This window comes from Podarcis filfolensis (assembly GCF_964270895.1).
Source record: "Podarcis filfolensis genome assembly, chromosome: 16".
NCBI lineage: Eukaryota > Metazoa > Chordata > Lepidosauria > Squamata > Lacertidae > Podarcis > Podarcis filfolensis.
In genome coordinates, this window is record NC_139620.1 from 10,918,642 (window position 1) to 11,038,684 (window position 120,043).

The following is a 120,043-nucleotide window of genomic DNA, read 5'->3' on the forward strand; positions in this document are numbered from 1 at the left end:
TCGGAAACTACAACTAATCCAGAATGCGGCAGCTAGACTGGTGACTGGGGGCGGCCGCCGAGACCATATAACACCGGTCTTGAAAGACCTACATTGGCTCCCAGTACGTTTCCGAGCACAATTCAAAGTGTTGGTGCTGACCTTTAAAGCCCTAAACGGCCTCGGTCCAGTATACCTGAAGGAGCGTCTCCACCCCCATCATTCTGCCCGGACGCTGAGGTCCAGCGCCGAGGGCCTTCTGGCGGTTCCCTCATTGCGAGAAGCAAAGCTACAGGGAACCAGGCAGAGGGCCTTCTCGGTAGTGGCGCCCGCCCTGTGGAACGCCCTTCCAGCAGATGTCAAAGCGATAAACAACTACGTGACATTCAGAAGACATCTTAAGGCAGCCCTGTTCAGGGAAGTTTTTAACGTGTGATATTTTATTGTATTTTTGGTTTTTATGGAAGCCGCCCATAGTGGCTGGGGAGGCCCAGCCAGATGGGCGGGGTATAAATAATAAATTATTATTATTATTATTATTATTAAGTAGATAAATAGGTACCACTCTGGCAGGAAGGTAAACAGCATTTCCGTGTGCTGCTCTGGTTCACCAGAAGCGGCTTAGTCATGCTGACCACATGACCCGGAAGCTGTACGCCGGCTCCTTCGGCCAATAAAGCGAGATGAGGGCCGCAACCCCAGAGTACTACTGATTGGTTGCCTGTTATGTCCCACTTTTCATATCCCAGAGGCTCAAGGTGCTGGACATGGTTCTCCCCCTCATTTAATCCCCACAACAGCCCTGCTGCAAAGTAGGTAGAGAGACAATGGTTGGCCCAAGGTCACACGGTGAGTGTCATGGCTGAGCGAGGAGATTCGAACCCAGGTCTCCCAGGTCCAACAATTAACCACTGCACTACACTGGCTTCTCAAGGAAGCTCCATCACCTGGTGGTGCCAGGGGTTGAGCATGGGAGTTTCTGCATGCAATGCTCTGAGCTGTGACCCTTCCCCAGTATTTTCAATGAGGTCTACTAACAGGTAAGCAGGTTTAGGATTGCAGTAGAGAACTGCTGGTCCATCCAAAGATCTGACTCTAGCCCAGCATCCAGATGTCAACAGGGAGCCAGCCAGATGCAACTGCCACCTGATGTGTGTCCACAGCAGCTACTTCAGATATAGTGTCTGTGGGCAAGGGAGACTCCATTTGCCATCATAGTCAATGGAGTGACAGATCCGTTTCTGATGATCCAGGCTGATTTGAGAGCAAGAGTGGTGTCGTGGTTAGACTGTCGGATCACTACCTGGGAGACCAGGGTTTAAATCCCCACTTGGCCATGGACCTCAGTGCTTCTCAACCTAAGGGAATTAAATAAGATGGGGGAGAGTCATGTATGCCGCCTTGTTCTGGAGGGGATAATATAATAATAATAATAATAATAATAATAATAATAATAACAACAACAACAACAACAAGCGATAAAACATCAAACATTAAAAACTTCTCTAAACAGGGCTGCCTTCAGATGTCTTCTAAAGGTTGTTTATTTTCTTGACATCTGTAGTGAGGGAACCACCAGAAGGCCCTTGGAGCTGGACCTCAGTGTCGGGGCTGAACGATGGAGGTGGGATATAACTGCAATAAATAAATAAATAAAATCCTATACATTAAAAAAAAAAACCCTCTAAGGCTAACTGTCACAAAACAGTGCTGGGCTGCGCTGGGGTAGTCAAGGTTCTGTTCAGGGCAGACTTGCTGAAATCCACGAACAAGACTAGGTTAAGGCCATTCATTTCAACAGGTCTACCCTGAGTAAAACTCGGCTGCATAGCACCTGATGAGGGCGGCAAGTAGCAGCGCTGCGTTTGATCTCCCTTGTCCACGATCTCCTCCTCTTCCAACTGGGTGCCACCGAAATTTGAGAGAACTCCTCAGATTGCAACAGAAACGTAGAATCCTAGAACTGGAAAGCTGGAAAGGGACCGCGGGGATCATCTAGTCCAAACCCCTGCGATGCAGGAATCTTTTGCCCAAGTGGGGCTCAAACCTACAGCCCTGCGATTAAGAGTCTCCTGCTCTACCGACTGAGTTATTTATTCCAAGACTACATAACGACGGAAGGGCCAGAATACCATCTTGACGTTGCACATCATTCATTTGCCCCCGCGACCACATCTTTCACGTCCCACGTGGGGTGCCTGGGTACCACTCGAGCAGGAAAGGAGCAAAACCCTAAGACTCCCCAGTAATAAAAAAAAAATAATACTCACATGGTAAAACATCCTGGTGCCCGCCTGCGCGCACGCGCGCGTCCGCACCTCTCTTTTCTTTCCGAGACCGGAAGGAACGCAGAGGCACCGCACGTTCTAAATGTTGCAAGGCAGCTTTGTTCTGATTGGCTGCGCGGCGATAGGATTCCATTGCCGCCTAACGAAGCAAACAGGAAGCTGCCGGGACAGGGGAAGGGAACGTTGCTCGCCTGCGCGTGCGCCTCAGCGGTCGATTCCAGTGCCTATAGTGTCATGGCGGGTGCACAGGGCTCTCCCATAGTGGGATGTGTATAGGTGTACGGGGGCGGGGGCGGCTCTTTCCATAGACGTTTGCTAGGCATTAGAACATAAGAAGGGTCTTACAAGCTGAATCAGGCCAGTGGGCCAGCTAGCCTGGTATTCAGAGACATATGCTGCCTCTGACCCTGGAGGGAGAACATAGCCAGTACTGTATGGTTAGTAGCCACTCACAGTCCCCATCATCACTTGTCTTGGGTCATGCTTACTGGGGTTGATGGGAGAGCCATAGGTTCCCTTGCTTAGGGGGTGGCGGGCTATGGCTCAGCGACAGAGCACCTGCTTTTCATGCAGAGGGTCCCAGGTTCAAATCCTGCCATCTCTAGGTGGGGCTGGGAGAGATTCCTTGTCTGAAACCTTGGAATGCTGCTGCCAGTCAGTGCTTGTAACACTGAACACCTAGGTGGACCAGTCATCTGACTCAGCAGCGTCCTATGAGAGCTACCTGTAATTTCCCTGTGCTTTGAGGGAGGCTGTCTGCCCGTTACCAGAGCTATGTATCCAAGGGTGTGTTTTTTTAATGGATTGCTTTTAACTTGCTGGAAACAATGAGCAACAAACTGGTTTTAGCAGCTGCTTTTACTCACTTTTTATTTTGTGTGTGTATTTTTATTTGTCATAGAATTGTAGAGTCGGAAAGGACCATGAGGGTCATCTAAGCCAACCCCTTGCAATGAAATAATCTTTTGCCCAACATGGGGCTCAAATCCACAACCCCGAGATTTAGAGTGTCTTGCTCTACTAAGCTATGTCATCATGCTGTTGCTTTCATATTATCGCTGTTCATTATTACATCTATATTCCACTTTTCCTCCACAAAGCTCAAGACAGCATAGATGCTTTCCTCCTCTCCCTGTTCTATCCTCACAACAATCCTGTGAGGTAGTTTAAACCCTGAGATTATTACCATTTTACCATCTGAGATTATTCCCAAAATGCCCATGAGATACCTCCTGTATTATTATTATTATTATTATTATTATTATTAGCAGCAGCAGCAGCAGCAGCAGCAGCAGCAGCAGCAGCATCAGTAATACAATTTATTACCCGCCCTTCATCGTACCATCCCAGGGCAGGTCAGAACAATTTAAAACAAAATGTTAAACACGGTTTAAAACAAATTGCTATCCTACAAGAATGGGGTGGGTCCTAGCAATATACATCTCAGCTGGCAAAGACCAAAGCACTTCCTTCAAATTCCTCCTCAAAACCTACCTTTTCTATGGAGCTTTGGCACAATCCCCTAAACTCCCTGTGCCCTGCTGTTATACTACCTTCTGTCAACAAATCAGAATGAACGTTGTCTAGCCTCCTTGCAAATGCATCAGGATGAATGTTCAGTAAACAGGTCACTGCATATTATTTATTACATTTGTATCCTGCCCTTCCTCCCAAAGGAGTCCAGGGCAGCAGGTACAGTATCAGAAACTCTGGCCCTCCAGATGTTGCTAGACTACAACTCCCATCATCTCTGGCCATTGGCCATGCTTGCTGAGACTGATGGGAGCTGTAGTTCAGCAATGCCTGGAGGGCCCAAATGTTCTCCACACCCAGCATACTGCTTCCCTATTTATTCCTGCCTCCACTTCCGTCCCTTACCTCTGCCTCACATTTTATACTGTAAGCTCCCCAGGGCAGAGACCTGTCTTCTTGTACTCCATAAAGAACCAGAAGCATGGCTTGCACTCTTTAGATTATATTGAGAATTTAAAAACTGGTTGGGTGTGCAGTCAATGAAAAGACACAAACAAAATTTGACTTCTTTATTAAAAACACTTGTAATATCAAAAATAAATTCTGCTAAGAATGCAACTCCAGCCCCAACCCAACCCAACCCCAAGCATTTCCCTATCCCCAAAGAGGGTGAACTGTCTCACTCATTGCTTAAAGCTCATATACATTTAGGCTGCAATTCCACAGCAATTTTCATGGGAGTTCTATTGAACTCAGTGGGACTTACTTCTGAGTAGACATACACAAGATTGCAGCTTAAGGCACATAACTCCCCAACTCAAACATGCTCCCTGAGTTAATTTCCCCCCAAAATAAACCTACCTGAGGACCCTTTCCCTGTCATACTGATTTCTAATTTCCAGCTGATTTCCCTGCCTCATCATTTATTTCCAGCTGATAGCTGACTTCTGGCTGATTTACCCATTTTCTGATTTTTAGTTGATTTCCCTGCATCGATTCCCTGCTGATCCTCTTCCCTTATAGGGGAATATACAACGTAAAAAAAGCAACATCATCATCCCTTTAGCAAACCTGTACATAGCTGCACTGCTAAGATATATCTTTAAAAGATGCACACACATACATATACACACAGCCATGCCCCTAGAATAAAAACACCTGCAGGAAGGCAGCTAATCATCTTACTTGAGTCCCAGCAGCCCCCTCCCTTCAGAGCTTATCTACACCCATTTCAAATGCTCCAGTACATTCCAGGGTACTCTCACACCGCTTTAACATGCATGCCTCCCACAAAGAATCTTGGGAAGTGTAGTTCATAAAGTGTTCTAAGAGCTGATAAGCGAAACCTAATAAACCACAATTTCCAGGATTCTGTGGGGGAAGCCACGACTAAGAGAATGCTTTAGACCAGGCACAGGCAAACTCGGCCCTCCAGATGTTTTGGGACTACAACTCCCATCATCCCTAGCTAACAGGACCAGTGGTCAGGGATGATGGGAACTGTAGTCTCAAAACATCTGGAGTGCCGAGTTTGCCTATGCCTGCTTTAGACGGAGGATACAGATGTGACCTTGTTTGGGTCAAGCAGCAAGGAGAGAGCGAGGCAGAAGGCAGCGCCATTCTCTGCCAACTGGGCAACTGGAAAACTTTGGCAAGCTAGCAAACAAACGAAAAGAAATATTGGAATGTAAACATCCGTCTCTGTAAAGCCAGGCTGGTGGGGCGGCATTTACACATTGCCTTCTTGGGGCCACGGGCCAGTGGTGAATGGGGGGCGGGCTGTAAAAAAAGTGGTTGGAGAGACAGATGTGGCTCTTAGCTTTGTCCAGAGCGGTGGCTGGTGTCCATTGGGACTGGGGAGGTGGAAGGCAAAGGAGCCCAACAGTGAAGCCTTAACCAATGTCATAGCTTGAACCCACCATTCCAGTTTAATCACATCCTCGTCTTCCTCCCTGCTGAGTTCTACAACACTGAGGCTACACAGGAGGAAGATGCTAGGCAGGGCCGTTCCCTGCACTGGCTGTAAGTAAGAAGGCAGGCAAGTAGGTGAGGGCAAGTTGAGGTTGCCCCATTTGCCCTAATGGGCCAGCCTCTGATATTCGTAGCTAGGCTGTGTTCCAGGCACATGCCTCTCCATATTCTACCCAGGCCAGCAAGATGCATTATCACCGTGGAGCCACAATTCCTGGGGGAAAGGCCTGAGAGTAGGGCCAGGGAGGGATGCCACCTGGGGAGCGGATGTCCAGAGGGTTGCATTTGGCCCCCAGGACCAAGGTCCCCCCCCCACTCCTCCTGTAAAGTAAGGGTGGCCAACTGGTGGCCCTCCAGATTTTGCTGGACTCCAACTCCCATCGGCATGGCCAATGGCCAGGGATGATGGGTGGTGAAGTCCATCAACATGGGAGGTGGGCAGCTGCAGGCTCCCCCACCCTTGGTGTAAACAGGAAGATGGGATGCAGCTACAACCCCCTTCCTGCCCTATTCCTCCCACCCTGAGTTCACATTTCTGCTGTTAGCTAGAGCTCGTCCCACTCTACAGTGGGGAAGTGAGGAACATGTCGGATCCTCTAGATGTTGCTGGACTCCAACTCCCATCATCCCTTGCAGTTAGTTGGCTGTGCTGAGGATGATGGGAGTTAAGCAACATATGGAAGGCTGCAGGTTCCCTAGGCATGCGCTAGAGCGCTCCAGCTCTGGTGGCTAAGCAGCTGTAGCTGTTCCTCACCTGCACCAACAGAATGAGTGGCTGCTTAGGAGTTTCAGAAGCAGCCGCTCTGGGTCGGACTGATGACCCGAAGAGTCCAACATCCTTTCCCCCCACCCCCAACATCGCCTGCTGGCCAGATTCCTCTGGGACTCAAGCGCAGGAGCAGGGGCACCAAGGCAAGAGCTTCTAAACTGCAGGATGTTGAAAGGAGTGCTTCCAGGTCAAGGGGTCAGAGCGAGGCTGAGCCCTGAACCTGTTTCCAGGCAGGGAGTGGAATGGTCCACCCTCTGCCGTCACTTCCTTGAACATTCCCAGTGTTTGCTGAGCGGCTGAACGTAGGGAGAGTCCCAGTCCCGGATAAACACTTTCTCCAGCTGCTGGCGCAGGGTTTGTCCCGGGGTTCCTGCAGAGGCCTCGCCCTGGTTGATGACCAGACCCACGCCTGCAGTGCGGGTGAAGTAATCTTCAGACCAGTTGGAGGTACCTGGCGAAGAGGGAAACACACACACAAATGCACAGCAAATTAGGGACTTCCTGGGTGCTTAGGTGGCTGAAAAATCCAAAGGGGAGGAAGTAGGCTCGGAGGTGGCTTTGGGGACATTCATGGGCTGGGTCAAGTTGTCCTTTAAAAATGTATTAGGGGGGTGGGATTATTGGGTTGTTTGTGTTTTTGTTTTTATTATGTATTTTGTGATTTTATATTGTGTTTTTATGTTGTAACCACCCTGAGACCTGCGGGTATAGGGCGGTATACAAATTTAATAAACAACAATAATAGTAATGATTGGAGACCCTTGGGAAGAAGTAACTAATAAATCTAATTCATAATAACAGTGGACATTGGGGTCCACAGGTCTTAGATTCCAAAGCCTTGAGATACAGCAACTGTTTGCCACCAAAGGCATCTTTAAACTCTCTGACAAGGAAGGGGACCTTCTAAAACTGCCCCTTTGACTTCCTCCTACTCAGGGAAGCAGAGAAGGGCAAAAGACAGGCAAGGATGGGGGTCCAAAGAGGCAGAACAGAAGAGCATGGTGAGCAACCCGGTCTATGCCACAGAAGGAGGATCAAACTTCACATTATGCCAAATGCATCTTTGCATTTCATGGTGCTAAGGTGAGATTCTCCAGCCCCTCCCTGCCCTGCCCCCAAAGCAAAATAGATACAGTGGCACCTCGGTTCTTGAACGTAATCCGTTCTGGAAGACCGTTTGAGTTCCGAAATGTTTGAAAACCAAGGTGCAAAGGGCGGCCTGCAAATTTCATTGAGAAAATTGAGGCAGCGGAAGCCATTCAACTTCCAAGGCACGTTCGAAAATGGAAGCATTCATTTCCGGGTTTTCGCTGTTCGATTTCTGAAACGTTTGTCAACAGAGACGTTTGAAAACCGAGGGACCACTGTACTAGCTTAGAATCATCACAGCTGGAAGGGACTTCAAAGGACATCTAAGCGGAAGCCCTGGCCGCCCCATCACGGAACTGTTAGGGACAGAGCCATAAAACGCAGACAAGGTCTACTTACCAATGTAGGCGATTCTGTCGGTCACCATGTACTTGTTGTGATTGACGTGCGCGTAAGGGATCGGTGGCTGCTCTCCCTCCGAGGGAACGACAAAGAGTTTCTGAAAGGAGAAAAAAGTTGCCTACTGCTACCACTAATGGGAGATGCCTCCTCTGATTCTGCACCTCACCAGGAGCCAGAGGTAAGGCCTGTTCGCTTCTTTGCAAACTGGCCTAATTGGGTAGGTACTGTTTGATGCAGGGAAGCAAGGAGCCTTTTGAGCCTCTGGATGCTGCTAAACTACAACGCCCATCAGTTCCAGCAAACAAGGCCAATTTGCCAGGAATGATGGGAGTTGTAGTTCAGCAGCATCCGGAGGGCCAAAGGTTCCTCACACCTAGTGTAGAGGTTAGAGCGTTGGGCTACGCCCAAGAGCACGTGTAGGCAGACTAAGGCCTGGGGGTCAGATCCGGCCCAATCGCCTTCTAAATCCAGCCTGCGGACGGTCCGGGAATTAGCGTGTTTTTACATGAGTGCTTTTATTTAAAATGCATCTTTGGGTTTTTTGTGGGGCATAGGAATTCATTCATTTCCCCCCAAAAAATATAGTCCGGCCCCCGACAAGGTCTGAGGGACAGTGGACCGGCCCCCTGCTGAAAAAAATTGCTGACCCCTGCCCAAGAGGCAGAACTTCCCAAGTTCTACGTTCCTATAATTCTGGCACTCCAGATTCTGAATTGGATTCCTGCAGCTTTCTGAACCTGACTAAAACCATTAACAGAGTGGAGCCCATTGCGGTGTAGTGGTTAGAACAGAATTTCCACAAACTTTGGGGCTCCAGCTGTTGCTGGACTACAATTCCCATCATCTCTAGCTAGCAGGACCAGTGGTCAGGGATGATGGGAACTGTAGTCCAAAAATAGCTGGAAACCCAGCTGTGGCAAGCTCTGGGTTTGAGCTTCGGACTAGGACCTTCCCCAGGGCTCCTCCAGGCAACCTTTTTATTGCACGCTAGTTCTCACAGCGGCTGACCAGAGGCCTGAAGCCCACAAGCAAGATCTGAGCCCAACAGCAACTCTCCCCTCCTGCAGTTCCCAGCCACTGTCATTTGCAAGTTTGCCGGCTCTGACAGTGGAGGAAGCACCTAAGGGCGCCAAACAGCTTGCATCCAAGCAGGCCTGTCTGCTTGTTCTCTCTGGTTCCCAGACTCACCACTTCAATGGGGCAACGCAGAGGTTCGTAGCTGAGGACTCTGAGCGAATCCAGGAAGACGAACATGGCGGGATGTGAGTGTTTCCAGCAGCTGATGAGGAGACGCACCTTCACCCGCCTTTCGCAGGCTGCAGTGCGCAGAGCGTCATCAATGACCGGCCAGAACCTGGGAGTGCCGAGCCAAGCGCAACAGCATTGTTATATAGGGAACGGGGAGTCCTTTAGTCCCTGGAAACCCAAAGCGGGTGGTGGCCCTACAAAGCGGCTAAGGCTGCATACGCACCATACATTGAAAGCCCATGATCCCCACCCCACAAGAATACCTTGTAAACTATAGTTTACCCCACAAAGAGCTACAATTCCCAGCACCCTTAACAATCTACAGTTCCCAGGATTCTTGGGGGGAGAGAGAATGGGCTTTAGATGTATGATGTGTGAACACAGTCCTAACGGGCCATTTTCCATTGACATCTGAATTCCAGAGCAGATATATGCCACTCTAAAGCTTAATAAATAATAATAATAATAATAATAATAATAATAATAATAATAATAATAATAATTTATTATTTATACTCTGCCCATCTGGCTGGGCTTCCCCAGCCACTCTGGGCGGCTTCCAACAAAACACTAAAATACAATAAGCTTGTGTCCAGGGCAAGTTCCACTCAGGGTAGACCCACTGAAGGGAATAGGCATGGCCAACTTTAGCTTTAGGAAAACAGGAAGATGCCTTATAAGGGTTCAGACCAAACTGGTCCATCTAGCTCAGTACTGTCTACACTGACTGGTAGCAGCTTTGCAGGTTTTCAGGCAGGGGGTGCTCCCAGCCTGCCTGGAGATATTATCAACTGGATAGCTCATTTCATTACAGAATGGCGCTGATAATGCCAATGATGCAGGTTCAATCCCCATATAGGGCAGCTGCGTATTCCTGCATTGCAGGGGGTTGGACTAGATGATCCTCAGGGCCCCTTCCAACTTGACCATTCTGTGAATCTGTGGCATTCTGCATTAAAAAGCAGATGCTCCACCGTTGAGCTATGGCCCCTTCCCCTTATGCCTTTATCACTTATTAGGTTCAGATTTTTATGTGCCTTTTCGGTCCCTTTTCTTCCTACCTCTTTGGTTTGCAGAATATGCACTGGGGCTCATAGTCCATCACAGCAATGTAGACAAAGTCTTCAGCATCCTCGATGGTGCTCAAAATGGCGGTGAGATCAGAGGTTCTGCCTGAGGAGCAGAGGGCCGGTGGAGAGCTCTGGAACCACAAAATCAGAGAGCTTCAAAGGGGGCAAAAGAGGAGGAGAGGGCGAATCAAGGCGGCTGAGCCACATACAGCATTTGAGGCTGTTTAGTTTCGGAAAAATCAAGTAAGGGAGAGCAGTACCTGGTGTTAAAATGAAACGTGGTGTGAAGAAAATGGATAGGGAGTTGTTCTCGTAATACTCTCACCTGGTGGCGTGGTTTAATGGTTAGAGTTGTCTGACTAGGACCTGGGAGACTTGGGTTCAAATCTAACCCTCAGCCATGAAGCTCACTGGATTAACTTGGGCCAGTCAGGGCCTCTTGGCCTAACTTTACCTCACAGGGAAATTGTGAGGATAAAACCATGCATGCCGCCTCGGGCTCCTTGGTGGAGTATAAATGCAATAACATAAGTAATTCTAACCTCTGACTGACTTTTAACCGTAAAAAGAGGCAGTTGGAGAGGGAAGGTATGGAAGTAATTGGCCGGCGTGGAGGACCAGGAAATTCTGCTTGAGGGAAAAAGCCACCTGGAGGTTTGTATTAGTCGCAGAGGTTCTCAAGTCTACAGAAACTGCCAACCGCCACCTCTGAGTGCCCTGTATGTGGGTCAGTTTCCTCACTGAATAAACCCAGCTCAAGTTCATCCTGTCTCCGATGGCTCCAAGGCTAACACTACTAGGAAGTTTCAAAGAATTTGGGGATAACTGGTGGCAGAAAAAGAAGAAAGAAACAGAGACACAGCTACTTTGTGGGTGTAGGCCAGTGAGGCTGAGGGTCCTGGGATCCCTGATAGGCCGGAATGTAGCCTACCGTGCAAAGGGAAGAGTCACATCTGTCATCCACCCAGTGTGGAAATCCAGCCCGTGGGCCGAAAAATATTCTCCACCCCGCCCCAACTTACAGACAGATACAGCTGACCGCCGGTGCCATTCAGCTGCAGCTTCAGGGGATGAGTCAGGCCAGACTTGGCAGCCAGGTCCGCCGGCCACGTGGGCGGGATGGAGGCCCCGTCTTTCCCCAGGATGCGATATATGGCAAAGATTCGGTGTAGGTCCCTAGCCAGGCAGCTGCAGTTGTACAGCACAGCGCCCAGCTCTTTAACCTGTAAGATAGAAGGAAAAAGGTGAGCAGGACCTTAGGAGATTTGTCTGTCTGTCTAGGCTAAGCCCCAAGGTATGGGGAGACTTGGGCATAAGGACAAAACACAGCCCCTCTGCCTGGCCCTCAGGGTACACCCCTCACCAGCCCGCCCCACATTGCACCTTGAACATTTTTTATTTTCTCAAGTTGTATCGACCTGCACCTGTTTGACAAAAATGCTCTATGAACTGTAGAGCCAGCATCAGCACTAGAAATCAGGTGGGGCTCTTCGCAGACACCTGCCCTGGGCCGCCTCCTTAAATTGCCTCCCCCATGGACCGATGCTCTGAGAAGTACCAAGCAGCTGAATCCAGCGGCCATTTTAATTACCCACTATGCCCCTGGTGCAGTATTGCTCTGGGGCATTGTAGCAATTTAAAATGTTAATCATCATTGTTATATTTCAATTATTTATGTGCTATATGGCACCACAGTCCCTCAAATTAACAAACAATACAACAAAGAACCTGTTAAACTTAACCATAAAGCAGGCACCTTCACTGTGCCCTTTTTGGCACTTGCTAAAATATATTTTCGTTTAGGCAAGCCTATCCAGACAGTTAGAATGTTAATTTTCATTTTCTAACTGTTTCTAATTGTTATTATTAGCTGTTTTGTACTGAGTTTTATTCTTTTCTTATTTTTGTTAACAGCTTTGAGGTTTTATTATAATCGAGTGGTGCAGTATATAAATTTGTGAAATCGATATAATAAAAAATAAAATCAGAATACGTATTTCTAATGCCTGCGGAGAGGTTTTTTTTTAAAAAAAGTATTCTGACCAAGCGCCTGAAGTTCAACAGGGAGAAAGGACCTGCCTGATCTCAGCCAGGAGAGAGTTGCACAGAACTGGGTCCATAGCTCCCGGGGGTCTTGAAGCACCCCCAGCGTTGCTCAGGAACTGTTGATGGCTTCTGCCACTGCTAGCAAGAAAGCCAGCCCGCCCCCCCCCCCCAAGTCCGATGGGCAAAAGTATAGGCCCAGCAGAGTGCCTGACCCTGACAATTGTTCTGTGGGTTGTGAGAGTCTCCACTCCATTGACAATCCCCAGAGCACATCCTCAGATGCTTCTAATGCGCAGCCGTCCCCCTGCCCATGCTCTTGAACCTGTTCCACCCACAACGCCCAGAGGTACCTGAGTGAGGGAGCGCCAGTCCATGTTGGCGCTGCCCACAAAGATGTGCTTCCGATCCACCACCCATATCTTGGTGTGCAAGATGCCTCCCGTCAGGTTCTTCATGTCCACGTACCACACATCTGCACCTGCGGGAGGAAGGGGCAAGAATTTAACGCCTTCCATTTCCCCATTGGAATAATCCTAATGATGTTAAGAGGCCTTTGTGTCGCCATCGCTTATATGGTGCGTCACGTGCATTCAGCTTTTTGTAATCCTTACGACAGCCCTGGGAGGTTGCATTATTGAAACATAGGAATGGTGCATTATACCATATCATGGCACTAGTCCACCTAACTCAGCAGTGTGTACACCAGGGGTCAGCAAGGTTTACCGGCCATGGGCCGGATCGCTCCCATGGAGATTGTCCGTGGGCCAGACTGGCGCAGTGCAACACCGGAAATCGCTTCTGCGCATGTCCAGACTCTGAAAATCGCACCTGCGCAGACGCGATTTCCAGCACCGCTTGGCAGGTGTTGTAAACAAAAATTGCCCTTTTCCCTTATGGGGTATCCAAGAGCCCGTATAGAGTCCTTACATAGGTTCCCTATTGGTAGGAGAGAATAACAGAGGCCAACCAGAGAATACTGAGAAGCAAAGCAGCTAGTAAGCCTGATCTTTATTGATGTGTTGCAACAGGGTGCTCTCTTCACCCGCAGGAAAGGAGGAGGAACCCAGAAAAATGGCGCGCAAGGCCTTATAAAGACTTTTGAAATTGCCACCCGGTAGATCGAGACCACCAGAAACATCATACATACATCACAGAAAAGGCGGTCTAAACAGAAATTTGAATGTTGTTTTTCTCCTGTCCTTGTTTATCTCCTGTCTGGCAGGTTACTTGATTGGATTGCCTGGGGAGCCTGGCCAGTCTTTTGTAATAATAAATACTTAGTTCCTGGGCCATGTCACAGGCTCACAGCCTATTCAAACACAGACATACCCTTAAGACAAGATTTGTGAAGGAAAAGACAATGGGGAGGCTTTTCCATTTTCCTTTGACCTTGCAGAGAAAACATTTGTTCAGTTTGGGACAGTTTTTAAATCAAAATGGTTCCAGGTCGGTCTTCCTGTGATGATCTATGTATGTGCTTGGTTGGTACAGTTATGAACATTTAACATATATCTAAGATATCAAAATTCCTATCACAGCAGGTCCCTGCACCGTGCTGCGCCAGTTTAGCGCAGCGCGTGGGGGACTTGCTGAGCGGGCAGCTTGGTTCAGGGCGGCTCGTGGGCCGGTAAAACGGTCTTCGTGGGCTGCTTCTGGCCCATGGGCCGCACGTTGCCGACCCCTGGTGTACACTGACCAGCTTACTGGGATTTCAGGCAGGGAGACTCTCCCAGTCACCTCCATACCTGGGGATGCTGAGGACCTTCTGCATGCAAAGCAGATGCTCTACCACTGAGCCTTTGGAATTATCCCCCCTGGATTTGCCTCTGCCCCCTTCATTGCAACCCCAGTATTACTCCTGTACTGGAAAGACAAGGCTGAAGATGAGGGAGAATGGCTCATTTAAGTCTATGTAGCCTCACTATGAAGTGAGATTCGAACGAAGGACTATTTTACTTGTAGCTCAGTCCCTGTGCTACTCCAGTTACCAAAAGCAAACCCACTGAGCTGATGCCATTACAGACCACATGCATCCAAAGTCTATGTATATTCTGCCACCAAGGGCAGAACTGAGTGTTCAGAATTCAGCAAGCTTCTAGCCTTCACGCTTGGGAATACAGATTCTCTCCCTTTCAGATTTAGCAAAGTGTTAAAATACAGGCCCCACCAGCTTCCTGTGTTCAGGAAATCACCTGGGAGATCAGCCATTAACCAAAGACAAAGGGAAGTCAGTGCTTTTTTTCTGGGGGTACTCAAGAATATGAAGTATTGGCACACCCCCCCCCGAAGAAAAGCATTGGGGAAGGTAATGGGCTATCAGGAAGGCCAGAGAGAAAGAGGACTCTGTCAGATGGCCCTCCGGAGGGACCCTTCTTACAGCTCTGAATATATACACTATATGCACACGTACACACCTAACTCCAACATAAAACATATTCAAAGTACAGTAAGCCCACAATTTACATGGGGGTTCTAGGGATTGCACCGAAAGCCAAAATCACATATACAGTGGTACCTCGGGTTAAGTACTTAATTCGTTCCAGAGGTCCGTTCTTAGCCTGAAACTGTTCTTAACCTGAAGCACCACTTTAGCTAATGGGGCTTCCCGCTGCCGCTGCGCCGCCAGAGCACGATTTCTGTTCTCATCCTGAAACAAAGTTCTTAACCTGAGGTACTATTTCTGGGTTAGCGGAGTCTGTAACCTGAAGTGTCTGTAACCTGAACCGTATGTAACCCAAGGTACCACTGTAGTAAAATCACACTTGGTTCAATGGTGGGTGCCAAAGTCCTTTCTCCTGGATGCCTGTCTGCCTTATTATTATTATTATTATTATTATTATTATTATTATTATTATTTTGGTCAAGAGCATAAAGCTGAATGTGCACAAGTTCAATGAGCAGAAGTTGCGGGCTTACTGTACATTCTCCCCCTCAAAGAATTCTGGGCACTCTACTTTACTCCTCACAAGAGTTACAATCCCCCTTGACCCTTGCCCAGAATTCTTTGAGGGAATGAGTGTGCTTTAATGGTATAATAATGCATACAACAGCCTTAGCTGGCTAACAGCTGAATGTTGAAAGGTTTCCAGGTAGTACAAAAAACCCTGTTCTACGTGACGCCTTACCGTGGCGGGCCAATTCATCTGTGTCGTACTGGGAAAACTGGGGGCTGTTCACAGCGATGCTGAGCTTCACCCCGCGAGAAGGCAAGGCCCGCAGAGACTCAAACACCGCCTTGCCCTGCAAGAACGACAAGCACAACCAGACGCTTACTACAGCATTGCTATGCATGGAACCTAGAGATGCTCACATCTCCATCTCGTGAAGCAAAGGGAGTTTATTTGGGGGGCAGAGATACCTGCAATTTATTTAATTAAGGAAAGTCAGTAAAAGGATGCTATTAAACACTCGTGACAAAGTTGTACGTGCATTTCGTGCTCAAATCAAAGTTGAAAGGGCAGAAGAAAGTAAATCTCCAGGTAAACTTAAAGGATCTGGCTCTGATAGGAAATAGCTTCAAAGGGTCTGCAGAACCAGATAGATTTTCTGCAGTCATTACACGCCAAGAATTCCTTTTACAGCATTTCAATGTTTTAAGAGGGAAATTTATTCTGCAGCACTGCTTTGCTCGGCTTGCACAGCTGTTTTTGCAGGATGCTCTCGAATGAACAGCAAGCTATCAAAGGGAAACCTTTGCAACCTCTGCTGGTTAACAGTTATGCAGCACCTAACAGGTAAGTGGGCGGGTTTATGCAGATTGCACACCAGTGGCCATCAAGCAACTGGGCAGACGGCTGAGAAATTGACAAGATCAAAAGAATGATCTAGTTTTGAGGTTAAATTGTCCACAAAGAGGCTGCTGAGTTGGAAAACAGGTAGAAATGTTGTCAGAGTGTATTTTGTGCAATTGGAAACGGTGCTGATTCTGATGGGGCGGTGAGAGCTTTGCGGCGCCATGTACCCACCATCACCTCAAAAGCCATTGGAAAAGGAGACCCGCTTAATTTTTGGTTCCTTAGGTATCGCTTCTCGGCCTTTTGGCTAAGATCAAGTGTAGTATCTGTTCTTATCAGTTTAATATCTGATATGTCCTCTATTTGAGGACTATATATTAAATGGATTTTTGGAATTGGGAGATGGAATAGGGGCTTGCTCCATCCACTCCATGCATCGACCTGGTATTGCAGTACCTCCAGGAATGGTGCACCTCCCTCTGGGGGGAATATTGCTGGTGCAAAAAATAGATGAAGACTTTTACTTCCCTGCAAATTTATGCCTTGAAACAATGGGATTGTATACTCCCACCACAGACCCCCTACATGATAGCCAGGGGTGTGTATGTCTCTGCCTCCCAAAAGTTTGCACAGCTGTCTTTTGCAGCAGTCCTGGCTATAAGCTCTGCAGGTGAATGGTGAGGGGAAGCTCAGAGACCAGGGGCTGCTGCCCAGAGGACTCCCCAGGAGAGGGGAGAGGAGAGGAGGCTGAGGGAACTGTTCACAGGGGTGTTAAAAAAAAAGGATGAGAGGCTGCCAGCTCTGCAGGCAAGGGGTGACATAACTGGGCTCCTGAGACTCACAGGGGTGTCAAGAAATAATGTAGTTGGTCAAGGGAACTGTGGACTCAAAAAAAGGTTGAAAACTTCTGCCCTACCTAATTTAGTAAAGATGCATAATTTTCTCTGTAAAGATTGTATGCATCCTTGTATTGTTCTACCTCTCAAGCACTAGCTGCCAAGGACTAACACATGAGGGATTAATTGGATTCACCTTGCTTTCAAAGGCATATCCAGCTAATTCACACAAACTGCATTACACAAACAGTTCTCCAAATTTTGCAATGCAGTTTTCCAATCAAGTAATACGTGCAAAAAATAATGTTCTGGGGTAAAGGGTGAATAACAATGCATCTATAAGAGAAAATAACATACAAAATGCATTCTATTGGGAGAAACTGATTCGCAAAAATGTGTGAATTAGGCAAAATTGCATACAGTAAAATGCTGGTTGATTTTCACGTGGCTTTAAAAAAAAATGCAAACAGACGTGGAAATGTACAGGACTGAAGCTTGGAAAAATGAGAAACAGAAAAACTGGAACCGAGATTGTCCCATCCTAGCGACTGACCTGCTTCGAAGAGGGATCCTCCACGTGAACATCGGAGTCCCGTAGGGTGAAGTAGAAAGCTGCTATCTCCACACTGCTGTTGGCACCATCCAGGAGGTTCATCCAAGCCTGGTAGATGCTTGGATGGTGAGGAGTCAGCGTTTCGTAATCCAAAGTGGACGGGATGCTCTCCACCAATACCAGGCTAAAGCCAGGAAGAAGAGAGGGGAGCAGGTGAAGGCTAAAGAAATGCAGTGGTGCTGTTTTCTATGATGGATAGGTTGGCAAACCCCATGGATTTTGGGTTTCTTTTCAGAATCTCTTCCATCCCACATGCCGTGCTATGGTGAGAGGGGTGCGGCCTGAGAAAAGCGTCAAGGGCCAGACCAAGAGGCTTGGAGGGTGAGGCTCTGCCCTGGTTCCCCCCAACCCTGAACTACAACACCCCCAGCTGAAAGCCCGTTTTTCCTTTTTTCAGTGTTTCCTTTTTAAATATAGTTTTATTGATTTCTAATACATAACAATTAAGGGACGCGGGTGGCGCTGTGGGTTAAACCACAGAGCCTAGGACTTGCCGATCAGAAGGTCGGTGGTTCAAATCCCCACAACAGGGTGAGCTCCCGTTGCTCGGTCCCTGCTCCTGCCAACCTAGCAGTTCGAAAGCACACCAGTGCAAGTAGATAAATAGGTACCGCTCTGGCGGGAAGGTAAATGGCGTTTCCATGCGCTGCTCTGGTTTGCCAGAAGCGGCTTAGTCATGCTGGCCCACATGACCCAGAAGCTGTACGTCGGCTCCCTCGGCCAGGAAAGCAAGATGAGCGCCACAACCCCAGAGTGGGTCACGACTGGACCTAAGGTCAGGGGTCCCTTTACCTTTACCTTTAATACATAACAATTACAAAAGAGAGAAAGAGAAGGATGCAAAAACAACCTGCCCCGCTCCTCCCTCCAGGACAGATCAATCTAGTTAAGTTTGCCAAAGTCCAGCCTCTGATTTCGGTAGTTGCTGTTCTTCAGGATTATCAGTAAAGTGTTTTATAAAAGCCTGTCATATTTCAACAAAATTGTCTACAACATTTGTGTTATGCAGTGCCTGGAGTCTCTTTGTTAATTGTTCTGCAGTGTTTTTTTAATGCTGTACACCGCACCCTGGGATCTTCTGATAAAAAGCGGTACCTAAATTGAATTAACAATAAAAAATAATAGCTGGTAGCCCTTACATGCGCATGCCCCTTACTTGCCTGCACTGACTACTGCACTCCTCCACCGCATTCCACAGTTTCGGGAAGTTGCTCCATCTCCATGCTTCGTATCCCACCAGCCCCAGGAAGGAGCCAGGGTTTCCGTGTTTCCATGTGAACCAGCAAACAAAGCCCAGGATAAGAAAGAAAAGAAGGAAACAGAGAACAGACCGATATGGGAGACGCTGAGAAGACAAAAGGGGTTGAGAGGAAGAAGGACATTATTTAGTGCCATCTCCAAACTAAGCCCAATGTACATTTTGCTCTAGGAGGCTTAGTTTGATCAGCATCGAGTATACACTTTTGGAGTTAACGCTAAATAAATTACTTTTGGTAAATGAGCCGCCATAGCTGCTGGAGGGCCGTGAAAATTTGTGTCCTGGGCTTTTTAGACCCGTCTACCTATGCACTATCTGAAACCAAAGGGCGCATGGGTTGCCAGATGTGAAATAAATATATTGGAATTTTTTCCAGCTTTCCTATCCCACTATCAGCGTTTCAGACAGTGAATGTCTCCCAGCCCTACATGGAGCTGCTAGGGACTGAACCTAATAATAATAGTAGTAGTAGTAGTAGTAGTAGTAGTAATAATAATAATAATAATAATAATAAATAATAATAATAATAATAATAATAATAATAATAATAATAATAATTAATTTACTATTTATACCCTGCCCATCCGGCTGGGTTTCCCCAGCCACTCTGGGTGGCTCCCAACAAAATATTAAAAACATGATAAAAGATCAAATATTAAAAACTTCCCTAAATAGGGCTGCCTTCAGATGTCTTCTAAAAGTCGTGTAGTTGTTTATTTCCTTGACATCTGATGGGAGGGCGTTCCACAGGGCGGGCGCCACTACCGAGAAGGCCCTCTGCCTGGTTCCCTGTAACTTCACTTCTTGCAGTGAGGGAACCGCCAGAAGGCCCTCGGAGCTAGACTTCAGTGTCCGGGCTGAACAAAGGGGGTGGAGGTGCTCCTTCAGATATACTGGGCTGAGGCTCTACCACTGAGTCATTTATGTGCCTTCATTGGATGAGCATTCATTCTGATTTGTTTGCGGAGAGGTTTGATAGCGTGTCAAAGCAAGTGTAATCCCACACATTTCCCACTGCATTTTCACTATTGCTTTCCTTGTCGCCAAAAGTCAGATCTTTTGAGGAAGTGGGTTTGTTGCACAAGCGCTCCAAAACAACTAGAATTGCACAGCCAGAATTTGCCAATAGGTGACTGAATTTCACTCAAAAATAGCGAGTCTGGGGGTGCCCTCTTGTAACCCCACTGAGAAAGCAACTATCTCATACATTTCAAACTCTGTGTGTTTTTGCCTCCATGTTGATTTTTTTATTTAACCGGATTTATATACCGCTTACTCAGCAAGAAACCCTAAGCGGTTGGCATAAAACAATATGAAATATTCAGAAGAAAATATCAACACAATCAAACTTTAAAAAGAAGTAGACTTAAAATTTACCAAAATATAGATAAAATCCATAAGTTTCAAAACAAATGTGCGTAACAGATTCTGGCAACCTTGAAATTATCAGCTGTGGGAGCCTGCGACTGTTCTGCGGATTTTTAGATTTTGCTAAAGACTACTTTGTAGATGTTTCTAAATCTCTTTCAGTTTTATTTTTAATTGCATTGCCTCACCATTGTGGCAGTTCTTGCCCTGCCTCTGTGTGGAACAGCGGACTTGTTTTTTTGGGCGGAATGTTTAGACGTGCCCAAACAACAATAAAAAGTTTTAAGCAAGCACCAAAAACAATACGACGAAGGTCCTTGAGGACTATCAATCAGCAGGGAGTTCTGGAGAGTAAGTGCTGCCACACTAAAAGGATTGTTTCCTTGCCAGGGTAGAATAAACATTACATGGCACTTGTGAAAGTACCTGTTCCGCAGATTAAAGCAGTTTAGTGTGAATATATGGGGTATGTTGGAGCATGCTTTGGGATTCTCTAACATACCTTGGCCCACTTTTGGGGGGCTCCTGCCTGTGACTTAGAAGAGTCGGCCTTCTTCATGGTTGGTGCCTTGGACCTGGCAGTGATTCCTGCCCTGCTCTGCTGCCCAAGGGCAAACGTCTCGTTTTCCAGCCTGCCTTGTGAGCTGGCCGTTGCCCTCCTCTCCATCTGGGGCCTGGCCTTGGTGCTTCGCGGCTGAGAGGTCTCCAGAACCTGCAGCCGGGCCCTCTTGTCTTTCACCACTTCCCACTCGATGTTTGGTTGAGGCAGCTGGCAAGAGAGGAAAAAGCTCATGTTGTGAAAATCGTATCTCGGCTTCACGTGCCGAGATCCGAATGAGTCTTTTGATCACACAAACGCTGTCCCTCCAAGCAAGCGAGCTACCAAACAAGGAAGTCTTCCATTTTTCAGACCAAGGGCCGATTTCATATCTAAGTAACTTTCCAGAGTCCACATGGCAGTGGTAGGTGGGGCCAGAAGAAGAAGTGGGTGGGGCTACAAATGTAAATATTAACTCCACGGCATGGAGAGAGGGTGTGTGTGGCTGGGGAGAGTTCCAAGGGCCTGACAGAGGGGCCTGGAGGGCCGCATCCAGTCCCAAGGTTCTCCACTCAACCTGTAGTTTCACATTTCATCCAAATGGGAAAACAATAAGTAACAGGTAGGAAACAAGCCAGGATATTAGGCCATGGTTGTAAGCTGGTTTAACATTATTGTCCCCCCTGGTTCGGGCAAAATTGGAAACACAGTTAAATGGAAGAGTTTCTGGTTTGCTTGCTCCTGCGGTACAAGATGCTGACAGTCCTGTGTCCAGTCCTCCAGATATGGCTGGGAGAGATTCCCTGCCTGAAATCCTGGAGAGCTGCTGCCGGTCAGTGCAGACGATACTGAGCTAAATGGATCAGAGGTCTCAGTATAAGGCAGCTTCCAATGTCCCTACTGGGATATGGAGGAAGATGGCAGCCATTTCCTCAGATGGCTCTGCTTAAAAAAAAGACCCCTGTTCTTGTTACGCATCCCTTGTTACCTCCTTTGCCCCGTTTCGGGGTGGGGAAGGCTCCTCTTCCTGTGGCACATCCAGTCTCCTCAGCCTGACAAAGGGGGACTGAAAAGGAAAATGGAGGGATGTCTTTTTATGTTCAGTGAGCCCAGCTGTGGCAGCCATCTTGGTTGTCGTCGTCCTCTTACTATTAATGGACTCTGCCTGTGAACCAAATCCTGACTGACAGAAGAAACAAGGCAGCTGACCTTCCGAACGGTACTTTCCCCCTTTATTTATTTATTTATTTATTTATTTATTTGAGCAGTGAATGCCCCCCACCCCACCCTGGACTCCAGCTCCCATCATCTCTGACTGTTGGCAATGCTGGCTGAGGCTGATGGGAGTTGGAGTCCAACAACAGCTTGAGGGCCTGACAAAGAGTTCCTGTATCCCTGCGCCTATTATTCTAGCCCTTTCAACCCTCCCTGTTTCACATTGTCACCTGACTCGGCAATCTTGCGCCTCCTTACACAGAAGTAAGTCACGCCGGATTCAAGGAAGGCCGCATCCACGCCACACATTTAATTCACATGACTTTCCCCAAAGACTCCTGGGGACTGTAGTCCATCCCTCAAAGAGCTACAATGCCCAATTGCCTTTAACAAACCACATTTGCCAAGATTATTTGGGGGAAGCGATGCGCTACAAATAAATGTGTGACCTAGGTCAGTTTTGGCATGTGGCCCTCGGAACGTTGCCTAGAAAGAAAGTGGCCCTCGGACCGGAAAATTTTCCCCACTCCTGCAATAGATAAGTAAGTATATCTCCCTGTGGTACAGTTAGTTTGGTCCTGAATTTGGAGAAGGGTATGGATTGTACACCCCCAGCCCTGAGAGTGACCCTGTCTGTGTTGCACAGCTATGGCCAAAGTCCATAGCTGTCAACTTACAGATTTGAAAATAAGGGAAGAGCAGCCTTGAAAATAAGGGATCAGTAGCCAAAATAAGGGATTTTAGTCAACCAGCAGCTAAACGAAGCCTCAAGCGGTGGTTCCCACAGCGCAGCAACCCGGCAAAGGGGATGCAGCAAGGAAAACCACCGTCACCTCTCGGCTGGGAAGCGCTGAGCAAAGGTGAGTCCCCAGGCAACGCGGCCAATTTGACCGGCACAAGGCATGCAAGCTCCACCCCCCAGTCGTTCTTAGACTCCTTATTGGGTGAGCAACGCAGCCAAGCAACACAGTTGGAGCCTCCCTCCTCCCTGGCCGGCAGGGAGGGAGGGAGAGGAGCTGCTTCCTTTGAAACCCGGGAAATTTAAGGGACATCATCAATAAGGGACAGCAGCGGGACACAGCGCTGGGATAAGGGACTTTCCCGCCAAATAAGGGATGGTTGACAGCTATGCCAAAGTCCAGCTGCCTCAACTAGCTGAAATAGACTCACCAAGGTGGTGTCTCTTTCCAACACGGTTTGCCTGCTGTCTTCATGAGCTTCTGCTTCTTCCGACGATTGCGAAGAACCTCTGGGGGGGCTGGGCGATGGGTCCTTGGCTGGCTCGGCCTGCTTCCTGTGAGCTCTGATGCTCTCCCTGGGAGAAAGGATGTCTGCGACATGACTTCCTCTGAAGCTTTGCGGTTCCCTTGAAACCTGCGTTTGAGAAACAGTGCAGAGTCGTGTTGATTGGCATCTGGTGCCTTACAGTATATTGGGGCACTTCCTCTTAGCAGGGGTTTTTTGTTTTCTTATTGTACAGAAAGAAGGTTGATGAGGACTGTGTATGCACGATACACCTAATGCACTTTTAAAGCACATCCTCTCTGCCCCCCAACAATCCTGGGAATAATCCTGGTGCCTTCCGAAATTAAAAAGATGTTTCAAGGAGCCATCAGAACTGATCACCCTTGATGTTTTAATCAGAGTAAACCATTGTCAACATTTACTAAAGGTTGGAAACCCCTTATACACTTTTTGCATGAAAAAGATAATGAACACGAAACAGTGTTCAAGTGGCTTGACTCCTGAACAAATTGGCCCCCAAACACCGCAAACCCGGAAGTAAGTGTTCCGGTTTTGTTATGTACTGAGTTGAATAGGATCCAAAATGCAGCAGTCTGATTGGTCCTAGAACAATAGGATCCAAAATGCAGCAGTCTGATGATTGGTCCTGGAACAATAGGATCCAAAATGTACCAGTCTGATTGGTCCTAGAACAATAGGATTCAGAATGCAGTAGTCTGATTGGTCCTAGAACAATGCAGCTGTATGATTGGTCCGTAGGAGCCACCTAATCCAGCTCCAGGTGGAAGTTAATCCACAACCTGATTGGCCTACAGGAGAATCCCGGAATTAGCCAATCACTTGCTGCCCATTGTGTAAATAATGTATATAAAAAAGATATTGTGGGGGAACTTCCATTCCTCCTCACCACTATGAGCTGAATAAAGAGCATGAAATCCACTCTCGACTCCGAGTATATTTCAGGTTTGCAAACGTTTTTCAGAAGCCGAACATCCGACATGGCTTCCGCTTGAGTGCAGGAAGCTCCTGCAGCCAATCAGAAGCCGCGCCTTGGCTTTCGAACGGTTTCGGGAGTCAAACGGATTAAGTTCGAGAACCAAGGTATCACTATATCTGGGTTTGAGGACTGAAGGTAATATTAGTTTATAGAAAGTGGATTTGTTGGGTGTTATCTTGGAGTGGCTGTGTTGAATAATTTTCTACATATAGTTGACAGATGAGGAGTTGGAATTTTTTCTTTCTTAGTTTTTTTTATCCTTGATGAAAAGCTCTCTGATATTAACCTTTAAATTGATTTTCAAACTTTAATAAAATCTATTTAAAAAATAAAGGAAAAGAACCGATCACCCTGTCATCATCCAAAAGCGACTTGAGGGAGTATTGGTGCTCTGACGGATTGTGCGAGAGAAAGCACACGTGTGTGCAAAGGATCCGACCAAAGGGGTGTCTTCCGCAACTGTTACTTGCAATTAGAGCAAGGCAGCTCCCCTGGGAGTTTCCTCTTGCTGCACAGATGTTTTTACAGTCACAAAGAGATAGGAGCTCTCTGCCCACCTCCTCTGCCCACCACTCACACAGAAAACTTCCTGCCCTTTGAAAGGAGCTGCCTTTGCCCAAGTCAGGCCTCTGAGTGATCTAACCCCAGCATTGCCGTCAAGGCTGCCATCTGGCTTTCTGGTTTCTCAGCTGGAGAGTCTTTCACAGCCCAGCAGCCTGTGATCTTTTTGAAGAAGAAGAAGAAGAAGAAGAGTAGTTTGGATTTGATATCCTGCTTTATCACTACCCTAAGGAGTCTCAAAGCGGCTAACAATCTCCTTTCCCTTCCTCCCCCACAACAAACACTCTCTGAGGTGAGCGGGGCTGAGAGACTTCAGAGAAGTGTGACTGGCCCAAGGTCACCCAGCAGCTGCATGTGGAGGAGCGGAGACGCGAACCTGGTTCACCAGATTACGAGTCTACCGCTCTTAACCACTACACCACACTGGCTCTCTGAAGAGAGAGGTGCCACGAATTGCAACTTTAATTTCCTGTATGCTCTGCCACTGCCTCCCTATTGGACCAGCCGCCGCTGATGGGTAAACCTGCAGCCATACAAAAGTTACTGGACTCCAGCTCCCACAGCCAGTATGGCCAGTGACCGTTCCAGTTTGTGGGGGCAGGATGGGCTTCGGGCACAATGCCCTTAGTGTGCCCAACCTCTCTGAGATCTCCCCTTCTCCTCCTCACCAAGACACCAAAGCCCACTTCTCTGCAAGGGTGAGTGCATGGTCGGTGGAGGGTGCTGCTGTAAACTTTCATTTGTGTCGCTCCTTGCAAGCTCAGAGGCTTTAGAAGACATCTGAAGGCAGCCCTCTATAGGGAAGTTTAATGTTTACTGCTATATTATGTTTTTGTATATGCTGGAAGCTGCCCAGTGTGACTGGGGCAACACAGTCAGATGGGTAGGGTACAAATAAAATCGTTGTTGTCATAATCCAAGAGTTCCTTTTAAACTGGAGGTGTCAAGATGTGAAGCAGGAACCTTCTGCAGAGCAAAGTCTGTGCTCTGCTACTGAATTGTGGCTCCCCTTCCAAAAGCGGTGTTCAAAATCCAGCTATCGATTCAAGATTCACTTCTCCATCAAATATGATGTTTAAAGGCCAGTTTAGGGAACCTGTGGCCTTCCAGATGTTGCCAGGCTCCGGGTTCCATCATTCCCAGCCAATGGTCATATGCTGGCTGATGGGAGCTGTAGTCCAACAACTGGTGGAGGGCCAGATATTTCCCATTCCTGGTTCAAGCATTTGACACATTAGTGTGGCACAGAGGCAATTTCCTTCAGCACCAGAGGGAGGGAGGCTGATCCCTCGGGAATGTTTCAGGCCCCTTTCCCGAATTATCAGCTTTTTAAGAGGATCTAAGGGGAAATTTTGTTCCTGTCCTGCAAGTATTCTGGCCAAAGAGAGCAAATACTCTGAAGCCACTTAGGAACCTGACTGTTAATTAGATATTGAGATACATATAGATATACAGTGGTACCTCGGGTTAAGTACTTAATTCATTCCGGAGGTCCGTTCTTAACCTGGAGCATGATTTCTGTTCTCATCCTGAAGCAAAGTTCTTAACCTGAAGCACTATTTCTGGGTTAGCGGAGTCTGTAACCTGAAGCGTATGTAACCTGAAGCGTATGTAACCCGAGGTACCACTGTATTTTAAAAAATTAAGATTTACTTTAATTAAAATGTATCAATTGACTATAAAGGCTGTGAAATGAGACATATTAGACATCTTACATTGACACTTTTGCTGTTTCACCTTGGCTTAGAATCATACACAGACATATACTGAAAATATCATTTTAAGTCCAGCAATTTTTTGCTGCTGGGGATGGTTGCTCACCTGTTCAATCAACTCACACCACACCAAATGATACATATTTATGCATGATTTCAGCTTTTACCATGGTGGTTATCTTTTAGTTTTGATTTAACCGTCTTGCAAAGTCACCTTGAGACTTTTGGTATAATGCAACCAAGTAATGCTACTAACAACAGCAATAGGATTCCCTATTGCTGTGGGCTGACAAAATCCATCAGCATTATTGCCAGTTTGGGGACGGAGTCGGGAGAAACATTGTCAATTGCACCCAGAAATCTGAATTTTGCTTCATTACCAATCTGCAATAAATCAGGAGAAGTACAGTGGTACCTCGGGTTACATATGCTTCAGGTTACAGACTCCGCTAACCCAGAAATAGTACCTCGGGTTAAGAACTTTGCAGGAGGCCCCATTAGCTAAACCTGGTGCTTCAGGTTAAGAACAGTTTCTGGTTAAGAACGGACCTCCGGAACGAATTAAGTACTTAACCCGAGGTACCACTGTATTGTTCTAGCCCGGGGATTCCCAAATTGTGTCTGTGAGTCATCTGTGAGTTTCGTTTAGGTGGTTTGTGGTAGGTCTGTGGATTAGTGGCTGAAGATCAGAAACAGCACATCCATCACATTAAGCATTCATATTGATTTTTAATGCTCTTTTTATTGCTTAACGTAAGGACGTAAGAAGAGCATGCTGGATCAAGGCAATGGCTCATCTAGGCCAGCATCCGGTTCTCACAGCAGCCAGCCCGATCCTTGTTGGAAACCCACAAGCATGGCATGAGTGCAAGAGCAACTCTTCCCACTTGTGATTCCCAGCAACTGGTATTCACAGAGTCATAGAGCTGGAAGGGACCCCAAGGGTCATCTAGTCCAACCCCCTGCAATGCAGGAATCTCAGCTAAAGCATCCCTGACAAATGGCCATCCAACCTCTGCATAAAAACCTCCAAGGAAGGAGAGTCCACAATCTCTCATGGAAGTCAGTTCCACGGTCGAACAGCTCGTACGGTCAGAACATTCTTCCTGATGTTTAATCGGAATCTCCTTTCTTATAAGCTGAAGCCATTGGTTTGAGTCCTACCCCCCGAAGCAGGAGAAAACAGGCTTGCTCCATCTTCCATGTGGCAGCCCTTTAGATATTTGAAGAGGGCTATTCAGAGGCATACTACCTCTGAGAAGGGAGGTACAGCATCTTTCGTTATATTGCGTTTTACTGTGATACAATTTGCATTCTGTGCTGTGAAACGGTAATACAGTTGTACCTTGGAAGTCAAACAGAATCCATTTCAGAAGTCGGTTCGACTTCCAAAACGTTCGGAAACCAAAGCGTGGCTTCTGATTGCCTGCAGGAAGCTCCTGCAGCCAATCGGAAGCTGCGGAGACCACGCCGGACATTCAGCTTCCGAAAATCGTTCAAAAACCGGAGCACTCACATCCGGGTTTTAATCGTTCAGGAGCCAATTTGTTCGGGAGCCAAGGTTTACGAGATCCAAGGTACGACTGTACAATTAAATACAATATGTAAGAAATAAAAGCAGCAACAAGAATACAGTTAGAAATTATGCAGCGTTTAGCACAGGCAAACTCGGCCCTCCAGATGTTTTGAGACTACAATTCCCATCAACCCTGACCACTGATCCTGTTAGCTAGGGATCATGGGAGTTGTAGTCCCAAACATCTGGAGGGCTGAGTTTGCCTATGCCTGGTCTAGCACAGCACCGCACAACTGCTACAGCAGGCAGAAAAAAAATAATTCAGTGGTGCGCCGAGACCCTCAGAAATTTTCAAGTGGTGCAAGAAGTGGTGGAAATTAGGGAACCACTATGTTAGATTTATTCACTGCTGGAAAGGCAGGTTGTTCCCACTGAGGAGCTGTCCAGCTGGTACAGGAAGCAGCTTGGCGCTCGGACTGATTGGTCCATCTAGCTGCCTAACTCTGGCAGCGCAAGGGTCTTCCCCAGCCCTGGAACCTAACTCCCTTTCAATGGATATGCTGGGATCTGAGCATGCACCCCACCCTGCAAACTTTACCACGCCTCACCTGCTCTCCAACTCTGTCCGGTTGCAAGCGACTCGACCTTCTCACCGGGGTGTCCCTGGACCTGCCCGATGTGGGTTCTTTCCTCCTCATGTCGTGTCAGGTCGGAGAAGGAAGGGATCTTCAGCTGGTAGGAAGGATCTCCCACCACCACTAGCCCCCTCCAGAGATTTCCACTGCCGGGCACCCTGTTCGAAAGCGCGATCTGTCAGGAAGGCTCTGACTCACAGAGACGTTAGCAATTCAAAAAGAAACCCACTGGATGGATTTGAAATGACAGGAGGCGGCAATTGGCTGGCGGGTTGTTTACATATACAGGCTTCGCTTCTGACAGCTGACTCCTAGCGGCCGCTGTGGAAAGGAGAGAAAGAGGAACATCAGCCGGTGCAACAGCAGGAAGGCGAGCAGCCAAAGACACAAAAACAAAGCAGAAGACATTGTTGTATCTGTTTTTCCAGCCTAGGCGAAGGGTGTTTGATTGGCCTTCTAAGCCTGCTGGTGCCACCAGGTGTAGGGCTTTGGCAAAGATGTTCAGGGCAGAGCTAGCTTATCATGGATTACCATTGTTTGAAGTGAATTAATACACGCAGTGAAGGATCATCCATTAGGGAAAATGAGACGCTGCCCCAACAGCCTCTGTCTGCCCTAAGCCAGCACTTACCCATGCCACCCACTCTTCTATCCCTCTAACAGTGGAGGCAGAACATATCCATCTATTTTCACATCTATGAGTCTACCTATACCTGATTTCAGAGGTTTTTGAACACTGTTAATTTTTGGCAATTCCCTTCTTTCATCATTTGTTGCTAGTTATCTACAGTAGCACTGTTGAATGGTTTAAAGTAGAAAAGCAGGATATAAATATGCCTAATATATATAAAAAGTTATATATAATTATAAATATGATATATTCTAAATATTTAAAATGCAATTGATCTGTACAGTCGTACCTTGGATCCCGAACGCCCTGGAACTCGGATGTTTTGGCTCCCGAATGCCACAAACGCGGAAATGATTGTTTGCGAACATTATTTTGGAACCTGAATGTCTGACGTGGCTTCCGCGGCTTCTGATTGGCTGCAGGAGCTTCAGAAGCCACAATTTGGTTTTCAAATGTTTTGGAAGTCGAACGGACTTCCGGAACAGATTTCATTCAACTTCCAAGGTACGACTGTACTACTGGAAATATCCTTCCCATGAATAAGGAAGTGAACTACATTATACATTCCACCTGGTCAATAATAATTAAAAAGCCATACTCAACTAAATTATACTCATAGACCCGCTGAAATTAAAGGACCTAAGACTTGCCTATTAATTTAAATGGGCCTACTCTGAGCAGGAGTAATGTTGGATAAAGCCCAATACTTTAATAATAATTTTGTGACATCCAAGTAAAACTTTAGTTAGGTAAAAGTGACAAATAAATGTGCAATGTCTTATTGATTATAAGAATGGAAGGTGCCAGGTGAGGGTAGCCAATGAGTTTCAAACTCTTGGTGAGTTAGGGATTTCCCCTGCATGCAAAGACAGGCTCTGGTGGATTGAACGGATGAGACCAATAGTGGGTTCAACACTCAAGAAGGCGGTTATTGTAAGTGCTGTAGAAGGAAATGAGGGGCAGATGGGGCTCGTCTACCTGGGAAGGTAGCCCATCCACTATACTCTTTCATGAGAATGTCTTCAGGAGTAAACCCTAAGGCAGGTATGTCCAAAGTCCGTTTTGGGGGCCTAATACGACCCGCCAGTCAGTTTAATCTGGCCCCTGTGGCAGTTTATTTCATGAGGTAAAATCCTAAGAAAAGCTCAACAACTTTGGTAGGCCCTTACGCATGTTCACTTCATCAAATCTGGCCCTCTTTGAAAAAAATTTGAACACCCCTGCTAAGGAAAAATCCATATACTCACTGCCTTGAAGGACATCTTCAGGAGAACAAAAGGCTAAGGAGTAACCCTTAATCCAGAGCAGAGTCCTTAAGGTGGTTGGATGGTGTCTTGTATGCCTCCTTCCGGCAACTCCTGCAGCCAAGCTGGTGTATTGCTCTGCTTTCCTTTGGACCACAACAGTGAGGCTGAGAGAAGGGTCTTGTCTTCCAAGCAGCTCAGGACCTCCATACACCCTGCCCAGCCTTGCGCCCCAGAGAGCTCACTTCAGTACTGCAAACACAGCAAAAACAACATAGGAGGCAGCAGTTAAAGAGTTACTGGTCTCTGCAGCCATAGCAGGTGCTGCAATTCGCCAGTGGTTTGACTTCACCCCCAGAGGCACACTCCATTGCCAGACAGACAAATGCCAACAATATACTGTACTTTTCTTTACTGCCGTTTGGGATGGTTCACAATGGACCATTACACCTATAAGAATCCATTTGAAAAAGAAAAAAAAGGGGGGAGACAATTAATGGTTTTTAATTTTTTTGCTGCAAAGCCCTTGAAATATATAAATCACTTTACTCATACTAATTAATAATAAATATAATAATATAAAATAGTTACTCTTGTTATAATTATTGTGGTTATTGTGAAAATAATAAAAGTTTGTTTTTTATTTAGTATTTGTGAGCAATGAGTAATTATGTAACCTGCATATATTAGCAAAATATATGCAAAACAATATTTGCATAGGCAGCAACAGCTGCATGGTCTCCGTCCATCGCCTCGCAACTCCCTAGTAACTATGGAAACCGAAGCTCTCCCTCCTCCGGTTCAGTTCTAGGACGATCCCACCAATCGGCATTAAGGGCCAAGGGTGGGGTGACCACTCAGGCTCCAGAAAGCGCGGCGGCTCCTCGCCTCCTCCAATCACCGGGCCGATAGCGGACCGCGGTCGTCGCGGCTGACGGAGCTGGGCTGAGCCAATCGGAAGAAAGAGCAGGCGGAGAGAGGCCCGCCCTTGGCTTCCCCCTCAGCTCCCTTCGGCGCGACGCACTCAAAGACAGTTGGCCGAGAAAGGCGACGGGCGAGGAGGAGCCCCAATGAGCGCTGCTGGGGAGGCGGGCGGAGCGGGAGCCACTCAGGAGGCGAGGAGGCAAGAGAGTGACGAGAGGGAGCCCCGCCTCCCTAGCTAGCGCAGCCAATCAGGCAGAAGGGGGCGGGTCCCTCGAGGCCTCCGCTTTGTGGTGGGTAAGTGGGGGAAAGAAGGTGCTCTTCTACCACCCAACGCACCCCCTGTTGGGGGGGAGGAAGAAGGGCGCTTTCCCTTATAGATATATGTCTGTAGTGCATTGTGGGGGGGAGGAAGCACGTTATCTCCCCCTGAGGGTGGGACCTGGGGAGGGGGGGCAACTTGGGGAGGGGGTCACGCAGTGGGGGAGGGGCAAATTGAGGAGTATTTGTGGGGTTCCCCTGCTTTTATTATGGGAGGGTCACAGAGGCCAAGGCGGGGCAGAAGGAAATAAAGGGGGTATTCATTATAAGGGGGTCTCCATCATAGTTGCTGGCTTCATTGGGGGGCAGGGAGGTGGAAATGCTGAGGTCAGTTGAGGGGGAGCCACCAATGAGCCTCCCACCTTCGACCTTATGGGAAAGGAGATTATTATATAATTATTGGGAGGTTGGCATCAAATAACGGGGAGAAGTCCCAGGATTTGGGGTACAGGGTAAGGAGGGTGCAGGAGTAGGGGACACAGACTTTGTTCTCTGTTATGTAGAGTGTGCGCTGCCATCATAGGGATACATCAATGGGCACACAGTTGACATGGGGAATTTGTGGCCCTCCCAACTTCCGTTGGCCCCCCAGTCAGCGTGGTTGGGGGTGCTGGGAGTTGTAGTTCAGTGACATTTGGAGGGCCGCACCTCTGGCTTAGGGAATTAGAAGGTGAACTGGAAGAGGGTGCAAACTGAGGTATTTGATGGTGGGGTTGTGGGTTCAGAAGGGGGAAAATTGGGAAATTCTGGATTGGCATTAGTAATCTGGGCAGGGAGCTGGTTGGCAGCCGGTGACGTATTTGCAAACAGTGGAGCACAGTAACGGGGGTGGGGGGGCTGTAGAACAGGAGTTGGTGTGGGGGTTGTAGGAGACCTTAAGTCAACATGCCGTTGCTTTGCAGCCTCCAGATGGGAAAAGCTGGACGCTTGGGAGATGGAGTTTCAGGCGGCAGAGTTGGCAGTGCCCTCTCTTTTTTTTTACCTTTTACATCTGGCAGTTCCCATGTTTAGTCTGCAGACTCTCCAGTTTAGAAGGCTGTTCGGTAGGATGGCTAACAAAAACATCCACCTGAGACCTTGAGGAGTCTTTCCCAGGCAAAACAGGCAACGCAGAGCTAGATTGAGATCAGTGTTCCAGCCAGCATAAGGCAACTTTTAATGTTTATTATTCATTACTATCTACTCAGATTAATATCCTGCATTGCCTAGGGCACATATCATTAATATTTTTAAGCATTCTGAGAGCAGGCAGAAACATTCTAAAATTACAGTCAACAACTGATTTCAAGATTGATCTTATGGTCAGCCCTTAAATGCCACATTCCTCTTGAAAGTCAATAATGAAGGAGGCAGACACACCTCATTGTATAATGTGAGATAGTTGATCTTGGGTTAGGTGCCCTTTTGGGTACTTTGCTCCCAAGTCATTTAGGGCTAGTACTAACCCCTTGAATGTATTTCTAGCAAAATGTTTTCTGCATAAAGGGGGAAGGGGTCAACCTCCTAAAAGCCATTTCTTACAAGTTACCAAGTTTTTTTTCCACTCTCTCTCGTTCCCTCTCCCCCCTCCCCTGCTGTCTCAAGGAGTCTGGACTATGCTGTTGGTCAACCCCTCATCGTGAAAGAGCTGTCCCAGCATGGAGTTCCCCAACCACAGCAAGAACTTGCTGCAGAGCCTCTGGGAGCAGCAACACGAGGGCTTCCTTTGTGACTGCACAGTCCTCGTGGGCAGCACCCAGTTCCTGGCCCACCGGGCGGTGCTGGCCTCCTGCAGTGCCTTTTTCCACATGTTCTATAAGGAGCGGCTGGACAAGAGAGACTTGGTCTCCATTAACAATGAGATCGTCACTGCGCCCGCCTTCGGGCTGCTGCTGGAATTCATGTACAAAGGCAGCCTCTCCTTTAACGACATGCCGGTGGAAGACATCCTGGCGGCTGCCAGCTACTTGCACATGAACGACATCGTCAAGGTGTGCAAGAAGAAGCTGCAGGCCCGCGCCTTGGCGGAAGCAGACAGCACCAAGAAAGAGGAGGATCCCCTGGGCAGCTCAGAGCTTCTGCCCAGCACCTCCAAGTGCCAACTTCAAACATCTGGAGCCCAGCCGCTGCCGCCCCCTCAGCCAAGCGAAGCAGGGAAGAGCAAGAAACAGGAGTGGAAAGGTGGAGAGAAGATGGTTTCCGAGGAGCCATTGGCCTCCACGTTGGACATGGCGGACACCACGCAGCCAGGGATGGAAGCTCCTCCTCCTCCTGTGAGGCCTCTTCCACCCCCCGTCATTGACATCTCTCTCTCCAGCCCTAGCAGCTCCACCGAAACCATATCACACAGCTGCTCGCCACCGAGGAACGCAGCTGAGGGTCATGCTGGCCCTCCGGAGAGGTATGTGGAACAACAGACAGGTGGTCTTGGTGTGTTTTGCCAGAAGGAGCCAAGCAGGTCCTCTGTCAAGGTCAAGGTGGAAGCCATCGTGATCTCCGACGAGGAGCCGGACATGATGGATCAACTGGAGGGGCAGAGCGCAGATTTGAGGCTGGAGACGATATTCCAGAGGTCCACTGTAGAGGCAGGACCTGCCGGAGGCTGTGGGCGCCACCCCGACAGCTTTGAAGAGCCAGGTGGGATGGAAGAGGTCTCTTCCGAGAGCGGCTTCCTGCCTCAAGAGCACGTCCCGTACCACATGATCCCTGTGCCTGCCGGACAAAGCTTCTCCAACATGGTGACTCCGCCCTTGCACGAACAGATCTACTTGCAGGACTACGAGTCCCACTCCAACTTTGGCATCTTCACGGAAGACGTCCCCACCTGCAAGACGTGCGGGAAGACCTTCTCGTGCTCCTACACCCTGCGGCGCCACGCCACCGTCCACACGCGGGAACGCCCCTACGAGTGCCGCTACTGCATGCGGAGTTACACGCAGTCCGGAGACCTTTACCGGCACATCCGCAAGGCCCACAACGAGGACCTGGCAGCCAAGCGTTGCAAACAGGATGTTGAGAACCCTTCGTAGGGGGTCTATACCCCCACCCAGTTTGGGCCGTAGGGCAGGTGGTTCACGACTGAGCAGATGGACGGTTCCCAACATGCAAGGACAAAAAACCCATCCCTTTTGTAAAACTTTGTGCAGAAGCCAGGAGGCAGAGAGAGAGAGCCCTAACTGTCCGAGCCAATGATGGGGGCTCATCCTATCAGGTTCAGCCTTCCCTCCTGGCTTCCTAATCATTTCCCCACCTTGCCCTTGAGAATTTCTTGTTTGTTTTTCCACGAGGTGAATTGTTGGGAAGTTGGGTTTGCACCCGGGTCAGCCCTGTGCATCGTTTGGAAGAAGCAAACGTAAAAAGAACTGGGGAAGGGGTTCGTCCTCCCACTCCAGTATTTATTTATGTACAAACTCGTGGCTGCAGGTTTAATATGAAGTTGGAGAGGTATTTAAGCTTGAGCTCTAGGTATTGCTGCCTAGAGGGCATTCTGTTTTGTGGGAGGAAAGGCCTGAAAGCCTTTTATTCCTGACAGTTGTTGCAAATCAGAATTTCACTTGACAGCAGGGGGGATGGGAACAGCTCTAGCCCTCCTGGATGCACAGAAAAAGATTGCATAGGGGGAGAAGCGCCTGTGAGGAAGACTGTGTTGAAAGGCATGATTCTGACTCTATCCCACCATGCAGTGCAGGTGGGACTCATTGGGAGAAGTGGGCAGAGTATTCCTTTTCAAAACAGCCCCCCTGCCCCACTCTTTGTGACACGTTGGATGTCATGATAGTCTAAAACAGTGGAGGCTGATGCGAGGGAAAGTGGGGCACTGCCCCCACCAACTTCATGCCTGACTTTAGCCAACCTCCTTGGCTCTGCCTTCTGCTTACCCTCAGACCAGGGGATGGCTCTGCCTGTCATTGGCTCTGGCGCCACCTACTGTTGGTCTCCCTGCCTTCCATCCTACAAGGCAGCCCTGTATCCGGAACTTTTCAATGTTTGACATTTTTCTGTGTGTTTATTATGCTGGAAGCTGCCCAGAGTGGCTGGGGCAACCCTGTCAGGTGGGTGGAGTATAAGGAATAAATTATTATATTATAGTCCCAATAGGCACTAGCCCCATCTAAAGCAGGCAATGCACAGACCCCCCACCAGCTGCATCCCTGTTTTGAAATGCTCCCATTTTACAGACAAAGATCAAAGTCCGACAGATGGGACTTGCCAAGGTCATGCACAGCGCAGGTGAGATTTTAACTTTTCCCACTTCCAAGTTACTTCCGACGCTCTTTCCCGTTTTCAAGCCTGCTCACTTCAGAGCAGCCACTGCCAGCCTCAACCTTCCTCCCAGGACTTGCCAACCCTCCCACTGTGAAATGTGTTTCTCCAACCTGTTTGTTCTTCTAAGCAGCTACAAAGCAGCCTCACTGCCAAGGATACCCATTTAACAGTAAAAAAAACCAGGCATCAAGTGCTCCAGTACTCTCTTTTCTGTGATTTTGGGGTGTGGGGGTTTGTGGGTGGGGGTTTTTCCTCTCCTCTAAGGCTAGGGATTCCCAAATTGTGGTCCGTGGCATAGCTACATTAAATACCAACATTCATTTTAAGTAGTATTTTTATTACTTCTTTAACTTCTTACATTGCATTTAACTGAAGTGCAGTTTGACGTCTACAGGATGCAAGCTAATACAATGTAAGAAATAAAAGACGCCATAACCGTACAATTAAAAAATCACACGGTATCTAGCTTGACACATTACCAGTGCTACGATAGGCAGAAAAATCATGCAAGGAGTCCATCAAGACTAACCAGCGATTTCCAGCTGGATGGCAGGGAAGGGGGCAAGGGTCAGGACACAGCTGGGGTTCTGCAGAGCTGATCTTAAGCAAAGAGTCATTTGCTTTCATCCATCTTCTTGAGATCTCCAAGAATCTGAATCAGGCTTGAAGCAGAATACCTTGATGCCAATTATGTCATTTAGGAAACCGAGGTGCATGGGGAAGAGGAAAGTGCCATCCCCCACAAAAGCAGATTTTGGCACACAAAACATGTTTTTAAACTGTATTTTCTACTCAAGAGTGGTAGTTTAACATGCAAGGTACAAAGTAATTGAAGTGTTGAACAAAGTGATATTTCCCCCCGTTACAGTAAACCATAATTTTACATTTTAAACCCAGCTGTTCCAATGTTCCCTTTTTCAGAAGTCTTAATACTTGCAATTAAATAGAAAAACCAGATCCCCTTCACCTCTGCATATGAAACCTTGTGGTTGGGCCATGAAAAAGAAGGCTGCACTGGCCCATCTGCCACAGGAGATCCAAGAGATGATCTCATTCCAGCGGGCAAAACCCTCACCACACAGGCTACCCCTGGAGCCATCATCCCTGGATGTCAAAAGAAAGAGTATCGGGGGCAATCTCCGTTTATGGACTTGGTAATGGGGAGTATGGGAGGGGGAGCAATAATATAACCAGCTACCACCCCTGAATTGAAGGATAGGGAACCAACGACCTTCCTGGTGTTGCTGAACTGCATCTCCCACCATCCCTGACCGTTGGGCCAGGCTGGTGAGAGTTGGGAGGCCAACATTGGGAAGGTCACTGGTTCATGCCCACCCCTGACCATAAAAGTCTCCTACTGTATCAACCTGGGAGCAGAAGGGAAGGCGAGGAAGGTCTTTGACGTAGTGCGTGCTTAGGAAGGCCATGCCTTGGCGGTACTAAGAAAGGTGCAGTTTGGGGTACCTCTTTCTCAAGGAGGTAGAGATACCGGGGCAGCTGCAAGGAGGTGGGGGTGAGTTTCACCTCGGTAGATCAAAACCTACATTCCAAGAAAACCATAATCTGGTGGGGTGGGGGTGGGAAGAGGTAGTTGGTGTCCAAAATGCAGGTGATCACATCTCCCAGACAAAATAAACGAGGAACTCGGGATCCAAAGGCGACCCATTTGCCATCAGCCGAACATCTCCTGAGAGGCATAGGTCATATAGAGGAAGCCATCTTCATCCTTGTACGTCATGTACACTTCAGACATGGTGGAAGACATGCTGACGAGGCTGCGGTTGCCGTCGACCAGGAAGTAGAATGCCTGAGTGGACCCGATGCACATTCGGTTGCTGAGGGAGGAAACGGGCACGAGTCAAAACATGGCTTCCGGGTGGCCTAAGCAAATTCTGCATCCTCACCTGCCCCAAAACAGTGGAGTCTGGTCCATTAGGGTGCATGGCGCGCTGCCCTGAGTTTGCCCACACCTGCCCAACTTCTGACTTCCAACCAATCGGGAGCTGGCTCTGCCTGCGATTGGCTCCAGCCCTGGCTGTCATTGGCTATAGCCTACATGCCTTCCGCCCCACCAGCCCCAGCTACTACTGCCCCTCCAAGCCTATTTCCCTGTGTGCCAATATAATAATATTTCTCCCCCACTCACACACACCAAGCCAGAGCATTAAAAATCCAATTAACATAGTCGCTGCTTAAATCCAGCCCAACATATGGTGGTAGAAGGATGAGCGACCCAGCCAGATGCTTAGTAAGCCTCCCATTTTTACAGGCTGCCCAGATTCCTCGGAGGCTCATTCACCGGATGATTGTGATGAACTGGCCCATGGTGAGGTCTTCGGGAACCAGAAATTTGGTCTTGTCCAAGGCTGGCAACATTTTCTCCTTGGGGTAGCGCTCCAGGATTATCTGCAAAGGAAGAAGAGCCACGTCTGAGATGGGTCTTCAATAGCAGACGGCCAGATTCCCCTGGGAAGCTTAAGCAAAATGGTTACAGTGAAGACAGCCGTTTCCAATTTGTCCAAGTACTCAGATAGACTGTCTTTGTACAGGAAGGCTCTACTTGTCACCATTAAGACTAATAGCCCCTGGTTTATCAGCCGGCTGCTGATTTGCCTGACTCATCTGTTCACTGCTGGACCAGTGTCTTGCCTCGGGAATGGACTGGATGAGAGCCAACAAACTGAGACTCAGTCCAGATAAGGCAGAGGCACGGCTTGTGGGTGGTTCCCTAGACCAGATGTGGGGGGAGATCAATGGGGTTACACTCCCTCTGAAGGAGCAGGTTCATAGCCTGGGGTACTCCTGGATCTTTTGTTGTCACTCGAGGCTCAGGTGGCCTCAGTGGCCCGGAGTGCCTTCCATCAGCTTCGGCTGGTGGCCCAGCTATGCCCCTATGTGGACAGGGATAGCCTAACGCATGGGTAGGCAAACTAAGGCCCGGGGGCCGGATCCGGCCCAATCGCCTTCTAAATCGGGCCTGTGTACGGTCCGGGAATCAGCGTGTTTTTACACCAGTAGAATGTGTCCTTTTATTTAAAATGCATCTCGGGGTTATTTGTGGGGCATAGGAATTTGTTATATAGTCCGGCCCCCCACAAGGTCTGAGGGACAGTGAACCGGCCCCCTGCTGAAAAAGTTTGCTGACCCCTGGCTAACTACTGTGGTCTATGCTCTGGTAACCTCAAGGTTAGATTACTGCAATGCGTTATACATAGGGCTGCCTCTGAAGGCAATTTGGAAACTTCAGCTGGTGTAGAATTCAGCGGCCAGGTTGCTCACCCGAGCAATATAGTTTGAGCATATTACACCAATCCTGGTCAGACTTTAAGGTAAAGGTAAAGGAACCCCTGACCATTAGGTCCAGTTGTGACCAACTCTGGGGTTGCAGCGCTCATCTCGCTTTATTGGCCGAGGGAGCCGGCATACAGCTTCTGGGTCATGTGGCCAGCATGACTAAGCCGCTTCTGGTGAACCAGAGCAGCGCACGGAAATGCCATTTACCTTCCCACCGGAGTGGTACCTATTTATCTACTTGCACTTTGAAGTACTTTCAAACTGCTAGACTGTACTGGCTACCAATTATTTTCTGGGCCCAATTCAAAGTGCTGGTTTTGACCTATAAAGCCTTAAACGGCTCAAGACCGCAATACCTCAAGGACAGCCTCTTTCCATATGGACCCTGAGATCATCTTCGGAGGCCCTTCTCTGTGTGCCTCCTCCTCAAAAGGTCCAGAAGGTGGCAACAGGAGAATGGGGCCTTCTCTGCAGTGGCCCCCCCGTCTGTGGAACGCTCTTCCCAGGGAAGTTCGCCTGGCACCTTCATTATACACCCTTCGGCGCCAGGCAAAAACATTCCTTTTTAACCAGGCTTTTGGTTTTACATCCTATGCCCTTTTAAAATGTGTGTGTTTTGGGGGGGGTGCATTGGGTGGTTGTTTTTAGTATTATGTATTTTGTGGTTTTATATCTTGATTTTAATCTCTGAAAAAAAATCAATAATAAATTCAATTAATAATAATAATCTGCAGGGGTGCAACATCTTATTTTAGGAACAAGGATGTGATTTTATTGGTGAGGGTTCTGGGTGGGGGTTTTTTGATTGCAATATGGGGCTAAATAATTGCTTTAAGATTTCCTGATAACCATCTATTTTGGAGGGAAACTGCATCAGCTGGGAGTCAGGAATGTCTCACTTAAGCTCAGTTACAATCCTATAAAGAAGAAAAATATTTGCTGCATGGACAGGAAGGTTGAGGGAGGGTTATATATGGAGAAAATAAACAAAATGAGAATTTCTCTCAGTTACATTGATATATTACTTGACTTAATTGATTTAGCAATGGCAAGCAAAAGTGCAGGCAGCCAGACCACCAATAACAGCTGCTTTGGTCCTCCTGCACTACTAGGTAAACCATGGTTTGGCTTAGTACTATGTGTGAACCCAAGGTTCATGGTTTGTCTTCCCCGAACAAAATGGTGAACCAACAACAACAAATCATGATTACAATTACTGGTTGTTGGGAGCCAAACCAACTACAAGCCTAGGAACACGTACGGAATCTTAATTATTTTTAAATTAACTAACAACACGATGGGTTGGGTATCAAGCACAGAACCAGGAGCAAAACAGCCCCCGCTTTTACTCTAAATACAGTGCTTTTTTCTGGGGGGTACGCAGGAGTACGCATACCTCTAAACATTTTGTAAATCTTTGTACTTTTGTCCACCTACTGTATTTATTTTCCCCGATTTGAACTATAAAATGGCGGTTTTCTTGAGTCAAAATGAGAGTACCCCTAAACATTTTTTTAGAAAAAAAGCACTGCCCATAACTGCCTTAGTAATCTCACTGAACCATGGTTTGTTTAAGCATTATACACAAACCCTTGCTGAACCATAGCCCAGCTTACTTTTAACATGCAAAACGGTCCAGTACAACAAAGCAAGCCCAAATAAACATGCCCCCATACCTATTAACCCAACAATATAAGGAGAAACCTACATACCGGCAGTTTGCCAGGAAACTTCATCCGGATTGTGGCCACTTCACTTTTCCTGGAGGCTAAAATGGAAAATTACAGAATTGGGTCAATTAAGGCAATAGGAGGAAAAAACCTCTCCCTCGGCCTCCCCTCCCAAAATTAGCTCTCACCAAAGCAGGACAGCCCAAAGTCTAGCCCCCCACCCCAGTTTACCGAATTAATCTCAGCCCCTTGGGCCAGCAGGGGGCGCTAGCAGCCAAACAAGAGCAACTCCGAATCGTGAAAACAAGCGTTTACACGCGAAAGGGGGGTGGGGGGAATAAGTGGGGAGAAAGAAAATAAGTCTTACCGAAGGTTTTTCGGTGCTTGAATGGGGGGAAAGAATCCATCTTGGAAGGAACCACACCTTTTTCTTAAAAAGGGAAGGGGGAAAATAAAGCTGGGGCGGGAAGGGGAATTGAAGAATAATCGTCCCCAGCGGTAGCTCTGACTTGACTCCCTTGGAGCAGCTTAAATAGTGCCAGAGTCACGCCTAAAATTTTCCCAAATTGCTTCCAGGATCAGGACCTCTAAGGTCCCGGGAAGGACGAGGAGAGGTGGAGGGTGGAGAGAGCCCACCCTGAGACTCGCCCACATTCAGATTCAGGGGCGGGTCTCCACAAAGGAAGCGCATTTGGCCACAATGGTGGAGTTGGCCGGCGGAACGCACCGCCACGGGACGCAGTTATGACTACTCGCGTGGAAGGAAGGAAGGAGTTGGACAAAGTTTGTAGCGGAGGTGTAGTCTACCCATGTCAGCTGGGACAGGTGAATGCAATTTCCCAACACCGAGGAAGGACTTTTCTGCGTAATAGATGGGTAGGTATTGGTTTAGGGTTGAGCTGTGAACTCAGGAAATCTCAATTACTAGATGGCATTAGGTCAAGCTGCCTTCTTAAGCTCCCCCTCCTCCAACCATCTGAAATGTTTTTCTATTTCTTTTTTGTCTTTCTAACCCACCTTTCCTCCCAGCAGCTCAAGGTGAGGTATATACTGAGTTAAAGAAAATATTTAAAGAAAATCGTTAAAATACCAGAAGCCTTTTTATTGGGTATAGTGGGTGAAGAGATACGAAGGGAAGATAAAAGACTGTTTATGTGTGCAACAACTGCGGCAAGAATTATTTCAGCCCAAAAATGGACACAAAAAGGAGTACCAAGGAAAGACGAGTGGCAGATGAAGATGATGGACTTTGCAGACCTGGTGAAGCTGACAGGAAAAATCTGAAACCAGCACGATCAAGTATTCCAAAAGGACTGGAGTAAATTTATACGATATCTGAAAGATTATTGTAAGCAATTAACATCACTAGCGGGACACGGGTGGCGCTGTGGGTTAAACCACAGAGCCTAGGACTTGCCGATCAGAAGGTCGGTGGTTCGAATCCCCACGATGGGGTGAGCTCCCGTTGCTAGGTCCCAGCTCCTGCCAACCTAGCAGTTCGAAAGCACGTCAAAGTGCAAGCAGATAAATAGGTACCGCTCTGGCGGGAAGGTAAACGGCGTTTCCGTGTGCTGCTCTGGTTCGCCAGAAGCGGCTTAGTCATGCTGGCCACATGATCCGGAAGCTGTACGCCGGCTCCCTTGGCCAGGAAAGCAAGATGAGCGCCACAACCCCAGAGTCATTCACGACTGGACCTAATGGACCCTTTACCTTTTTAACATCACTAGCAGGGTCGTCTGAAGACTGGTAATGAGAAGTTTTCTACCTTTCTATATTTATTTAAATTTTGAGTTATTTTGTAATGGGTGTAATTAGAACTGGAAAACGTACAAAATGCAATGATATAAAGGTTAATTTTGAAAGCCGTGAGCCGGGAGGGAAGGAAGTTGATAGGCTCTAAAGAGCCGGGGAGGTAAAGTGGATAATAATGATGTGAATGTATATTATTAAACAGAAAATAAATAAAAAGTATTTTTTAAAAAGGTGAGGTATATACATTAGGTAGGTTAATGAGAGAGTGTGTCTGGTCCAAAGTCACTTTGTGGCAGTGTGGAGATTTGAACCCTGGTCTCCCAGGCTGTACTCTTAACTGCTGCACTGTGCTACCTCTAAGGCCTATTTGCATCACACACTCAAAGTAGCGCCATGCCACTTTAAATAGCATTCCTCCCCCCCCCCCAAAAAAATATGGGAACTGTAGTTTCTCAAGGGTGTTGAGAGTTATTAGGTGACTCCATGTTCCCCTCACAGAGCTACCGTTCTCCCAGGGAACTTTGCGAAGTGCACCTCATGCCAACTCTGGTGTGTGTCTGTTTTTGTAATTGCTGTTTTCATAATTTCTATTTTAGATCATCATATCAACAAGAAGGGGACGCGGGTGGTGCTATGGTCTAAACCACTGAGCCTAGGGCTTGCCGATCAGACAACGGGGTGAGCTCCTGTTGCTCGGTCCCTGCTCCTGCCAACCTAGCAGTTCAAAAGCACGTCAAAGTGCAAGTAGATAAATAGGTACCGCTCCAGCAGGAAGGTAAACGGCGTTTCCGTGCGCTGCTCTGGTTCACCTGAAGTGGCTTAGTCATGCTGGCCACAGGACCCGGAAGCTCCCTTGGCCAGTAAAGCGAGATGAGCGCCGCAACCCCAGAGTCGTCCGCGACTGGACCTAATGATCAGGGGCCCCTTTACCTTTATCAACAAGAAAAGCCAACAAAAAAAAGCTGACTACGTACCGCAATAACATTAAAATAGGCTGATGACATTACAATAAATTAAAGACTTACAAGGTTGTATGTTGTCACTGAATTTATTATTCCAGGACATTGGAGGAGGGAAATCGCTCCATAAACTTACCCAGTTGATTTAAATGTAGGTTGTTTTACTGTAGATTTGCAGTAGGTTATTTGATCACCATCACAATGAACCAGATCTTTTCCATCCATTCACACTCAGTAGGAGGTACGTTGTTTTTCCAATTCTTTACAATCATTACCTTTGCATCCCCATAGGGTTAATTAACACTTCTTGATCACTTTCTGAGATAACATCTTTGAAATAACTTAGTTGGTTCCAAAGGTATATGGCTTCCTAGCATATCCAATATAATATGTACCATTTGTTTTCACTTTAATTAATTGGGCACAATTCCAGAAGTTAGGTATAAAGTCTACTTTAGCTGCACCACAGCTACAACAACCATGAAATCTAAGCCAAATCCACTGTATATTAAATTACAGTGGTACCTCAGGTTAAATACTTAATTCGTTTGTGGGGTCCGTTCTTAACCTGAAACTGTTCTTAACCTGAAGCACCACTTTAGCTAATGGGGCCTCCTGCTGCTGTCACGCCGCCGGAGCACAATTTCTGTTCTCATCCTGAGGTAAAGTTCTTAACCAGAGGTATTATTTCTGGATTAGCAGAGTCTGTAACCTGAAGCATATGTAACCTGAAGCATATGTAACCTGAGGTACCACTGTAAATCTTACAGGGGATCTGCTGATATAAATTTGGATGGGGTAGTACCCTAAGCTGGGCTTTTTGTTTAAACATGGGACCCATTTTGTAGTTTATGCTCAGAGGCACAGCTAATATCCTCTATTGCTGAGCCAGATCAATATGGGGAATGAGGTCAGGCCTCAAACCCAGTTCGAGATAAGCCCTTTTTCCTGGGCCCAAACATGAATGGGGATGACGATTGCCGTCTTTCTCTCTGGTCCTGGCCCTTTTTTATTTTCGTAATTTATTTTATTCCAATACAGTATAAACCATCATTGGCAGTTCCCCTCCAATTTCAGTTGCAGTTAGAAATTCAGGAATCACGTTGTTGTTCTTCTAGGAACCCCTCTTGTGGGTCAGATGAATGTGTCCTTTGGACAAGAGATGAGAAGGAATTTATACAATCCTAGCAGCTGACTTCACTCTCAGTAAATAGCCCCAGGCTGTTACTATTATTCAGCACAGTCCCATTATTCCTGTGCATGTTCTTGCTTAACAAAGAATTCACAGCCATCGGAGGATACCAGCTTCACATTTAATGCATGAAGCTCCAACTATCTGTTATTATCCAGAGAAGAGGGTTGGGAGGTGAGAGAATCGCTGCCTTATTTTTTTTTTTACCCTATTTTTGCCCATTGTGGATGCTTTGTTGAAATTTGGGGAAGAGCCATAGTTTAGTGCTGGGACATCTGTTTTGCATCCAGGAGGTCACAAGTCCAGTCTCCACATAGGGCTGGCTGAAATCCTGGAGAGCTGCTGCCAATCAGTGTAGACCATACCAAGCTAGGTGGGCAGACAGGTACAAGGCAGCTTCTTGTATTCCTCTTTGGGACAGAGCTGTAGCTCAGTCGTCGAACATCTGCTTTGCGTGCAGAAGATCTCAAGTCGAGTCTCCCATCTCCAGGTAGGACAAGGAGAAAGCCCTCTATGAGAGCCAGTGTGGTGTAGTGGTTAAGAGCAGTGGACTCGTAATCTGGGGAACCGGGTTCGCGTCTCTGCTCCTCCACATGCAGCTGCTGCACCTTGGGCCAGTCACACTTCTCTGAAGTCTCTCAGCCCCACTCACCTCACAGAGTGTTTGTTGTGGGGGAGGAAGGGAAAGGAGAATGTTAGCCGCTTTGAGACTCCTGAAGGGGAGTGAAAGGCGGGATATCAAATCCAATCTCCTCCTCTTCTTCTCTTCCTCTACTTGCTGCTAGTCAGTGTAGACAAAACAGTGGTTCTGTGTGGGGTACAGCTGCCCCCAAAAAGTGGGGGGGAGAGCTCTGTTCTAGGGTCATCAGCACCTGTTGTATAACAGGTGAATGCAAAGTGTTGGGGTTTTGGGGTGAAGGCAACAAAAGCAACTGTGCATCAAGTGAATGTGCTGTATTTTTATGTTATCATGTATTTATTGCAATTATTTCCCACTTTCCCCCCCTCCAAGGTGGACCATACATGGATCTTCTGCTCAACTAATCCCCGCAACAACCCTGTGAAGTCGGTTAGGCTTAGAGGCAGTAACTGGCCCAAGGTCACCCAGCAAGCATCCCGGCCCAGTGGGGATTCAAACCCTGGTCTCCCAGGTCCTAGTCTGATACTCTAACCCATGGGCAGGCAAACTAAGGCCCGGGGGCCGGATCCAGCCCAATCGCCTTCTAAATCCGACCCATGGACGGTCCGGGAATCAGCATGTTTTTACATGAGTAGAATGTACCCTTTTATTTAAAATGCAGCTCTGGGTTATTTGTGGGGCATAGGAATTTGTTCATTCCCTCCCCACACACAATATAGTCCAGACCCCCACAAGGTCTGAGGGACAGGGGACTAGCCCCCTGCTGAAAAAGTTTGCTGACCCCTGCTCTAACCACTACACCACAGTGACGTGGCACAAGCCAGTGGTGGCTGCAAGGATCCAGGAATGTGTGGCGACAATAGTCCCAAAGTGTGGGCACAGCAACCAAGCATAGTTTTTAAGTCAAGGGTGCATGCTCCTTTTTTGCTATTATGCTAGTGGGGTCAGTGGCAAGTATGACTTCCACTTGCCACGCTGCCTGTGGGTGGGCAGATGGAGTTCTGGTGGAAGGTGTTTTCACTGGTGTGGGCTCCCCTCCACTAAGGGGCCCTGGTTGTCCTATAGTCTGACCCTCTCCATCTAAGCAGATCCATCCGAAGTTATACAGTACAGTGGTACCTCTGGTTACATACGCTTCAGGTTACAGACTCCACTAACCCAGAAATATTACCTCGGGTTAAGAACTTTGCTTCAGGATGAGAACAGAAATCGTGCTCCGACGGCGCGGCGGCAGCAGGAGGCCCCATTAGCTAAAGAGGTGCTTCAGGTTAAGAACAGTTTCAGGTTAAGAACGGACCTCCGGAACGAATTAAGTAATTAACCCGAGGTACCACTGTACTATGAAATCCATTTTTATTTGCATCACTCCGTGTTGAATATTACGGGATGGTTCATCGAGAAACCGTGCTTCAGTCTTTCCAAATTCTCAACCCTGATTTTGGATTCATATCTCTCCCAGCCTCTTCCTTCAAACTTCAGAAACAAGGCTTCTCATGTTGGCTCATCGCTGAAGCCCATTTCTTTAGTTTCTTGGGTCAGCGTCGTCCTCATCTGAGCAGGATGTTGTGTGTTCTCCTGAGCTTAAGCAGACAAAAGCTGGGCTTTGTTTGCTCCTTAGGTTAACAATGGCAGGTTAACAGGTCGGAGGTGAGTACCAGGGACATTGGATGGAGCTGAACGGAAGTCTGGCTTCACACAGCATGCAGCTAAATGGTGGAATGTTCTCCCTTAGGAGGTAGTGATGGCCACCGACTGAGATGGCTTTAAAAGAGGATTAGACAAATTAATGGAGGCGAAGGCCATCAATGGCTACTAGCCAGGATGGCGATGTTCTCTCTCCACTGTCAGAGGCAAGATGTCTCTGAATATCAGTTGCTTGGAATCACAAGTAGGGAGAGTGTCTAGCTGGAAAGGCAGTTATTTCTTTGGGATGGAAAGAAAAGGCCAAATGGAATATGGAAAAATGGAATGATTATGTACAATCAGAAATATTCGCACAGATAGTGGCAGAGGATAGATGGGAAAATAAATGCCAAAGAATCACAAATAAATGGGCATTTTACAGGAACTGGATAGAAAGAGGGGAAGCCAACCCTAACATACAAGCTCGAATGAACAGACTGTGTACATGGATAAAAATATGAAGAAGGAAGGCCTGACCGAGGACGGGGAGGGCTGGAGTGGGGAGGGAGGGGGGGGGAGTAAACCGGACGATATTTTGAATTGATTTTGTTATGTAAGCCTTTTTTTCAGAAACCAATATATTAATGTTATGTAGTTAGGCATTGTAGTATGAATGAATTTTGTTCTGTATTCTTTGTTTTATAGAATATATATAATAATGTTAAGTTACTAAGCAAATTTAATAAAATTGGGGGGGGGGACAAACAAAAAAAAACAAGTGGGGAGAGTGGTTTTGCACTCGGTTCCTGCTTGGACAGGATACTGGACTAAATGGGCCATTGGCCTGATCCTGCTGGGCTCTTCTTATGTTATTCCAGTAAAAGCATGAGTCAAGCAGTGAAGTCATCTGGTAGGATCACAACAATTTCAGATTACGTTTTCATTCATTTATGACATTAGCAGGAAATATGGCACTTCACTAGCTATTCAGCTAGCCTTTTATTGAAGTCCTTATCTGTACCATGCAATTTTTGCCCCTGGGTTTAGGAATGCGCTACAAGGCCAAGGTTTTATGACTCTCAAACTGTGACTTTGCAGAAATAACTCCTAGCTAAATACAAAGTGACAAGTGGGGGGGGCGGATAATGAGACTGAATCTAGCTTAAGGGGGAAATAGAAATCTATCACATCTTAATTAAGTATGCAAAGTAATTTTGCAGGAAGAGGCAAGAAGAGGCTGTTTTAAAGGGTCTTACAAGATTTAGGAAATCAAATGTTATTACTTCAATGGGCAACCACCAAAAGCTATGTTTAAAGATCTTACAGCTTTTCTCCTTATAGCAAGTGCAACGAGTTATTGCGAAAAACTGGAAATCTCATTCAACAAACCTTTTTCATCAAGAGACAGCATTGATGGAGAAACTGACACGTCAACTTGCATCATTACAAAATGAAACAGGAGCAGATGAATTAAAAAAACACCTGGTGTACTTTCATCTCTTTTGCAGTTAAAGGACAGGACACTTGCACTCTTCCAGCCACACATGGGCAGCTATGGCTCAGAACACTTGGCTGATCCGTGTATGAACTTAAATGAACTTATTTTTATTTTCTTTTTAAATATACTGAACTTGATCAGAACCTATAATGAAGTGGCTGGTCCCCATTGCTGTTGATCTCCGTTGCTATTGTTACAAGAAGGCTACACAGCAAGAGTGGAGAGGCTGTTGGGACGAAAATAAACATATTTATCTGTAATATCCACTCTAGTTTTCCCTGTCTCCCCATCCCTGCTGCTGATTGTTTAGGAATCGTCTGAAGTTCCTGTGGGCAGGAATCTCTTTGTATTCTGCAAAGCACCAGGCAGAGTGTAGGAATGATGATTAATAATGACCGTTTAGTTGTTAATAATGACACTGATTAATAATTACTGCAAAAAATAAAACCAATAATTAATATTTATTACCAACAGATAATATAAAGCATATTATCGGTATATTGTTGTTTAGTCGTGTCCGCCTCTTCGTGACCCCATGGACCAGAGCACGCCAGGCACTCCTGTCTTCCACTGCCTCCCTCAGTTGGTCAGACTCATGCTGGTAGCTTTGAGAACACTGTCCAACCATCTCGTCCTCTGTCGTCCCCTTCTCCTTGTGCCCTCCATCTTTCCCAACATCAGGGTCTTTTCCAGGGAGTCTTCTCTTCTCATGAGGTGGCCAAAGTATTGGACCCTCAGCTTCAGGATCTGTCCTTCAAGTGAGCACTCAGGGCTGATTTCCTTAAGAATGGATAGGCAGTGATCCGTGAAGGGGATTATCTGTATATACTATTAATAAATCTTATTTGGGGAGGGGGAGAGGCGGTAAAACCACCTCGGTAAGCGGGCCTTTTTTTCATCCTCGTGCCTTCTAAAAGAAGCAAGCGCTACTGAATTCCATGGGCCTCCTGCTCCCGGGCTGAAGCGTGCATAGCATAGCATTGCAACTGAGTTGGGGGCCATCTGGCGTCCTTTTCAAAACCGAGCCAGAAACTTTCCGAACTTTTGGCTCTTTGAAAATGTTGGCGTCCGGCGTGGGCGCGCGGGTCCCCTCCCCTCCTACCACTCGATCGGGCCAATCGGAAACCGGCAAGTTGATTGGGAGGGAAAGGGGGAGGAGAGAGAGAGAGAGAGAGAGAGAGAGAGAAGGCAACCTGTCTCCACGTGACACTTTCAAAACCTTCCCCTTTGTCTGAACTGCGGGTCGCTTCTTTGCGATCGTCCGAGTCCGGCGTCGCCTTGCGCGCCCTGGAGTTGGTGGCGCGCTCCGGCGCGTGCGAATCCGGTGCTTCCCTCCCCCGCGACAAGCTTCTGGCGCTGCTTTGCTTGCGATCCCCCCCTTCCTCGATCCCCCCAAATTGCGGTGGCCCCTCCGATCCTTGCCTCTAGTAGGGATCTACCGCTCCTCGCTCCCCCCTCCCAAAGCTGCGGGCGCATGAGAGGCGATCTCTCCAAAAGGGACAGGAGTCCGGGGATTTAGAAAGCCGCGTCTCGGGGGGGCCATGGCCGGCCGCAGAGCAGTGCCCCCGTCGCTGTGGTCCGGGAACGAGCGGCTGCGGATCGGGGAGCGCCTCCAAGCCAGCCTGGCCGGGATCTTCGAGCTGGATCTCCTGCGGGAGACACAAAGGGAGACGGTGGAACGCGCTCTGGAAGGAAGCCGGAGAGATGGCGAGACGCAACAGGTGTGTGTATGTGTGTGTGAAAGAGAGAGAGATCTGAGGGGAGCGGGGAGAAAATCGTGGGGAAAGTTTGCTTAAAATGCCCTTTAACTGCTTTTTGCACCAAAGAGTTCAGGGCGGTCTACAAAAATGAGAATCCACTAATTCACATAACTTGCGATTCAAAGCCAGCCGATGGGTACAACAAAGTGCAACATTAAAAAAATATATATATGCCAAAACTTTAAAAAAGGAAGAAAGAATAGGGTGCATATCTTAGAACAAAAGGAAAGCTATGCCAGACTCCTAAATGCTCGCTGCTAGGCATGCTTACTCAGGAGTAAACTTACAGGCTGGGGTAGATATGGCCAGGAGGGGCTTAGCTTGCTAGGTTTCCAGTGCAGGCTTTTAAACTGATCTACCCTAAGCCAGTGTGCAAAGGATTGCAATCAGATAGCCCCATCCCAGGCTATCCATTATATATAATTATACTGTATGCATTATATATAATTATACCACATGTGCCTCAAGGTATGTAATCTGTTGTAGTTGACCCGTTGCAGAGCTACAATTCCCAGCCCAGCACCCTTAAACTACAATTCCAAGTATTCTGGGGGGAGGACTGCTGTAAAGGTATGATGTGTTTGCAGCCAGAGTCCCACTCAGTTCAAAGGCATTTCTGTATCTGATTGCAATGCTGCAGTCCTGCACACACTTAACTTAGGGGGAAGTGTACCAAGTCGGAGCATTAGTCTGCATTGTAAACACTGTCAAGCAGCGACTTGGGGTGTGTGTGTTCAAGTGGGGAGTGAAGGGGCAGGATAGCTGTCAGTAGAGCATGAGACTCTTAGTTTGAGGGTTGTGGGTTTGAGCTTCGTGTTGGGCAAAAGATTCGTGCATTACAGGGGTTTCGACTGGATGACCCTTGCAGCCCATTCCAACTCTGATTCTGCATACAAGGCAAGATGCTCTTCTTGCCGAACTACGACATTTCCCCCACTAAACAGGGCTTTACAGGGTTTGTTTTAAAAGGCTGTTTACGACGAGCTCATTGCCGGACTTGCTTTTTTATTATATTTTGTCTGTTTCGACACACATGGGAAGGCAGTTTAGGTATTTTCTGGAAAGGCAAAGTGTAAATCTGCACATGATAAATTGCACACAGTGAGACTTGCGTCTGAGTAGACAAAATGTGGGCCTTTGGGGAGGCACTTCTGTGATGGGTTGTGCCTTGACTCTTCAGCGATTCACAGCGGGTAAAATGCATTTGAGTAAAGTTGGCTTTCTAGTTTTGAGGTGGGGGGAGTAGCTTGCTTGCTGGTTGTTGGGCAGTGATACCTTTCGGGGGAAGACTTTGGGGTGGGGTGAGCAGGAGGGGCCCCAAACAAAGTAGAGCAGCCCCCATTTTTAAAATTAGCTTTTATATAACAACAACCAATAACAGAATGAACATATAAACACACACACAACATATAAACAAGTACAGAATCCGAAGTATTCCACACATTTCCAAACAATGTACCGGTAAATAACACAAGTTGAAAATACTGAAATTATCCTCTCTCCAGAACTAGCCATGTGTGTGAGGAGGTTTCCTTGCTTGATTGGAACATATTGAATATAGGGAAATCAATCAATAAATTGGTAAAGGATCCTTTTCTGATCGACCTCGAGGTTTCTCAACCACACTGGTAAATTTTTCAGAAATGTAGCCCATTTTGAAGAAAGTGAAATCATCAGACCTAAAGAAGCCCTGTATCCATTATGTTTAGAGCAGGCATCCCCAACCTGCGGCCCTCCAGATGTTGTGGCCTACAAGTCCCATGATCCCTGGCTAACAGGACCAGTGGTCAGGGATCATGGGAGTTGTAGTCCAAAACATCTGGAGGGCCGAAGGTTGGAGATGCCTGGTTTAGAGTCTAAAGCTGCTTGGCTGCACCACTGTTGTAAGGATTTTTTAGAAAGAGCTTTGGGCCTAGGTGGGCCTGATACAGAAATGCACTTCTGTGTGTTGTTGCTTAAAGGACATACTTGAGACCACTTCAGGAAAAGTAACTTAGGCCTTAATTTGCGGGTGGGTTGGCAACCTGCTGGGGGCTACTTGTGAGGTGTGGGTGGGGCTACAGGAAAGTCAGAGATTTATGCATCCAGCTCCTCTTCACTTCAGGTAAGCAGGAGGCATTATCGCAGTTGGGAGACCCATTCCAGTCAGGCACAGATGCTCAAGGAACATCCAGCCCAGGGCTGGTGAAGGACATGGAAGAGTCCCAAGGGCCAGACAGAGAGGCCTAGAGGGCCGGCCCCCCGTGCATCAAGTTCCCAACCTCTACCTTAGCTGAAAGAGAGTCCAAAGCTATGTTGGGCATAGAGATGTGGTTGTTCTTTTTTTAAAAAAGAGCAGTCTAACTTCAGCTGGCAACACCTGTTCATTGCTTGGAGCTTTTTGCAGGGAAACATATTCCAAATAATGATTTAGAGATTTATGGTACTTTGCCGAGTTAAAAAACAAAACCTGAGGAAGATTGGTCCCTGCCCCGAGGAGCTTGGGAAGTCAGCAATTGGGATAGGGTGTATGTCTTGGGGGATAATGGGAGTGGGGTTGATTTGGAGACAGAAAGATTTGGTTTGTACCGTCCAGGTGCCTTGACCTCAGGGAAGGCTGGATTCAGAAGGGCTGTGGCAGAAACTAGGAAGATCAGGCAGGTGTGTGAGCTTGGGGAAGTAAATAAGTAAGGCTTGCTGACGTGGCAGATGTTTAATGAATGCAGGAGAGGAGCTCTTGAATAGAGGAACAAGAAGAGAGGGTGGTAGTCTGGGAAGGTTGAAGGAATGGGAACTATAGAAGGGAGCAATGTGTTCAAATGACGAGAAGGGGAGAGTCTGTGGCGATGTTTTGGGGGAAATGGCGTGATTCTGGCAGGACCCCACGTCTTGTGTGCTGAATCTTGCACAGGGCAGAATGTTTACACCAAATATGTGCAATGTCAAACTCTTGCATGTTTGTCTGGAATAGCGCCCAGGTTCTGTTGTTGCAACCACACACGTGTTTTGGAATCCGCCCATCGGTATCCACCTGTGATGGTGGCGTCGGCAGCAAGGAATCCACTGTTCGGATCCTGAATGGCTAAGCAGGTTGGGGGGGGGGTGTTTTTGCTTTTCTGCGATTCATCCTTCCTTGTTCTGAAAGAATTTGCTAGCCGGGGGGGGGGGGGGTTGCTGCATCGAAACTCGGACAGCTGGGCCACTGAGGAAACAGTTGTTATTAACTGACCAACAAAGGCTGGCGTGTTGCTTGAAAGTTTGCATGCTCCTCTTCTGGATTTTCCCTGTATGGAGTTGCCCTACCAGTTTTGCATCAAAGACGTACCCAGTAACTAGCTTCCCGTTTTATATTGCGTACAAAAAGGTTTCTGCCGAATTGTTAGCTCTGCTTTTTCTCTCTGGTCTGAGCAAGGTGTTTCGGGAAGCTTTTGGCAATTTTGGCAAATGAATGAATTTTGGTAAATTAGCAGCTGGACTAGTTGCAGAGAAGAATATGCCAGCACAGAACACCTTGACATTGGTCTGATGAAGTGTTCTGCCTCTCTTGAAAGCTTGCACAAGCTGAGACTACGGCCTGTTGATGAGGCATCTATAAATATGCCAGGAAATGTCACTTTCATTTTCTGACTGTTTTCTCTCTCTCTTGAATCATCCTTGCTATTCATCCTTGTTCACATTCCACATCATGTTTTGGTGACTACTATAGTCTGTGAATGGGGATCTTTGATCAGCATTGCCAATTGTAAGTGCAAAATTAGGAAGCTGGTGCTCCTTCTGGGATGAATTAAATTGGATAACACAGGAAGCTGTGATAGACCAGGAGATAGTTTTCCCCCCCCCCCATCAAGTCCAGTGTTTTCCCAAACTTGGGTCTCCAGTTGTTTTTGGACTACAACTCCCATCATTCCTAGTTAGCAGGACTGGTGGTCAGGGATGATGGGAATTGTAGTTCAAAACCAGATGGAGACCCAAGTTTGGGAAGCACTGATCTAGTAATTTTATTTTACTTATTATTTATTTTATATACCGCCCTTCATCGTAAGATCTTGGTGTGGTTCACAAGATAAAAATATAGGATAAAGGCACAAATAAATAGACAAAAGCATATCAAAGAAGTAACCCTCTCTCCCACAATAGACTACACTTGCCTGCTCTGATTGATGGCAGCTCAAGAGTACAAGGACAAGAGTGTCATCTTGCAGACAGAGCAGGAGACTGTTGGTACCGAGGCCACATGCTCACCATGAATTCAAAGCAGCCTTATACCACTTTAACAGCTATGGTTTCCACAACGAATCCTGAGGAATGTAATTTAAGGGTGCTGGGAAATGTTGTTCTGCAGGGGATTTCCTAATGCAGGCATGGCCAAACTTGGCCCTCCAGATGTTTTGGGACTACAACTCCCATCATCCCTAGCTAACAGGACCAGTGGTCAGGGAAGATGGGAATTGTAGTCCCCAAACAGCTGGAGGGCCAAGTTTGGCCATGCCTGTCCTAATGACTCTCCGCATCCTTAACAAACTACACTTCCCAGAATTCTTGGGGTGGGAGGGGGACAATGACTGTTAAAGTGGTACTGTATTAGAATTTGTCTGGTGTGGATTTGCCCCTACAATAGTGCATCTCGCAAGTCTCACCAAGAGGGTCATTTGTTATTAAAATTAAAAAACAAACTGACTTCTGGGTGTTAGGATGTGGTCAGAGCCTGCCTGTGTCTGGAGTGGAGCGCCTCCTTTGTAAATGAGATCTCTTTTCCTGCAGTCTCGGAATAAAATAAAATAATGATTCAGGGAATGTGGGCTAGAAACAGCACTGGCGAACCCTCTTGGTTTTCCAGGCTCCTCTTTGTCTCACGCCGGTAGCAGCTGTTGCTGCAGAGGTCCTCCCCGTGCTGGGAGTCCTGGCAGGTGGGGTTTGCCTTGTGGTTTGGCTTGCCAGCTGTGGGCGTAGGCCGGCCATTCCCCCTGCCTGCGTAGGGTGGGGTGAGAGAGCAGAGCAAAACAAAGCACCTGCTGTTCACGGCGGTGACTTCCTGCTTGGCACATCTGCCACCTGGAGGGAACAGTGTCTGTCCCTCTCTCCCTCTCCTCCAGCTTCCTTGTTTTTGCTCAGATTTGTAGACCTGAACCACCTGGCGAGAGTCTCACTGATGCACATTTCTTCTTCCTGTCGCTCTGAGTTTCCATTCTTCTCCTGCGTTCAGGAAGACCCTAAATGTGCGTTGTCTCGACCCGCTGCAGAACCATTGTGTGTCTTGCAGGGGATTCTGGGAAGAGCATGCTAAATGCATTCTGGGAAGGGCGCACATGGTTCAAGCAAGGTGCTTTTGCTACAATGAGCTTGCACTAAAGCAATACCACTTTATTGAGAATCTAATTGTCAGGAGTCAGCACTGCCTCCTCTGAGGGGCAGAAGCCCTTTCCCAATCCAGCTTCCTGGGGCTCTTCTAAGTGGAAAAGCCAGGAATTGAACCTGGAAACTTCTGGATGCAAAGCAGGCGCCCTCTTAATTGAGCTGTGGCTCCTCCTAAGCAGCCCATGTAGGGCTGACTCATGTGAGAAACAAAATCGCACATTGACTGCACAGCTTTTAGACTATAGGTGGAGGGGTGTTGCCTGTTTAAATTGGCACCTATTACTACTATTTTTTAATTTCTTTTTTAAAAAAACTCCAGCTCCCTGAAGAGAAAACATTTGGCATATCAGGACTGAGGCTGCTTCTTCCTGACATGCTATTTTATTTATCTTTTAATATCGGAGTCAGTTTTTTTTAATATGGAGGACCTATTATTATTATTATTTCTGTATTAAGAAAAAACCATAAAGCAGTTTGCAACCTACATTAAAACATCAAATAAAACAATCCAGCATTAGTGAAGAGAGTAAAGTATACAATCAAAGCAACACGATGAACAGGAAACTAAAATATTATCTTAAAGATTTCAAAATGAAACGTTACCAAAAAAGGTCAACTACAGAATGCACATTTAATGTGGCAGAGTTAACTTTTTAAATGTTATTATCAGGAGCTGTTCGTACCCCCCAGGACCTGTTTGCTCAGTATCTTGGGTCCAGCTTTATGGAACTCCATTGCACTTGAGGTCAGACAAGGGCCCCTTCCCTGTTGAACTTCCAGCTGCTGCTGCTGAAGACTTTAAAAAATAATAATAATCAGCAGGCATAATAACTGAATTCTGATTTTATAGCTCAAACTGATTTTTCTCTTTATCCTATTGTTCAGAAACTTTTTACTAAGAGACATTTGAAATTCAGGGGTGTATAAATGGTCAATAATAAGTGATTGCTTTCCACATAGGTTCCAAGGCAGGGTAGAAAATAAGAGTAAAAGCAGTTACAAAACAGTAGGGGAAGAAATAACAGGAGATGAGTTTAAAAGCGATACAAAATGGGATGCCCATGGCAGAGACTTCTTCATTCAGCAGGGAAAGCTGCAGGCATGTGTACAAACGATGCTGCTTTTTTATACTGACATACCCCCCCAACACTTCTCCGATGAAAATAGAGACATCCTTAGGAAAAGCAGGACGTTCTGGGATCGAATCAGAAACCGGGATGGCGTCTGTAAATCCATGACTGTCCCTAGAAAATAGGGAACGTGGGACCTTCTTCATGCAAAGCAGATGCTCTGTGCACTTAGCTGTTCCATAGACACAGCTTCTATCTTTGCTCAATGGTGTTGTGTGAAGAAGCCTTCTGTTATTGTTTTATGGGGGGAGGGGAGAGAAATGCTAATGGCCTGATAGCTGATTTGTCTTTCGAGCCCTCTTCTTTCTCCCTGCTGCATGCCGACACACCCCTCTTAAACAGCTCGCTTTATTTTATGGGAGAACGAGCTCTTGGTCAAATGGACAGATGGCAGCCGCCTGCGGGGAGCTCCACCCGTAGCAGGGAGAGGCCGCTGCGTACACCCAGTGACCTAATCGTGGGCAAACAGCGTTATCTTCCAGGCTAGGCGAGGAAGGGTGGCATGTCAGCCGAGGGTGGCATGAGATCGGGCCTTTGGTCCATCTAGCTCAGGAATGTCTGCACTGGTTGGCAGAGGCTCTCGCCTGGGTTTGAGGCTGGGAGTCATTCCCCCTATCCTACCTGGGGATAACTAGGGATTGAGCCTGGGCGTGCCGTGTTTTGCAAACTTGGGCCTCCATCATTCCTGCCCAGAATCGAGGGCTATAGTGAAGACTGATCAGAACTTTGCATTTACTGTAATTATTGCTCTATAAGACTCACTTTTTCCCTCCTAAAAAAGTAAGGGGAAATGTGTGTACGTCTTATAAGGCGAATGCAGGCTGCACAGCTATCACAGAAGCCAGTAAAACGAGAGGGATTGCTGCTTTCACTGCGCAGAGATCCCTCTTGCTGTTCTGGCTTCTGAGATTCAGAATATTTTTTTTCTTGTTTTCCTCCTCCAAAAACTAGGTTCGTCTTGTGTGGTCTGGTGCGTCTTATAGAGCGAAAAATACGGTTTTTATTTTTTATTAAATGTTGCCAAAAAAATTGAATAGAAAAAAGAAATAGAAACAACACATAACCATACATAAAAACATTTATCTACACAATTTTCCAGAATGCAGACTAGAAATGAAGAAAGACAAAAGAAACAAGAAAAAGAATGAAGAGAAAAAATACTTTTCACAATCAATTATTCCAAATTCATATTTCAGACATTACAATATATAAATCCTAGTTAAAATACTACAAAAGACTTCCACCGCATTCACCACACGTCTCTTGGTTAACCAACAGAACTTTGCATTTATTTATTATGGCATGTCTATCCCACTTTTTTCTCCAAGGAGTTCTCCATCTCATTTAATCCTCACAACCCCCCTGTGAGGTAGGTTTTGGCTGACAGGTGCAAGGTCACCCAGCATGCTTTGCGGCTGAATGGGGATTTGAACCCTGGTCTCTTTCTCCCAAGCCCTGACGCTCTAACCAGTACTCCACACAGTAGTTTTTAAAATACTGTTCTGGCTCTCATCTGTCGGCCTCGGCTCTCCTTATCTCTAAAGTGAGAACAACATCGATCCAGTTCACAAAGTTCTCATGAAGGTAAACAAAAGACTTTTTAAAAAAACAGTATAAGGCGGGTTTGCCTGTTTTAAGTCATGCACAAAAAAAGGCTGACATTTGCTCAATGTGCAAAGAAGCGTTTTGTCCGCACAGCACGTTCTTAATTTATGGAATGTGTTGCCGGAACATGTGGTGGTAGATACTGGCTTAGCTGGCTTTAAAATCAAAATAAAAGGATTAGAAAACCAGAAAACCAGCGAAGGGCTCTGTCTGCCATTGTCCATTAGCCGGCAAAGACTGGAACCTCCAAGTGCAGGGGGAATATATCTCGGATTACCTAATGGCAGGGAGAGACAGCAAGGGAATGTATTTGCCTTCTTGCCTTGCTTGTGAGCTTTCCACAGAAGCAGCTGGGTGGCCACTGTAGAATTAGGATTTGCTGGTTTAGATGAACCTTGGGTCTGATCGAACACTTTTTCTTACTATTTTTATTTTTGTATTGCATTTATATCCCGCTGCCTTCTCCAAGGAGCTCAAAGTGGCCTACATGGTTTTCTCCCTTCTCACTGAATCCCCACAACAACCCGGTAAGGGAGGTTAAGCTGAGAGGAAATGAATGACCCCAAGATCACCCAGTGAGCTTTGTTGAAGAGTGGGGGGCCAAGTCCTAGTGAAACACTGCTCTGTGAAGGAGAGAACATGCAGCTCTCCAGATGTTTGTGGGCTGCAACTCCCACAAGCCCCAGCCAGACTGCATGACCAGTGGATGAGGTTCATGGGAGTTGTAGTCCAACAGCACCAGGCGTGCCACAGGTTTCACCTCATCCCTGCGCGATGTGTAATGCTAATAGTGTGGCATTGGTGTTAATGAGACTATCATAATTTCACAAAATTTTATGCTTTGGGGAACAGAAGTTTTTATGGGCAGCTGTAGCTCTGACTGTTTTGGGGGGCTGCTGAACTCTTAGTGAGATATTTCTTTTTAAAGAGCGGATAATCTTCTCCAGCACTTGAAATTCGCCAGGTGAATTTTGCACCTGGCTTCTGGCCACTTTTGACCAAGTGAAGATGCCTGGACGCCATTGGCGCCTGACGTCTCCACCATCTGGAGATTCCTGCATGGGGATCCTTGAATCCAGACTGTTTTCACACACAAAAATGCCCCATCCTGTAGAATTCTATCCATTATATTTTCTCTGCACAATCAGAATGAATTTCAGGAACCAAAACATTGTATTGAAAAATACGACTTTTGAGCCGTCTGGTCCAAAAATGGCAACTAGACATTTTGGTGACTGTAACTCTGGTTTAAGGAGCCATTTGATGCCTAGTTTATACATCTCTGAGTTTCTAACACTGATCTTATATCCCTACCTGAGCCCATCTTCTCAGCAGCCTTTTTGGAATAATAAATACAATTCTATAATTGATTATTATTCCTGGGTGAACTATATAACCAAAATGTTATAGCAGTCTCGAAACAAGCATTTGGGTTGTTTCTTTATTAGTGAATGTTAAATTTCAATTTAAAAATGACGTAAACACACAAAAGAGAGTCTTCTTTGCAACAGTTTCCTTCTTGAGAATTACAAGCGTGTCTGGCCTTCACAGAGATGTCAGGGCTGTCGTCATCTGAGGCCTTTCTCTGTGTGCCTACTCCAAGGGAGGTCCAGAGGGTGGCAAAACCAAAGTGGGCCTTTTCAGTGGTGGCTCCCCACTTGTGGAATGCTCACCCTGGGGAGGCTCGCCCGGTGCCATCTTTACATACCTTTTTCGCCAGGTTTTTGGCTTCTAATCACTTGCAGCCTCCTTGAGCTGGCGGGATGTTTTAAAGCCACCTTCTGAAAGCAAGACTGCCGTTTGGATTTTGTCTTCGTTTTCTCTTAAACGCTGGTTTCAATGTGCAAATTTGTATAATGTCAGTCACATTAACTTGATTTTTTGGGGAAAAGAGGCAACCAAAAATTTGATGCAGAAAACAAAACATTGCATCTCGCTCCACCGACGGGGCGGATTTGGGGGTGGTAATGAATTAATGTGGACAAAATGGCAGCCCCAACCTGGGCCCTGTTAGCTTTGGGGGCCTAAGCCCAGAGGAACGGCTGCTTCCCTCTGCCAGCCACACACGCCATGCACCCACCACATGGCACGTGCGTCCGGCCGTCTCGCTTGCCATTTCAATGGGTAGCCAGGAGGCCCCAAGACAATGGCGACAGCTGCCTGGCTTTAGGAGAAGAAAGAGGAGGAGGATAGACCATCCCCCTTCTCCTGTTCGTGTTTCATTCCTGCTGGCTCAGCAAATGGGACTCTTCCCCGCTCCCCCTTTCCTTGCGTGAAGCAGCTGTCTTAACTGTTGTGGGGTGGGGAGGGGGAAAACTCCGTAGGCATGTTGCAACTTTTACCCCTCCAACGCCCCACGGAGATCAATAAATCTTGGAATCCGGCCCAGGTGCAGTCTGGAGGGACAGGCAGGGTAGGTTAGTAGATAAGCTGCAGCATGTTTGCTTCCTCTTGGCTTTCTGCACCGGTTAATACCTTCGGTTTTGGAGTCAGGCCTTACTGTCAGCTTGCCTTTGGAACCTAAGATTTGGAAGGGACCCCCCCCCCAGGGGTCATCTGGTCTGATTCCCTGCAGTGCAGGAGTTGCAGATGAAGAATCCCTGACAGGTGGCCATCCAAATGTGCACACTGTAAATAAAACGTCTTAAGGGTTTACAGAGAACTGTGTAGGGTGCCAGCCATGCCCTGTTTCAGGATACTCCATTCCATTGTTCACCCTGCCCAGGTCCACCCAGTGAGCTTTGTTGCTGAGTGGAGACTCTGTGTCCAGCTGAGCATTCTCAGCTGCCTTTTAAGCTACTTTGGGGTTTTCCCCTTCCCCTAGGGTGCTTTTTTTATCTAAAGATTTGTTTGTACTTTGAGAAACCTTGGGGTTTCCCCAAGCCTGCTGCTATCTGTCTCTCCCCCCCCTTTTTTATTTTTGCAAAAGTCACACTTTTTTTGACTACGTAAGCATTAGCTGATAGCGAATGAGTTTACTCTTACTATAGGGTTCAGTCCCTGCCATAAATGGGCCCAAAGTTTGATTTGCTGTAGGACAACTTCTTATACAGGTGGCAGCCATTTTGTCTGCGGGTTCTGTACCTGGCCCCTGAACGTGTCGGCGGCGCGCGCATAAGCCCACCATGTTCTGCCCCTGTTCCGCCCTCCTCCAGATCCAAAACAACCCATTTGTCGGCAGTCGCGCGTCAATCAGACACACACAAAATGGTTGCCGCCTGTATTCCAATGAGACCGCTTTAAACAGTCAAGGCTTCTCCCCAAAGAATCCTGGGAACTGGAGCTGGTTGAGGGTGCTGGGAGTTGTTTAAAGCCCCCCAATTCTCCTCACTGAGCTCTGATTTGATCCTGGGAAGACTGAGAGAGGAACAGAGACTTCCTACCAACTCTCAGCACCCTTAACAAACGGCACTTCCCAGAATTATTTGGGGGAAGCCATGATTCTCTCAAGCGGTAGCATAGAGGGTGACTGGCGAGGAAGATTGGCCTCTGTTATTGCAGGCCTGCTGTCGTGTGGTGGTGAAGGGAGACGTTCCAGCGTGGGGCTTAGCGAGGGGCCCCCCGAAAAGCCTGAGGGTGGTTAGCTGGCTTTTGCAAAATGGGATTAGACAAATCCAATGAAGGGACACATCTGTCAGTCGCAAGATAAAAGCATCAGAAACCTCTGTGTACAGAGCGTGGGGCTCTTTCCTTCTATTTCCGCTCTCTGGGAGAAGAGTTCCATTCCGTCCGTAGCGAAAAATTACCACCGCACAAAAGAGAAGGATCAACCTTGAGGTTTACAAATGCTTAAAAATATTGAAGGGAGAGACCCTTAAATGTGGGGGGAACAGGCAAAGAATAGACCCTTGAGGGCTCGACTGGAGAGGGGGCAGGACTGAAACCCAGGTGGACAGGAGAATGGAATGGCTGAAGGTAGTGGAGCAAAGAATGAGGTTCCCTTCTGCATTTTTCGTATTTATCTGGATACGTCATGTCCTGGTTCACAACTGCAGACAGAAGTGGGTGTTGCACATAGACATCAGTGGAGGAATCCAAGAGCCCAGTGTGGCCTAGTGGTTAGAGTGTCGGACTAGGATTTTGGAGAGAGACCAGAGTTCGAACCCCCACTCAGCCATGAAGCTCACTGGGTGACCTTGGGCCAGGGCCTAACCCGACCTCACAGGAGAAAATGTGGAGGATTGTACCGCCGACCTTCTGATTAGCAAGCCCAAGAGGCTCAATGGTTTAGACCACAGCGCCACCCGTGTCCCTCACATATATGGGTAGGCCTGCCTAAATTAAAAAAATACAGTACAACAAAGATGTCTGCCTAATGTCAATGGGCATGTAGTTCCAGGTTGCAGGTTCTGCCATGCTGAAAGATTGATACCTTATGAGTGTGGAATGGAGATCATGTGGCACTTGCGAAAGAGCCAGCTGCGCAAATCGAAGTGGTCAAGTGGGCATATATGATAATAGCAAAACTTTGAGTTTGGCCTGATAATAAAATCAGCAGCCGTTTCCTTTTTCCTCTGCTGTTCTGTCTCATAAAACCCTTGCTTGTTTCCCCCCCCCCCCTGCAAAAAACAGGAGGACCAAAGCAGCCTGGGCGATAACCGACTGCCCACCACCACTAAGCTGGACCGGAGCAAATCTGAGGACCTGCTGGGGACCCCAAAGGAGCCTCACACCTACAGCTCATCAGAGAACATTGAAGCAGACCCCGGGGTGCTCCGTGCTCACATGGGGGACGGATCAGAGAAGGGATGCCTTGGGTTGCGGATGGTCAGTGAGCAACTCCTTTCCTCCAAGAAAGCTGGAATCAATGGGGGAGATACCCAAGAAATCTTGGAGGCAGACTCCAGGCCCAGCTCAGGTATGCCTGCTCCAGGTTCAGCAGGGAAGAATTTACCTGCCTGGTGGATTGTTTGATTTATTTGTATTGTAAATTTAACAGAAAAAAAGAAAGAAAATGCAGGCAGCTGGCTCACATCAGCAATAAGAATTGTCCCTCAGTTCTGATTTAAATGTTTATATTAATATAGGCAGTTCATGTGTCCAAATAGCTATCCAAACAAGACTGACGAATGCAATACATACCGTATTTTTCGCTCAATAACACACACCTGACCATAACACGCACATAGTTGTTAGAGGAGGAAAACAAGAAAAAAAAATCTGAATGAAACAGTGGATGTATCATTTTTGTGCTTCATGCTGTGGCCACAGACATGTGATTTGACGGTGAGTTTAGGGTAGCCCAATGCAAAAATCCTGAGAATCCATGTCGATCTGTGCTTTGTAACCACGTTTTTGCACCATTGCAGCCCCAGGCAACAGTGGGTGCGTGATTTTTTTTGGTGCAGGCTGTAGCCATGGACATGCTATGTGATCTGATGGTGAATCTGGGGTGACCCAATGCAAAGATCCTGAGGATCCATGTGGATCCGTGCTTTGTAACCACGTTTTTGCACCATTGCAGCCCTGTTTTTGCATCAGATCATTGCTATGTGATCTGATGGTGAATTTGGGGTGACCCAATGCAAAGATCCTGAGGATCCATGTGGATCCGTGCTTTGTAACCACGTTTTAAGTGGGGAGGGAAGAAAAAACATAGAAGGGACAAGGAGCACGGGAGGGGTGTGCGGAGAAGCAGCTGGCTAAGAATGCAAGAGAGGGGTTTAAAGGGGGGGGGGAAAGGAAGGCAAAATCCCCCCCCAAGCCAGCCCTCTCTCTCTCTCTCTCCTGCATGTTTTCCGCTGCCTGCGAGTCCCTAGACGCAGCAGCAGCAGCACCGGAGCACCACGGAGAGGAATTAGAGGGAAGGATGCTCTGCTTTCCCCTCTGCTTGCCTGGAGGGGATGGGATTTGCCTGCTCTTTTTTCCGTTTGAGCAAACACAGTAGCGAAACAGAAGAGGGTGGGCAGTAAGACCCTGAGGCAGAATGCAGGAAAGCAGCAGCCTCCTCTCCTCAGTGACGGCGCGATATGATTTTTGCCTGATTTTTGCCCTGTACTTGGGACAGTCAGCTCCAGGGACCACACATTCGCTCAATAACACGCACAGACATTTCCCCTTACTTTTTAGGAGAAAAAATCTGCGTGTTATAGAGGGGAAAATATGGTATGTTCAAATGTAGAAAGGGCAGTTGATTAGAGCATGGTGCTTATAATTATGAACCTTTTAGTCTTGAGATATAAAGGTTATATTCAGTTAGTAGGCCCATTGAATTTAATGAACATGTTAATCATGTCTGTTAACCTCTGTAGTTCTGCTCTGAGTGGAAATAGTATTTGGACACAACCCCAAGTCTCTGCAACCAGAAGGGTTTGCAGGATCCACCTCCATTGTCCATCTGTTAAGTCCTTGCACCAGAGCAATGGAATGGAAAAGTGGGTGGATGTCTGAAAATATTAAGGATTTTTCCGAAACAAAGCTAACGCAAACAATATTTTCTGACCAAAAAGAAGACTCCCCCTCCACTAGACACAGTCACAGCATGCACCTCAAAGATTCATTTATGAGCATTGCATCCCTATATCTCCACAAATACTTCGCTTCCTGGTCTCACAGGTCGCAATCCCTATGACACACCAGTCCTTCTCCCAGAAAACATCTGATCCCTTTTCCTTAAATCCAATTAAACTTCCGTCCAGAGTGCCTCACTAACTAATTTTTATTGAAAATGTAAAAGACAAGGCTGCAAACAATAAATAACAAACACATAAGAGAAATGCCCAGAATTGCAGCAAAGGTAAGTAAAAATAAATAAAATATAGAACAAAAACCAGGGGTTAGTCTGATTTATTCTGCCTCTCTTCCCAAGTTTCATAGTGTGCAGCATAGAGTTCCCAAGATACCAGTCACTCATCTTGAGTGTCAAAACTTTTAGCTATTAAGAGATCCACAAATGTGTATTTCTGGCTGGCGTATTTGAGGCCTCTGCTCCCGCATGCATATATTTAATAATGTCAAACTAGACCGGATAAACTGTGACTTTTCTTGATTTCCCTCTGTGTAAACAAGACTTTTTGTGTTTGCTTTTTGGACATGTGGCCAGATTTTTGCCACCTCAAATTTCCACCATGGCTAGAGCACTGCATTTTCTTTCTCTGTGTTTTCCAGGGTTTTACGAGACGAGTGAGATGGGCTCCCTGTCTGATTCCTGTGCCTCCGTCCACAGCGATGGGCCTGGGGGTTCCCGCTGCAGCATTGGCTCCCTCTCCCACTTGCCAGGCCTGCGGGAGGCCACCTTCTCCCGCCCGCGCTCTACCGATGAGGCTGCTGTCCGCCTCCTAGACCTTCAGCTGCAGCGTCTCACCTTGGCAAACGCCTCTGGCGCGGACGGCAGGAGGCCTGTGTCGACAGGTGAGACGCGCTTGCATGAACAGGGACTCTCAGGCTTTGCAGATCGGCTGTGTGCTTGAGCCTCTCTCCCCTGCTCCAACCAAGAGAGGAGTTAAAAGGGAGGAATGAGGGAGAGTACAACAAAGGACACAGACTGGGCTGCACATGTCTGGGGCAAGAGTGTAGCTCAGTTGTAGGGCACCTGTTTTGCATGTGGAAGGTCCCAGGTTCAATCCCTGGCATCTCCAGGTAGGGCTAGAATAAACTGAGACCATGTTTACACTGTACAGATAGAGCAATTTGATACACAGTCCTTTGGGGGAATAGCTTGGCTTTCCCCCAAAGAATTCTGGGAGCTGAAGTTTGTGAATGGTGTAGAGAGTTGTTAGGAGGCCCCTGTTCCCCACACAGAGCTCCCCTGGAAGATTGTTAAACCATTCTGGGGATTGTGGCTCTGTGAAGGGAATAGGGATGTGGGTGGCTCTGTGGGTTAAACCACAGAGCCTAGGACTTGCTGATCAGAAGGTTGGCGGTTTGAATGGGGTAAGCTCCCGTTGTTCGGTCCCTGCTCCTGCCAACCTAGCAGTTCGAAAGCACGTCAAAGTGCAAGTAGATAAATAGGTACCGCTCCGGCGGGAAGGTAAACAACATTTCCATGCGCTGCTCTGGTTCGTCAGAAGCTGCTTAGTCATGCTGGCCACATGACCCGGAAGCTGTATGCTGGCTCCCTCTGTCAATAAAGCGAGATGAGCGCCGCAACCCCAGCGTCTGCCACGACTGGACCTAATGGTCAGGGGTCCCTTTACCTTTATCTTAAGAACTCTCAGTACCCTTAAAAAAATGACACCTCCTAGGAACTCATGACTGTTAAAGTGGTATAATGGTGCTTAAGGTGTATAGTGTGGATGTTGTCCATAAGACAGCTTTCCTATGACCCCCCCAGTTCCATGAGGTGATTCTGACTTCTATGTTCAGCTTCCTGAGAACCTTCTTCCTCCCTTTCAGTTTGAATTGATAAACGGGAAGTTTTTCTCTTTATTATTACTTCCTTTTTGAAGCATCCTTACCTTTAGTGGTTTATGAAGATCAGTAATAAGGCAGACCCTGTTCTCAGTGTTACAATAATTGAAAAGACGTGACACACAAGGAAAAAGGGGAAGAGGAAAAAAGCAAACTCAACTCAGGTGTTATGTTTTAGTTATGAGATGGTACCCGTCCCCCAGGGCAACTGGACTCTGCCACCATGGGTTGCAGAAACAGCTTTGTGCCACCCCAAAATATCATCTTTTAAATTTGTTTTACTCCATCAGCACCAGCCAGCAATTCAGATGTTGCTGAATGACTACAGATTCCCCATCTCTGTTTTATGCCCATGTGAGTTCAAAGAATGCTTGAACGTGGGCAATACCCAATACTAGGTCTTCTGAAAATAGAAGCATTGAAATTGATAGGTATGACTACGCTAAGAACATTAATAGCAATGGGTCTTTAGTGAGTCTAACTTAGCTGGCTATAACCAGGTAGCTTCTGCCTGCCTTGAATCCCTGTTAAAGAGACAGTCCATCTTCTACCTTGCCCGTCCTACGGTCGTTGGTTCCTGTTACCCATAAGTCCCTTGTGTTCCCTTGCTGCAGGTGACCTTGAATTCCTCTTGGGCCTCGGAGACTTGTCCCTCCCACTCCCAAAGAACCCGAGTCTCCAGCTGCTGCAGTACAAGTCGGACCTTGTCTCCCGGAACACCAACGAGATCTACCACTACCCGAGCCCCTTGCATGCCGTGGCTCTCCAGAGCCCCCTCTTCACCAGCAGCCTCTCCCAGAGCTCGTCTCAGGAGGATCTGGATGAGGGACCCCTGGAGCAGCCTGGCACCAGCTCCCCAAAGAGAGTGGCCGCGTGCTCCAAGGAGCAGCAGAGAGCCCGGTTAGACCAGTACGTGGCCAAATTGGTGCTGCGTTACAAGTGCCGCTCCGCAGCCAGCAGGCCGGAGTCCGGATACCTGGCGGGGAATCAGAAGAGCTTGTCAATGTCCTCCGTCTGCAGTTCTGTCCTGGGTGCCAGCCAGCTCCTGGCACCGGCGCCCGGGTGGAAGATCCGGCGGCGCATCTCTACCTGCTCGCACCTGCGTTCTCCAGAAGGTTCCGAAGGGGCACGGGACTCGCGGGTTTTGGACAGCCAAGGGGATTTCACTCTGTTTCTGGAGATCGCCTCAGTCCAGTCCAGCACCACCAACCTCGTGAAGGCTACCGAGCCGTCGGTGGTGTCCCTGCCTGATCCTCTCCTGTCATATCCGGAACCTTCCGTCATCCCCTACCCAAATAAGCAACATGGCGGATCAGAGAGAGAGGTCCTGGGTTGGGTCAACGTGGCCCGTTGTCATGTTGTCCAGGCCGAGGTTCCCTTCAGAAAGGAGGCCTCGTTGCCGCAGGCCGCTATAAACTTTGACAGGCTGTACAAAGGCAAACATGCCTCGCGGGAGTTGGTGAAAGCAGCCGAGAGGCAGGAGAAGCCGACCGAGAGAAGCTGGCTGAGCCCCCGTGAACTGCTACGCAGGCTGAGCCTTCGCCGTAGGCCATCTGCTCGCATGGGGAGCAGGGCCCGCGCCAGCTCGGAAATCAATGTCCACGCGGCCACAGGGCTGGGTTGCCACAGCGACCCACAAGCCAGCAGAGGCAAAGCGGTCAAGCCGAAATGGACATCGGTCTTGGAGATTTCCAGCAAAGCCCCCGGCCGGCAGCGGCTGAAAGCCAGCACCTTCCACCCACCCCAAGTGCTGAACCGCCATCTTGCCTTTTCCTCTGACTCGCCAACGTCGTTTTGCTTCCTGGGCAGCAGCCATCTTGACCTGCCGCCTCGGCAGCGGGCTGGACTTGCCGGCGGCAGCCTTGGAGAGGTGGATGCCACAAGCGCCGTCAGCCTGAACGGAGACTGGATCCTCCATCAGCTCGGGGACAGGTGGCCCCGCACTGCGGCCACATTGGACTCTGCCGACTTGCCAGTCCGCAGCTTCAAGCTCCGGCGCAGCCGCTCCTTCAAGGAGCTCAAGAAAATGATGTCACGCTCCTTCAAGGGGTCCAGGACCACCAAGTGACTCTTTCCTCCGCCTCAAAAGGGCTGTAAGATGTGTTGGGTGGGTGAGTGGAGGAGGTAAAAAGTGAAGAAGCTTCTTAAGCATTTTTGAGGCTTCTTGATTGACCTTCCTAGACAAGCTTCCCCATCCCCTTGGACAACGGGGGTTGTCTCCCAAGTTTTTTCCGCACCCTTATTGCTACGTACATCCTTAAATTTGGACATTAACTCTTTATGCCTCAGGATTTCTCCCTGGCCTAAACAAGAACCAAAGATGGACATGGAACTCCAGGTCTCCTTCGATAATGTTTTCCTAAGAATGGATTGAGGGGCCTTGAAGCCGCCACACCTAACCCTGGTGGTGGCTGTTGCTCATTGGGACTGATGGGGTGGCAGGCAGGGAGCCCCACAGTAGGTGGCGCCAGAGAGCCAGTGGCAGGCAGAACCAACACATTCTAGTTTTGTCCCCATGCCCCCTGCTGAGTTGTAAAAGGGGCAGCGCAGAGACTGAGGAAAATGGCAGGCGGTGCCACCCCCTGGACTGGATGTAACAAGGCAGGCAGGTGGGGGCTGGCTAGGGGCAGACTGAGGTTAGTGGGACAGCATTGCCTCCGCCCTCATGTACCAGCTTCCGCTGAAACCCTTGAGTTATGGTAGTCTGGCAGCCTAGCCAATATAAGGGTCAGAGAGATGCTGAGTTTTCAACCCCCAATGTCCTTTAAAAGTGTCGCCTTGCCTTGGGTTCCCACCCACCACAAATATGGTAGGGGAAGCATGCAGATCTCCATAAGTATTTTTATTATTATTTTAGGATCCAGGCCATGTCTTATATCCCTGGGCAACTACTGAGGTATTTGAGGAGGAGGAGGGAGCTTTTCATGGTTCCCCGTGGCTCAGACACACGATTCGAATTGTGTTCTACCACCCTCTCTCCCTGTTGAACTCCCAGCGCTTGGTGACACCTTTTTCTATTTCAGCACACAGTTTGCGAGGGGGTTCCCCAGCCCCGTGATTCTGTGGTTAATTTTAACTTGCTTTATGTTCTTATCTCTCTTGTACAACGCTTAGAAAAGGCAGGATGTAAATTATTTAAATAAATAAAATGTGCAGCCTGTCCTGAGGAACTCACAGCCTGCCCAACAAAGCCATTCCCTGACCACCATCCCCCACCGTCCTGGATTTTTCTTTTTGGCAGTTCGAAGCAGGTGGTGAAAACCAAAGAGGGGCTTGGCAGGGGTCCATCGTGTGTCCCTGGTGGGGAGGGAGCTGTCTTAACAGGTTGCAAATCGTGCGGGCCTAACACTGATTTTGAAGGGGTATTAATTTGCCTTTTTCTTCAAGGTTTTATATTGCCTTCCTTTTCCAGTAAGGGTATAATGCAGAGTTGTGGCACTTTGGATGCCAATGGACTCCAGTTCTCATATCACTACCTGATGTGGTGTCGTGGTTAGAGTGTCGGATTAAGACCTGGGAGAGCAGGATTCGAATCCCCCCTCAACCATGGAACTCACTGGGTGATCTTAGGCCTGTCACTGCCTCAGTCTGCCTAACCTACCTCACAGGGTTGTTGTGGGGATTCAGTGAGGAGGGGGGAGTATCTTGAGCTCCTTGGAGAAAAAAGTGATATACAGTGGTACCTCAGGTTACAGACGCTTCAGGTTACAGACTCCGCTAACCCAGAAATAGTACCTCGGGTTAAGAACTTTGCTTCAGGATGAGAACAGAAATTGTGCTCCAGCGGCACAGCAGCAGCGGGAGGCCCCATTAGCTAAAGTGGTGCTTCAGATTAAGAACAGTTTCAGGTTAAGAACGGATCTCCAGAACACGAATTAAGTTCTTAACCTGAGGTACCACTGTAATGAAATAAGTAAGCCTTCGGTAGTCGGGCCCAGTGGTCAGGGGCCTGAAGTTCAACAACAACAGGCAGGCCACAGGGCCCCCCCCCCCATTCCTAGTGCAAGCTAACCCTGCACAGAGAAGGCCTTTACCCCCCCTCCAATTCTTCATTTTGGCCCCCAAAGGCTTCCAAAAGTCTTCCTATATATTTCTGTCTGGTACTGCTGCCACCTTTAAAGGGAGGGGGTGGCTGTGCTCCCATCTGCCTCCCCCCCCAACTTTAATTAAAATGGGTGAGTAGCCTTTGGCAGTCTGGATGTTTCTGAACTACAGCTCCCATCTGCCCTAGCAAAAATGGCCAACGAAGATGGGGATTGTAATTCAGCAACTTCTGGAGGGCCAAGTCTCCCCAAAGCAGACTCAAAACGAGGTAGCCTTTTTTAACGTCGTCCTTTTGTTTTTATCCGTCTTGCTCTTTGAAACTGTGAACCTTATTTCCCCACGACATGTAAATGTTAAGATCAAGATAGAAAATAAAAACGAGCATTTTGAAATTGGGCGTCTTGCTTGGTCTTGGGAACGTGGGATGAATGGAGTATGTGGAGATTTAAGGATGTTTTCCTACTGAAGCATTATTACAAAGTCTTGCAGCAGCTGAGTATATATGCCAGTATGTTTTCTGTCCATATACAGTGGTACCTCAGGTTACAAACGCTTCAGGTTACATATGCTTCAGGTTACAGACTCCGCTAACCCAGAAATAGTGCTTCAGGTTAAGAACTTTGCTTCAGGATGAGAACAGAAATCGGGCTCCGGCGGGGCGGCAGCAGCAGGAGCCCCCATTAGCTAAAGTGGTGCTTCAGGTTAAGAACAGTTTCAGGTTAAGTACGGACCTCCAGAACGAATTAAGTACTTAACCTGAGGTACCACTGTATATCAATAACTCTTTACTGACTGTGACTGTCATGAAGGAACCCTGTACGCAGGATAAAAAGCTCCCCTTTCATCCTTGGGTGGTTGTAGGTCACTGGAGAGGGGAGTCTCCTGCAGAAATAGTAGGCTTTGACACTCTTCTGCACCATTGGAACATTGCCCCACTGATTTCCAGAGAATAATGTGCCCTTCAGACGGTGAAAGTCCCCTATCCCTGGTATCTATGATCATACCTCACTGTGTTTTCATATTTGAACTGCAACGCTTTGCAATGCACACTTGAGAGAGGTGTGTTCCCACCAAGCCCTGGGTTGTAAAATGGAGGGGGGGAAGGAGAGGGGGGGATGCCAGATTATCCCTCCAATAATTAATCCCTCCCCGCTCAGTGCCTAAAAGCAGGTAGGATATAGCAAGCTGGTTTCTCCTGCCTTCCAGGCACACATTTTTGCCTCCTCGACGCCGGTGCTCCTGGTTATGCCTTGAAAAGGCTGAGCAAATTGCTGTTTACGGCGTGCCTCCTGGCACCGTGCAGCTAATAATAGTAATTAAGGAGGCTGCAAGACGGTGGGGGATGGGGTTCGGCAAGCCGGAGCTTGTTGTCTGGTCCTGCCGCAGCCTTCCAACCCAGAATGTGCATTTTCCAGCAACAGAAAAACCCCATCAAATAGCTTGAGTGGCTCAAAGCAGTTTGCATGCATTGTCTCAGTAATCCTTAACCAACACCCTGGAAGCACCGTATTTTTCACTCCATAAAATGCACCTGACCATAAGATGCACCTAGTTTTTAGAGGAGGAAAACAAAAAAAAAGATTCTGAACAAAACAGTGGATGTTTGATTTTTGTGGTTCATGCTGTGGCCACAGACATGATATGTGATTTGACGGTGAGTTTGGGGTAGCCCAGTGCAAAAATCTTAGAATCCATGTGGATCCGTGCTTTGTAATCATGTTTTTGTGCCATTGGCCCCACAAAACAGTGGATGCATGGTTTTTTTGGTGCAGGCTGTAGCCATGGACATGCTATGTGATCTGATGGAGAATTTGGGGTGACCCAATGCAAAAATCCTGAGGATCCATGTGCTTTTACCTCCCTCCTCTCAGGCAGCCTCCTTTATCTCTAGAGTCCCTTATCTCCCTCTCGATCCCTTGCCGATCAGCTGCTGAGCGGCTTTGTTTCAACACCCCCTTCCCTCTTGTTTGCCTTAGTGTCTTTTCCTTAGCTGGAGCAGTTTTTTGCTCCTCCTTTTCTTCTAATTTCTCTCCTCATTGCCTTAATCTTCCTGTCTCCTCTCCTTGCAAGTTCGCTGTCTTTACCTCCCCCCTCCCAGGCAGCCTCCTTTATCACTAGAGTCCCTTATCTCCCCTCCTGATCGCTTACTGATCAGCTGCTCAGTGGCTTTGTTTCAATACCTCCTTCCCTATTTCTTAAAAAAAAAAGCACGATCTGCTTTTTGCCCCTGGGCAATTCGGCTCCAGGGACCATGCACTCGCTCCATAAGACGTGCATACATTTCCCCTTACTTTTTAGGAGGAAAAAGGTGCGTCTTATGGAGCAAAAAATACGGTAAGATTATTTCCCCCCCCCCCATAATGCAGATCCAGAAGACCGAGGCTGACAGCGAGTGACTCTTCTATGAACACATAGTGAGTCAGTGGCAGAGGTGAAATTTGAACTGGGGCCTTTCTGAAGTGCGGGTGTATATTTAAAGTGTTATTTCCCACCCTCAGAGAACCTTGGGAGCTGTAGTTTTTGATAAGGGGGCTGGGAGTTATAGAAAGCTGCAGTCGCCAGGGTTCTTTTGTCCGGGGGGGGGTTAACTTTAAAAGTAAGGTTTAGTATGAAGCGTTAGCCACTATATTGCATCAGGAAAGGTTCACCAGGTAGAAACTTGCTTCCTATCAGGTGGATTATGAGGCAGAGAAGCAGTATAAGGTGAGAGTGCCTTTTCAGGCAGAACAGGCTGCACCATTAGGAAGGGAGAGGCAGCCCACATGGTCTTAAAGGACAGCAAATAATAAACTACAGTGGTGCCTTGGTTCTCAAACTCCGAAAACCCAGAAGTAAGTGTTCCAGTTTTCGAACAATTTTTGGAAGCTGAACGTCCAATGTGGTTGTCGGCTATTGTTTCCAGGGCGCCTGCACCAATCAGAAGCTGTGCCTTGGTTTTCGAACATTTCGGAAGTCAAACGGACTTCCGGAACTGATTAAGTTTGGCGCTTTTGTTTTTGCTATTTTGCATTTTTGTTTTTGAGGCTTTTTCGGTTAATTTGTTTTTGTGATTGTGTGGAACCCAGTTCAGCTACTGATTTATTGATTGTGTGACTGCGGAAATGGATAACAGCCCCCCCTGCCAACAAGGACTATCATCAGTACAGGGAAGAAAATAATTAAATTTTCATGTTTATCATCTACAATATTGTCTTATTTATTTTATAGTACAGTACATTGATAATTGCTTTTATTTTATGGCTCAGTGGTCTTGTTAGATAGTAAAATTCATGTTAAACTGCTGTTGTTTTTTTAGGGGTTGTTTTTTAAAAGTCTGGAACGGGTTAATTCATTTTGCATTACTTTCTATGGGAAAGCATGCCTTGGTTTTGGAACGGACTTCCGGAACGGATTAAGTTTGAGAACCAAGGTACCACTGTACTTAGTTCAGGCACGTGGGTTCTTGTTAGGTCTCTTGCCTTTTATAACTAACCCTTTTACCCCCACCCAACACTACCAGATCCACAGTTGTGGCTGGATAGAGGCAGAGGCAGATAAAACAGGGTGGCTGAGGGGCAGAACGGATTACTCCCTGCTGTATAAGCCATAAGCCATACACCTCGTGACCCCCAAACACAGAAAAGTCTACATCTGAGTGACTGAATTATTGCATATTTTCCTTCCACCTCAGGGTGTACAGTGTACACGGTTCTTCTCTCGCTCATTTAATCCCTGCACAACAACCCTGTGAGGTAGGTTAGGCTAAGAGACAGTGACTGGCCCAAGGCCGCCCCATGAGCTTCCTAGCCAAGTGGGGTCTTGAACCCTCTTCTGGTCTCAGTCCGACACTAACCACTACACCACACTGCCTTTTGACTACTCACTGACTAGTTTGGTGGTTCTAACAAGCCCAGTTTAGAAAACAAACACACTTTTTGCTGTGTACACACTACATTTAAATTGTACACACCCAGAGCATCCTGGGAACTATTTTACTAAGACTGTTGGGAATTGTAGTTCTGTGAGGGGTAAACTACAGTTCCCAGACTTTTGGGGGGTGGGGTGGGGAGATGTATGGTGTGTATACAGCCATAGTTAATCGTTTAGGAAGCAGAAACCTCTGACCAATAACCTATTAATCTCCCAGGAGATCCTGCTCAATCTTCTGTCTGCCTTCGATTTAGTTCATTGTTATATTTTTGTCACGTACTGTATATGAGGAGACGGAAGGCATTTGGTTCCGCCCCCTGGCCTAAAATGTCATACCCAGGCCTCCTTAAGACAGCTATTTTAATCAATGGAATTTGTTATTAAGAAGCCCGTATCTGCTTAGGAATGTCTTCAGTCATTATTCAGGGTCTTAAGCAGTGTTTAATCCCCCAGGAAAAGGGATTGATTGTTAAACCACTGTGAGAATTGTAGCTCTGTAAAAGGAGCAGGGGTCTTCTCACAACTCTCGGTACCCTTAACAAACTACACCTTCCAGGTTTCAGTGTGGGGGTGAGGGTTGCCATATTTCAAAAAGTGAAAATCCGGACACTAAAGTTGTTGAGCTTTTATTGGCAAAGTTGTTGAGCTTTTCTCACTATTCTCCCCAGTTGCCTTAATAAAATTTTATTTTAATAAAATTATAATCGTGGAGATCTGTGCATAACAGTTTCTCTGCTGCATCTTGGCAAAACAGCCAAATACTGCTGAGCAGTACACACCCTGAACCGATCACATACATACGTAGATACATAATTTTATTTACCGTATTTTTCGCTCTATAAGACGTACCAGACCACAAGACGCACCTAGTTTTTGGAGGAGAAAAACAAGAAAAAAAAATATTCTGAATCTCAGAAGCCAGAACAGCAAGAGGGTATCACTGCGCAGTGAAAGCAGCAATCCCTCTTGCTGTTCTGGCTTCTGGGATAGCTGCGCAGCCTGCATTTGCTCCATAAGACGCACACACATTTCCCCTTACTTTTTAGGAGGGAAAAAGTGAGTCTTATAGAGCAAAAAATACGGTATATGCCGCCTTTCAAACAATGCTGAAGGTGGCTTTCAACATGAAGAAATGCAGAACAATGACATAGCAAAGTAGGCATAATGCATACCCTCCACCATCCTGCTGACCACAATTTTTAAATATGTTACATGCTTTTAAATATGTTTTGATTACTTTGTCGCTTTTGTGTTTGCTGCCCTGGGTTTTAAGAGGAAGAGGGGGTTAAATAAATAAACTTTGGGCCCTCTTCAATTACCGTATTTTCCCGTCTATAAGACACCCACATGTATAAGACGACGTCTATTTTGGGGGACTCCGATTTAAGAAAATGGGGGAAGATGGCCCCCGTGTATAAGATGCCCCCAAATTTTGGACATTATTTTTTAGGGAGAAAAACCAGTCTTATACAGTACACGGAAAAATCGGTACCACTCTGGGGGCACACTCAAGACTGTGTCATGCAAATTTCCTTCCTTTCAGGAGTTAATTTCCTCTCACTTGTTTGCCTCTGACCAGGCCTTCTTTGGTTGCTGACCTGTCAGCAAATATTGCCACCGTGTGGACTAGCGGCTTTCTTTGGCGATTAAAACAACCGCCCCGAAACAGTTATCTTCTAGAAGCCAAATTTCTGTTTGGTTCAATGCTACCACACCCACAATGTACACATGCGCTGCGCACACATTCCGCTGCGGTTGCTACCAAGTCACAAAGGTACTATGGACACAGAGGCCCATGGGCACCCCACACACACACCCGCAGCGACCCCCACCCACAAAAAGAAAAACCTGCTGATGTCTTGTTTGCCAGAGGCAAGGTCACAAACAGCAGCTGAGAAAAGCAAACAGCCCCCTTTCCCAGCTGCTAACACACACACCCCCACGTATTTGTTTAAGAGACTGGAGGAGACATGCATGGCAGCAATGAAGGATGTTTGCTGGGATGTCACAGCTGGAGGACGGGGAAGAAAGCAGAAATGACAAAATCGATAAAAGGCAGGAGTTCTGACTTTATACAAGTGCCAACATAGCTCAGAATAAGAAGCCTCTCAGATTAGGTCCCCACCATTTTCCTTCCCCAACCCTACTATGAACCTGTAGAGTGGGGGTCGCTTTAACCCTCACTCAGGACATCCTTTTTACCCTGTATTCACAATCATTTTGGCATATTGTGTTGTCAGGGCAGCTACACATGACCCCACTTTCAAAAGTTTCAGGGTGGACAAACTGCTTTATTTTCCCAGTTGGTGCGGGTCCCGTAACTTCCTTCTGAAATCCTGTAACTTGCTATGCCACACATATTCCTGTTTATTTTCCCCCCCCCCCATCCCTCTTTTCTTGCGCTGTGGCACAAGGGTGCCCCCTCCAGACGGCAATAATGTGGTAACCGCTGAGGACGCCTCACAGAACTACTAATAAAGCAAGCTTTTTTGCGTGTCTGGTCAAATCCACCAGGAATGTACTATACTGAATCAGTCACATGTTCAGGGCTGCCAACTTGAATAAAACAGGGGGAGTCCAGGTAAGCGATACCCATCAACTTTGTGGGGGCCCAGTCCCTTAAAATATTTTTTTGGGTGTGTGTGAGGGACCTCAGCCCCTTGCAGGATACACTGGCAAACTCACATACATAAACCAGCCTGGAAGGAGGGGTCCTTAGTTACTGGGTGGGATTTTGAGCATGGATCTCCCCTCATACCACACTGAGGCCACAGTCACAACATACATTGAAAGTGCATCCCCCCCAAAAAAATCTGGGAGCTATGGTTTGTTATGGGTGCAGAGAGCTGTTAGAATACTCCATTATTCTCACAAGGTTACAATGCCCAGTTAGCAATCGATCCCCCTTCCCAGGGAACTCAGAGAATTGTAACACTGTAATGGGGATCACCTAACAACTCTCAGCAGCCATAACAAACTACGGCTCCCAAAATTATTGTGGGTAGCCATGACAGTTTAAAGTTTCTGAGCACAATTCAAAGCGTTGGTGCTGACCTTTTAAAGCCCTAAACGGCCTCGGCCCAGTACACCTGCAGGAGCGTCTCCACCCCCATCATCCAGCCCAGACACCGAGGTCCAGCTCGGAGGGCCTTCTGGTGGTTCCCTCACTGCGAGAAGTGAGGTTACAGGGAGCCACTGAGAGGGCCTTCTTGGTAGTGGCACCCGCCCTGTGGAACGCCCTCCATCAGATGTCAAGGAGATAAAGAACTACACGACTTTTAGAAGACATCTGAAGGCAGCCCTGTATAGGGAAGTTTTTAATGTTTGATCTATTACTACTACTACTACTACTACTACTACTGTGGTACCTCGGGTTAAGAACTTAATTCGTTCCAGAGGTCCGTTCTTAAACTGAAACGGTTCTTAACCTGAGGCGTGCTTTTGCTATTGGGGCCTCCCACTGGCGTGCAATTTCTGTTCTTATCCTGGGGCAAAGTTCTTAACTTGAAGCAACCACTTCCTGGTTAGCGGAGTTTGTAACCTGAAGCGTCTGTAACCCGAGGTACCACTGTATTACTACTGTCACACCTCGGGTTACGAACGCTGCAGGTTGCATGTTTTCGGGTTGTGGACTGCGCCGAACCCGGAAGTACCAGAACGGGTTACTTATGGGTTTAGGCGCCTGCGCAGAAGCGCAAAATGACATCATGCGCATGTGCAGAAGCGCTGAATCGCATCACGCACGTGCACAGACGTGGCACTTCAGGCTGCGAATGCTGCGGGTTGCAAACGTGCCTCGCGCACGGATCAAATTCGCAACCCAAGGTATGACTGTATTATTCTGTTGAGAGCTGCCCAGAGTGGCTGGGGAAACCCAGCCAGATGGGCGGGGTATTGATAATAAATTATTACAGTGGTACCTCGGGTTACAGATGCTTCAGGTTACAGACTCTGCTAACCCAGAAATAGTACCTTGGGTTAAGAACTTTGCTTCAGGATGAGAACAGAAATCGTGCTCCGGTGGCGCGGCAGCAGCGGGAGGCCCCATTAGCTAAAGTGGTGCTTCAGGTTAAGAACAATTTCAGGTTAAGTACAGACCTCCGGAACGAATTAAGTTCTTAACCCGAGGTACCACTGTATTATATGGTATCACAGAGCTTTAAATGTATGGTGGGAATGTGGCCTTGATCCCAGCGCCACGATGCTCCCTTTGTGCCAGTAGCTGCCTGCACCCTTGCAGGATTCAGACCCAGGTGAAACCCCAGGCATCTCTCTCTCTTGTAAGGGTTGGCCTCTTCTGGCATGCAACCAAGGATCACCAATAACTCACCCCAACTTCAATTTTATGTTAGAAGAAATATGAAGAAAGGGAAGCAAACCCATTTTCTTAAACACTAGATGGACTAGCAGCAATTAAGAGCAGCAGCGGCAAAAGCTCCAACACAGGCATGTGGTGGGTGGAACATGCAGACCTCTGGCCTTCCTTTTGTATGGGCAGAGGTGTCTGGGCCCTGGGTGGGGTGGGGGCGAGGTCACATAGAGATGCCAAGCATAGCTGACACAACAGGACGCTGTTGCCATAGGAGCAAGCCACAGGAGAGGCCTAGTGACGGTCGCTATGGCAACGAAGGGCACCGAAAAAACCCGATAACAAAGCACTGTTGAGTCACCTGCTAGATATGTGTAATGGAAGGGTGGGAGGAGAGAAAGACTCACATTCAAAACTCAGCAATTTCCCCAAAGCCAATACAGTGGTACCTCGGGTTACAAATGCTTCAGGTTACATACGCTTCAGGTTACAGACTCCGCTAACCCAGAAATATTACCTCGGGTTAAGAACTTTGCTTCAGGATGAGAACAGAAATCGTGCTCCAGTGGCGCAACAGCAGCGGGAGGCCCCATTAGCTAAAGTGATACTTCAGGTTAAGAACGGACCTCCGGAACGAATTAAGTACTTAACCCGAGGTAGCACTGTATATGAATAAGGAGCTCAGCTATTCTTAACTTGTTTCAGTTTCAGTTTCTCCCTCTGCAGAATCAAAACGGAAAACGAGCACCACACATACACACGCAGTCAAAAGTTACATTTCCCAAAATACTTTTATGAAACAGCGAGGTGGAAGGGAAAAAACGAAACAGAGAGCAAATCTAGCCGGCAGTTCCTATTTTAGCTGCAATGGAAGGGAGGGAATCGTTTAGGCGTTGGGCAGTCTATCCCCAACCCAAAAACAGCAACATTGGGTAGGGAAGGAAATGTTGAAGGAGGTCTCTGTCGCTCACACTTTTCCAGGCTCAATTGGTGATGAAACACGTTTCCCAAGGCACTGCGTCATCTGATGCTTCTGAAGCCAATGGCCACATGTGGCCCACCAAACCAGGAGTCAACACTAGGCCATATCCAGGTGTTTTCAGGGAGGACCTGCCGCCTCTAGCCGAACATCCCCATGTACAACTGCTTTTCCTTTTTGTGGTAGCTGTTCAACTGAGACTGTGTCAGCTGCAGGTAACGCTTCACGTTGGCATCTTTGATGGAGAGATTGGAAAAGAAAAACAGGGAGGGAAAGGGTTGCAAAAACCAAAGTTAAATTCGATTGTTTTTTAAAGTGCCGCAATGAAAATTTGGAAGAAGTTGTTTTGTGGGCTGAATCCAGCTCACAAACTGTCAGGGAGGTGCTGTAAGTCAGTGGTAGATGAATCTGCTTTGCATGCAGAAGGTACCAAGTTCCAGTCCTCAGTAACTCCAGGTAGGACTGGGAATGTCCGCTGCCAGAGAACCGGAAGAGTTGCTGCTGCTCAGTGCAGACAATATTGAAGATGTCTGACTCAGTATACACAATATGGGGTCTCTTGCATTGGGGACCACCTCTGCTAAAATGTACTTCTCTACTGTTTGTATTTTGATGATGATCAATGGTCTCTAACAAAGAAATAATTTGACTGACTGACTAGGGATGTGTATTTACAGTCGTACTTTGAATCCCGAATGTGCTGGTACTCGGACATTTTAGCTCCTGAACGCCGCAAACCTGGAAGTGAGTGTTCTGGTTTGCAAACGTTCTTTGAAACCTTAACGTCTGACAGGGCTTTGGTTTCCAAATGTTTTGGAAGTCGAACGGACTTCCCGAACAGATTCCGTTCGACTTCCAAGGTACGATTGTATTATAATGATTATTTTAGTTATTAAATGTGTATACTGCCCTATACCTGTAGATCTCAAGGCAATCCACATCATAAAATCGCAATATAAAAAACACAAAATACATAATAAAAACAAAGAGAATAAAAACAAAAACACACTACACCTTTAAGGAACATTCAAAGCACATTCTTTCCCTAAAAGAATTCTGGACACTAGTTTATTCCCTCAGGGAGTTACTATTCGAAGCAACGCTTAACAAACTACAAGGCCCAGAATTCTTTGAGGGAAAGAATGTGCTTTAAAGGTATAGTGCGTATACAGCCTCAGTATAGGCCAGCTTCTTATGTTCCAGATGCCCACACTTGCTCTAGAGATCACCAAAGTCAAAGTGACCTGTATTATGATCCTTCCAGCACCATGTTAGCACCTCTCACCTTTGGGCTGCTTGCTGGTTGCTGCCAGTAGATGGTGCTGGGCTCTGTCGTAATCCCGCAGGTGGTAGAAAGCCACTCCAGCTCGGTATAGCGCCTTGGGGTTCTCCGGCTGCCTTTCTAGGACTTTTAGACTGTACTCTTTCACCCGCTCATAGTTCACAGGTTCCATTTGTAGGAGGCACGCTGTGGAAGAGGCACACAGCACAACATTGTTACTAGGAGGCCAGCGACAGCCTGGGATTACTCAATGGGAAGGGGTTCAGGTAGGCACTCTGTGCACGCTCAAAGGTGCTCTCACCATTAGCCAGCCTACAGCTAACAGGAGAAAAATAAATTTATGAAAACACCTTTCATTGAGAGTCAATCCAATAATAATGGCTGGAGGTCTTGGACAAGACAGACAAATGGGAGAACATTATCACCCAGCCAATAGGATGGGATAGCTATCATGGGATAGCCCAGTCAGTCGCTGTCATGCCATGCTTGTGGGCTTGTAATAGACTCTCCCTGGCTTACCAGCAAGGTTGTTGTAGCAGTCGCTTTGGGTGCTGTGGAGTTCCTTTTCCTGTTCCGGTGTCACAAGAGGCCTCTCCGCACCAAACTCCTGCAAAGGCGAAGGCACGCTGGGATCCAGCCCTTTCACCTGCAGCAAGGCCCAGTGATAGCGGCTCACGGCAGCCCGCAAACGCCCCTCTTTGTAACAGTGGTTCCCTTCCTTCTTGAAGGCTTGGGCCTGCTGCAGCCGTTGGTCCATAGTTGCTTCCGAAGAAGCCTGGAAGGGACAGGGAGCAGAATAATTTTTAAAAATGGGTGCCGGGACATGGATGGACTCCAACTCCCATCAGCCTCAGCCAGTGATCAGGCATGATGGCAGTTTTAGTCCATCAACAACTCCACTATCCAAGGGAATGCAGCCATCATGTTCAACAACGGAATGCAGTCGACACCATGTTGTTGATATTAATGTTTGGAGTGATTTGACCCTCTTGACTCTGCCTTTCAACTTCCCTTTTACCAATCTCCCAGTTTCAGGGAAGTTTGGCAACTGGCCATTTATTTAATTTAATGGAACTATAGTCACTGATCCCAATTGGCTCAACAACATCATCACACACAGGGGCACCACTCAAGATTAAGTCCAGGGTCACTGCCCCTCTGGCCATTTCAACGACCAACAGTTCTGGAGCACAATTATTCAGAGTATCTAGAAATTTTATCTCTTTGTCATCCTGAGCGAAACACATACGTAGCCAGTCTATGTGAGGATAGTTGAAGTCACCCATCACTACAACATTTCCTCTTTTGGATGTTTCCTTGAGTTCGTTATTCATCACAAGATCTCCCTGAGCATTTTGGTCTGGGGGATGAGAGCAGGTCCCCCAGTACTAATTTACTCTTGGGACCTAGCATTGCCACCAACAACATTTTTTGGGGGGAAGAGTGAGGCCGACTGAGGCTGTTGGTCCATCTAGCTCAACACTATGAAACACTGACTGCGAGTGGCTCTCCAAAGTAGTAGTAGTAGTAGTAATAATAATAATAATTATTATTATTATTTATTATTTATACCCCACCCATCTGGCTGAGTTTCCCCAGCCACTCTGGGCGGCTGCCAGGCAGAGATAGTTTCCCCAGCTCTACCAGGAGATGCTGGAAATTGAACCTGTCCTGGGACCTTCTGCATGCAAACCACATGCTCTGCTGCTGAGTGATGGTCCATCCTCTCTAAAGGTAAATAATAATAATAATAATAATAATAATAATAATAATAATTATTATTATTATTATTATTATTATTATTATTATTTATACCCCACCCATCTGGCTGGGTTTCCCCAGCCACTCTGGGCAGCTTCCAACCGAATATTAAAAACAATACAGCATCAGACATTAAAAACTTCCCTAAGCAGGGCTGCTTTCAGTTGTCTTTTATAAGTAAAATAGTTGTAAATGTGAAGATTCCAGTCCTCGTGATTCTGAATGAAGGACTGCCTTCAGCAGGAACAGGTGATGCTTCCTTACAGTTAGGCTCCAGAGAGTTTCAGGCAGGGGGTATTCCGTGCCCTACCTGGGAATGCCAGGGATTGAACTTGACACCTTTTCTGCGTGCATGCAAAGCAGATGCTGTACAAATGAGCTACAACGCCGCCACCCCCCACACGTACCTTTGCTGTTGCGGTGGCCATTGGGATCAAAAGGAGCGGCGGCAGCAGTTTCTGGAGCCGGCCATCACCACTTGCTGCTCTGCATGGGCTGCCACACCCCCGCCGTGACCTGGAAGCAGAGTTTAAACTGCAAAAAAATGGGAAGCAGCTTCGGGCAGCGAAATCACGTGACCGGAGTCAGCTGATTTCGGAGGAGGCGAGCGGGAGAGCCGGGGAACAACCAGCCCCCAGGAATGCTAATAGCGCAAGCTTTACACTGTATATACTCCTACCTGGGAGTAAGACCCATAGAACTCAATGGGGTTTCCTTCTGAGTCGATGTGGACACGTGTGCGTACTGGGAAGCACGCAAGTCTCCTGTGTACGTAGGCAATGCAGCAAAAGTTTTGGGTCATAAAACTGTAAATTGTAGAGTTGGAAGAGACCCTGAGGGTCATCTAGTCCAACCCCCTGCAATGCAGGAATCTCAGCTAGGTGATCCGTGGCAAATGGCCATCCAACATCTGCTTAAAAAAACCTCCAAGGAAGGAAAGTCCATCACCTCTCCTGGGAGTCTGTTCCACTGTTGAACAGCTCTTACTGTCACAAAGTTCTTCCTGATGTTTAGTCGGAATCTCATTTATTGCAACTTGAAGCCATTGGTTTGAGTCCTACCCTCCAGAGCAGGAGAAAAGCTTGCTCCATCTTCTGTGTGACAGCCCTTATTATATATTGGAAGATGGCTATCATATCTCCTCTCAGTCTCCTCTTTTCCAGGGTAAACATACCCAGTTTCTTCAACCGTTCTTCATAAAGCTTGGTTTCCAAACCCTTCATCATTTTGGTTGCCCTCCTCTGCACACATCTACTGTGGCATCATGGACCAGTTTCAGTTGATGTGGCTTTATGAGCATCCCCCTTATAAGGAACGAAATTTTAACATTTGGGACCTTTTAGTATGGGGGGGATGTGAGCAAGTTGGGGGAGGGACATGAGAGAGGGGGATCAAATTATGCATGGTGAAGAGAAAGAGGATAGATAGAAGTTTTTCTCCCTCATAATATTAGAAGGTGGCTCATTCAATGAAGGCAAATGATTTAGGACAGCCAAAAGAAAGTGCTTCTTCATGCAGCACATAGAAGATGGAATTCGTTTCCAGAAGATATATTGATGGCTACCAAGGGGTTAGATGAATAATTGGAGACTAAGGCTATCTTCTAATGTATGGAACATTGCTTCAAAAATGTTTGCATGTATGAACAATAATAACAAACATTATATTCCCTTCCACCCTCCCTGGACAAAAATATACTTATAGCAATGTTCATACCAATGTGGTATTTCATAAATTGCCATGAACAGAAAGATTTATCTGAATGCCTGGTCAGACATAGATGTGTTATCTGAGGTGAAGCCAAATCAGATAATTTTGATGTAAAATTATCTGCATTTCCTGATTATATAAACAGTGAGTGTCATATAGATGTCCTGTTTCTCCTTAGGATGTCCCTATTTTCATCAGAGAAATGTTGGAGGGTATGGAGTTATCTGACCTCTTGTTTTTAAAAATGTTTTATTTTTATTTTTTATTGTTGGAAGCAGCCCAGAGTTGGTTGGGTAATAATAATAATAATAATAATAACAATAATAGGATGTCTCTATTTTCATTGGAGAAATGTTGGAGGGTATGGGATTGTGCTGCCAGTCATGCCCACTTTCTGCCACTGACATGGCTGGAACATTTGAAGATGGTGTGTGGTATCCTGCCGCCAACCTGTGTAGTTTGGGCCTAATCCTTCTCTTTTTTAATGAGATTACCAAATTGACCTAAGACATTGTTTTGTTTCACATAGTTCTTGATGCACTACAGGCACATCCACAAAGCATGAAACTACACAGCATATGTGGTAGATACCTTCAGAAATAAAGAAGCAAATGCTTGCAGGTGATGAAGTGAGAAAAAAAGAGGGAGAGCCCCTGTGTTACTGTACAGTACTGTGTGTTTTTGGTTGCACTTTGGGGCAGGGGTTAGCAACCTTCTTCAGCTGGCGGCCGGTCCACCGTTCCTCAGAGCCATAGCTGTCAACTTTCCCCTTTTCTTGCGAGGAATCCTACTCGGAATAAGGGAATTTCCCTTTAAAAAAGGGAAACGTTAACAGCTATGCTCAGAGCATGTGGGGGGCCGGACTATATTTTGGAAAAAAATATGAACGAATTCCTATGCCCTTAAATAATCCCGAGATGCATTTTAAATAAAAGCACACGTTCTACTCATGTAAAAATACCAGGCAGGCTCCACAAATAACCCAGAGATGCATTTTAAATAAAAAGACACATTCTACTCATGTAAAAACACGTCAATTCCCAGACCATCCGCGGGCCGGATTGAGAAGGCGATTGGGCCGCATCTGGCACACGGGCTTTATGTTGCCTACCCCTGCTTTGGGGGACCAAGAGAGAAGGTGGAGTGTAAAAGATTCAATAAATAAACCTTGCTACTGGCAAGGGTTGTGTCTTTAACAGTTGCCAACACGTAGTAATTTAACTAGTGCAGCACCCCCGATTTGCACGCTGCACCTGTCTAATTTCTGCCAGTTATGCAACTTTTGAAAACGTAAGAGTCGCTGTCAGGGGCAACAAGAGAAAACAATGGTTCTCTTCTTAATGTGAGGCTTTTAAGGGCAAGATGGCGGCGCCCTCAATTTGAGGTAAAAAGAAGAGGATAAGGAGGTTCGCGAGAAGCCGCCCAATTAAAAAGCAGCTTGGACTGTTTCTAGGCAGAGTAACTTTGCGAGCTGTATATTCTGATTGGTGAATTTCAGCCAATCAGAAAAATTCATATTCCCCTCTTGTAATACGCCCGCCCCAACGGGCGTTAGCTGCCCGCCCAAAATCTATCACTGTGCACGTAGGCGCGGGAAAACGCATGCACAGTTCAAAGCAAAAGGGGTGCTTAACAGATCGTTGGAGTAAATAAAAAAAAATCAACCGAGGCCGCGCGAACTAAAGGGACCTTTTTAAACTATAGTGGGATCGAAAGAGGGCGGGGACGCGAAGGGGCAGCAAGCGCGCATGCGCCGCAACGAAGCGCATGCGTTGTTATGCCGCTTGCCCTCATCGACGGGCTGCTGGCTGTCCACGCCTGCGCGATGCGCCTCGCTGCCTAGCCGGCCCGTCCTCCGAGCCTGCGCAGCAGCCATTTTCGCCAGGCTGCGCTTGCGCGTTAGAAGTAGTCGAAAGCGAGGGAGCCGTGCTTGAGGGGTGGTCGAGGGGGGAGCGCTGCTGGACGGCGCAGGCGCGGGCGCGCGCCCCGAACTCGGACTGCAGGGGTGTATGCTCCGCTGAGGGAAGAGCGAGCGAGCGTGAGAGCACCGCGCAGGCGCAGTCCCTCCGGAGCGCCTTTCGTTCGCTTAATTCCTCCTCCTCCTCCTCCCCCCTCCCTCCTCCTCCCCCCCCTCATCCGCGGAGCGCGCGCGCCATGGACGTGAAGCGGCTGAAGGTGACGGAGCTGCGGGCCGAGCTCGGGCGGCGAGGCCTGGATTCGCGCGGCTTGAAAGTGGAGCTGGCCCAGCGGCTCCAGGAGGCCTTGGACGCCGAGATGTTGGCGGCCGGGCCTGAGGAGGCCGGGGCGGAGTCGGCAGCCGCGGCGGCGGCCGGGCAGAGCCTCAGCAGGCCTCGCTTGGGAGGCGGCGAAAACAACGAGGGCGGCGGCGACGACGACGAAGACGAGGAGGACGAGGAAGAGGACGAGGACGAAGAAGCGCTGCTGGCGGACGAGGAGGAGCAGCAACGGGAGGCGGCGGCGAGCGGCGGCCAGGCCCAGGCCCAGCAGGCCGGCGAGCAGCACGAAGGCCAGGCCCAGGCTCAGCCAGGCGGCAGCGGCGGCGGCGGCGGGGTCAACGGCGCCCAGCGGCCTTCGAAGGAGGAAGGAGGCGGCGGCGGGGTTGGCGAGGAGGCGGCGGGAGAGGCCGCGGCCAAGGAGGGAGCCGAGCAAGAGGGTAAGGCGGGAATCGTGGCTGGGCTGCTTGGGGGGGCGGAGTGTAACGGTCGCTTCGCATCGCGGCTGTCGGCCGCCAGGCAAAGCTCCTGCCTACGTTGTTGGTGGGCTGCTTCTGGTTTAGGGGACGCATCCGGCGAAGTTCTGCTCAGGAGCTTCCCCGAGCTGAAACGGGCGGACCCAGATGCAGGTCGTGTCGATGCACTCCAGCGGGGCTACTCTTGAGCAGGGCGAGCGTGGGATGCAACCGCCCAGTCCATTGATTTCATAGGCGAAAGCCGTTCCTGAAGTGCACCATTTCGGATCACTGAACTTAGCAGAAGTTTCAATGGGCCTCCTCAGAGCAGGGCTGACGTTGGATGAAAGCACACAGTAAAGCCCCGTGTCTTTATTCGTTTCTTATCAGCATCCTCATTGTTATTGATACTTATACGTTGTAGTATTAGGGTTGCATGCAACCATGTTCTGCAAACTAGACTCATTGAAATAAATGGCCCCAAGTTAGTAACGTCTATTAATTTAACTGGATCTACCCTGTGTATCACTAAAGTTGGATACCATCTTGTGTTTATTCTACCTACGTATTGCCATCATTATTACTACCTATTTGTTGAGAGGTGGTTAACTATGGCATCCTCAATATCTTACCAATTTTCTGTGTTACCACTAATGCTGCTTTTATTTGTTGTTACCCCTGTGTTGTCATTCTTATCCTCGTTGTGAGGCGTTCTGAAGGGCAGTTATGCCACAGCACAGCCTGTGCATCTTTTACTTGCAATTAACTTGCGTTGGATTGGTGGTGCTAACCTGCAAATTACCGTAATGTGCATATGGATGGGATGCACAGGGTTGCAGCTTTAGTGGTGGATAAGCCCTCTTTAAATCAGTGAATCTTGCTTCTGGGTAAAAAATGTATAGGATTTTGGCTGTTGAATTGTATTTTTGTGTGCACTTTACCCAGAAGTAAGCTCCCAATTAACACAATAGGATTAGCTTTTGAGTAAACATGTGTATTGTGATAGATCTCTAATGGCCCAGTGACTTGTTATTGGTTGTAGAACAAAAGTAAAATACTTGACAGGTTTATTGTGGGCCAACAGGTAAATTCATCACTGCAGAAGATGGTGTTATCACCAATTAACTGCTGTTGTGAATAGCCAGTGTGCAATTTATATGCAGTTGACCTAGCATAGAAATGTCACAATTCTACTGTCTCACCAGGTTTTCTGTCATTATAGCTGTTTTAGTCATGGTACTTTTCTCTCTCATATATAGCCATTCCTGTATATATATCTCACTGTAATAGTAACTGAACTCTTATTTCTCTGTTGATACTTGTTTCCATCTTGTTTCTCCTCTTTCCTCCCCCTGAATTGAATATTAAATTGGAAGCTCCTCAGGGCAGGGACCTCTTTTTTGTTATACAGTAAAAATACAGTAGAAGTCGATAGAACTTAATTGTGTGTATATTTTTTTTTTTTGTAAGAATCATAGTCAGTGGCAGGCAGTAAGTGGTCCATAAGAAATTAGCTCTTGTGAAGAGGTGTGCACATTAATGGCTCGGTATAAATAAATTATCTATGTAGTGGCTAAATTGTTGTGAGTCAGGAAATATCTAATTTAAATTATGGCTGTGGTCCTAATATATTTGCTGCCCTGTCTCTTTTTCCTTTCCATAAATGGGCATTATACTTTGTCAGGGTTGGTGTAAATAAGGTTATTAAGATATGAGAGACAGTCTTGGAGTAGAGGAGTGTGAGATTGAATTAGGACAAGGGGTTCTTAATCTGTGGCCCATGGGCCCCAACGAGGGCCATGGATGAACTTGGGGGGGGGGGCTATGAACTAGGCACATAAAGAGAAGATTTTTATTTCATTTACTTCCTGTTACTTGGTAATTTGTCTTGGGGAATATCTGAGGAAGGGGTCAATAGCTTTTAGCACAGACATCCCCAAACTCGGCCCTCCAGATGTTTTGGAACTACAATTCCCATCATCCCTGACCACTGGTCCTGTTAGCCAGGGATGATGGGAGTTGTACTACCAAAACATATGGAGGGCCAAGTTTGGGGGTGCCTGTTTTAGCAGATTCCTAAAGAGGTCTGTGACCCCAAAAAGGCTAAGAACCACTGGACTAGGGGGTCCTTCATTTGAATCTCCGCTCAGCCATGAAGCTCAGTGCTGACCTTTAGCTGTTCACTCTCCCAATCTATCCTGCTTAACAGGGCTGTTGTAAGAAAAAAATGTTGGTTGTGTACTCTACCTTGAGCTCCTTAGAGGAGGAGTGGGATGAAAGTGTGTGTGTGTGTGTGTGTGTGTGTGTGAAGCACTTGTCAGGAGTCTAAATTACTAGATTAAATTCTTAAGGGCTAGTTCCCTATGGACAGGGATCTTTTTGTTTTGTTTTGCTGGTAAGATTCTTTGTAAAGTTTCATCTATGATGGATTGTGTGTAAATGTTAGTAATGTTGCAGTTATAATTATTATTCAATTTTCTACAGTTGGTAGATAGGAGAGAGAGGGTTGTATATACAATTTATCAATTTCTGAATGTTTGCCACAAGAAAGTAACTTAGCATATTAAATGCATTATAAATATATTATGCTTTTTAAGTGTTCAAATCACTGAACATTAGCATTTTCTTGTTGTGATGTGAAGCTTGTATAAGGTTGCCTAAAAGTTCACAGCAAAGTGTGATTTGAATTTAGGACTCGTAAATTGTATTCTCACTGCTTTGGGCCGTTAGTTTGCTAAGAAGACCTATTAAGTACACTGATGTAGTGCAGTGCCGTGGTCTTGGGCCTTGAACTAGAAGTTGCTGAAAGTGTTTTATTCACTACTGCTGCCAAATGTGTGTTTAGGGGAAAGCACATCAGACTTCTCAGCCTCTGACTGATACTTTTACTTTCTTTCTTTTTTCTGGAATAAACTGTCCTTGATTATTTTTTTTTAAAAAATTGTTAAACCTGCTGGTATCCAAGCATAGCTATAAACAGTATTCTCAGTTTGTTAGCAGCTGCAGGTAACCAAAGCATGTTCTACAGGCTTATTCACATGAAATGCACTAAGGGTAACTTATGTGCATTGTTTGGTTAAGTGGTAAACACTCTGAAAAATTGGTTTGGAAAACTAGTATTTCAGATTTGTGCATGGTGATGTTTGGCTGTTATCAAGTTCATGAGACCACATGACAGATTCTCAAGAGGAAAACTTTAGTTGCTGTGCTGTCTCTAAAGGTTTGTTTTATTCTTAAGAAAGCTAGGCAGTTCGGCTACAATCTTGCTAGGAAGTAAGCCTCATTGACTATAGCTGGGCTTACTTCCTAGGGGAACATGCATAGGCTTAGGTTATAGCAGTTCCATGTGTGGCTCCTAAGTTGTGTGGTTGCTTATTGCTGTTTGCTAGCACTACTTTTGCTACCTGTCTATGGTTGCAAATTGAAATATGCTTTTACAAAAGGCATGTTATGGTGCATCATTGAAATAGGCTATTCCGAGGTAAATGTGCCTATTTAGTTCTATGCTGTTCCTTGACAAAGCAATTAACATATTGGGAATAATGCTGATATTTAGCATATGCTTCACTCTCCTTAGAAATTGGAAATACATTGAACCCTGTTTTCGATGAGAAAATTGTGGGGGCGTGGGCCACTTTGAATAGCAGTTAACATGAAAGGAAGAAATAGGAATTTATCCTTAGGCACACATTACTTAATACCCCCAAGATCTACATGTGGGCTCAGGGTGTGTCACATCTTTGCCATAAATTTGTTTTGAAGTTTGATTTGCAGTATGAAGTGTCATCCTAGTACTTAACACATGCCTACATCAGTCTTACAGATGTGGAGGCTTTGTTCCTATCTTCTGCATCAGGCATAATGCTACTGAAAGCTTGCAGACCTTATTGATGTAGATGTAAAATAAAACGTGCGCTAAAGAACTGGAGGCTTGAGAGAATCAGAAAATGTAAGACTTCTGCCCACAGGCCAAAATGGAAAAATGAAGCATATCACTTTGACTTCCAGGAGCCTCACTAAATCCATGGTTAACTGTTAGCGGAAAAGGAGACACAAGGCTTGTTTATAAAGATTTCCCTTAGGTTGATCACAGGGGATTTAGGCTACCCTAGGAGTCCTAGATAAACACCTTATGTGTGTTTCATTCCAAGGTAAGAGAGGCCAGAAGGGGCTTATACATGCAAGTGTGTTTGCTTTCAACAAAATCTCTTTTTTTGTAAAAGGCGAAAGATTTATACGATCTGAAGAGAAACCAGATTAACAATTGGATATGAGAAATAAGATTTAAAGAAAGTGTTATACTGAAATTAGGGGATGCTGAAAAGATTGATAACAGGGATGCAGAAAGGGGAGGTATGGGGAAGTCGTTGAAAGAAGGTTTAAGAAAAGAAAGGTTAAGAAAGTATACGTGTTTATATGTTTGTATGTCTATGTATTGTGTTGTATTGTTTTGTATTATGTGTGGAAAAACCAATAAAAAGTTTATTAAAAAAAACAAAAAAAAACAAAATCTCTTTTTTTGTGTGCTTGTGTTTTCTTACAGCAAATGAGGATGATGAGAAAGCAAAGCAGGCTGGACCAGACGGAGAACGCCACGGATTAAAAAGACAGCGGGATGAAAAGGACGAGCACGGCCGTGCTTACTATGAGTTCCGAGAGGAGGCATATAATAGCCGGTGAGATGTGGGTCATTTTGTCCAGGAATTCATGCTAGGTGGCCAATGAAGTTCATACAAAACACTGAACTGGGGGTTTAGTGCTTTGTGAATGAACACAAGCAAAGCATCAATTTCTCTCTCTCTCTCTCTCTCTCTCTCTCTCTCTCTCTCTCTCTCTCACACACACACACACACACACACACACACTCATCCCAGATGGCTGGGAGGAGGACTTGGGCAGAGTTTAGTTTCACTTTTGCAGAATTGTGGCTTAGTGTTGTGTTTGAACCAGAGGGTGGTGTCTTTGAAACAAACTCTTGTAAGTATCAAAGTCAAACAACATAGGAACATGGACCATGAACCTGACTTGTTCTGACTACCTAGAGATTGTTTTAATATCTGGTTTGAAAATAATGCTAAATCAGGACGAAGGGCAAGCAGATGTGAGAACGAGGTTCCAGGGATTATCATGGTGTTTGTGGTATTTCTTTGTTTTCTTCTACATACCAGTTTTTTACTGGATGCTTTTTTAATGTGCCCTTGTTGGTTGTTCCTTTATATTCAATATAGATCCAAGTCTCCACCACCACCAGAGGAGGAGGCTAGAGAAGAAGATGATGAGAATACTGTGATCCTGGACACATGTATGTGCTTATTTTGTATGCTATGTGAACTGTGTAACGTAAAATTTAAATATCATTTCATAGAAAAGTCAGGACTGCTGTAGTATAGTAAGACTGCAACTGAAAGTTTTTGTGTTTTTTGTTTTGTTCATTTTTAAAAAAATAAATAAAAGCAAGATAGCAAGCCCTGCTATAACTGATCAGTTTGCCAACCCTAAATAGTATAGGACCTAAAAGACTTGGGGTTGTATTAAATGTTAGTCATACTCTGAGTAGTCTCATTGAATTGAATGGACATTACTAACCTAGATTCATTACAGTGGTACCTCGGGTTAAGTACTTAATTTGTTCTGGAGGTCCGTTCTTAACCTGAAGCACCACTTTAGCTAATGGGGCCTTCTGCTACTGCTGCGCCGCTGGAGCACGATTTCTGTTCTCATCCTGAAGCAAAGTTCTTAACCCGAGGTATTATTTCTGGGTTAGCAGAGTCTGTAACCTGAAGCGTATGTAACCCGAGGTACCACTGTATTTCAAATTCTTTTAAGTCTTATCCCATTTCTTCCTTCACTGTATAAGGCAAGGGTTGGGAGAAGCAAAAATGGGAGGAATGGAAGGTGTGGGAGAAAAGCCCTTTACAAGTGATGAATTTAGTCCTCTTACAAGAGTGATCTGTTCCTCCTCCAGTGAGGTGGCAAGCCTGGCCTTCTACCTGTTCAGATTGCTCCCAACATCAGCATGCGATTCTTAATTATCCCTGGAGGGAACGTGTCCTTCCCAACAGGAAAAAAAAAATCCCTCCTATGTTCACTACAATGTATGCCTTTTCTGTAACTTAACCTGAGAGGATTTGAGCACTTCAGCAAGAGTGGGGTAACAAGGGGTGATATTTTTAGGCGTTTAGACGTCATTATGAACAAAAGGATTACAGAAAGCCTCAAAATCTGATCACTGATCCACATCCCAGGTCTCTCTTTTGAAATTATTTTGCAGTGGCAGACATCACACACACGTTGGCTTTAAATGCATCCTGCTTTCCTTTCTTGCCCAGATACATCCGATCTCCACTTCAGAGCTACCAAGGACCGCTACGGAGGCCAGCCTCTGTTCTCCGAGAAGTTCCCTAATCTGTGGTCTGGGGCAAGAAGCACACATGGAGTGAAAAAGGGGAAGGTCTGCTTTGAGGCAAAGGTAAGGATGTTTCCTCAGGGGAACACATAATCCACGTTGAGACTTCTTGGAGCTTTCAGCAGCAAGTGTGGTCTGAGCTAGTTAGAGTGATCATTTCAACAGACTGCAACTTGGAGTTGTTTTTCATTGTGAATGGCATAGTGTAGCACTTGGACCCCTCCAGATCAGTATGAAGTGGACATTTAAGAGTCATTGTTAGTCATATTCAGAGTACGCTCATTAAAATTAATAGACATCACTAACCTGGGTCTATTAATTTTTATTGTTGGATACAACTCTTACTGCACAGTTCTGTTTTTAAAGTAAGTGGAGTCTCATTTCTGTGAAGGTTGTTGAGGCGCAAGTTAACAAAGTTTATGTTGCCATTCCTTCACTTCCTATTGCTAGTTGGGCCTGCACAACAGCTTATAACGATGACGGGCCAATAAATGTATATGTGTATACACAACACGTGTGTGTGTGTGAGAGAGAGAGAGAGAGAGTGTCACATGTTGGATAGGTGAATTTCATCTGCCAAGGAATTGAGGCTTGAGGTATTGTTGCTAGTTTATTTTAATTTAGGTCACTTTTAGGTTGCCTAATAACAAATGTTGCCTAGGTGATCCACAGTTTTAGAACAAAAAATTATTATTGCAATAAAAGCAAAAAGCAACACAGCAATAGCTGCAAATGTGTCCTTTAAAAACACATAGTATAATCCAGTTGGTGTCATTCCAGTGATGAAAGGCATCCATTAGCAGCTGGGGGGGCAATTTTTGGCAATTCCACTTCCTCCATTCAGGCCCCCCAAACAGATTTGCTCTGGAGGACTCCCAGCCCTCCAACATAAATTGGATTCCAGCCAAGGAACAGAAGAATAAAAATACAGAACACTTACCCAATCAAAGCAGAAGGCAGTAGTATAATGTGTAATCAGAACATAATGGTGAATTATATATTTCTTTTCTTTTGGTTGGAGGAAGATGTTTTGTACTGCAGAAGTTGCCTTAAATGGGATCATCTGTGAGGGCCATTTTGGGTCTTCTTGGGCTGATATTTAAATAAAGATCATTGTGTCGTTTTGCAGTTGGACTTGGGTGCATACAGAAACCTTTTCTACAAGCTTCCTAACATTTGTCTCAAATGGGCATCGCCCCTTGATCTGCCTTAGGTGACACAAAACCTCCCGCTGAAGGAAGGGTCCACAGAGAACCAGTTGCTTCGCGTTGGATGGTCTGTTGATCTCTCTCGTTCACAGCTAGGTAAGCAGTACCTCCTTTCCGGCAGCAATGCAGCGCAACTAAGCTGGCGCCGCCTGGGGGAAGAAATCGCAGTTCTCAAGGTGAAGTCACCATAGTAAGTGTTGCTCTCTTCTAGGTGAGGATGAGTTTTCTTATGGCTACGATGGACGAGGGTTGAAGGCTGAAAATGGGCAATTCGAAGACTTTGGTCAGCCCTTTGGGGAGAATGATGTGATCGGTTGCTTTGCTGTAAGTGCAGTGAGCGAGGCCTCGGGCCGGCTCTTGAGGGGCCGCTTCGGTATCTTCGGAGTAGGCCGGGGTAGGGGAAAATGAGGTTCTGTACAGCCAAGGTGTAACTAACAACACAAAGTTAACTCCTGCTCCTTTCCTTGATGCAGTGCCGTTCAGGGGACAACCGTGCACTGCATGTGCCGTCACGAGGTTTGCCTTAATGCTTCTTACTAGAACGTCCCCATAACTGGCTGTGGTGTTCAACCAGGGCAGCTAAAAGCCAGCTTTGCCTTCCATTGCTTTGTCTTCAGGAGGCTATTAGAACATGGCTTTGAAAGCATGTGACAGTGTGAGGAAGGTGTGTGTGTGTGTGTGTGCCCATTCCACGGGGACTTGCCGGTCACATGCTTGCGCATCCTGTGTTACAGAACTTTGACAGTGAAGAGGTGGAGCTGTCCTTCTCCAAGAATGGGGAGGACCTAGGTGTGGCCTTCCAGATCAACAAGGAGCTGCTCGGCGACCGAGCTCTTCTGCCGCATGTGCTGTGTAAAAACTGTGTCGTGGAGCTGAACTTCGGCCAGAAAGAGGAGCCTTTTTTCCCAGTTCCTGAGGACTTCATCTTCATCCATGCCGTCCCCGTTGAGGATCGAGTGCGCACTCCCCTGCCACCCAAAACCCCTGGAGAGTGTGAGGTAATAAAACAGACTTCCATGTTTCACTTCCTAGAGGGGCTTCTCTTATGTCCCAATAATACAGTGTTGTTGTGATGCTGCTGCTTAATCTTTTAACTCTAATGGATAATCTAGCGGTGAAGACTCTGTCTTTTACCTAATTCTGGTGAATTAGGTCATATCCACACATTCCACTTACTGTAAATCCAATTTAGCCTGCCTGGCTTCCCCCAAAGAATCCTGGGAACTGTAGTTTGTTGAAGGGGGTAAGAATTGAAATTTTAAACGTATGTTGTGGATGTGACCTTAGATAGGAAGGGGATATGTATTGAAAGGGTCCAGAAAATTGTGTGTTCTAATTGCAGGGCAGGGAGGGGTAGTGGTAAGAGAGGGCCTTCTCTGTGGTTAGCCCCCTTGCGTTGAAAGGCATTTCAGAGCATAGATGAAATCTTAATGGAGCTTTGGCAACTGCTGTCTTAACAGGGACTTGCATGGCCCAACAGCACAGTTAGCACCAGTTCCCTTTAACTTTTCTAAATTTGTGGGCTTGCTTACTCTCTTCCTGCTCCCCATTCTAGGTGCTGCTTATGGTTGGGCTGCCAGGATGCGGGAAAACCCACTGGGCACAGAAGCACATCCAGGAGAATCAAGATAAGCGCTACAACGTCTTGGGAACAGGCATTGTTCTCTGCCAAATGAGGGTAAGACATTAGAGGTCACTTCCACTTTTCAGTCTGTGTATACTTCCAGAGGGTGAATCTGAGGTCTGAGCAAATTGGGTGGCGTAATTGCAGATTAAACCTTGACTTGGCCATCTTGCCTTCATAATCATCGATGTAAGCAAAAGCAAGGGTTTTTTGAACTCACTTCTCTGTAGAAGACAGACAGAGTTTTAGAGAAGACAAGAGAGAACCCACAAACAACCCAAGAATGTCAGCAGGGCAGTATGGTGGAGACACCCTGGAATACAGAATTGACCTGGAATAACATCCCTATTGTCAGTTCCTAAACTCTTAACCGTGTAACGTAGTGGCTTGTGGTGTGTGTGACATATTTCTCCTTGATTTGTTCTGTCTCCATATCCCCCCCCCCTTTTATCAGACAAAGGGCACTGAAGTTGAAGAGGTCCTGGACACTGCAGCTAAAGACCAACTGCTTCAGCAAGCTGCCCGTTGTGTTAGTAAACTGGTCCAGATTGCCCCCAGGACAAAGCGAAACTTCATTCTCGATCAGGTATTTTTACATAAGGGCTGAGGGGGTTTAGTTCCAAGGAGGTAGGCAATGAAGTTAGAAAATCCAAAGTATTCATACAGTCTCCATGCAAGTTGACAAACAGGATTTCTCTGATGACTGGGTACATGAGGTAGGGTCTTTGTCACAACATTTTAGTGGGCCTGTTCTTCTCCATGTTGTTAGAGGAGAAGGCTTCGCATATGGTGATGGCAGTGACATTCAGAAAACGGTATCAGAACAGAAGAAGCTACTGGGAAGGGCAAATAAAAGCCTTCCATTAAATACATGCTTAGGACGCAGTTGGAGAACATGGGGCCCTTGAGGTGTAGTTGGGACACTCAGCTCCTAACAGCCTCAGCCAAAATGGTCGGCAGTCAGGGGTGATGAGAGTTGTGTTGGCAACATCCATTCCTCACCACTGGTTATGAGGAGGGTACTTTTACAAAAAGCAAGACAGGGCAAGGCAGGAGATGAGTTCTTAACATGTGGAGAGATGAATTAAACTATCACCATACTTTTAGAAGCATTTCCTGCCCCTGACCATAAAGGATGGGTTGACCACTAGAAGTCTGATTATAATTAACGACTGTAATGTTTTGGTTCATTTTCATTCCTGCTCGGCTATGGTTTCAGGGAGCCCCTTAATGACTTTTGGCCATTTCTGAGAGGAGGTGCTCTTGCCATCTTTAAGACCCGCATGTTTTCTCCCTTTTAGTGTAATGTGTACAATTCTGGACAACGGCGGAAGCTACTCCCTTTCAAGGGTTTTGTGCGCAAGGTGATTGTGTTGGTTCCCACCGAAGAAGACTGGGAAGACAGGCTGGAGCAGAGGGAGGAAGCTGAAGGAGAAGATGTGCCTGAGTCTGTGATGCTGGAAATGAAAGGTAGCCTCTGCAAAAAGGGTCTGTGGGAACACGAGCGAAGTGGTGGTGTTGGGGCTTCAGGTTTGTTTTCCCTGTTGAAAAGAACTTTCCTCTAATGATTCTGCACTTCCTCTTCCTCCTGCTTCCCTGTGATCCCAGCCAACTTCTCTCTTCCGGAGAAATGTGATTTCATAGATGAAGTCCTGTACCAAGAGCTTGCAAAGGAAGAGGCCCAGCCCCTCGTCACCAAATACAAGGAAGAGGCCAGGAAACTGCTCCCACCCTCCGAAAAGCGGACGAACAGACGTAACAACCGCAACAAACGCAACCGCCAGAACCGCAACCGCGGCCAGGGATATGGTGAGGGTTTGCAAGTAGCAAGGGCTGCTCTCTGGAGGTACTCCTGACACTCTTCATTCATCTTTTTGCTGAGGACAGCTGTGGGCTTCCGGTTCCCCAGGTCCCAAAGGAAATCCCATGCCTCTCTGAGAGTAGCACTTGCCTCACTCTTGCCCAAAAGACTTCCCCAATTCCTGTTCAGCTCATTCTTGGCTCCTTGTGGGTTTAGCTCTCTCCCTTTGGAGCCTAGGGTACTTGTGAGAAGTTCTGACCATGCAGGATAATTGTATGCACACTTAGAGGACTTGGCTGCAGCAGTTTTTTTACTAAGATTTATTTAGATTCATTAAGTCACATCTGTGGGCTTGATGTCTGTTTTAGGGGTCACATTCAGACTAACCTCATGGTGCTTCCTTTGCTTGGACATCCAGTGACCATTTTTACCAAATGTTGTTGGCAGGGGCAGATGGAGGTGTTGGGAGCCCAGCAACATCTGAAGGGCCACAGATTTCCCACCCCTGTCCTAAGCTTTCATCACCTCCCCCTCCCCATTATGTACCAGTCTCATTTCCCCTTCCCCCTTGATTATAAGCCTTGTTTCCACCTTCTGGAGCAACAGCCTGGGGCATCTGCTCCCTTAGTTAATTTATCATGTATTATGTCCCACCTTTCCTTTCCAAAAGACGGCTACCAGCAGAGAAGGAGCCAGAGACAAGATTTCTCATTTGGATCACACAGCCATGAGCAATTTTAAAACACCCAAATTCCTTATTCCCTGTCAAGAGTGGTTCATCTTGAGTTACCCCCCTCTGTCCTTTTGCATAGCTGCTTACTGGGCCCCCCACCTGTCCAGCTTCTTTCTGTCTCCCACCTCTGGCTCTATACCAGCTGATCTGTCTCCTGCTACTTAACCCTCTGCTTTGCGCTTCCACTACTTCTCCATAGCTTCTGCTCAAGCCCATAACAAAAAAGTAGCTTCCACAGTAGAGCAGGCGGTCCTTTGTAGTCATTTTGGGGAAGGCTGGAAATCTTGAAAACTCTCACTGAGAGTGTTGTTGTTTTTCTTTTTGGCAGCTCAGCCCAGGCATCCAAGTATGCAGCACCCTCCCGGGCTGCTGTGTGAGTAGCCTAATGCTCTGTGGGAGGTGGGGCAAAGCATGGGGCGGTGGGGATGGGAGAAGTGGGGAGGTCACAGTTTACCTTGCTTTGGGGTAGAGGACCGGGAGGAGTTGGATTGGGGCAGTGGGTAGTGATTCAAACACCATTTGCGGAGAAATAGGCACACTTAGGATAAGATGGGTCGTATTAGTTGTCAGCTTTCTAAGGAAACCGTCTATCCTTCTCCCCCCACCATGCCCCCTTGTGAATTTAGGAAAGTGGGGTGAGGTTTGGCTGGCCAGCAAGCTGCAGGAAAAAGCTTTGGCTGATCCTAATGTGTTTGTAAGTGGCAAATGTTCTTTTGCATCTTTGGCCTATGCTTCCTAAAAAAAACGAATGCACCTGAGCTGCCCTGCCCCCCCCGGGCTCAAGTCCTGCTTCTCCACACAAAAAATAGAGAGATGCCAGGTTGACTGTTCGGCGCTTCTTAATATTTTCACTTAAGCTGGCACTGCTGTCTGACACATCTTTGTTTTGTTACATTCCCCGCCCCCCGCCCCCAGCTGGTGGCCAGCGCCGAGGAGGCTACAACAATCGGGCTTATGGGCAGCAGCAACAGCAGCAGCAGCAGTACTGGGGGCAGCCTGGAAACAGAGGTGTAAGTATATCCCTTTGGATTTTCTTTGCCCAAGTTTGATAAGTTAGGTTTGATACTCTTAATCAGGAAGACATAACGGGGCCACTTTCCCCCCTTCCATATTGTGAAATTTCAAGTGATTTCCTCTTAGCGACCTTTGAACCTAGGAAGCTGCCTTAGACGAGAGTCAGACCACTGATCCATCTAGCTCAATATTGTGCTACACTGACTGGCAGTGTATGGGGTTTCCAAAGATGTCCAGGATTAAACATGGGACCTTTTGCATGCAAAGCAAGTCCTCTTCCAGTTGCCCTCTGAAGCCACACTGGGCTCCTGTGGGAGGAAGGGCAATATATAAACAGAATAAAAAAACAATAAAGTAAGTGTGGCTGGCCCCGCACCTATCAGCCCTGGCCAGTGTGTCCAATAGCCAGGAATGATGGGAGTTGAAGTCTAGCAACTCCAGGAAGGCTAGAGGTTAGCCACTTTTCCTTGAACAGGTTATATGTTAAGGGACAGTGCCAGGTATACGTCTCTGCATCTAATCTGCTCCTTCAATCCACAGGGATATCGTAACTTCTACGAGCGATACAGGGGGGACTACAATCGGTTCTACGGGCGTGATTATGAGTACAACAGATACAGAGACTACTACAGGGACTACAACCGAGAGGTAAGAGGCTGCATACCACGAGTTGTATCCAATGTTAGTCCTACGAAGAATAGACCTATTGAAATGAATGGACACGGCTAACTTAGGTCAGAGGGCCTGCTCTGACAGAAGCTAGTTGGACACAGTTGCACGCTTTCAGAATAGTGGTTTTTGCACTTCGCTGTCTCTGCTCCTGGAGACAACTACTGCTGGAACTCTCTCATCTGCTTTGGTTCCAGCAGTGGTGCATCTAAAGGCATTCCAGACCACAAAAGCTCTGGGTACAAGAAGTCTTACTTCCAGGATTTCTTAAGAGAAACTTTTGACTTTGACTGGAGTAAAGAAAGGGGTTGGAGGGTGAGAAGTAGGTAATTGATGTAGGGCGCTTCGGTTCCTAATCCACCTCTGCTTTCAAAGCAACAACATGGCACTATTTTAAACCACCGCTTCAGTTCCCCACCTCTACAATAGGACTGTTTATCTTATATTATCCATTATTTGTGTACTCCAACCTTGCCCAAACCAGGTGCCCTCCAGAGTCCAAAGCCTCTGGAGGGCACCAGTGCATTCACTCCATGAGCGTGTAAATAACATGAATGGTGCCCAACCTGTTTTTTGTAGGAGATGAGAGGCCCTTTGGTCTTGAGCACACTCATACCCTACTAGCAGCACAATAACGACTCTCATTGTCCTTTTTTTTTAGTGGCAGAACTACTACCAAGACAGAGACCGATACTACAGGAACTACTATGGAGGATACCAGGGGTACCGGTGAAACCCCAACCATCTCCACCCTTCAGCCAACCAGCGAGGCTCTATTTGGGGGGCAGGGGGGGTGTCTGTCACTTCCCAAGACACAACATAATGGATGTGGGGCTGTTGGGGAAAGTGGCAGCAGGGTTGAGGGGGGGGGCGGGAGGGGGAGGTTTAAAAAAAAAAAGAAATTGTAAATTTTTTTTAAAGTTTGTTGAAAAGAATATTGTCTTATTCTATAAAAAAACAAAAAAAAACATTTCAAACCTAGTTTAGACATTTGTAATCAAAACGTTTGCGCAAACAGGAGAGCAGCACTTAGCGCTGCCTGTGATTGGGCAGGAAAACATGACATCATAGAGCAGCTGGACGGGAAGGGAGGTGCAGGGCTCACATGGCAAAGGGGGAGGCGCAAATGAGGGCATGCAGGGATAAGCGGGTGGCTGTTTGGGCGGAGGGAAGGGGACAGGATACAACTTTTGGCTTCTCCTAACTCGTGCAGAAAAACAGCACTTCCTGAGCATTGTCACTCTGTTTTTCCAGGCCAGGGTGGTGGCGGCATGAATGTTCTTCCTTCTAGTTGAACCAAGGAAACCTTTCCCCATCCTGTAGCCACCAAGAGCGAACAAGAGAGGTCTTGATGTTCCTCTTTCAGAGTTCGGCCTACGTTTTCAGACAGTGAATTGCCAGGAGGCTTGTTTGACCTCGTGTCGCTCAGGCCACAGAGGCTTTTCTTGAGCTTTCTCCCTTTTCTGCAGGCGCCTCACCTTGAAGTCTCAGCAGCTTGCTTATTTGTGACCCATCAGACGGAAAGAAGCGCAGGAGTTTAGTTCGCCCCGTTCCCAAGTTCTTCCCGGGTCAAAGCAAGCTGCCTTGGGTGCCCTTCCTGCACCCTCCTTCCTTTCCTCCCAAGGCTTAGTTGGCCCTCTCATCATCTCTATAGTATCTGTCCTCTTTTTTTCTTTTTCTTCTTAAGTGGAGTGGAAAGAACATTTTTCTCAGGGTTTCTGCAGGATCTTCTCATTGTTAGCACCTAACATGTATATAAGCAAAACTGCAAGCATGTAACTGTCACCTTTTGAGAAGCTTAGTGCTGAGAATACCAACTGGTTTTATACAGTCATTGTGGGGGAAGGGGGGTGTTCTGTCCTTGTGGTTTTGATAAACTGGTAGCCTGTGTAAATAGGAACATGGGGAGGGGCAAAGAGGATCTGCGCTTGTGGGGTGGGTGGGGTGACAGGTGTGTGTATATGTGTGTGTGTGTGTCCTTGAAAAATGTTGGCTTCTTGATCCTGGCCCTTTGATGAAGCTTAATTATTTTTCCAGTTCCTAGAGGCTTCTATTGATGCTTCCACTTTTCTTTTTCCTTTTTTTAACCACACTAGTGTGCCTAGCTATAATTCTTAAAGCATCCTCTTCCATGTTTGTCCAGTCGTGCAGATGGAAGAAAATCTTAGGCTTCTTGGGTCTAGTGGCTGGTGTTCTTTCCGGGATATGGGTGGGAATTTATGTATGTTGCGGGGGGACCTATTCCCCATCCTGTGGGTTGATTTATTTTGCTTCATCGTAGGCTTTCTTCCACAGAACGATGGGGGACTTTTTACAACAGGATGTTCTTCCTTAAGACACATTGTGTAAATGCTCCCTAGTTTCTTGGTACCACCTTTTTCCAGCTTGACTAAATTATGTCTGATTCCCAGGCACAGGGATTGAAGATTTGCCTCTGTTCCTTGTGATTCACTGTTTGAAATTTTAACACTTGTTTTTCTTTTTAGATTGTTGGGTTTAAATTTATTTTGTTTTGTTTTTTGGCTACACAAGAATTCTCTTTCCAGCCTTTGCAAACGGTTCTTGTCTCCATCCCCATTAAGAATGCTCATTCCTGCATCCCAGCCTGACAGAACAGAAGTGGGGAGCCTGCCAAGTCATTTGAAAAGGGGGCTGATGTGGGGTGGGGAGGGAGTGTGGAGGGCAACAGCCACCTCCTCACCCTCTTGCCTTTTTTCAAGTATAGGAGTTAGAGAGAAGCAGGATTCTTCTATCTCCGTGCATGTGTGTATTCAGAATGTGTGGTTGTGTGACAACTGTTTTTATAACAAAGTTAACTGGTATTTTACATGCTTCAGGCCACTAGAAAATATTCTTCCGGGGAAGAAGGGGTTGTGTGTGAGAGAGAGTGCGCACGCAGATAGCTTCATTAACTGAACACTCGCATGGGAGCGTGATAGATTGATGCTGTGGAAAGTTGGTCTTGGGCGTGATTACCAGCATACGGAGTGCCAGCAGCCTTGATGAAAGCAAGAAGGTCCTCGGTCACGCCTCTCCAGGGGATCACTTCGAGAAGTTGCTGGTGCTGTTCAGTGGAATAGCTTTTTGGAGCTATGGTCCTTTTAAAAAGTAGAATCTCAGAAGAATGACACACACTTGTCTTCCTGTGTGTGTTTTTGCGTGGGGGGAGGGAATGACTAAAACTGCCGCATCCTAGACCATCAGACTGAGAGATCTTAGCAACTTTAGTAGATGTCTTCTTTTTTCTGCACATTTTTGTAAAAAAAAAAAAAAGGAAAGGAAAAAAAAGAAATGGTAAAAATGACAAAAAAAGAAAAAAAAATTCAGCCTGTTTAAAATCTGTTAGTGTTTTTCATGATTGTATGTCTTAGTTGCTGTAGATGGAAAGCTCAAGCGAAACGGAGGCTGTAAATGTTTTTACGAACTGTAAAACGTTTAAGTGGCCAGTAAAAAAGGGTTTTGCCATTGAACATGTAACTGTGTGGTTGTTTACATCTGTAACTTTCTTTCCTTAACAATTCTGGCATATGTAGGTTGAAAAACTTCCATTTTTAGAATAAATAATCATTCGCTTGACTCCACATTCTTCTGTTGCTGCGCTGACTTCTTAGGTGTCGTTGTTTAATGCTTTTGGCTTGTCTGTTCTCTCTCCCTCCCCCAAAAATAAAAAACTCAAAGACCAAAGCAATTTGAGGTTCCTCTTCATTCAGGTGAAAGCAGAAGGATACAGTCTGTGGCAGCCTTGTGCAACCTGGTGTTCACCAGATGTTTTGGGGTACTCACAACTTCTAACCACTGACCATGCTTTGGGCTGATGACAGTGAAATAAGATTGGGAGTGGTGCAAAGTGTGAAAGGCCGTTTCGCATATCTTTTTGTGGGTGATGCAAAATAAGCAATTTGCATCCATTGGCGAAGATAGGATTTCAAAACAGCGGTTTTACACCCCAGCCCTTTGTTTAAACGAATTGAAATAGTATTTAGTGGAGCAGTTTATCAGCACAGACTGCAGTGAAGAGAGAAGCAATGTATATTATTTAGGCTCACATAATGGGGAGGGGGGTTTGCCAGGTTGCATTAACACCAACGTGGTCCAGGTATGATGCTGCTCTGCCCTTTGCGTGTTAAGTCTTGAGTTTCATAATCTTTTAATAAAAGTGCTTTGTCATTTTAAAGCTGGTAATAGTATGGGATAAGGAATCTGCATGTGCTCAAACTGTACACCTGTTATAGACTACAGTTCTGCTTTCCCTTTACAGAGGGTGAAAGGTGACTTGCACATGTTTCGACCAGCTGGTATTCAGATCTAGTTTTTTAAAAGATGGTTTCCTGTGCAAACACACACACACACAAATACTTTATCTATGGGCTCTCAATTTTCTAAATACTTCCCCCTTCAAAGCTGTTTGGACCCTGTATCTGCAAAAAGATTTTTTTTGTTCCAAGGAGCAACAGTTGAAGAGCTAGTTGGTGACTAGCACCTCTTGGACCTTTGGCCTCATCTAAAGGGCAATTTTGTATTACATGCTTATCTTTCTTTCTCTGGGGCCATGACCCCTAACCACCCCATCCCGTTCTACCTTTACAACAACCCTTTGAGGTAGAGCTGAGAGATGTACAAGACTCATTTAGTTCGCTTCCTTGCAGAGGGGATCTGAACATTTTGGGGGCCGGAATAACCTTTACCAGGAGGTTCAGGCCCAATTAAGCCTGTGGTGAACTTCTTCCTTCCCTAATTTTTTTTTTAAACTTCCTATGCCAGCCTTGAAAAAATGCAAAGGACAGCAGGCATCTCATTCAAAATAGGTTGTCATTTCAAGAAACATTTAACAAACCAATGCTATGGAAGTTAATAATGCAGCAGCAAGGTACACAATAAATGCGATTAAATAGCAATTAAATTAGGGTGATGTGGCTTTCAAGCTTGCCTGAGGCAAAAGTTCTGTGGAAGTGGAAAGCTGCCATTGCCTGTCTGAAAATTAGCCTCGAGTTCTTGTCGAGTCTTAAATCCTAACGCCGCCATATCGGATGCTGGCACTGAGCTTGACTTAAGAAGGCCTCGATGTTGCTTTGGCGGGCTCTTCAGTGATGTTCTTGAGAAGCGGGGAGTGGCCGCCATCGTGGGTGCTGGCGCTGAGGTTGCCCCGGACGCCGCCATCTTAGCTCGAGGGAATTTTGGCTGGGAGACCAACAGAAGAAAATTTTCATAAATGATTTTAAACTGTATTTAATGTTGTGCTTTCATTGTAACCCGCTCTGGAACCTTAAGGTGAGGGGCGGGGGATTATTATTAATCAATCAATCAATAATAGTTTTATTATTACTTTGTTATATTTTACAATACAAGGACGAGCAGGTTCAAAAAAGAATAGAAAGCGCCATCTTGTTACTCTAGACTCCAACTCCCATAATCCCTGACCGCTGGACCTCTTGGCTGGGGCTGATGGGAGTCGGAGTCCTAACGGCTCACAGGTTCTCCGCCCCCCCTCTATTTTTTCCTTTCTTTTCGTATCTCTATGGGCTCATCTTCATCTTGGCGGTGCGGGGCCATGGTCGTGGTGGGTCGTTACGCCTTCCCCCGCCATGTTGGGTGCTGGCGCTGAGGCCACCTAGGGCGGCGCCATGTTAGGGTTGGCTTCCGTCTCCTCTCCTTTTGCCGCTACTTCTGCTGCTGCTGCTTCTGCACATGGCGGGGACCGAGAGCGCGGCGACCCCCGGGAGCTTGCTGAATGGAGGCGGAGGTGGGGACGGGCCGGAGGAGAAGCGGCCCCGGCTTGGGGCGGCCCCAGCTCCCTCCGGGTCCGGGCCCCAGGGGAACCGCGTGACGGTGGTGCTGGGGGCGCAGTGGGGGGACGAGGGGAAAGGCAAGGTGGTCGACCTGCTCAGCCTCGACGCGGACCTCGTCTGCAGGTGCCAGGTGAGAGACGAGAAGAGAGGCCTGCAAGGGCAGTGGGGGTGGGTGGTGTTGGGGGTCTTGCTTAGGACAGGGGTGGCAAGCCTGGGGCTCTCCAGGTGTTCTTGGACTCCAACTCCCATCAGCCCCAGCCAGCAACGCCAGCGGTTGGGGATGACGGGAGCTGGAGTCCAGCAACATCTGGAGGGACGCAGCTTCCCCTCACCGACCCTGGTTTAGGATCCTAAAGTTGGATGGAGGGTCCTCAGAAGTGATCTGGGGCAGATCCACACACTACATTTAAAGCACACACCCAAGAAAAATGCTGGGGACTGTGTTTGTTTAAGGGCACTGGGGATTGTAGCTCTTTGAGGGGTAAACTACAGTTCCCAGGATTCTTTTTATGAGCTTAAAACGATCTGCCTGAAGCATTCCTGATAGGTGGACACCCGGTTTCTACCATGAAGGATAGACCACCACCTTCCAAGGCTGTGTAATGTCAGGAAGTTCTCCCTAAAGTTTAGTTCAAATGTGCTTTCTTGTAATTTGAACCTGGTCTCACTCCAGGGATGGGGAACCTTTGGCCCTCCAGACGCTGTTAACAAACAGGACCCATTACTGTTGGCTGTGCTGAATGGGGCTGATGGGAGCTGTGGTCCAGCAACATCTGGAGAGCCAAAGGTTGCCTGCCTTATCCTAGAGCAGGGACACTGGCTCACCAGATAATGCTGGACTCCAACTCCTATCAGCCAACATAGTCGTCACGGGTTCTGGGAGCTGTAGTCCAGCAGTACTTGTAGAGCTGCAGGTTTCTCATCCCTAACTTTGGAGCAGTAGAAAATCAGTTTGGTCCATCTACGTTGTGATAGCCCTTCAAAAACCTGAAATATTTCTATTTCATTTTGCTACCAAAATAAACAATTCCCCCTCCTATAACAGCACAACCCAGTTCTGTTTCAGTTTGTTTGTGTATCTGTAAGCATTTATATATCACTTTTCCAAAAAAAAACCCACCAAAACACACTCTTCAAAAGTGGATTGTTTGTTTAGTTGCCTCCCAATTAACCATACCCTACAGGCTGTTAACAAATTAAAAATGCCGCCAATTAAGTGTTGCTGTTTTTAGTAACAATGTGTGTCTCTGCAGGGTGGCAATAATGCAGGCCATACCGTTGTGGTGGATTCGGTTGAATATGATTTCCACCTTTTGCCCAGTGGGGTTATCAACCACAATGCCACGTCGTTCATTGGTAAGGAATCTTGTGTGCTTGCCACGGTTGTGACAGGCAGCCAAATCAGGTGCAGTGAGGGGGCAGATTTGGGGATGTGTGTTCAAATCCCTGCTGTGACCAAATGGGTGGCTTCTGACCCTGCATAGACTCTTTCCCATCCCCGCAGTGGATATTCTCCTTCTGCAGTTTCACCCGTTTCTCTTGGTGTCCCTAGACAGGGATTTCCCCCCAAAACCCCACCCTTCTTTCCACTTGGGTGCTTGGGGTTCGGATTATGTGTATTTAAAAGTTGCTGGACACCACTCGGCATGGGAGACTGAACCAGCATAAAGTATAGCCCTATCTGGGAGAGAGATGGGAAGGGAGTGACTCTGTTGTTCATTGTGGGACACTGTATTGCTCTAGATCAATTTGGGTTCCCAAACTGTGGTCTGCAAGCTTCATTCAGGTGGCCGGTGGCATTTGTGTGTATTTGTGGCTGAAGACAGGAGACGGCACATCCATCAAGTTAGATATTCATATTGGGGGGGGAATTCAACATAGCGCTAAGGAGATCACTCTGTCAGTGCTATGTTTTTATCTTCAGGAGAACATTTTGTTTTCCTGTCCATTTTGCTTTTTTAAAGTGTGTATTTTACATTTGACTTGGGCCTGAAATGTTTAATTTGGGTATTTTGTAATGCTTTATTTGTCGGTTTAATTTCGGTTGTAAAACTGCCTTGGGATTTTCAAATGAATTAAGAGGCATACGAACCATTTAAATAAATAAATGAGAGGTTGTCTTCCCTTTCAGGGAACGGTGTTGTCATCCACTTGCCAGGACTCTTTGAGGAAGCTGAGAAGAATCTTAAGAAAGGGTCAGGTGAGTGACACCCCCCACACAACAACTTGAGATTCTCCACACCTGATCTAAAGAAGGGAAATGAAAAGGAAAAAGTGTGTGTGCATCGTGCTGCATGGCTAGGGTACAGCCCTCACCTTTGTCCCTTTTATATGTGGCTTTCCATTGTGGTCTAATGGAAAGTCCACTAATAGAAAGCGCTGTTGAGCCAAGAGATGGAAATGTTTAAAAGCCACAAGTGTTCTGTTTCCACAGGGCTAGAAGGCTGGGAGTCTCGGACGGTGATTTCCGACCGTGCTCATCTGGGTGAGTGTCCTGGGAGGAATTTGGTGGTGGGAGCGAAATAACAGTTAGAAAGAGACCGACATATCTGTCATCTTGCGTCTTCCTCAGTGTTCAACTTCCACCAGGCTGTGGATGGAATCCAGGAACAGCAAAGGCAGCTGCAGGGTGGCAAGAAGTAAGTGGGGTGCTGGGGGTGTGGCTCAGTGGCGTAGCATCGGTTGCTGGCACCCAGGGTAGGCACGGGCATGCATGTTGGGCAAGGGGTGCACAGTCTATTTCTGTCTCTGTGGGCACTCTGTCCTTTAGGGCAGGACTGCAGATCCTTTGGCCTCCAACTTCCATCAACACGAGCCAACATAGCTCATAGTCAGGGATAATGGGAGTTGTAGTCCAGAAGTCCCATAAGCCTAAGGCGTCATTGCCAATAGCCAGGGCTGATGGGAGTCGGGGTCCAGCAACATCTGCGGGACCACAGGTCCCCCATCCTTGCTTTAAATAAACAGTGACCCTTTGCCACACTGGTATTTGGTAATAGTGCTGTTGCAAAGGTCCCTTGTTATCACATATACATTTGAGCTTTGCCACAGATCTAGCATGGGCTGAAGACTATGAAACTTGCCTATTTATGTATTTAAAGCAGCGTTACCCTGCTTTTCAGCTAAAAGGGCCCCCAGAGTAGTTTTACAGATCCATTTGAAAAAAGACAGTCCCTGCTCTCATCTTACAATCTAAAAGACAAAACATGAAAGGAAAAGAGCTTGGGAGGAAGGAAAGCAAACTCAGTACATTATTTCTTAGTTACGGAGTTCTTATAATGACCAGCTGGAATGGAAAGATTTCAAGACAGGTCGAGTCAAAAGTCGCTGGTCTTTCAGAGCAGAGGCCCTGAAGTCCCATCTCTCGTCCTCTTCTGTAGCTTGATGTTAGTGGAGGCTGGTCCATTAAGGCATATGGGGTGCTGCCCCACCAACCTCAGTCTGCCCCCAGCCAACCCTCTGTTCTTATCTAAAATCAGGCTGGGGGGCGGGCCCACCTATCAGGTTCCTCCTCCTCCTGAGTCTCCACATTGCCCCTTGTAAAACTCAGCAGGGAGGAAGAGAAAGATGGGGGACAAAACTAGAATTAGCTGGTGCTGCGTTTTGTTAGCTCTGGCTCCACCTGTCATCAGTTGTGGTTCCAGTCACTGTTTAGCATCCCTTCCTTCCGCACATTAAATGTGTGATGTGTATGTGACAAAAACTGTTCATGAGCCTGCCTAAAAGGCTGGCTCAGGAAAAAAAAAAGGCAAGGAGTAGCTGCAAAATCTGAAGGAGGGACACACTCAAAACAGGAAATCCCCTTTTCTCTCATAGAAAATAGGGAAAAGGCCAGTTGAGCTCTAAAGCAAATATTTACCAGCAAAACTGAAGCTATATAAAAGTAAAATTAAGCACAGGAGGTGCAGATGTGAGCTGTAACAACTGAGGTGCCATCTCATTTTTATCAATCTACGTCTCCCCATTTTCCTGATTCAATCTTTTCTCTTGTCACCTTCTTTTTGCTCACTAAGATTCGGCTTTGTACTGACAAATGACAAGCCTGGTGGTAGAAACTTGCAGGAATAGTTTTCCATTGTTTTGGGGACTGAGGTATTCTCGAGCATCGTGAAGGTCATTCAGACCTGCTAGGCCCAAGGAGAAACAGATCATGTATTCTTCCCGGTGGTACATGATCTCAGCTCAACTAAGGCCTAGTCAGCATTTCTTCTTCCCCCATTCAAGAGCCCACGCAGTCATAGACATTTCTTCCCTCAGAACAAGGCACCCCAGGCCTGTTTAAACCTTGAACCAGAGTTCCTTGACCAAAGTTTGCTTCCATTTTGCTCCCTCATCTTCAGTACACAGCTGTCTCCCCTCCCAATCCCAAATAAGCTGAGCTAACTGTTATAAAATGCAAACATACACATAGGAACATGGGGAACTGTCTCTAGCTCAGAATTTCCTTCACTGGCACTGGGAGCAACTGTCCAGGATTTCAGGCAGATGCTTTGCCGCTGAGCTATAGTCCTCCCCAATGTTTGCACATGGAATGCCATGTTCCCCCGTACAAAACCCACACTCTTCATCGGAGGTCGCCGTGTGTCCTCCAGAACCTCCTGTGGCATCCACAAAATGTCTCTGTAAATATCCCCTCTAAAATCCACAACATTCGAGAGACATTTTGCCCTTACTGCTCAGTTCCTGTTTGTAGTGGCTGAACCTCCCCTACACAGAACACCTCCTACTCTTAAACATTCCCACATTTCATTGGATGCCATTCTAAATAAAGGAGAGGTGCAAAGAGCTTCTGACTTTGAGTGAGCGTGTCTATTGTAGCTGCATTTTTCCTATGAATGGGAGGCATGCCTACACAGTTTTGCTGCCCTGTTCCTTATTCGGCCACACCCCACAGCAGCCATTTTGTGTTACACCACACTTCCACGGCAGCCATTTTGTGTTACGCCACAGGCCCACAGCAGCCATTTTGTGTTATGCCACACCCTGTGGCAGCCATTTTACATTATGCCACATTTTGTGACTGGCACCAATTGCACTCTCTCAAAATCCCAAATGCGCCCACTGGCCCAGAAAGGTTGGCGACTCCTGCAGTTCTCAGGCACGGCCAGGGATGCCGCACTCAAAGCCCCCATCTGCACAAAGAAAAACAAGGATGTTGAGAAACAGATTGGCTCCTAATGTATATTTACAAAATCAAAGTTAGAACTGGTCACGATAGTGGGGGGGGGGTTCATTCTTGCAGCATATACTGGTTGCTCCTGTGAAAAGTATTGTGCCCCTCTGGTTACTTTTTTTTCAGCCTTGGCACCACCAAGAAAGGGATTGGTCCAGCCTACTCCTCCAAGGCCTCCCGAACCGGCCTGCGCATCTGTGACCTCCTGGCGGATTTTAACGAGTTTTCCAAGAAGTGAGTTGATGGGTGGAAAAGATTATTGTTAGGCATCATTGTAAATTACCGGTGAGGATTGCTTAACTGCGTCATAAATCCGCTGAGAAGTTTTCATTTGTCTATTGTCTTTAAGTTGTTCTAAATTGTTTTTAATATTGTTTTCAATCATAAAATAATGGCAAGGTGGTGTACGGCCTACAGCATGTTGTTTTGGGTGTTATAAGCCGCCTCGAGCATGGTTTAATGATTGAAAGGTCGCTTGCAAATAAATGACAATGGCGATCGGTGGGGAGTGCAACTGACTCAGCAGCAATCTCTCTCCCTCTCTTAGATTCAGGGTCCTGGCCCAGCAGTACAAAACAACATACCCAGCTCTCAACATTGACACGGAGGCTGAGCTGCAGCAATTGAAGGTGATTATTGGGGTGGGGGTAGGTCCGTGACTACTGGGAAAGAATGCCTCCAGTGATTCATGATTATTGCATTGGGCTCTACGTGGAGCTACCCTTAAACCTGGTCCAAAAGCTCCATCTTGTGCAAAATATTGCAGCTAGACTGACAGCATATTGACTCAGTTGCTTAAAAGCTTGCCCTGGCTGCCTGTGTGTTACTGAGCCAGGTTAAACTACAAGCTGCTTAGTAGCTTGGCTCTAAGATATCTTAAGGACCACCTGACCCCTTATATCCCAACCTGATGACTGAGATCTCTGGGGTTGTCTCTGTTGGTGCACCCCCTGTGGCTTACAGGCGCTGCTTGTAACTACTAGAAGCTGTGCAGTCAATGCAATGGGCCCAAACCTGTGGAACTCCCTCCCAATTGAGATTAGGCAGGCACCATCCTTGCTGAGTGTTGGGTGCATGACTCAGACTTTGTTAGACTTAGACCAGGGGTCAGCAAACTTTTTCAGCAGGGGGCCGGTCCACTCTCCCTCAGACCTTGTAGGCCGCAGGAGTATATTTTGGGGGGAAAATATGAACGAATTCCTATGCCCCACAAATAACCCAGAGATGCATTTTAAATAAAAGGACACATTCTACTCCTGTAAAAACACACTGATTCCTGGACTGTCTGCGGGCCGGATTGAGAAGGCGATTGGGCCGGATCCGGCCTCCAGGCCTTAGTTTGCCTACCCATGACTTAAACTTTCTTTGACTGAGCCCAAAACTGCAACTCATTTTTTTTAAAACCAAAACCCGACAGATTTATGCCGAGAGGATCCGCCCACTGGTGAAGGACGGTGTTTATTTCATGTACAAAGCCCTGCATGGCCCACCCAAGAAGATCCTGGTCGAAGGAGCAAACGCTGCACTCTTAGACATCGATTTTGGTAAGCATCCTCATTTTAACACTTGGAATGCAGGAGACCCTTTATTCCCCTCACAGCGGTGGCATAGCCTGCGGGGGTGGGAAGGATGGCACCAGGGCGGTTGCCACAGGTGCAAAATTGTTAGGGGGTGCAAAATTTCAGCACCTAGTGCTGCCTCAATACAGCTGTGTGCTTCTTCCATCGCTGGGCTCCATTGGAAACGGCTTCTCTGTGCGAACCAGGAAGTGACCTCTCCAGACAATGAAATGACTCTTCTTTTCTTATCTCTGCAGCTGTTGGTGATACAAACACTGTTAGGCAGGCATACTCCATTTCCCTCCCACCCACCGCCTTGGCGTAGCCCCGGGCACTGGCAACCCACACTATGCCAGTGCCTCGCAGAGCTATGATTCCCAGAGGTCCCCAGGAAGAGGGGTTGCTCGTTAAATTGTGAGGAAATAGGGGCTTCCTAACAACTCTCAGCACCCTTAAAAACCACAACTCCCAGAATTCTTTTGGGGGAACTTGTTGTTGTTGTTGTTTAGTCATTTAGTCGTGTCCGACTCTTCGTGACCGCCTGGACCAGAGCACGCCAGGCGCTCCTGTCTTCCACTGCCTCCCGCAGTTTAGTCAAACTCATACTGGTAGCTTCGAGAACACTATCCAACCATCTCGTCCTCTGTCGTCCCCTTCTCCTTGTGCCCTCTATCTTTCCAAACATCAGGGTCTTTTCCAGGGAGTCTTCTCTTCTCATGAGGTGGCCAAAGTATTGGAGCCTCAGCTTCAGGACCTGTCCTTCCAGTGAGCACTCAGGGCCGATTTCCTTAAGAATGGAAAGGTTTGATCTTCTTGTTAGTCCATGGACTCTCAAGAGTCTCCTCCAGCACCATAATTCAAAAGCATCAATTCTTCAGCGATCAGCCTTCTTTATGGTCCAGCTCTCACTTCCATACATCACTACTGGGAAAACCATAGCTTTTACTATACGGACCTTTGTTGGCAAGGTGATGTCTCTTGGGGGAACTATAGTGCTTTAAATGTATGTTGCAAAAGTGGCATTCATTGGAGACAATGCACAGGTTCTGTGCACTGCTTACAGGCCGCAATTGGCTCAGCGACGTTGTGAAGATTCTCCTCTCCCCATTAGGTACCTACCCATTTGTGACATCCTCCAATTGCACCGTGGGAGGGGTCTGCACCGGCCTCGGCATCCCCCCACATTACATCGGCAAGGTGTACGGCGTGGTGAAGGCCTACACCACCCGTGTCGGAGTTGGGACCTTTCCCACTGAACAGGACAATGTGAGTCTTTCCCTGAGGGGCTGTGGGGGGCAGAACAGGATTGAGACTTTGCAGCGGAAGGGGAGACTGGGTTACCCATGAGTGGTTTGATGACTCGGCTTTTCTGCCGTCTTCCAGGAGATCGGCGAGGAGCTGCAGTCGCGGGGGCGAGAATTTGGCGTCACCACAGGCCGGAAGCGCCGTTGCGGCTGGCTGGACCTCGTGCTGGTGAAATACGCCCACATGATCAATGGATTTAGCGCGTAAGCCTCTCTCTCTCAACACTAGAACTCGAGGACACCCAGCAAAGCTAAATGTTGGAAGTTTCAGGACAAATAAAACAAAGCTTTTCTTCATAAAGGTAAAGTGACCCCTGACCATTAGGTCCAGTCGTGACCGACTCTAGGGTTGCGGCGCTCATCTCGCTTTATTGGCCGAGGGAGCCGGCGTACAGCTTCTGAGTCATGTGGCCACCATGACTAAGCCGCTTCTGGCGAACCAGAGCAGCGCACGGAAACGCCGTTTACCTTCCCGCCGGAGCAGTACCTATTTATCTACTTGCACTTTGACGTGCTTTCGAACTGCTAGGTTGGCAGGAGCAGGAACTGAAGAACAGGAGCTCACGCTGTCGCGGGGATTCAAACCAAACCGCCGACCTTCTGATCGGCAAGTCCTAGGCTCTGTGGTTTAACCCACAACGCAACCCACGTCCCTCTTCTTCATATAGCGCATGATTAAACTATGGAACTCACTGCCTCAGGAGGCAATGATGGCTACCAGCTTGGATGGCTTTAAAACAGGATATCGCCCAGCCCTGGTTCTAGAGGAGTTTATACTTTTTGTAGTGTGTCACTGGAATCCAAAACTGAAGAAGCTCATTTTAAGGTGCACGTGAGTAGCCTGTTGGACACATGTGGTCCTCTGATGCCTTCGGTATGACCGCCAGATTCTTGCCGCCACCCCACGCACCATTCGCACAGCGAGGGTCGAACGCCTAACACATCCATGTGTGCTAATGGCTATGTGTGAATGACCCAACTTCCACCCCGGTCCCCGCCCATAGCCACACAGCCCCCTGGCCTTCCACCCATATGGGGCTTTCAGTGACAAAACAGGCATTGCCTGCCCCTGTTGCGATTGGAAAGCTGTTCATAACCCTGTAACCGTTGCCCTCTGCTCTGCTCCACAGCCTAGCTGTGACCAAGCTGGACATCCTGGACACCTTCGAGGAGATCAAAGTGGGCGTGGAGTACCGGCTGAATGAGAAACGCATTCCTTACTTCCCAGGTGATGCTGTGGGCCAAGCCCAGGGGTCAGCAAACATTTTCAGCAGGGGGCCGGTCCACTCTCCCTCAGACGTTGTGGAGGACCGGACTATATTTTGAAAAAAATATATGAATGAATTCCTATGCCCCACAAATAACCCAGAGATGCATTTTAAATAAAAGGACACCTTCTCCTCATGTAAAAACACGCTGATTCCCGGACCGTCTGTGGGCTGGATTGAGAAGGCGATTGGGCCGCATCTGGCCCACGGGCCTTAGGTTGCCTACCCATGGCCTAGCCTGTAGGCCAGTCAGCAATGGGAGGGAGGCTGTTTTAGCCTTCACAGTTTAGGCCTCAAACAGGGGACCTGCAGTCCTTCAGATGTAGCTGGACTCTGGCTCCCATCAGAGTTGTCCCACCCACGTGCAGAGGGCCACATGTTCCCCATGGCTGGTTTAGGCCCTTACGGGTTTTGTCCTTTGGTTCAGAAGACAGGAGGAAAGTGGTGAGCAGTGTCCTGGAGTCTGCATAGAGCAGCCTTTGCCCCCCAGCTGGTGCCCTCCAGCTGTTTTGGACTACAATTACCATCACAGGAGTGCTGGTTGGGGCTCATTGGAATTGTAATCCAAAGCAGCTAAAGAGTCCCTGGTTGGCAGAGGCTGGTGTAGAGAAAAACAGGTTTCGGAGAGAGACTGTCAAGGGGAGGGACTGCTTCACATAACTCATTGTTAACTTATGGAACTCACTGCCACAAGATGACCTCTGGCTTGGGACAGCTTTTAAGGAAGAGTTAGGCAAATTAATGGAAGTGAAAGGTCTACCAAGGACTGTTATAGCTGCAGGTTCAGTTTCAGAGGCAGCGTGCTCAGTTACTTATTTACCGTATTTATACTAGTCTATAACAGCCTAATCCTTGGAGTTGTTTAGAAATTCAAATAAACAAAAAACAAGTGCAGTTCTGAAAGGTTCAGCCCACCATCTTCATTCAAACTGGCATCCAGTTGTATCCAAATGTAGATGAAAACTTGCTCCCTGACCCCAGGAACATCCATGCCATATTTGGTTACAGTGGGTTGTATCTACGTATGATGGGTTTCCTCATGAGTAGGACTAGCACTGACTGCAACCCAGTGCCATAAAAGGTCTCCAACTGCATGCATGCATTCAAAACCCCACTGATTTCAACCAGATTTTGTACGACGATTCCGGAGATCAAGGAACCTTTTGGAACGGCGCTCATTTTAATTGCCGATTTCCAAATCACACTGATTTTTTTTGTTTCTTAAAGCTTCTGAGCAACCCCGGGTATAACATTGCTAGTAATGAATAAGAATGCCCAGAGACGGCTTAGAGCATAATCAGAAAACCCAAATTTAACAAGAGCTTCTCTTTCCCCCACCTTCACGGACGTCGACAGCCAACCAGGAGCTCCTCAACAAAGTGGCCGTGGAATACAAGGTGTTGCCAGGATGGCGGTGCAGCACCGAGGAGGCCCGCAGTTTTGGTGATTTGCCCCCCGAGGCCCAGGGCTACATCCGCTTCATTGAGGATTATCTGGGGGTGCCAGGTGAGTTGTGGCCCGTGCAAATGGAACTACTCCAGCACCCACACTTTGGAACGCCCTGCCCATTGATGATAGGCAAGCACCTCCTTCCCTGTGGCGTTTTCACCTTCCGAAATCTTTCCATTTGTTGCTTAAGCAAGGCTGCCCAGATGCGTGAATTTGACGCGTATTTTACTTCTTAATGTATGGGTTCTATCCCAGAAGTAAACCCGTTGAAATTAATGGATCTCAGTTAGCCATGTCCATTAATTTCAATATATCTGAGCAGGATTAGCATTGGCTGCAACCCTTTATTGTGGGGGCGGGGGCGGGAATGGTCAACTTGTTTTTAAACATCTGATTTCATCCGTCCTATTAATGTATGTTTTATATTTTATGTCGGCCAGTTAGAGGTTTTGAAGGTTATACACACAGGTATATAAACCTTGTTTGGATAAATAAAGGTGTTTCTCTCTCAAACCCCCCCTTCCCCCTGTTTTGCAGTCAAGTGGATTGGAGTGGGGAAATCGCGCAGATCCATCATCAAGCTCTTCTGAGGATGGCTGCAGAGCGGAGCTCACGTCTTGGAAGGAGGCGGCAGCAACCACAGGCACTGCCCCTTGTCACCGCTATACTCAGTTCACGGACCAATCAGCACATGGGAAATATGGGGATATTCCCGCCCCATCGGCCAGCCTCCCACCACCTTCACTCAGCTAAGAGCACTCCTCACCTCCTTGCCCACTGCAGAGGCTTGTAGCCTCAGCGTAACAGAGACATGCTGCCTCCGAGATCTTTCCTTTTCTTTCCAGGCTGGTTAATGCCACACACTCCGCTTTCCCCTTCTGCGTCTGGTCGTTCTTCTCTTCCCTCTCATAGGGGCTGCTGCCGTTCCGCATCTGGCAGCCTCGGTACTCCTGCGTCTTGTGATGGGCAGGGACACAGTCCCCCAAAATTGTAGGGCATCCCCTCGTAGCAGAAAGCAATTCCCAGAAATGGGACAGTTAACTTCTGTTCGCTCCGAGTGTGGATTCCTGTTGCTGCCCTCTTGCACTGAAGACAGTGGCCAAATTCAAGCCACAGTTTCTCAAGCGTTGAAGAGCTGCAGCAAGCCTTGGCTGCATGCCCCCATCTCTCCCATCTGCTCTTCTGGCGTGGCCACACAGAGATCGGAAGCTTTTGCTTCTTTCGTGGTTTCTGATCAGCCACAGTTTAGCGTGACATCTGGACCCTAAACCCTAGCTAGGTGTTAACTCGGTCAGTTTTGTTCAGGTGAAACAACAAACTGCGGCTCATCATAAAGCAGGAGCAAAAGTTTCCAGACTCTTCTTTGCATCCATGGAGGAGGATAGAGGGGAAATGCGTAAGCTCATTTCCGTCCAATAACATTGCCGTTGCCTTTTCTCTTCCCCTGGTTTTATGGGGAATTTCCCAAAAGATTTAGCATTTAACACCCTGCCTTCTGTGATTGGACATAACTATGCAAATCAAAGCTCCCCATCTGATAGCAGGGCTTGGGGTTTGCGTTGACGTGCAGGAGCACTGCCTGTAATCTTCGGAAGCCCAGGGTTGCATTTGAGTGTTCACAGGGACTAGAATCCTGACTATTCTTTTTTCTTCTTTTCAACTACAAAAGTGGAGATTCACGGGGCCAATAGACTAGATACCAAAGCGTTCTCAGCACAGACTTGCACAACCACACCTTCCCAACCCAATGAAGTATTCCTGCCTTTGCGTCTCTATGCGTGTGTGCATGGGAGTGTTAGAAAGCTCCCTTTGTCACAGTGTCGTCCTTGCCCCCAGCGGGGGGCTCTAATTTTCAGGGCATTGTCGTGTCTGCCAATTTTCACTGTGCACAGAAATTAGCAATAAAGAACAGTGGTTTATTTTATGAACAGTTTGACTCATGAAGGAAGCGTCAGGCTGGGACTGCTCTATTTTTTGTACCAGTTGTGTTGAAGGGTTCATGCCCCCCGACACACACACTTTTCTAGCTCAAAATGTTGCCAACTCTGGAGCATTTCCTGGCAGGAAAAGGCCAGACAAACTCAGATCTGTGGGCCATAAATGGCTCTCCAGGCCTGTCTGGCTTGTGCTACTCTTATGTGTTTTTGCCCAAATGGGATATGTCCATGAGCTCCGATTATGCCTTGTCTGGTTGGAGGATAGACATGGGTTTCTATAGAAACAGCCACATTGCTCCACCCACTTTGCCTCTGGCTCCACCCACCGCTGGCATGTGTCCCCCCTGCCCCCTCAAGACAAGGCAGCCCTCAGGCTGAACAGGTTTCCCCACCCACCCTGTATGATGAACCTAAGTTTGATGCCAGCCTCTTCCCAATCTTGTGCCCTTGAAACCTTTTGGGCTCCTGACGCCCATCCACCCCCTGCTGCCGGCATGCCCAAAGGCCCCAGGGATGGTGGAAGTTGCAATTCGACATCTATTGCTGGCCTCCAGCCCCAGCCAGTTTGGCAGATGTTAAGGGACAGCGGTGGGATTTGCGATTCAGCAATGTCTGAAGGGCACCAGCCTGGGGGAGCCTTTGAGCAGCATCAGTGTCGTCGTTTTTAGCTACATTTATTCTCGAGCTCAAAGAAG

General features: G+C 47.2%; 8 protein-coding genes and 2 long non-coding RNA genes across 12 annotated transcripts in view; 5 read left to right on the forward strand and 5 right to left on the reverse strand.

Annotated features, from left to right (window-relative positions):
* POLR2G (RNA polymerase II subunit G) overlaps positions 1 to 2,413 on the reverse strand; it is an 8,055-nt gene extending 5,642 nt beyond the window's left edge. Inside the window, exon 1 of the mRNA XM_083591607.1 lies at positions 2,250 to 2,413. Within this exon, the coding sequence (XP_083447733.1) occupies positions 2,250 to 2,261 (12 nt within the window). The 5' untranslated portion in view covers positions 2,262 to 2,413. The remainder of the gene's footprint in view (positions 1 to 2,249) is intronic.
* A 1,882-nt stretch (positions 2,414 to 4,295) lies between these two features.
* On the reverse strand, positions 4,296 to 30,886 carry LOC310751677 (5'-3' exonuclease PLD3-like). The gene is made up of 14 exons (XM_083591121.1): positions 30,445 to 30,886; positions 28,540 to 28,887; positions 23,068 to 23,271; positions 21,671 to 21,748; positions 20,647 to 20,913; positions 18,679 to 18,863; positions 17,459 to 17,642; positions 15,461 to 15,575; positions 12,686 to 12,813; positions 11,312 to 11,512; positions 10,281 to 10,420; positions 9,160 to 9,325; positions 7,969 to 8,068; positions 4,296 to 6,931 (listed from the first exon to the last, which is right to left on the reverse strand). Exons 2-14 carry the CDS (start codon positions 28,627 to 28,629, stop codon positions 6,741 to 6,743), a joined length of 2,049 nt encoding a protein of 682 aa, XP_083447247.1. The 5' UTR covers positions 28,630 to 28,887; positions 30,445 to 30,886; the 3' UTR covers positions 4,296 to 6,740.
* Positions 4,296 to 75,562, reverse strand: LOC310752035. Its single transcript, XR_014542811.1, has 2 exons — positions 75,511 to 75,562; positions 4,296 to 5,845 (listed from the first exon to the last, which is right to left on the reverse strand). It is a non-coding gene; the product is annotated as an uncharacterized lncRNA (long non-coding RNA).
* Positions 33,321 to 36,118, forward strand: ZBTB3 (zinc finger and BTB domain containing 3; the record flags this gene model as incomplete). The annotated part of the gene is made up of 1 exon (XM_083591322.1): positions 33,321 to 36,118. One exon carries the CDS (start codon positions 33,321 to 33,323, stop codon positions 34,689 to 34,691), a length of 1,371 nt encoding a protein of 456 aa, XP_083447448.1. The 3' UTR covers positions 34,692 to 36,118.
* Positions 36,696 to 41,563, reverse strand: LOC310751886 (microtubule-associated protein 1 light chain 3 gamma-like). Its single transcript, XM_083591641.1, has 4 exons — positions 41,260 to 41,563; positions 40,935 to 40,990; positions 38,228 to 38,334; positions 36,696 to 37,763 (listed from the first exon to the last, which is right to left on the reverse strand). Exons 1-4 carry the CDS (start codon positions 41,297 to 41,299, stop codon positions 37,601 to 37,603), a joined length of 366 nt encoding a protein of 121 aa, XP_083447767.1. The 5' UTR covers positions 41,300 to 41,563; the 3' UTR covers positions 36,696 to 37,600.
* Positions 41,619 to 41,975, forward strand: LOC310752049. Its single transcript, XR_014542824.1, has 2 exons — positions 41,619 to 41,717; positions 41,925 to 41,975. It is a non-coding gene; the product is annotated as an uncharacterized lncRNA (long non-coding RNA).
* On the forward strand, positions 49,121 to 71,170 carry LOC310751679 (uncharacterized protein). Of its 2 annotated transcripts, XR_014542644.1 has the most exons (5): positions 49,121 to 50,277; positions 62,958 to 63,243; positions 65,493 to 65,735; positions 67,349 to 70,048; positions 70,095 to 70,553. XR_014542644.1 is itself a non-coding variant. In XM_083591123.1 (4 exons), the coding sequence occupies exons 1-4, from the start codon at positions 50,098 to 50,100 to the stop codon at positions 68,800 to 68,802; spliced, it is 2,163 nt and encodes a 720-aa protein (XP_083447249.1). In that variant the 5' UTR covers positions 49,121 to 50,097; the 3' UTR covers positions 68,803 to 71,170. The 2 variants fall into 2 exon arrangements, 1 of the variants encoding a protein (XP_083447249.1); XM_083591123.1 differs by having other exon boundaries at positions 67,349 to 71,170.
* A 4,206-nt stretch (positions 75,563 to 79,768) lies between the features above and the next one.
* TTC9C (tetratricopeptide repeat domain 9C) lies at positions 79,769 to 83,729 on the reverse strand. Of its 2 annotated transcripts, none has more exons than XM_083591579.1 (5): positions 83,698 to 83,729; positions 83,426 to 83,534; positions 81,777 to 82,032; positions 81,261 to 81,443; positions 79,769 to 80,210 (listed from the first exon to the last, which is right to left on the reverse strand). In XM_083591579.1, the coding sequence occupies exons 1-5, from the start codon at positions 83,712 to 83,714 to the stop codon at positions 80,116 to 80,118; spliced, it is 660 nt and encodes a 219-aa protein (XP_083447705.1). In that variant the 5' UTR covers positions 83,715 to 83,729; the 3' UTR covers positions 79,769 to 80,115. The 2 variants fall into 2 exon arrangements, with proteins under 2 accessions (XP_083447705.1, XP_083447704.1); XM_083591578.1 differs by having other exon boundaries at positions 83,426 to 83,552.
* Positions 83,730 to 86,757: 3,028 nt separating this feature from the next.
* On the forward strand, positions 86,758 to 104,556 carry HNRNPUL2 (heterogeneous nuclear ribonucleoprotein U like 2). The gene is made up of 14 exons (XM_083590913.1): positions 86,758 to 87,402; positions 91,961 to 92,093; positions 92,646 to 92,719; positions 93,747 to 93,886; positions 95,037 to 95,127; positions 95,243 to 95,355; positions 95,766 to 96,029; positions 96,587 to 96,709; positions 97,110 to 97,241; positions 97,957 to 98,125; positions 98,264 to 98,464; positions 100,105 to 100,199; positions 100,744 to 100,851; positions 101,534 to 104,556. Exons 1-14 carry the CDS (start codon positions 86,883 to 86,885, stop codon positions 101,603 to 101,605), a joined length of 2,235 nt encoding a protein of 744 aa, XP_083447039.1. The 5' UTR covers positions 86,758 to 86,882; the 3' UTR covers positions 101,606 to 104,556.
* Positions 104,557 to 106,221: 1,665 nt separating this feature from the next.
* Positions 106,222 to 119,335, forward strand: LOC310751743 (adenylosuccinate synthetase isozyme 2-like). Its single transcript, XM_083591319.1, has 13 exons — positions 106,222 to 106,788; positions 107,912 to 108,014; positions 108,790 to 108,858; positions 109,093 to 109,143; positions 109,231 to 109,297; positions 111,958 to 112,065; positions 112,379 to 112,460; positions 113,249 to 113,375; positions 114,502 to 114,656; positions 114,774 to 114,898; positions 115,825 to 115,922; positions 117,319 to 117,468; positions 117,949 to 119,335. The coding sequence occupies exons 1-13, from the start codon at positions 106,558 to 106,560 to the stop codon at positions 117,999 to 118,001; spliced, it is 1,419 nt and encodes a 472-aa protein (XP_083447445.1). The 5' UTR covers positions 106,222 to 106,557; the 3' UTR covers positions 118,002 to 119,335.
* Positions 119,336 to 120,043: the final 708 nt, after the last annotated feature.

Bases quoted from the DNA above. Each gene is read 5' to 3' on its own strand.
- LOC310751679 (XM_083591123.1), top strand. From the start codon at position 50,098: ATGGCCGGCCGCAGAGCAGTGCCCCCGTCGCTGTGGTCCGGGAACGAG. The intron at 63,244-65,492 runs GTATGCCTGCTC...TGTGTTTTCCAG, and splicing joins AGACTCCAGGCCCAGCTCAG to GGTTTTACGAGACGAGTGAG. The intron at 65,736-67,348 runs GTGAGACGCGCT...CCCTTGCTGCAG, and splicing joins CAGGAGGCCTGTGTCGACAG to GTGACCTTGAATTCCTCTTG.
- LOC310751886 (XM_083591641.1), bottom strand. From the start codon at position 41,299: ATGGATTCTTTCCCCCCATTCAAGCACCGAAAAACCTTCG. The intron at 38,335-40,934 runs GTATGTAGGTTT...CTTCCTTTGCAG, and splicing joins AGTTTCCTGGCAAACTGCCG to ATAATCCTGGAGCGCTACCC. The intron at 37,764-38,227 runs GTGAATGAGCCT...TTCCTCCCTCAG, and splicing joins CAGTTCATCACAATCATCCG to CAACCGAATGTGCATCGGGT.
- TTC9C (XM_083591578.1), bottom strand. The intron at 82,033-83,425 runs GTACGTGTGGGG...TGTCCCTTCCAG, and splicing joins TGGCCACCGCAACAGCAAAG to GCTTCTTCGGAAGCAACTAT. The intron at 81,444-81,776 runs GTAAGCCAGGGA...CCTCTTCCACAG, and splicing joins CTGCTACAACAACCTTGCTG to CGTGCCTCCTACAAATGGAA.
- LOC310751743 (XM_083591319.1), top strand. From the start codon at position 106,558: ATGGCGGGGACCGAGAGCGCGGCGACCCCCGGGAGCTTGCTGAATGGA. The intron at 112,461-113,248 runs GTGATTATTGGG...AAAACCCGACAG, and splicing joins CTGAGCTGCAGCAATTGAAG to ATTTATGCCGAGAGGATCCG. The intron at 114,899-115,824 runs GTAAGCCTCTCT...TCTGCTCCACAG, and splicing joins ATGATCAATGGATTTAGCGC to CCTAGCTGTGACCAAGCTGG.
- LOC310751677 (XM_083591121.1), bottom strand. From the start codon at position 28,629: ATGAGGAGGAAAGAACCCACATCGGGCAGGTCCAGGGACACCCCGGTG. The intron at 20,914-21,670 runs GTAACAAGGGAT...CTCTCTTGCCAG, and splicing joins CCCGAAACGGGGCAAAGGAG to CTGCCTCAACCAAACATCGA. The intron at 10,421-11,311 runs GTAAGTTGGGGC...TTGTGGTTCCAG, and splicing joins GCGGTCAGCTGTATCTGTCT to AGCTCTCCACCGGCCCTCTG.
- HNRNPUL2 (XM_083590913.1), top strand. From the start codon at position 86,883: ATGGACGTGAAGCGGCTGAAGGTGACGGAGCTGCGGGCCGAGCTCGGG. The intron at 95,356-95,765 runs GTAAGTGCAGTG...CCTGTGTTACAG, and splicing joins ATGTGATCGGTTGCTTTGCT to AACTTTGACAGTGAAGAGGT. The intron at 100,200-100,743 runs GTAAGTATATCC...TTCAATCCACAG, and splicing joins GGCAGCCTGGAAACAGAGGT to GGATATCGTAACTTCTACGA.